General features: G+C 39.7%; 4 protein-coding genes across 8 annotated transcripts; 2 read left to right on the forward strand and 2 right to left on the reverse strand.

Annotated features, from left to right (window-relative positions):
- Window positions 1-21889: 21889 nt before the first annotated feature.
- Window positions 21890-41098, forward strand: OSGIN2 (oxidative stress induced growth inhibitor family member 2). 2 transcript variants are annotated; one of them, XM_063327163.1, is made up of 6 exons: window positions 21890-22065; window positions 25061-25215; window positions 30013-30149; window positions 32111-32302; window positions 32917-33008; window positions 34988-41098. In XM_063327163.1, exons 1-6 carry the CDS (start codon window positions 22022-22024, stop codon window positions 36033-36035), a joined length of 1668 nt encoding a protein of 555 aa, XP_063183233.1. In that variant the 5' UTR covers window positions 21890-22021; the 3' UTR covers window positions 36036-41098. The 2 variants fall into 2 exon arrangements, with proteins under 2 accessions (XP_063183233.1, XP_063183234.1); XM_063327164.1 differs by having other exon boundaries at window positions 21938-22065; window positions 25033-25215.
- Window positions 41099-46104: 5006 nt separating this feature from the next.
- Window positions 46105-71701, reverse strand: NBN (nibrin). Of its 4 annotated transcripts, none has more exons than XM_063327165.1 (16): window positions 71469-71701; window positions 69426-69559; window positions 68143-68288; window positions 66869-67028; window positions 66321-66424; window positions 61634-61751; window positions 61156-61346; window positions 59984-60084; window positions 57649-57790; window positions 56926-57189; window positions 56338-56641; window positions 54221-54292; window positions 52627-52782; window positions 51505-51618; window positions 50485-50534; window positions 46105-47191 (listed from the first exon to the last, which is right to left on the reverse strand). In XM_063327165.1, the coding sequence occupies exons 1-16, from the start codon at window positions 71497-71499 to the stop codon at window positions 47161-47163; spliced, it is 2118 nt and encodes a 705-aa protein (XP_063183235.1). In that variant the 5' UTR covers window positions 71500-71701; the 3' UTR covers window positions 46105-47160. The 4 variants fall into 4 exon arrangements, with proteins under 4 accessions (XP_063183235.1, XP_063183238.1, XP_063183236.1 ...); XM_063327168.1 differs by lacking the exon at window positions 71469-71701 and adding an exon at window positions 68627-68828 and having other exon boundaries at window positions 66869-67023; window positions 69426-69543; XM_063327166.1 differs by lacking the exon at window positions 71469-71701 and adding an exon at window positions 68627-68828 and having other exon boundaries at window positions 69426-69543.
- A 5862-nt stretch (window positions 71702-77563) lies between these two features.
- DECR1 (2,4-dienoyl-CoA reductase 1) lies at window positions 77564-95043 on the forward strand. The gene is made up of 10 exons (XM_063327169.1): window positions 77564-77704; window positions 80830-81032; window positions 82015-82072; window positions 82202-82288; window positions 86745-86892; window positions 90032-90131; window positions 91443-91515; window positions 92513-92659; window positions 92974-93036; window positions 93134-95043. The coding sequence occupies exons 1-10, from the start codon at window positions 77630-77632 to the stop codon at window positions 93191-93193; spliced, it is 1014 nt and encodes a 337-aa protein (XP_063183239.1). The 5' UTR covers window positions 77564-77629; the 3' UTR covers window positions 93194-95043.
- A 6011-nt stretch (window positions 95044-101054) lies between these two features.
- Window positions 101055-118501, reverse strand: CALB1 (calbindin 1). Its single transcript, XM_063327170.1, has 11 exons — window positions 118274-118501; window positions 117910-117986; window positions 113123-113197; window positions 108086-108169; window positions 107941-107997; window positions 104911-104988; window positions 102416-102471; window positions 102280-102319; window positions 102131-102184; window positions 101927-101998; window positions 101055-101505 (listed from the first exon to the last, which is right to left on the reverse strand). Exons 1-11 carry the CDS (start codon window positions 118353-118355, stop codon window positions 101392-101394), a joined length of 789 nt encoding a protein of 262 aa, XP_063183240.1. The 5' UTR covers window positions 118356-118501; the 3' UTR covers window positions 101055-101391.
- Between the last annotated feature and the right edge of the window lie 25678 nt (window positions 118502-144179).

The raw sequence follows: 144179 nt of genomic DNA on the forward strand, positions 1-144179 counted from the left end.
AGGCCCTTCCCAAGTACAAAATGTAACCAACATCTCTCCACCACCAGCACAATAAATACCCCTTGACACAAAACAAACAACTCCTATGCCTGAATTTCTGGGAACGTAACACATTTCATCAAGTGCACCGAACGCTCTCAGGGTGACCATGCGGGTGAAACTAAGCAACTACTCTGCACGAGGAAGAACGAGCCTATACAAGCTGTAAAGGACAGAAGTGCCCAGTTATCAGGGAGGGAATATTTCTTAGAAAATAATCACTGCATTTTGAAACGTCTTAGTCCTGGGCCTCAAGGAATCCTACAACATTTTCCAAAGAAAAACTTGAGTGCTTTCACATATCTGCTAGGTAGCAAAAATTATGAACTCACAGTGCTTTTGTGAGATTAAAATCACCCACCACCACCCTGGTGTGTCTCTCTTCCTCAGACTCCTCTTCCTTCCTCTGTTCCTTCCTCCAATATCCTCTTTCCTTCAAAAACATCAGCAACTTTCTCTTTGAGATGGTCTGAGACACAACTAACATAATAACAATGCTCCCAACTGGTACTTGGCTTTGAAGTCTGCTGCTTCTATTTCAGACCTGAAGAAGGGCGCACGTGCCAAAAAACTTGTGTAATTTTGTCAGGGATACAAGCTAGTCTAATAAAAGATATTGCTTCCACCAACAAAATCTGTCTTGATTATGTCTTTAGGCTGTCATAAAAACATCACCACCACCATTATTCTTCATGTGACACAGTCAATTGGTAGATATTTTATTTTTTCTCTTTCCATAAGTGATGCATAAAGCTAAAATAAACCAGGCACTGTTTTTTTTAGACTGATGGCTCAGAGAGAGAAGGAGAGAGCGCTCCAAATAGTACTCCAACCAGCCGAGCCATAATCCAGACAGAAAATGCATGTGGGCAGTGAATGGGCAGAGGTGCGGGAACTTGTGGTTTCAAAAGACATATACAAACACCTGAATTAAAAAATTGAACTCAGAACCAGAGTAAGGTGAGAACAGAGAGATGTGTTCAACCAATGACACTAAATGTCAAATAAACTCATGAACTGAATTGGAATTATTTGTGGAACTCATTACAATGTTGAATTAAACTGAATACTATGCTTAACCAAGCATAGAGGATATAAAGTTGAATACTTTTGCTTCCAGGTTTCTTTTTACTTCTTTTAAAGGCTGACATCTGTCAAGATTGTTTTTTTGAGGAAAAACAGAAGAGAAAACTCAGCTGTAACAAGAGGAGGAGATCATTTGCCAAACAAACACAGTGGAGAATACAAGCATAGAGTGGAAAAGGACACAGGCAAAATAAGGCTGCCAAGCGAGGCAGCCTGTCAGGGGTGTTTGAATAAGTACAGACTGGGGGAAGGGAAAAGGAAGGAAATAAAAGACATGCAAATATTTTGACTAGATGTCCATACAGTCAAAAAACTGCTGACTCTTAGAAATATGTTGTAGATCAGAAGGACCTGGTGAAGATGGAGGGGAATGACGCATGGTTTGATCGGCAAGAGAGGAAGATGATTTCTGTGGCAGCATTATAACCTCCATCCAAGACCATACAGCAAAAAGAAATAGAAATAAGCTTTACTAATTATGCATCAAAAAGAGAAATTTAAGAAAGCTGATTTTTAACCACTGCTATCACATAATTTCTGTTATAAAATGTTAAACCTTAATCTCAAGCTTCAGCAGATATTACAAATCTCAGTTGCTTCTGGACCTGAAAACTGTTTCACATATCGAGATTAGTTCACTTATTAAATGCCTGATCTGCTAAAAGCAAAGCAAACACTATCACATCAAACTTCTTTCACTGACTACTGTATTGCTTTTAAGGAGTAACAGAGAGACCTGTTCCCCAAGTATCTATTTCCTTGAATAAGACGTCTATTTAAAGAGACACGTGGGGTGATCTTCACACATATTTTCAAACATCCAGCTTGGATGCATCAGAGTTTTATTCAAACGTTCATTCTTCAGCCTTCTTTAAAGGACAGTCATAACAACCAGACATCTGAATTCCAGGATAAGCATGTATCCGTACCGAGCACCAGCTTCTACCCAGGTGCAGCTCTACTCGATAGGGAAGAGAGAAGCAATTTCACAGCTTTGCCAGTGTTATAAAAAGAGGATTAGTCAAAAGGATCAAGAATGTCTGTCTCAGTGCTCCACTGCATAAAGGCACAGAGGTCAAAACAAAAGCTTTGAGATGTGCATTACCTGTTGTACTTGAAAGAGTATGTTGGTCTCTTCCTCAGGGTATTGAGACGTGAGTCCTGAGCTCCCCAACACCGTCGGAGCAACAAGGAGGGAACGGGTCCTGAACAAGGCAGCAAACTGATCAGTGAGAACACAGTATGGCCACAATATTTTCTGCATTAGTTTTCCTCCACAAAATAATTCCCCTCAACTGCCCTATAGGGGTTTCTTTTCTCTGTTTGAGGTACAGTAACCCCTGTCTTTGATCTTGTTCCTTCTCAAATGTTGCTTTGAACTATCAGAAGCTCATTTTCATTTCTCATTTATATCTCAAATTTTTTATACTCTACCACACCCATACTTTCTCACTCTCTAGCATCCCAATTACTTTTTTACAGTTTACAGTTCTCCTGAAAAAAAAAATTAAAAAAATATTAAAGACATAAAGAATACCTCAGCCTTGATATCATGAGTCTAATTCCTTTTCTTTCACCTACAATTTTCACACCACCTATGTTGTGTGAAAAGGGGCATAGCGGTTTCAGCAGAAGATAAACCCCCTTGCATTCTAACACTCCTCACGGAGGTGGGAGGCCAGGTGTGGCTAGGTTTAAATTCTGAGTGACGCCCAATTCAGCATCATCAGTCCAATCGCGTTTAATATGTATTAACCTGTTACGATTTGGATACACTAATAGTGGGCTGCACCTTCAGTCTAGTCGTGCTCATGAACTAGCACGGCCACTCTTGAGTCTTTGGTCGTGTTCAGTGAGAAACTGAAACGACTAGCTACTTAAACAGTGCAGTTTATTTAAACAACAGATATATAGGTTCTCAGGATTGCCAGTGATAAATACACTGTCTGCAAAGCATGTGCAAATAAAGATATTGTTAAGTATACAAACGTGTGACAAAGTTATAAACAATACAGCCTGGCTATAAATGTAGGATAGAGATTCTCTAGAGAAATTTCTAAGTTCCCTGAGGAAACACTCGGTATAATCTAAGTCTTACCCAAAGGTGTCCCTATGGGATGGAAGAAAGGCTCAGCCCGTCAACTGGTCCCGGAAGTCAGTGATGGAGTTCTCCTGACTTGTTCGTGATGGTGTCTTCCCCAGTATCCCCCCTCTCTTGGGCTATTTTTATACTATTTTTTTATCTTCAAAGTGGAGTTTGAGTGACTTTAGTCATTAATACTTTTATTATGATTGGTGTACTCAAGAAGTGGTCGCTCCTTGGGGGAGGACGGCCTCCGTGATGGAGGTGTGTTTTGGTACATTGTAATGAGCAAAGTTCGCACAAAGGACAGCATTTCATCAACATTTGATGAAATGTTGGCTCAGGTAGCGAGTAGGCCACTTATCTGTTTTGTAGTAAGCAAGTAGGCAGCTTATCTGTTCCGTAGTACCATCTTGTTCCCATATTTGCTATTCGTCACAAGGGAAGGCCACGGAACAATCGCATTCCGTTCCATCCCTCGTGTAGTTTTGCAAAGAACCTTGTACAGGGAATCGCAGATGTTGCATTCTTCACGTGCCAGCTGTGGCTGTATTCTACCTCAGAAGCCTCTTGATTTTATGACTTTCCTTAATGTGTGAACAATGCTGTACTTTTGTATTCTTGGCCAATTTAGTAATTATTCCACAACCTACAAGCAACTGCAATGTCTACCTCACTCTAAATCCCCCCAAACCTAAACTTTGTGGATTTGAAATTTTTTAAGTATTGTTGTTAATATAAAACGATGAGCTTTAATCACAGTCTCGCCTCATGAAGCCTCAGCAGCCCCTATGACTACTGAGCCTGAGTTTTATTCCCTCAGGGTATGGATCATGATTAAGAGAGGGCCTGCTGAAACCCTACTGCGTGTACAGTCATTCTTTCTGTGCTTATTAGTAAGTCTCATCCCCACAGAGTACTGAGCTAACTACACCAGTGGGTTATTATAAACTGCTCAGCTTTTTCTCAAGAGGTTCAACAATCGCTAAAGACACTAGCATATTACAGAAAAACATCTAGTTTCCTAAAATAACGCTGCTGTTTCTTGCTCTGTAGCCCATTTCTCAACCAATATATCTTACGGGAATTTCAGATTTCAGTCATTTTTAAATTGCTTCAATAAAGCTGTTTTGGAATGGTGTTCTGCATGAATATACATCTCCATAGGTCATTTACACGCCACTCTCAAAACTACACAATGCAACAAAGCACATACAAAACCATAGTCTACATGTGGTGTCCTCAGACATGTCTAAGCAAATGAAGGGCCCAGAGCAAAGGAAAAGTCCCTTAAGTGCCTCTGAAAACTACATCCTAAATCTCTTCCCTTTTTTTAACATTGAACAACCTTTGTGCCGTACATTTCTGAAACTTCCAAAGAAACTCAAGAAGTCTCACCTGTTGAAACATCTTATGCTTCCCCAAACTCTAGAAATTTAAAGCATGAAAAAAGACTTTATTGCCATGGAAATGCATCAAAAAAAGCTTTGCTAAAGGCAAACTCCTGCTTTAAACTTCTGTGGACTCGGTTTCAGTTTAGGTGTCCCTAGGTAGCCCTTACTGGTGTCTCCAGGTACCTGTGCTGGACAAGACTACTACAGGCTTCAGAAGGACCTCTGCCTGCCTATGGAATCCAGCATCAAATCAGACAGGTAGAAGTCATGATTTTATTGCACCACCTTTAAAAACACAGAACAGTCGGAGTCATTTTCTGGAGGTTTTTGAAAAAAAAAAAAAAATTCTGTTTAGCCAATTCATTAGTGAGTCTGTGGGGAGCAGATACGGCCTCTGGAAAACTCAAAAGGGTCTTTTTTCATAAGAATTCCTGCTGGATTTTCTACTTATGTTTTTCATTCTCTGTTCATGTAATCATATTAATGAATTACTTGGGTAACAGCTTTCCTTCTCAAGAATGAAGTGTCAACTGAGTTCATTTGTAAACTGAAAATATGTCCACTTAGCAACCAAGCTTAAAAAATGCTGTATTAAAATTCCAAAATCTTGTATTCAAAATAACTTCTGGAATTCAGGAATTGTATCAGTTTATTACAGCAATGGAAATTCTGATTGTAAATGTATGATGTCAATTTAAAACAAAACTATTTTGGTAAATTTGGTATTCAAATTCAGACAATTTTTAACAAAGATTTCACTATAGGGGCTCTCGAAAAAGAAAAAAGCAGCAAACAAAATATCAATGTTTTCACTTTTTAGTATTTCAAAGTTATCTTCTTAATGCTGAACATCCATAAGCTGAACAGTCTTGTAATTTAATATTTATGGAAATAAAAATTATAATCTTAATAGTTCTGACAATATAATAAAATTTTTACTGTGTAACATTTATTTTTATGATAATTTATATCCTTAAACTGTGACATAAAATATAATTGGTTCAGGTGAGACAAAACATGACAAAATTTAGCTCTTCTTTATTAGCTAAAATATGTTTATATACGAACTCTTTCTTGATTGACACACATTAAAGGACTTAATGTACAAGAGAAATTCTCCTTGCTCATTGAAATGTGTGTCTGTAATAAGACAACCGAGCTGCTCTCTCTTAGGTAACTGAGCCACAACAATGAATTCCCCCTGGCTTTTACCACAAAACGGATGAAGGCTTTTGCTTTTTTGCTGGTAGGGTCTGTTGAAATGGCCATGTCATAACATGGCACCTGACGAAAGGAACATTAAACCAGTTCTGAGATTTGCAGTGGAAAAACTGCAAAAACAATAAAAAAGCGGCCTGCAGTGGAATATGGCCCCAATCTCAAAATTCATCATTTTCTGTTCTAAAATTAATTATTAGTAATACTTGCAGAACAGGCTTCTAGGTTACACCTTTGCTGCCTTCATTTTGACAAACCTGTTGGTATGAACAGGAGTCTTACAAAAATAAGACTTGTGGACTAAAATCTGAAACCATTTGTACCAACAGCAGATTTAGGTATTGACATTTGCGCGGTTGCCATCTCATTCCTGTTTCTGACCACAAGCAGTTAGTGCAACGCTGCATCCACTAATTAAATTATATTCCTTATTTAAAATACAACATGATTACGCTCCATTGGTGGGTACAGACAGTTCACCGTTATCTTCTTCCTACCTGGCTGTGCGTAACTTTTTCATTAAAGAAGTGTTGTGTTTCTGCTAATAATGTTTTCTGGAGAGCCGTGCTTAGACACAGCATTTCATTTATACAGCTGTCCTGCTTTCAGACCAGAGCAGAATTAAAACCTGGCCACCATGGACTACGAGCAGAGCAAACACACACCATTTTCCACCTGCCTACCTGGATATACCATTTTATTTTTTTACAGTGACAGGAGATGTCTTGTGTCACATGCATGGGGGTTTTTTTCCAGGTATTTGCTAAAGCATTAAAACCGAGATTCAGTAAAGTAATATTGGAGTAACTTCAATACGGACATCTTTTCCAAGCATATGAAAAAATAAGACTCAGAGGCCGATAAGGCTGATAAGACTGAGAATCCCTACAAAAATGCAGTTTCTTAGACCAGCAAATCTGATAGGGAGACAATTTTTATAACATCCCTCAGTTTTACACAAATAAATGAAGTTTTGGCAATACTGTTACTTGATCTGTCTAGCCACAGTGACTTTTATCACCTTAAGCACATACTTTGTATCATGTACACTTGTCATCTGATTGAATTAAACAGATTAAGTTATATCCCAGTGGTAGTTAGCCTTGTTATGAAGCTATAATTTACCACTATGCTGCGCTTGCATGATATATTTTTCCCATTGCCCACTGCTCCAATTTGATAGCTCTTCTCAGCAGATGGCGTGTCTAGAAAACAGCCAGATTCCAACTGCTTCTACCAAAGGAACGTCTGGATTCAAGAAAAAAAAAGTGTTTGCTAAACACCAGTTAATACCAACGGCAGATTTGGTAATTTAAGCCGAACTCAGCTGACTTGTATGAAACAACAAATTGACTTACAGGCAAGAAAGACTTCTCACAACTGCCCGCTCCCCAGCTGGCCAGTTACCAGCTGAAGCAGGGTCAATGGTTTGGTTTGTTTCTTCAGAGGAGGCAGAGGAAAGGAAAAGCAGAAAGAAAGATAGTAGTATTCTTAGCATAAACCCCCCAAAAGAAAAGAGATTTAACATACAGAGGACTAGTAACTGGAGCAAAGTGTGCTCCTATTTATTTGTAAATTACTACAGACAATAAAAACATGAACCTAGGTTTAATAACAATGGCCACACACTGAAAACAAAGGTGTAATGCGTTGGTCCTTTTGAAATTGCTAATTAGCTGAGCTGTTATTAATGTGACTCAAATAACAAAGGTGAAACGGGCACCAGGGAACTGAAGGACTTACTTGTGTATTAGAATACACAAAACACAGACAAGGATGTAGTACGACCTCCATTGCAAGCAAGATGCTTCAGTATGTCCTGAGAAACATTGGAAATGAAAAAAAAAAGTCTCTTCCAGTTAAAAATTATCGATTAATTTTGCAATTAATGTGGGGGTTTTGCTAAAGAAACTAATGGAGCCTTTAATCAGCAAGAATGGGAAGTGTTAAAATCCAATATTGAGAACACTCCTTTTATTATCAATTTGAACAGTATGTGTTACTTTCCTTTTTTTCTTTCCGGGCTAAACACCTCTTTACTTACAAGGTGAATGAGTGGTACTTGTAGACCAGCCAGTTGAAAAGCCCTGCAATCATAAGACTATGAGATTTTCCAGTTATTTGAGTCACATTAATAACAGCTCAGCTAATTAGCAATTTCAAAGGGACCAACCCACTAACAAATTAAAAGAAGTATCTGTATACAAAGAGAGATTGTTCGGTTTGGCTCCAGCCTTGAGAGTAATAAATAAAAGCATCTATTGTGTGAAAGCGGGGAAATGTCTCATCCGCAGCAATAGGGATTCATTTTGGAATGACACAGTCGCAGTTCCTATTTTCTGTGTTCTGTGGGGTATGTTTTGGTTTCTGCTTATTGAGAGTGACATTTAAGGTCAGAGGCTAAATAACGTCAAAACGCCTTCCAATCATTTGATGTGACAAGGCAGCTGAGCTGTTCGGGATGTGTCCCAAACACTACGAATAGGTGGCGTTTAAGGGAATACTGTTGGTGGACTTACTGTTTGTCTGCAGCTCATTTTTCAAAAATAAAGTGACCAAGAAGGACGTCTCCGAAAACATTGCCATATTGCTCTAAAAGTGGAAGTGCTGTTATTCTAACACAAAAAGAGACTGCTGCAGAAAAAGTGATTCTAGAGGTATTGGCTGGATGCCCCATTGCCCCAAGCACTGTGATGTCTTTCATGGAGGCTATGAAACATTTCAGTTTGCCTTGGATTAGGACGCTGGCAGTACACAGCATGTGATCCCAGCCTCAGCAAAGCATTCTTTCTCTTCGGGATACAGCTATAGAGTGATTTTTGCTAGGGGATTAGATGTATCTAGCCTGGGCATCTGCAATACTTTTTTCTCTCACATAATGGAAAGCTTTTAATCAAAAACGCAAGACAAGCTAGTAACAGGAGCCCTCTTGGGTTTCTCAAAGCAAAAAAAAAAAAAATAAATCAAACCAAATAAAAAACTCCAAAGACCCTAAAACTCCAAAGTTCCTTAAGTATGCAGCTGAGAATTCGTATAACTCGGAGAAAAAAGAGCCAAATGTTCCAAAAAGAGATTGTTACCGCATGCTCAAAAATTATTCTAAAGGCAACCATGCAAGCTACTTGCTGGCATAACGTTATCCTCCTATCACAACTGAAAGCTTGTTAAAATAACTTCAGAATTGCTACTCTGAAAATATCAGGAGTACTATGAGCACAGTGCTCTGACTTCCAGAGGGCTGGTATCAGGCACTGTGGAAATAATAAACGGCCAAAGCCACAGGGCCTTAGTCTGTAAATGATGCCAAGATATTATGAAGTCAGTAGATTTTGTAAGTGAGTGCCACAACAAGATACACAGACGATAGCTCAGCAATTTCCGAGAGGAAGATTATGGAAATACGTTGCTTTTCCTGTATTAAAAGCTATGGTGATCTTTCATTCAAAAATCTCTGTCATTATCTGCCAGCGCCTCTGATGAGGCCTTTCTGCCGGTGTTTTATACTGAAAGCAAACACCCATTGCTGCCAGCAGTAACGCTAGAGTAGAAAAGGCAAAATTTTGACTGGTGGATCCCCAAGGACTGATTTTAAACTTCCCAGGAAGAGCCTAAGCACAAATGAAAAGAGCCCTGTAGGTTTTGATTGTAGTTGAAATGATGTGCACAGCTGTATTCTGCTAAGACAAAGAGAGAATTTCCTAATGTGATAAAGTTTTGTTGTTCTCAGTTGAAGTATTTCTAAACTGCATGCTAGATAAATCACGATGAACAAAAACAAATAAAGGAAAGGTATTAGCACAAACAAGAGGGAAGAAGTCCTATAGAAAAAGTAAGAGTTTAATAGAAGTGACCTAAACACAGATGTTCATATGCTGGTGGTCTGGGGGAAGAAGGGTGGGAGAAAGGGATTGGAGAAATAAAAGCAGAGAGGAGGAAGAGGGTATGGCTGACATCTAAAATTAAAACAGTGTCACAAGTATCTTCAAGTATTCAAACCAAAGTCGGAAACAGCTGAGGCTGAACGGAAACTATTTTTTTTATAAAGAACATAGCTTAAGCGTAAAAATAAATTAGTCCATATCAGATAAAGCAACTTTTGTAAAATAAAAATACAAGTACCAGATAATCACATAATAACCATACAATCAAGCAACTAAACGCAACCAAAATATCTGCTTTTCATACTAAGAATTATAAAGATTAATAATTTTAATTGTAACTAGTGATTCAAACTCAGGAAAAAAAAAATCACAAAGACGAAATTCAAAACAGATAAAGCATTGCTCTTCTCCTGTCTCTGTTTTATTTTACACCAGCTTTTAAATGTAGACTTTACAAGCATGAGCAGGCCAGAGACCCAAAATTACTACAAGTGCAAATAAACAGACTCTACACTAGTCACATCACAATTTGCTAAAAATCCTTTGCTCATTTACCAATGCCTTTGCTCCCTAGAAGAGCTGTATAAGGGAACACCCGAGAGCAGAGATGATGCTTTTCATTAAACCAGCTGATTCGGCTGTGGCAAGTAAACCTGGCGGGCTCCAGCTCCATTGATGCAGCCTGCACCTGGCTGGGCTCTGCAGGCAGCAGCTGGAAATCATTCCTGATTCCAGACCCAGGTGGGCTATGGGAGCTGCAGAGAGTCTTGTACCTTCCTTACTCTGCCAGGTCAGTGCAAAACGAGCGAGCTCAAATTTTGTCTAAGAGTCTCTGGAGTTTCAGAAAATTTTAAACAATCTCTTCAGTTTCATCTGAATATGTGAAAGCAAAACTGAATTGTATACAACAGGTAGTTTTCCAAAGACGAGGTTACCAATATCAATTACAACGTGTGTTTCTGCTATTCTGCAGTGTGGGTTCGTCAGGGATACGTGCTGAGATCCGGCATTTCCAAGTAGTTGTGTTTTCCGTGTACTGAAATGATAAATGCTTGCAATTGTTTGCTGTAATATGCAAAGGCAGTTGGCCAGCTCGTAGAACAGTTAAGCCTTTATTGTTACTAGACTTAACATTTTCAGCAAGGTTGAATAAAGCTATTACCAGTGAGACTTTCATCTGTTGTTTCAGTGGTATAGCATGGGGCTTTTTAAGCAAATGCAGAGACCTATGCGTATTACCGAGGCTGAGCCCAAAACAAAGTTGTACCAGGAAACGCTAAGCCACTTAAGAACATGCAAAATTAAGAGCCTTGTCTGCTTCTGTGCCAATTGCTCTCAGTAACTTGTCCCAACATACTTTCGTGCAATCCCACTGAGGAGCTACATGACTATATTTCCACCATGCGTTCATCCAAAAATATTCTTTGAAGATGCAAATCAGTACATCTGGTCACCAGCAAACTATATTTGATTACTGAGATAAATACAGTCTGGAGGATATAACAGCATCTGCTTTTATCTGGTACTGAATGCTGCTTATTCATATAAAATATAATTATGTATATGTCTTTGTATTGTAGCATTCCCCATGGTTACAATCCAGACTAAGGTATAATGGTGCTGGAGATGGTATAACTGGATGCTGTAGAAACATAGAAGAAAACATGACTTCTCCCTCAAAGTCTGTAGAATTCACTACTCGAGTGACAAAAGGAAGAAGGACAGAGTGATGAAGTTCACCCTACAAGCACCAGAAAAATAGGTAACATTTGTCATAGACATTTTTTAAAGCATTATTATTAAATATCCATTAGATTTTATTTCCCTACTTTTTCCATCAAACTAATTGCTATTGGTTTCCTTCAGACACAGGTGCTAAGGTGAAGCAAGTCTTATTGCTGGGCGCAGGTAATGCTTCATGGTTCATTTTGATGATTTTGATTTTCTTATCTAATTTCACCATCACTGTGTTACTCATGCAGATTTGACGCAAAAATCAGATCTTCCGTTTGGGGTGGGGTTTCTCATCTCGCTTGCACGTCTTCCAAAGTTGTTTGCATTTCCACAGTTGAAGACTCCCTAAAGCCACAAAAACTACACCATTGAAATGACAGGTTTCAGTCCCAAAACATGAGTAGGAGGTGGCCAAATGTTTCATTTCGCTGTACAGCCTGCTGAAAAAAATAAAGATTTTCAGTGGTGAAACTGCTAATTTTGACAGACTGAAATGCTCTTCAAGGAAAGAATGTCCTTATATAATACTGACCTTAAAGTTTCTAATGAGCAGCTTTTTCCAGGCTTTCTTTTGGGAATTTATCACAGCTATTGCAAGTGGTCTGTGTCATGGTCAGTCTTCTTTTTCAAAAACATGTGAGCTTAGCAAGTATTTCCTACTGTTCTATTTTTCCTTTGTCTTATGGATTCTCTAGTTTAGCTGCATTTGCCACTCCTCGCCTTTGATATTTCTTAAAAGAACATACGATAACACTATTGGGTCAGGTAATTTGCTTGGTTTTAACAGGTTATATAGCGCTGCTTTGAAATGTGAGGGCTTTAATGCAAATTTAAAAAAAAAAAACAAGGCAAAAAGATATCTATACCAAAACACATCAGATGTACTCATGACTTAAAAAAATGTGCAGGACTCCTTTTTTAGAAATTGTGATGGGAAATTGTACTAAATAAATCTAATGAAGGGAACCTGACAACACTTGGATCCAAATTTTTGCTTTAAATTATAGCTCCTAAGGAGCAAAACTGCATGAAAGAAATTGTGGCCCTTAGCATTTCACACCGAGAGGGCTGCATTTACTCTCTAAATGTGTCCTTGAAGTTGTAACACGTTCTGCATTTTCTGTAACCGGAGGTAAAGAGGAACAACTGCATTGGATTCCACTGAGTGCAGCGCATCTTATGCAAGCTGCTATTGTATTTACAGCAATGAGAGAGGAATCAACGCACATTCAGAGAACTAATCCTTTAGCCCATGGACAAGGAAATCAAAAAGAGAGAGAGAGACTTTAAAAAAAGAAAAAAAAGATAAACTGTACCTCAGTGGATTGTGGAATAATCCATTTATTCTCAGCTAGGAAAACATACAGTTAGTACTTATTTATTTATGTGCTTTTAGCTACATGCTTTCTCAAATTGGTCCTTAAAAAATGCCCATCTAGTGCACTACATACTTTCTTTAGAAAAACAAACAAGCTCTGAGTACAGTTATTACTGGCAAATGCTTCCAAAAATTTTGCCAAGTCACCACCCGAGTCAAATCCCATTCTATCCTCAAACGCATGTAAAACCAAGTGCAAGCTGCAGACTATTCCTGTGATCTGAAAAACAACAGGACACAAAACAAAAGACTGAGTTACAAAAGAGTGAGGAAAGTTATGATTAGGCAGGCTTCCGAGACGCTCGATAATATAGTCGGTACATAACAGAAAATCCTGTTGTTGTTCCTAAAGCTTTGTGCAATACTTGTTAATTGGCTGGTTTGCTTTTTGGACTGAATTTTGTCATTTTTTTAGGACACCTATGCGTAGTTAAAGCACACACACCTGCACATAGACGATGTGAACTCCCTTTTGGTTCCCTCTCCTGTAACCTGCAGCCTCTCCTTTCCACCCCCTTACCCCATTATGGACTGGTCACACCTCTTATTTCACTGCTTAAATTCCAAGATCCTTGCAGTCTTAAGCCTTTACAGACATGAAGCAGTTTACAGATGTGGCAAATAAAATAACATGAGTTACATTAATATGGCACATTCATATACAACTGCAAAGTGTGCTCGAAGTGTTGTTGCTTCGGAGGTGCAGCTATAACCAAACTGTCAGTGGGTACCGTGCTCTTAAAATTTAGAAAACTAACATTTAAAGGGATAAAACCTCTTGCATGGCTCTTCTTTTGGATTCCTTTGGTACCTAACAGAAGGAACGGCAGAAGGTGTATATATATACACATATATAAAATAAGTATATGGTGGGTGTTGGGTTCTGTGAAAAGTGACTTCCCCCAATTTTCAGCAATTGCATCTCCTGTTCCGTGACAAAGCTACAAGTCACTGGCAATGGAGCAAAAAAATTGTCACTTTTAATTATTATCGTTCCACTTTAGGAAAGGAGAGTGTCAGAATAAGAATAGAGACTCACATTTTGATCATCTTGCGACAGACTCAAAAAAGCACTGATGGTCTCAACTACATTAAAAGTGAGATTGACTGCTACAGAAGTGGTTACAAGGATTAGTGAAATGCCAAGTCAGCAGTAACTGTGCTTTTCACCAAAACATTTTGATCATCTGGTCTTCTTTTTTTTTTTCATTCTCACTTACTGAATTTGGGCTGCAGCACAAGCTGAAAGGCCTAATCAGAAACAAGGCTCCAGGGCAGCAGTGCCCACCCAAACACACAAGCACGCATCGCTCTCCTAAGAATGTAATCAGAAACAAAATGCTACAAATAGCTGTGCCAGATAATAGAAAAAACAAGAAAGAAAAACCAGCTGGGATTCTAAGACCGTACAAGTAATTACGTTGCCCAGTTCAACGACTGAAAGCTTTTATTTTCCTTTTTAATTAAATACCTTTAAGAGCTATTCCTGAACGCTCCGTCTTCCACCACTTGTTTTGATGTTTCTCTCCCACTCTCTCCTTCACTTCCCACTTGGGCAACACAACAAAAGTGTCAGTCAAAAAGAAATGCGTGAAGCAGCAAACGCAATAGGATGCTTGTGACAGCTGGATTTTGAATAGATTAAAGGAGGGAGGAATGCAAAAGCCACAGCAAAAAAAAAGTAGGTTGGAGTACAATACCTATTGTAACTGAAGAATTTCAGCTGTTTCAGCTCCTGGGGTTTGTCCTTGTTTTGAAAACTGTTGTTATCGTTCTTTATATGATTCATTAAACCTCTTGTGGCCTTCATATATGTCAGCCTTGACCGGTTTGCTTGGCACACAATCCTCTCCTCGCCCTTGTCAAACATCGATGCGAGCATGCAAAGCTTCCCCGTGGATTTGTCGCTGTCCCTACGAGGTGCAACCTGACTTTCAGAATGGGCAGGTTTCGGAGTGACTGGGAACAATCTGTGTTTCGTAACAGAAGAACCGAGAAACATGAAATTCACAGTGAATTCAATTGCAATTTTGACCTCTTTAGAATTATGTTACTCTTTTTCCAACATCTCCTACGAGAAGCCGCAGTCCCCTGCCCGCTGTGCACTGCTGACTCCCAGAAGGCAGCGTGAAGCGTGTGCTGGCTACTGTCAGGAGCAAGCTGTACAAGCTTACATTTATATCAAAATGCTGTTTGGCGTTATTTGAAAAAAAGAAATTAAAGCAACACAATAGAGTTAGCCCCAAGTATTTAAGAAATTATGAACCAGACCTACAAAATATACAGAGCTGAAATGAATTTATAATTAAAGAGTTGCTTTTGAAAAAGTTTTTGCGCAACCAGAAGTACGATTGAGGCACATCTTCCAGATGTTTGGGGAAAGAGGATTAGAGGCAGCCTATACAATAATTTGTCTCCAGGAGCTGGACTTTGGTTAAATAATGAACACAAAGATCTGGCAGTACTGAGGAGGGGGAAGTTCTACACTTTTAAAAAATACTGACTTATAAATAAAAATGCATGTCCTAAAGTATTTATATAGGAAAAACTCTGAGGTAATAGGAAGCTTTTCCTAATTAAAAATTGCTGAATTGCCTCCCCCCCAATGAATGTGCATCTGGATAGTTATATATGATATAAAGTAGCATTAATTGTTAACGTTATCAGTAAGCTTAGATGGGCTAGAATTAGAAGGGCAGATGTTCATCTGTGTATGTAAGCAGCAGCATGCCGCTGATTTTTTTTCTTGCAAATGGTAAGTATCTTTTGCTTATTTACCAACAGCAACTAAAGTTGCAGCTACATTTAGGAAAGATTCAGAGCTGTCTGACTGCCTACCAGCAACAGTATGCTTGAATAGAATAATCCATACAGTGAATAATTTCCATGAATTCTCTTCAAACAAAGGTGATATTTATAAGAACAAAGGTAGATTTGTGTGAACTGATAATTTAATATTTTTTAGATTTCAAACACACAGTCAGTCTTGGGCAAATAAATAAAATAGAGCTGCAACGTTATGCAACAAAGTGTATTTTCATAGAGCAATTTAAAATATTTTTCATATATCTTCCAAGTGTGTTTTTCACAAATGCTTGTTGTTTTTATACAGGCAGATAGCGCTAACGGCTCCTTCAAGGGTCACACTAGAGAACTGTAGAACTGCAAAAGGAAACAGAACTTCCAGACTAATTATATTTCAAAAAATACCATTTGCATATTTTATTTACAGTGTGTTTATTATTATAATTAGAGAGGGGGTAAAAATTTTTCTCAGAATGGGAAAATTCTCCAAATAAAACCTCGTATTCATTGAAGGCTGTAGCTAGTTAAATGTACGCACCACTAAAGACACAGCAGAACACAGTCTTTACTTCCCTGGACATTTGCTCTTACTTGTATTACTTTGGGTTACATGGATAATTGTGTACACCAACACCACAGCAGTTCACAAATCCAAAGTTAAATACACACTGTACAGAAGATTCACTTGTTCTACTGACGAAACAGTTGCCTCAGGGATCAATTCGATTACGTTTACAGAACAGGTCTAGTACATGCCATAGGACATGTCCTCACCCAGATCTTCCTACACACCTACTTACTCTTGCAAACAAATCTACATCAATTTTGAACATACGCCTTTTGCCTTACTCAGGAATATGTCATAAAGTTTGCTTCATGGCTTGCAACATGCTGACATCCACACGTTTGTTGGAACTGCCAAATTCTCCAGTTCCCAGAGTCTGTAACTTCTGGCCCTACCACTTCTCACGAGTCTTAAGCACTGGGGGCTGCTTGCTCCTTTACATCCTCTTTTCGGTCAACTGGCCCCTTCCCAGTATCACTTAATGGTAACTAGATCCTGGTTAGCTATTCTCCCAGCAATATCATCTTTCAAACACACTTGAGGCATACTTCTCATTATGTCAGAACGACAAAAACCTTTGAATGCTCAAAGATGAGACAGAATACCCAGCTTTCCGTGATAATTAGCGCAGAGTCTGGTTGTGGGTGATTTGGCAGGCTGCAGTGGTCCCACTCCTCCCCACCCCACTCGGTACAACCGCAGCCAGCTCCCCCCGTGCATTTCAGCAGCGGCCATGCGAAGGCAGCAATACCTGACATTGGGTTAAACGTAAAAGGAGACTGAGAAAGTTGTACCATTTGTAATTGGAAAATCTGGAGTTATCTTCACAATGAAGTGCGCTCTCTCCATTTTTGTTCATCCTTCTCTCTAGGTATTTGTAATTGGAATGTTTTTTATAATTTAACAGATTTTTACAAGTGTCCATACTAGCAGGTATGCCAGTATTCATACCTTTAAATGCCTCATGAAACTGATGTCCTAACAGTTAAGCAACTCCAAGAAGGTTTGGCATCACTCCTTCTATTCCTTCTAAACTCAGGTAGCACAAACCCCCAATTACCTTGCCACCATCTAGCGCCTATTTAGAAGTCTCTTCTTCTACCTTGCAAAAGACAATCATGATTGACTTGTTTCCACTAACACACAGAAGAACACATTAACTGCTCCCATGGAGGGCTGGTTGGATCTATAAACTTCTACCCTATGTCCAGAAGACTGGCAGGCTCCAGGGGGTTAGTCCCTTCCACATGCACAGTTTTCCAGAGATCACTTATGCCTCTACTTCATCCATCTGTCGACGCAGCCCAGCACAGTGTTAAGAAACACCGGTTCCTTCCATGTGCTAATGCTGTTACCACAGCCATGCAGTTTACCACTGGCTGGGAGTTTTGACCTTGCATTGGCAGAATTCTTCTCGTCTCCTATCATCACAGAATACCACATAGACCCCTTTTGAGATATTCAGGCAAGGCTCTCTCTGAAGCGCAAAAAGCCATTACAGACCCTCCTGTCAATCCTTCTATACCATTAAGATAGTTCTTTGACACTGCAATTGCTGCTTCTTTATTCTCCAAGCAAGTATTATTTCATTAGCGCTTTGAAATGTCTGAAGAGAACCATTTAAAAGGCTTTTATTCAACATGAGATGAAAAGATCCCAGGAACCTGACAGACCTGCTCCTTTCTGCTTGTTCCATAAGCATCTTGTCTTTGTCCCTCTTGGCAAGTATCGTGCCTTTTTGGCAGTATTTGTTATATCTGCAACAGAACTTCTCGACTGAGATTCCCCCATCTTTATAATTTTTTTTTCCCTTGGCCAGGGAGAGAGTTGTTTTGCAGCTAGATTTCCTTAAGCCATCTTGCTTAACAGTACTGAGAGTAAATAACCTTCCTAATCTCCCCTGGCCTTTCTTCAGCACCTCATACTTCAGGCCGAGTGCCACAGGCTTGTGGCAAACTTTGCTCATCTGAGGAAAACTTTCACTACACTGTCACTTACTGGGCTTTGCAGTTCATTCATCTTTCAGAGCCATTTAATGTTACAGGGAACAAGTTTGTTCTTGATGAGACATCTGTCCTGGATAAGCTCCAATACTGAGATATTGCATTATTTATCCAGACAGAGTGGATCATAGCCCTGTAGCGACATTTGAAGCCTTGCAGGTCTGTTTCCTACTTATTTTCTACTTTAATCTCATCTTGCAGTGGGTGGAGGCACGGGCATCTTACCAAAATGTTGCAGTCATTTTCCTTGCTTCCCATGCTGTATTAACAACATGCAGGTTGTATTCAGCACGCAGTTGTTGTCATTCTTAGTTCCTCACTGACTATGCTGCTTCTACAGGAGAGGATGAAGCCCTTTTTTCCATGCTGTGAATCATGGCATGAGACAAAAATCGCCTGCTCTGATGCTCCCACCTTATGTGTGTCCACAGGATTTTTAGGAATTCTGCAGTGTCAAGCTGGTGCTAAAAATATTTAGTTATCAGTCAGGTGATCAGGAGAAAGATTATGCTACAAATGTTGTCAAAAAGACCTTTGTGATTCACAAAAACTATGTGATAATGATTTACTGAATATTTGGGGAAGAAAAAGTTTTAAACATCAATTGGGTTTTAAAAAATTATTTCTTGAACAAATGCACAATTTTATTACCTAAAATAGTATAATGGATGTTAGTGAAATAAAGGAAATTTAAACTGGCTAATCGCTTGGCATGATTTAAAATGTAAAGATTTGGTATATACCTAGCAGCCAATAACTGCCCAAATCTGTTAACAGAAATGAACAGAACAGGAAGTATAAATCCCTTTAAAATGTGATTAGTGTTTGCATATGGGAGGAAACATTTGCTACGGCTTGGTGTGTTTTATTCCCCTCTCTCATTGCTTCCTTAGTGTTAAGTACCTTTTCAATATGGCAAAGGTACATATGAAGACAATACGTTTTATCCTGACACATGGACCTGAAATAAATCCTCAACAACAAAACTAAGACATTTGAAAAACTCAGACTAACATGTAGAATTTCAGGAGAACATAACATTTTATTTCTGGGAGAAGCATATAATTAATTATAACTTAGGCCATCTACACAGAATACTATTTCGAGAGAAGCCTATAAGTGTTTGTTATGTTTATAAAATACCACCTCTACAACTACCTACTTTGTATCGCAAACTCAAGGTCCAGTATAACTTCTTCAGTTTTAAATGTAAAAGTGTGCTGGGGAAAGATGTGTCCTGATCATAGATGTGATTGGTTTTCTCTTCTACTCAAGGTTATATCCACAAAGATAAGGGCACAAACTAATAATAGTACCAGTACAGCTGAGGTTCTGTGTTATATTCTAGGCAAACAAATTTGCTGATGGGCGAAATAGAGGTGGCTGTGACCAAAGGCTGCACTGTACATAAAGCTGAATGCCCTTAATGTGTTGATTTTGAAGTCATTGTTACCTAACTCTGCCATCAAATAGCTAGTGAAACCTGGAAAACTTTGGCTTGGCCGTAGCTAGTTTCCCTGAGGCATGAGGTCCGACAATTTTGTATCTGGGAAAAGGCTGAGCCCTGACTAGGAGAGAAATATTCTGTGAAAAAAAATGACACTGCCCTTCAGTTTTCTGTAACTCGTTTTGAAAGAGAAGAAATTTTGATTAAATGGTATGAATATCCAAGTAGGATGGTACACACATATGGTCAACAAACATGGGCTTTCCTGAACCAAAGGCAATGTTTTTTGGGATAGTCTCCACTCAAAATATTTTGAGGCAATAAAAGAGCAAACTAAAAACAGTTTCAGTTTGTTGATTCTGGTCTAAAGACACATTTCACCCAGTGCTGGGTATATCTGAAGAACAATGTGTTTAACTTGTGTTTCATCCTTTCTAAATAGAGATTTTTTATCAATATTCTGTATTTCCTCAAGTGGTACAACTTATCTCCTGTGTTCTTTTGCCTTAGGTTTTTATAGCACATGTATCTAACAAATATAAGGCCATCCTTTTTAGTGGGAACCAGAATGGTGCTATTAAACAGTAATTATTTGCTGAATACAGTCATGACAGTCCGTTGAACCAACAACAACCTAGAGGTGAACTGGCCTGTCAGCTACCAACAGACACCTCAGACGCAGCAACTCTACAGCCTTGTAAGATCTTGGTACTGGGGATTTGTGGAACAGATTCACAGAGAAGCCATTTTGAATTGTAAAGTTTAACTCTGTGTGAAAGGCTTTAATTGTTTAATAAATAAGCAGTCATAAATTTTATTAGCATTCTCCCTAATTGCTTAGTAGACTTGGGAGAGAGAAAAACCAGTGCAAGACATGGGTGTCCTGGATACCAGACTGACTACCATGAGCATGTGAGAAACGCTCCTTATCCAGTAACAACGGCTCAGGCAGTGAACGATATGAAGCACATTTTATTTCAACACTCTTGCAAGAATGGGTGACCTAAGAAGTACGCACACTTTCAGTTCTTGAAACACACCTTTTTATTTCCTAATCCCGGCCGAATTTTTCCCTCCCCTGTTTCCCATTGGTTAGGTACTCCAGGGTTCACAGTCTCTCTGAGGTGCCTAAAATTCTTCCCAGATGTCTTGCCTCCGTTTACTTCTCTTCATGCTACACCTAAAGGGATTATCTGACTAGTTTTTTTGTTTCCTTTTTTTTTGGTAAAAAATTGCTCAATGTCATTAGCCCTGGTTAAATGTTTGACTACCCTTCTAGACACTAATCCAGTATGAAGCAGTTTGTCCTTTTGTCTGTGTGATAAGAGATGTTCTACAAGCCTTTGCTGGAGCCTCTTTGTCTTGGTCATTCCCTTATCATGTCACCTCTGATGGAAACGGCTTTTCTCCTCTGCAAAAACAATACCTGCCTTTCTTAGAAGCAGATGCCGAGAGAGCTGGGACCGTTCAGCCTGTGGCAGAGAAGGCTCAGGGGGATCTTACCCATGTGTATTATCCATAAATACCTGATGGGAGGGAACGAAGAAGACAGAGCCAGGCTCTTCTCATTGATTCCCTGGGACAGGACGAGAGGTAATGGGCACAAACTGAAATAGTGGAAATTCCACTTGAACATAAGGGAACGCATTTTCACTGTGAGGGTGGTCAAACACCGGAGCAGGCTGCCCAGGGAGGTTGTGGTGTCTCTGACCTTAGCGACAGTCAAAACCCAACCTGACAGAGATCTGGGCAACCAGCTCTAGGGTGGCCCCGCTTGAGCGGGAGGTTGGACCAGACGATCTCCAGAGGTCCTGCCGCCGGGCCAGGCCGAGCGAGGCCGCAGGTGTACCGGGGCTGGCGGCGGGCAGGCGGCGCGGCCTGTGCGGGGAGGCCCCGCCTCAGCGGGGCGGCGAACAGCCCTCGCCGTTCTCTGGGGCCGTTGTGCCCAGGGGGCGGCAGGAGGCTCAGGGGGACCCCTCCTGCCACCGGCTCGCGGGGTCCGCTGCTCCGCCTTCCTCGCTCATCCTTCCCCCGCGCCGCTGCCAGGCCAGGGCTCCCCTCCTCTCCCCGCCTTCCCCGGGGGGAGGCGGCGCATCCCGCGTCCTCCTGAGGGGAGCGGGCGCGGCGCTTCCCCGGCCTGGGCGCACGGCGGGGCTGGGAGGAGGAAGTGGCGCCTTCCCCTCCTTTCATCTCCTCACCCCGCCCGTCCCTCCCTCCTTCCCGGTGCCGTGGCGGCGGCTCCTCCTCCCGCGTGTGACCCGCTGCCGCATGTGAGCGGGGAGGAGGGACGCCCAGTGTGGCGGCGGCGGCGTTGGCGACAGGAGGAGCGGGAGCTGCGGAGCGGCGTTCCCCCCGCAGCCTCATCGCTGGGCCCCGCCGGCGCCCCCCATGCCCGTGTGGTGCTGCCGCTGCTCCTTGGCCGGCCACTTCAGGTGAGGCGGTGCGGGAGAGCAGCCGGTGGCGGCTGAAGGCCGGCGGGGGAGCGGGGTGAGTGGGTCCGAGGCGGGAGATGGCGATGCCGGAGGAGATCGGCGGGCGGGGAGCGCGGCCGCCGCCCCGCTGCTGCGGCCTCGGCTGGGCTGCTGGGCTGGCGGGCGGCCGCGGCGCTCCCCGGCCCGCTTCCCGCGGTGCCGGCGGTGAGGGGATGGAGGAGGCGGCCCGGGAAGGCGCGTTGTGACCTTGGGCAGCGCCGAGGCGCTCCCCGGGCCGGGGGGAACCGGCAGCGGCTGATGCTCGGTTTGGCTGCGGCGGCGATCCCGGTCCTGAGGGGCAGCGCTCTCCGCCGCTCCTTAAAAATAACCCCAGCAATCTGACGGTGTTGCGTTTGAGAGTCGATTTGAAACCGAATTTAAATTCCGTTTATGTAACGAGTTTTCTGTTAACCGCCCACTCCAGTCAGTTCCCTTCATTATTATTTTTTTTTTTTTTTTTTTTTGCTAAAAGTATGTGGGGAATTCTAGGATCTTTCCAAACTGCTACCTGAAAAAGGCACTTCTTATTTTAATAACTTGCGGTAAATCAAGACAGTTATTATGGAAGAATTTTTTTTTTTCGAAGGGAGAAAAACGTTCATGCATATGCTGTGTTTCTTCTCTTGATGGATTTTTCAAATAATTAAGAATAACAGTAATTAAGTGAAAAACAAAACCAAAAAAACCCAGCCAAAAAACAACGAGCATGCTTAGAATCTAGATGTTTGACAGAATGTAATTCTCAAGGTTGTTTGGTATGACCAGCGTAAAGTAAGCTAAGCACCAGCTCCGGACCTGACTCATCTTGGTGCCCGCTTGCATCTCTGCAGGACTAGAGCCGTAGATGTTTTTTACCAAATCCCCACCCCTGCAAAGCTGTCTGCCATGAGGTTTTGCCAAGATAAAAACTTCTGGTACTTGGTGGCTTTCGGTATCACTCAGAGGTTAGGAAGATGGTGGCCCCTAACTTAAGGTCTTACTGAGTTCTGGTATGATGTTCTTGCAAAGGAAGAACATGCTCCTGACAACGGTCTTTCATCTGCTTCAAATGCAAAATAGCTGAGAAACTGTGTTGTATGCGGATGTTTCTATGCAAAATCAGATGCTGCTGCGCTAAACCTTTTGGGTAGGTTGTGATACGCTATCTAAGCTGCGCAGAAGCAACATTTTTATTGTTAAAGATTCTTTTGTTGCCTACAGTGCTGTGCATATATCCCATAAAAGAGGTTTTGAAATGTTTCTTTTGTTTTCTATCTAACATCTAGCACAGCAAGTGCTAAAACATGCATGCTCCCTTTAAGCCCGTCTTTTGCGAAGCACAGGGTTGTATTGCCTTAGTTAACTTTGAGTAACGGGTGGAAAATAATATGGTCTACCTGTGCCTATCTAAAAGCGGAGGTGAAAAAAGCAGTATGATAATTAGATATCCTCTCTCTGCTTTCTACTCGTCTTCGTCTAACTCATGCTGTTTGTATACGATGCGTCTCCAAGATCACGAAGAGCTAATGCGCAGTTGTAATCAAACAGTAAGCACAAAATTTGTAAACTTTTTTTTTTGTTGTAGTACAGGGAACACAGATAATCAAGTACTTGCTTTGTGAAACAAATACAACCTTAGAATAGCACCCCACTCTCCTTTTTAACACGGAAATAACCACCAGAGAGATGTATTACGGTATGTGCCAGTGCTGTTATTACTGTAGAGCTCTGTCTCTATTTCAGGCTTGCCTGTTGAGGAAAGGCTTTTGAAATACGTAGCAGAACCTTCAGTGTTGTGGGAGCTGAGGTGGCGCGTAGTGTACATGGCTTCTTGAAGGCCATGGGAATTGGATCAGTGTGTTACGCATTTGGTCCTGTGTAGAAAATAATTCCTGAAATATTAGAATAGCTTTAGGATATGCAGAATCTTGAGAAATAAATAAAGAGTACTTTTATTTATTAAGTTTATAATTAAAACTGCGTTTGTAAAGAGAAGAATGTTTAGATCAGTTGATTGGGGTATTTTTAATTAAAAAGTTGTTTTGTCTTTATTTTGAAGACTTAATAAAATAACTGCCAATAACAGACTATTTTTAATTTGTCCCTGCCTTTCTAGCTAAACTGATAGTGCATGCTTCTTCAATGACCTGGAAAGGCTTCAGAAAGGGCTCCTAAATAATTAAACAGCAAACAATATAAACCAAGTCTTTGTAGTTTAAAAGCACATTTAGCCAGTGAAGAGTTATGAGAGGAACCTAAGTAGGTGTTACAGAGAAAGAACTGAGAAATCCAGGAAAACGACTAGGGGTGAAAGCAGTCTGCTGCACAGTAGCTGACCTGACCACATGGCAATTCCTGTTATGAAAAGTTTTAACACTGGTAAAATGTGTCTAGGGCATACAGGGATTACGCTTCTCTCCACCTTCATGCCACTGCCAGCTTTAACCAGCCTTACTTCTGCCAAAAAAGACATTTGTTGAGGCAAAGTCCACGGTGCTCAGCAGTTAGGAAGGGATGCGAATGGCTGCTGCTGTACCTTCACTGCTCTTTCAGCCTTTGGCTGGCCTTAATGTTGTTAATTGGCTAGGCAGTGTGTATCTCGCCTGTTTTGATAAGGATAATGAGGAATGAGTTCTGCCGTGCGGGGGATCAAAACAATGCTTGTTGGTTATACTTTGGCTTTGTATAAACTGAAATTAGAAATCTGCATCTCTGCAGAGCCATCTGTGCCTTTTTGTTTTCCTTCTGTAGACTTCCTAGGAGATGGTGGACTTCTTAAAAATCTTCTGTTAGAAAAGCTGTGCCAAAGAGTAAAATTTTATAGATTGGATGAAGTATATCTGGTTTAGTCTTGGTTTTGCCAATTCCATAGCTCTTAAAGTAAAGTATCAAAAGCAACTTTATTTTTGAAGAGACTGTTCTGACAACTGTTCAACTGTTTCATTTTAGTTTTCTCCCATCTGTCCTTCTTAATTAGAAGTTACAGCGGCCCTGAAACTGAAGGACAGCTTTTGAATTCCTTCGTACAGTATTTTGGTGACAGCCTTGGGAGGAAGATTAAAAGAATGCCTTTAATAGAAGAAACTGTTCTGCCTGGGGACTCCCTCCTTACTCTGCCTGTAGTAATAATAGGTGAGTTTTTTCACTTTTTTAATATTCTCTGTCACCGCCGTTGCCTTTATAGACCTGCTGCATGAAGTCATTTATCATTAAATAACTAATGCTTAGCATCCTTAAAGTGAACATGTTTATTAGAGTAATACAGTTGTGATTAACAACAGTACCATAAAATTATGTTACGGGGCTTGCTGTTGGAGTATATTTGAATTCAAATTCTGCTTTGATAAAATGAGACACGTTATTTGGCAGCAGGTATGTGAGCCTTAACAGCAGAACTGTTTTGATTCTAGTGTTGATCACATAAGGTGGGATTAATGTGATATGTCTGCTTCAGGTGGCATGGAGGCTGTTGATGGTGCACCAGTAGAAATTTGTGGGGTCAGATATGACAGTGAAAAGCATAATGTAAAATGTGTCCTGTAGGTTGGGTGCTAACCTCTCTCATTAATTGCCTTTTTCTCTGTTGCATCCATCGCTAATGTCTGAATATTGTCCCATCTTTTCCAAAATGAATCCAAGTCAATTCAACCAGTTTAAAACAACAAATTATAGTCTTAAATAGTTACAGGCTTGTACTTGTAAAACCTTGCTGAATGACAGGATAGCAGAGGGAGCAGGCTCCTTAGGTACACAGCTTAATTGAGAGTGCCAGAATGATTTGTACTGGGGCAAGGTTTCTCAGCAACAGCTGGTCACCAGCTCCTTACTGCCATGACTTGATGAAGGGATAAAGAAAAGATCTGGAGTAAAGGAGGTTTTCAATAATCTAGTCAAAGCTGTTGGGACTACAGCAAACCAACAGCTCTAACTGTACCTGCAAACAAGCAGAGATTCCAAAGAATGATGTTTCAACATAATGTGCTCACAGTAAACCTCCACTACTTTGAAAGGCTGGTGTTTGTATAGTGCTTGTTCTCAAAGCTTTCTTCATGATAGCTTAAAATAGTGCTCATGTAAGAGACTTACATGGATGTGACAGACGTGAATCACTTGCTGAGTTCTGCATCATAGTTGAAGAGCAACAGTTTCTTGGCATTTCGTCAGCCTTGGTACAGGTTTGCCATATGGTTAGTGACTCAGTTTTCACTGTTTAGTTTTGCAAATATACATTATGCAAATACCTGTGCTCAATACTTATTTTGTCTAGAGCGCCTTTCTATGTGCTGACACCAAACACAGCTGCCTTGACTATTTCTCCTTAAAAAACAAATATATTGCCCAAATGCTTTTTCACAGACACATTTGAGATGCTTCACAAGCTGATCTTCTCCATTGATAGCCTATCATCACTAATTCATTGGCTGTCTGAAGAGCCTTAAAAGGGATCTAAAATGATTTAATTATGTTGTAGAAGAATACAAAAACAGTTGTAACCTCCCCCTCTAATATGTACACACACACGTACTCACTACAGGTTTAATCTTTTCCGTGCGATTCCTGTATAGCTGGAGTTAAACGTACTTTTAGCTTCCTAGTGCTGCCATTTTCTTGCACTGATTTGTTAATCAGAATGCAAAAGATGGCACATGCCTAAGCAGTTCACTTAATGATGGAGCAGTAACTTATATTCCCCTTTGTTAACTTCACTGTCCCCTTTTTCAGTGTATGATGCCCAATATAAGATTGGATTCCAAGTTTGTGCTGCATATTGTACTGCAGTTCTGCATAGAGTACTCAGCTACTGTGGTAATATTAAGTAACTTCTGTGCTATACCTGTCTTGAAGAAATTGGGAAGAAATGTATACATTCCATTTGAATGAGCTGGGATTGAAGAATTTCATGCTGGACCTCTAAGTCTAGAGGATGTTCTGTGCTAAACACTTTCATCTTCTGCACTAGTTTTGATAGTTACTGTGCAAACACAATGTTTTAATTTTTTATCCAAATAACAAGACTGTTACGATATCGTGTTTGAAGTTGGTTGTTTGCTTTAAATTTAGATACATAATGTAAAGATGATTGTACTGTAGTTTACTGTTGGTGAGGAGAAGCTTCTACTGCTGTTCAAACAAAATACTAACTGTTCCTTAAATGAAGAGGGCCATGGGGTTTGGGGGTATATTGATCGTATATCTAAAGTTTGTATAATAGCAATATCTCAGTTTTGATCAGAGCCGTTATTGGAGGCATTGTGTGTAAACAAAGAGCAGTATCCTCAGGTATAAATTTCTCATTTCAGAAAGTTTGTTGTTTCCTCCCCCCTCCCCCACCCCCCCGAAATTTTCTGAGAAATTCACAGCAAGTCTAATTGCAGACCTTGCAGATGAACCTTCATCTTCTGTGTTCTTGAGAGCGTGTCCACAAGGGAATTTCTTTCCCTTGGGCTCAGTCTGCTCAAAGAATAAGAACTGGGTTTTTGGATAAGTTCTCTGGATAGTCCCAGGGGAGTGGCTAGGGAGCTCAGTAATTCACTTTATCATAATCCGTCCTTGGCCCTTGCCAGCCTTTATTTTGGCAACTTTATTATTCTTTTGGTTCTTTTTAGTTTTATCCGGTAGGAATAATCTTTAGCATGGCATCCTTGGGTATGGCATACATTTTTCTCTTTCCATTGTGGACTAGCTTCCTTTACGCTTCAGTAGGAAAAAAAAATAATCTAGCTATGCACTTGTAAAAAGAAACAAAATTCTCGACTGTGCACAAGATACAATTCTAAAAATAGTTAAAAATTTACTTAGTCATGGGAATGCTTGTGAACTATAGGTATGATTAGAGTGTTCTCACAATTTCGTATGATTTTGTTATGGATGGTTTCAATGTATTGCTGAGGTTCTCTCTCACATCCATCTTATGTGGCAAGGGGGTGACAGGAGGTGCTTGCATCTCTTTTAAGCTTTGAATTCCTGGACTGAAGTGTACCCAGGTCTGTTCTACTCTCCCAGAAACAGACCAACAGAATGTGCTGGTCTGTTTCTGGAAGAGTAGAATGCTGTGAGAGTGAGGAAGAGCGTTTTCACTGAAAGATCCTTTATGGTCTCTTTTGTAAATGGCAAAATAGGAATCGGAAGTGGTTTGGGAAATAATATAGGCAGAATCACCAATATTTAAACCTGTTATTACAGACTTTTGAATTAGCTGTCTTGGGATCCCAATGATGGAAATACATGGCATTCCTAGGCAGTTTTTTTCCAGTGCTTTATGGTCCTTACGGTACCCAGGCACTCTAATGCCTTTATTTTTTCCTCTGTAGTCAGGTGCAAAAATTAGATGGTTTGGTAGGAGCCGTTGTGCAGTCTCACATATTTATTCAGGCTCTAGGCCTTCAGAGAAAACATGGTTATTGAAGACTGCATGTAACTTAGCAGTCTCAGCCTTTGAAGAACTCCCCTGTAGTGAGCCTACATGATTTTCTTGTAGCCTGTGTCTGTGACTGGTCTGTGCATGCAGCATTGTAATGAAGTAAGGGATATACCACCACGGGGGACCGGAGTGAATGCGCTCATCACCTGCAGCCTGGTGGAGGAGGAAAAAGAGATCTGATCTATGAAGAGACTGGGAATGAACAGGGTCTCAGCAAACTGATGGGGGATTTAGGTACTGCGAAACCAGAAAGGGGAGAAGAGACAGGCATTAGAGAAGTGGGATTGTGAACAGGTGATGGAAATAGTGTTTGCAAAGGTGATGGGGAACAGGAAACGTGGGTGACCTCTTCAGATTAAGAATTGAAATGGTAGGAAGTAAGAGCTAACATCCTAATAATAAGTGCTGTATGAAAACATGAATAAATTAGTAACTTTGGCCCAGAATTTGAATAGTGTGTGGTACATACCATGTATGCCATTCTAGATAGAAAACAAAGACAAAATACTGAATAGTGCCTCATTAGGAGAACACTGAGCTTTTCATTCAGTTAATGAGGAAGAGGAGCTATAGAAATAACAGTACATAGTCAGATGTTTAAATTCTGTATCATAACACATACTTTCTGACCTGAGCTTTCCCTAGCTTTCAGTATCTGACTTTGCAACGTGAATGTTACTTCTGTATTTTGCATGTTATAAATAGGATCCCCTTCTTTATTTAATACTAGTCAAACAAATAGAAATAATTGCCTTATGGTAGCATTTTGGTCCCATCCATTTCACACTTTTAATAACATTTTGAAAATAAGTTAGTCTATTAAAATGGCAATAATGCACATATGTGAATTATAAAATGCTACAAAAAGGATATAGAAAGATGCTTGAATTGATGCTGTTGCTGAACGGTGAATGTGGCCTTATATGAGTTTCTTGTACTTTACCACTTAATCTGCTGTATTTGTCTTCAGTCGGCTTTTACATTGCTGTTGTGTTGTGTCTGTGACTTCTCACCTGATTTGCAGTCTTCAGCTTCCTGGTTGTCCTATCCTTCCTTTTATTTTATGGGCAGACCTGAAGACCGTATGCTCTAGATTGTCTTTCTGTTCTGTGTTTTACAGTACCCAGTGTAAGTGAGAACACAAAGATGGCAATAATATTCAGATATCACTATGATTGACAGGCAGACCAGATCTTATCCATCGGACCATTTTCACACAAGAGTAGTGAATTTGAGATACTAAATCATGAAACTCCTTGATACGCATTTTGTTTGTGGTGTAAACAGTCATACATATGTTTCTTGTTATCTGAAGAAGATTTTGCTCTTTTTTTTGGAGGAAGTTCCTACGGTAGGCTTTTTTTTACTGTGAAGTTCATAGGCTGCTTTGAATTGCGACAGTATTGCATTATACTACTTTAGTATGATTTTATTGCTGCTTATTTAGTGACTTACAAACTTTAGATTATTGACATTTTTACTAAAGCAGTAACTTCTTTCTTTAATAGGAAACGGACCTTCAGGAATTTGTCTTTCTTACCTGCTGTCTGGATACAGGCCATATTTATCTCCTGAAGCTATACACCCAAACCCCATTCTACATACAAAATTAGAAGAAGCTCGACACCTGTCCATTGTTGATCAAGTAAGCTTTGGTTGCTATCTTGTCTAGCTCTTTTCCTACTGCAAGCTGGATTATGAAACAGTGGGCTTTCTTTAATGATCCTGTTTAAAATGCTTTTGCAACTTCCATAAGTAGTGGCATAGACAAGGAAAGGCTTAATATTCTCACCCCACAAAGAATTAGAGATCACAGTAAAGCTCAGTAACTGTGTGGCCTCCAGCAACTAGCTTTATCTCTCGGCCTCTCTTTTTCCTACCTGTAAAACAAAGAGCGGTATATACCTTCTGCAGAGGCTTGTAACAAATTACATGTAGGGCACTTCAGATGAAAAGCAATGTGTTTTAAGAACTGCTTATCCAAAAAAATCCTGCAGATTGCATTGTGAAAAACCAGCCTACTTAATTGTATTTCTGATGCATTAATAAGTTATTTTGTTATTCTGTTAATTTAAATAGAACCAACTCATGACCATTAGATCCAATCCTGGGGCGTGTGGTGGTTTTGTGGTTCCTGAGGGCTTTTTGTTTCTGTTATTTTTTGGTTTTACAATCTGCCCTTTGTCGTGTTTTTACTACTTGCCAAAAGTGTCTCAAGCACCACTTGGTCAGTGATGTGAGAGTTCCAGCTTTTGTGTCCTAGGATATTTGGGCACTACCATCAAAGAACAAATACTGCTAACATATTCCAAGTTGAAATCTTCCTAAATAGTACAACTCTCATTAAGACTTATTTTTTACTAACATTAGGGATATATATACTGTATAAACATTTTTCTTTTCTGAACAGTATGCATCCTTCAGCGTTGCTTGCACTCACAGTTGCTCTTGTGCTGTATTTGTTATACTCATATACATCCAATTTTTCTGATTGATTAGTTAAATCTTCTCTGTAATTTTTTCCCCACTCGTCCATTTGTTTGCCATCTTATCTTTTTTTTTCTGCTCACCTAACTATACTTCTGATGGATTACTCACAATGCTATCACTAACTGATTGCCTGTGTGACTGATTTATTTGAAATACAAACATGCATATGTGTTTGTAGTGGGGAAGTAGGGGTTGTTTGGCTTTGGGTTTTGTTTTGGGTTTTTTTTTGTTTGTTTTAGTGCCTTGGTGTTTGCATGTAATGTTGACCTTAAGTCTCAAGGTTTAGGTTTTTGGGCAGGAGAGTAAGCTGCCTAAGCTTTTGGCTACAGATGTTTCATATACTTCATCCTCCCTCAACCCACTGATATTTTCCCAATTTAGGAAGCTAAACTGTCCTGTCTTTGTGAGCAAAAATTGGCCTTATGGCCAATTCTTTCTTCAAATCTCTATTCTTTCTTCACGTTTGCCATTGCGTCGTGAATTTTTTAGAACACAGCTGGTTAATAGATACTGAAATGTGAACATTTTACAAAGTTCTAGAAATTTTTCTCAACATGAGCTGCTTTGTAAAATAAGCCTAGTTTTAATCAATTTTTTAAAAATAATACTTATAATACCTCCATTATGTCAAAATATAATGAAGTTAGTGTTGGAACTACCTAAGAACTGTCAAAGAAGCTTTTTTCTACTTTAAAACTTAATGTTTTTAGATTCCAATTTTGCTTTGTGAAAACAGGGCTCCTAGAAATACTAGCAATTCTTTGTTAAAAGCAGTGTCTGCTATCTATAAATATAAATGTTACTAAGTTGCTCTGATTTCTGACTATTTGTCCCTGCATTTCTTTTTCTACAATTAATTTGGGATACTGACCTGGTATTACTGTATTATTAACATACAATTTTTAAATGAGTGAAATGTATTATTCAGAGTTACAGAAGAACTGAATCATGGCAATGATGAGAAGTGTTTTGATTGAATCTCTACATTTACTTACTTCCACTTAAAATGCAACTTGAACTAATTGTGTTTTCTGTTGAAATTGAACTTCTGTACATCAGAATAGCATGATGAACAGTAAAAGTTGCATGAACATATAGTTTTCTTTCATACTTTAGGATCTGGAGTACCTGTCTGAAGGCCTCGAAGGACGCTCTTCAAACCCAGTTGCAGTGCTTTTTGATACCTTACTTCATCCTGATGCTGACTTTGGGTATGACTACCCGCCGGTTTTGCACTGGAAGCTAGAACAACATCATTATATTCCCCATATAGTGCTTGGTAAAGGACCACCTGGTGGGGCTTGGCATGTGAGTAAAAATTTCATAATTTGGTGATTTTGGGTTTTTCCTTACTATCTAAGGCTGTCTTAGATAGTAATGGCAATTGTTGTTTCAACTGCTCAATTAACAAAGCCCAAATATGTTGGGAGGATGAGAAAGGAAGGAAACGGTTGTCTTTCGTTTAGGGATTTGTGACCATGACTGCTGTCTTATGTGTTTTTTTTATGAGTGTAAATTTAATGAATTGTAATGAAGAGTGTTTTCTATTACTTTTCTCTCTGGTCTGCATTGTTCCCAGGTGCTTTTATACAAAATCTTTAATCTTAATGTGTTCATATACTGTTGGTTTCACTTTTTTCTTCTTCTTGTTTTGTATTTTTAAATAACTTGTTTTTTTTTTCCCTTTCACGTGTTGTCTTTTCACCTTCTGCTTTACTAGATCATGTAGTTGCCTATTAGAATAATATCTAACTGTAACACAAATATAGTTCATCAACACTTCATGTAATGTCCTGGTATTATGTTATGTTCTGGTATTTTATTGCTCTGAGTATGAGAAGAACTTCACTGTGTTTTAAATAAATACATCCATTTGAAGTGCATCTAGTCATGCATCTTGTTTTTTTTTTTTTCCTCCATAGTCCATGGAAGGCTCTATGCTAACAATCAGTTTCGGAGACTGGATGGAATTGCCTGGCCTCACATTTAAGGAGTGGGCAGCTAGCAAACGCAGGTAAAGATACTGCATAATGTGTTTGGGAGACCTAGTTGCTCTAAAAATCCAGATAACATTATTTTAAGAACTGGAAAACATTCAGACTTCATCGTTCACAGGAGGACTTCTTGTTTTGTTTATTAAATTGCCTGATGGCACTGGAAATTATTCTACTGTGTGTACTCTGGTGGAAAAAAAAAGGAGAATGGTCGGCCAGAGTAATTGCTTTGAGTGCATGAAAAGCATACATACTAGCAGTGGTGTGTTTTAGTAGTATTTCACAAAGAAGCACTGTTACTGTAAGCAGTTTCGTTTCTAGTTGAGGGAAGATTGAGGGAGGAATTTAAAATCTACGGAAGTATTGAAGTTCCTCTTTCAACATGGATGCAGCTTAACTTGCTGTGCATGTTAGCTTTCTTGTAATCCAGGAAGCTGTATATTTCAGTATTTGCTTTTACAGGCAAAGCTGCAGCATCTGAAATGTTGTTATCTATGAATTTTAAGAGCATAATTCACTATTTCCTAATGTTACTTTCTAGTAGTAAGTTTTAAAAAAATTAGAGCAGAAAAATTACCATTTTGTAAATGTTCACTGGTTTTACTTCAGTTATACAATTAGTTCATAGAGATCTCTGTCAGCAGATGAACCTAGGAACACTATACATAAGCTTTTTCTAAAATTTTAATTTTCCCGACTTTGTTCTAGCAAAATTAAAGGAAGTTGTTTGTGTACCTTGTATGGCAAAAGAAGAAGTAGAATTACTTGGGCCTATGGCTTTAAGGGCAGACTGTTACTCATTTCAGGACACTTACAGTGAAGAAACCGTACCTTTGTTCTTTAATCGCATTCTTAGATAACCACAGTAATCTTGCCTCCTTATTAACTGAAATCCCATAAGCTGCTTATTATCTGAAGCTAATTTGTTTATAGTATAGTTTTCAACAATACTAAAAACAGAAGTGCTGACCTGTGATACTACAATTAAACAAACATATCTAAAAGTATTGATGATATTGAAAACTTCTAGTCGTGTAAAATAGTTTCCTAAGTTCCATTGTAACAGGTATCACACTGTCGCATTATCCTCTTCAATAAATATCTCACCAGGTTTTTCAGAGTAGTAACCTGAACATCTCAAAGTACATACGCTATTGTCTTGTTACTCTATGAGAATGAGTAGTCCAATTTCTTGTAAAAATGCTTTTAAACATAATTCAGTGGCAATCCTCATGTTCACTACTGTTTCTTTTGCCGTCTTCCTAGAGCTTGCTTCTAAAGAAGCAGCAAAATTCATGCGCCTGTTCAAAATAATTACATTTTCAGCTTTTTTAAAAATGAGAATGCAATAAACATGAGAAAAGCATAAATGTAATACCAGGATTGCAGTGCAAAAATGTTTTTTATTGAACACTTGGACATCATAATCCTGTTTACATAGTTGCATTGTTCATTCCTGTGATACGGAACTACTTAATTTGATACTTACTGAACGTAGTTGTACCTGAGGGAGAGATGTTCTGTAAAGTATAAAGAAGAATACTTGACTCAAGTAATATATTGAACCCAGAGTTTCAAAATTAACACTTAATCATTACTGTGATATTTAATTACTTATATCCTAAGTAAGTGTATTTTCACTGAGTACAAGTTTAGCCATTATTGTATTGCTGACAGTTGTGATGCTAAACTGGCTTTGTAAAACACTTTCATACAGACCTACTATGGTACTGCAGAGTTTTCTTATGCTTAATTTGTTAATCACCATAGCATTTTACATTGTAAAGATTTACAACTATTAAAAAAAAAGTTAGCTTGTTTTGTGTATCAGGAATCAAGAGAACAGATAAAACAAATTGAATGCATAATTGAACTTAGTGTCAGTTAAATGGAGCAGATTCAGTCCTCTTATATTTGACTGTCATGTGGTATGTTATATATGATACTCAAATTGCTGTAAGGTCTAAATATTAACTAGAGCCATTCGATTTTCTTTCAGAAATATAAAGAGTGATCGAGTAATGCCAGAGGAAATAGCTCGTTATTATAAACACTATGTTAAAGTCATGGGCCTCCAAAAGAATTTCAGAGACAACGTTTATATAACATCAGTATCCAGGCTTTACCGAGGAAAGGATGATGAAGATAGAAGTCAAATAAATGAAAGTATCTCAACACAGCATTTGGAAGTGGAAGAGGAACAGAAATCACTGATTAAGAGAAACTGGGAAGTCAGAGGTTATCGGCGAGCAACAGATGGTTCTCATGTGCCCTTCTGCCTCTTTGCTGAGAACGTGGCTCTTGCCACAGGAAGCTTTGATTCTCCTGGCCGACTACAAGTTGAAGGAGAAGACTTCCCTTTTGTGCTTCATTCCATGTCTGACTTCGGAGCTGCTATCAGCAAAGGAAAGTTACGTGGGAAGGCAGACCCTGTGTTAATTGTGGGTGCGGGACTTACGGCAGCCGATGCAGTACTGTGTGCCTACAACAACAACATCCCAGTAATCCATGTGTTTCGTAGAAGAGTTACCGATACAAGTCTAATTTTCAAACAGTTACCTAAAAAGCTTTACCCTGAATACCATAAGGTCTATCATATGATGTGTACTCAGTCCCATACTGTGGACTCTAATCTACACCCCGCTTACACTAGTTTCCCTGAACACAATGTACTTTCCTTCAAGCCTGAAATGAAATGTGTTCTTCAGAGTGCCTCCGGACTGAAGAAAATTTTGAAGTTTTCTGTAGCCTTAGTTCTGATAGGTTCTCACCCAAATCTTTTCTTTCTCAAGGACCAAGGACATAGCATAGGTCATCACTCTAATCAGCCCATCACATGCAAGGGGAATCCTATAGAGATTGATCCATACACTTACGAATGCACTAAAGAAGCTAATCTCTTTGCTTTAGGTCCTCTGGTGGGAGACAACTTCGTACGGTTTTTAAAAGGAGGTGCATTGGGCATCGCACGATGCTTGTCAATAAGACAAAAGAAGAAACATGAATTGATTGAAGGTGGGGATGGAGGAGGTGATGGGGTGCCATAAATGAGACGTTACAGACTTTCACGTACAGAATTACAGACGTAGTCTAACAGAACACTCACTGGCAGCGAAGTTGATAGCGGTCACATTTCTGTTGTATACAAGTAACCTGCGCTTGTATTGCTTGGTAAAGGATGCTGATACTACAATACTTCACCTTTTCAAAATACAAAAAATTGACCTGCTATTACAACTGAGACTACTTAACTGGAATTATTTCCAGATAAACAGAAAATGAGACTAACTTATTGACCTGCCTGTCATCTCTTGCTCAGCTGAAAGAGCAGACTTCCTCTGGGAAAAGCAATGCCTACCAGAGTGGCTTTACACTTAGTGTCAAATGTGACAAAATATTCTTACCGTGAAATTAAAATAACTCCTAAAAGCAGAAGGCTTGCTTACTACAAAGTGATTCTTAGTCCCAAAGCAAATTTGGAGCCTTCTGCTCGAAACAAGGATTTTATTTATTTGCCATAGTAATACAGTAATACTTGGAATGAGCACTTGGTAAAATGAATTTTACTACAAGAAGGATTTCTGTAAGCAAGAAGTATTCCTCAGCAGTTAAAAATTATCCTTTTTGATAATTGGAATAAAAGAATAAGCATTCCCCTTTAATCTTTAACGCATGATTTGACACAATCCATTAACATTTTTTCACACTACACCTAGAGTTGGGTGAGTGCAGAAAGACTAACGCGAGATGTTCCCCTACAGTGCTATGTACATTTCCGAGAATACTCATTAACATAACCAATAAAATACTGATGGAAGTGCTCTTATACAGTGTCAATATAGTGAATATCTAGTATACTACTGAAAAATTAAGTACGTGAGAAAACTTAAGGTTTTTTTGCTTCCTAGCTCAGGAAGACTGAATGGGATCACTTGACTGATGAAGGTGGGTGATAGATATTCTCATCTCCCATTTGACCAAGTATTGGTTCCTTGTCTTTTTTTCTAGAGCGCCACATAACACTAAAACTATTTTAGCCTGGGGTTTTTTGAAACTTGAAAAAGGGTTGTATCTCACAGCCAGCTAAAAAATAAACAAACCAAACCTGAAACAAACACGCCATAGTTCCTGTAAATCTTAAAACTCATTATGAAAGACAAAGACTTAACATGTACTACCTCTGAATTGAAGTTTCACCTTTCTGCTCTATAATGGAAGACCTAGATTCCATTTGCTGGGTTTTAGAGTAGGTAATTTACCTAAACACACTCCTGAATTATTCCTCATAATAAGGTAAGAAACAGCTAGTTAGACAACTTATCTTCCAGAACTCTAAATAGACAAAAGTGCTTTTTTTAACTGATTTATTACCAAACATTTTAATTCAGGTCCAATGCAATGGAATAGATTTTATTTAATTTATATTTTTTTTTGTTTGGGGCTTTTTTGTGTCGAAGAAAGTCATGTTAGTTTAAGGTATTGTATCTGCATGATTAAAATTTCCATATTAGAACTTGAACAGATTTTAAAAAAGGAAATTAGGCTTAGACTTTGTGACAAACTGCTAGTGCTTGCTGGTTTCCCAGCTGTCTAACTTTGAGAAGTTGTAGATACCTATATGCAATAAATGCCTGTTTTCTGTGCCTACTGAGTTACGGGGTTCTGTGGCTGCTGCAGGCCTTTATGCATCTGAGTAAGTTACTCAGGCTTTGGACATAGAAGTTGATAAGGTAAAGTCTGCAAGGATTAAAATGACTGTATTTTCAATGGAAGTCCAAAGTAATTTATGAAAGGATGCTACTAATAATAAATGTTAGTTTAGAGCCAATTTAATAGCATAAAGACAAATGAAGCGATGTTTATATGAATTTCTGCATTGCCTACATGGTTGGATTTAACCATGCATTGTCAATACTAGTTAAGATACTTTTTTATACTCTTATTTGAGCTGGTTTTAATTGTGCGAAATTCTAGGCTTATTCCTAATTGAATTGAGATTCTATAATTTGCCGCCTTTGGCAGAAACTGTGTATATGTAAATCTGTCCTAAACCTGTGATACCTAATAATTTTGACTGAGAATCAGTGTAATAAGTGCTAAATACTTGATTATAAAACTTTATTGCAGTTAATATATTGGGAGTACATCTGCGCTGTGATGAAATTCCTTCAGTTTTGTGTCAATATAGATGTCCGAATACAACATATCATGGCACGTTCCTGCTTTTTCATTTGTCACGTGAAACATTTAAAATGCCAACAAAACAAAGGAAACAATTTACTTAAACAGTGATTTTGCAAAAAGGGGAAAAAATGTTTCAAACAACCAAATCTTGAGCCTTAGCTGCTGAGCTGCAGCAGCTACTTACAAGCTGTGTGTTGTAGTGACAAATTTGTAGCAGAGATTTTTTTGTCCTGTTATTGCACAGGTGTCTTTCACTGCACTGTTACAGTACTTCAAGGTTTAATGGCTTTTTTTTTCCTTTTATCAATCTTGCCAATATTTCCGAGATAAAAAGAAATTGCATGAGACCTCTTAGTTGGGCAGAGAAAATTTCTCAATGGTCATGTTTATTAAGCCAGTATAAAAATACTTTTTTCAACCAAGGCTTTACTAAAAAATCATTCTGTTTCTTCGAGGAATTGCCAGGTTTAAAGCTGTAGCTGGACTTTCTCACCTTTGGGTTTTTGATCTTGAGGGAAACTTCTATTTCTCTCCTCTTTGGTATTTTTGAGATAGTAAGAGATGAAAAAACTCAAGCTTTGCCTTAGGACAGTTTTACCTAAAGCGTTATATCGTATGCATTTATTGTGGATCAGATGTTGGCACTGAATAGTTGTCTTTTGGGGAAATACTTTATTTCTCATGTTGAAAAAAACAAAAACCAACAACAACAAAAAAACATTTGAATTTCCTGTATAATAGTTCCCAGAAGGGAGACTGTCTGCTGCTTTGAGTTCTTCTTTCAGTGAGAAAGATAAGCTTTTAAACATCATGTATTTAAAAAGGATGCTTACTACTTAAGCTTTATTACTAAAATACAAACAGGAAGAATATAATTTTTTAGCTAAAGGAATTTAATTTGAATTTATGGAATTTGTAAAGGTATGTGTATTTTCTTATAGACCAGTGAGAAAATGTCTCTTACATTTGGGTTTGGTTCTTAATGACAAATATGTCTCCTAGCTAAATTATTGCTAGGGTATTTATTTTTTTTTAAAGTAGTATCCAGCTGTTGAACTGCGACTAAGATTTGTCATAGTAGATATCCCTAACAATCTGCATTGTATGTGATTATTTAACAACAGGTGTTCGTTAATGAAGGCAGCTGACAGGGCGGTAGGAAACAGCACAGCCTTCCTTTTGGTTTCCAGTAGATGGTTTGACTTCTGCTTAAAACGTTTTATACAAAAGACTAGGGCTAAGTTTTACCCTGCTGAGTAAATGCAGAAATCCTTTCTGCAAGTAATCCAGAGAGAGCGGTGACAAGAACATCGGGTTCTTCTCTCTCTTAGGAAAATGCATTGCCTCGGGCCAGCAGCCTGGGCTTGCGGGTGGGTGCATGGCAAGAGCGTAGCTCCCTTCTGGGAGCGCCTATACATCGAGTAAGGGACACCAAAGTGCATCCCCCAGCTGTAGGTCCCTAGTCCTCAGCACGCAGGGAATTGTTGGGGTATACTGTATTTTCCTTCTGGCCTGCTGAGTGTAGGCACCGTTTTTTTAATGATTAGTTTCATAGTGGTGGTTGCATAATGAAAAATACAAATTTTGTAGGAGGAGGTGGCCGTAGCCTTTTTGTCTTGCAGCTCAAGAACTGTGAAAAGAAAGCTAGAGACAGAAATCGAGAGTACTTATCCAAAGCTGGAAGAAATTAAATTAAGACCCAAACTTTGAGGCAGGCCTGACCTGCATATCCAGTTAAAATGAAGAGGCGGCCATTTTTAGGCCAACTCCTCTTGAGAGAGAAAGAAAGAGTGTAAAATCTGCAAACTTCTTGCGAGTCCTCCCTGATAACAAGTAATGACCAGTGAGGAACGATGGGAGGAAAGCAGCAAAGAACCTGAGCAATACGAACTGCAAAGCTACAGGAGCTGAAGTGAATCCACGTAGCGTTGACAGGCTGGTGGCCTCCCATCCTCCTGGGTCAAGATATAAACTTAACTTGGAGATATAGTTTAGATTAGCGGTGGTTTTTGTCAGAGTTAGGTTGATGATTGGACTAGATGTCTGAAAGGTCCCTTCCAGCCTAGGCAATTCTATGGTTCTGAGGTCTGCACACGGTAGCTTCAGAGCTCGGTGCTGGAGCTGTTGGTCTCTAACATGTTGCCATGTATTTTTTTTAATTGGCTAATAACTGAAGTTACATTGAAGTGCAACACAGACAGATGAACTAGAAGCAATTGTATTTTCTCCAGAAGCTGTAGGACTGGATGAGTAAGGTGGTGTGCCAAGAGATGCGACTTGGTAGCTCTGGTACCATATTCTCTACGTCTGAGAAAACAAGCGGGTGTTTTCACGTCCCAGCGGAATTTGTGCTGTAAGAGTGCCAGCGTGCAAACATTTCTAAACGGCAACAGGTAGCACATGTATGCCTTAAAGGCAGCTGACTATTCGATTTTATTATCGTCCACACAGTAATGATTTCATTTGGAGGAAGTTATGGAACAAAAAATGTTAAAAGGTTTATAATTAATTTAAGATAATATTTAAGATAATATTTTAGAACCTTACAATAACAGTGTTCTGTCGTCATTCTAAATCATTTTTTGAGGTGAGAGCAAGATGGGAGCACATAACCTCAACTGATGTGAGAGCTTTTTGGACATTTACTTCCTCCTTTTCCCCTTGACCAGCCTGAAAGAAAAGTCATGCTTTGTTTGAGATAATCATAATACCTGATTCTATTTAGCAGAAAAAATGGAAACTGAGGCATTCCTTTACAGAGAAAGGAAGGCTTTGGTGACATTAAGGGTACAAATTTGAAGGGGCCGTGTTGAATTATAAACAGCTCTTTTCCTGAAAAAGACCGTATTTTGAGGAATACGGTACACTTAAGGTGTTTCAGTTTAGTTCACTTTTGAAGCTTGAATTACACAAGGAATTGTGAGATCAAGGATGAATTTGGTGTAAGGAACAAGGATTTGGGGGGGGAGCATTTATAGAATAATTTAGTAACTATAGTGAAGCTAAGCACTGTTTCAAAGACAGTTTTGTCCTTGCAAACACTAGAACATTTCAGCTCAAGCAAACCCTGAACTTGAGTTCCCGTGACACCGGTCCGCAGGCGAGCTCATTTTCTAACAGAAATAATTTTGTACTTACAGGGCACACTAAGCCAACTCTTAAAACCTACTGGTCATCGGTAGGCATCAAAATCGGGGAAAAAAATATACTTCATATCCTTCTCTCTCATATCCTTTTGAAACTACTCATTCTGCAGGCTAAGGTAATGTAATTTGCACTTTCCTCCTCCATCTCTTTACTCTGAGATCTCTGGCAGTGTGCAAGTATCAGCCCACGCTGCCTACAGTGGATGCCTCAGTAAACTGAAATTCAGCTTTGCGATGCTGGACGCCCTCTGTAGACTTACATGCCAGCAGAAAGAAAATGAACAACTAGGTTTGTTATGTATTCACAAAATATTATGGAATCCTGACCTTTGTAGTTGGTTGGTTGTGGTTTTTTGTTTTTTTTTTTTTTTTTTTTTTAACTAGATGTATAGACAAAAAATGTGTGTCCGCAGATACAAAGCTAGAGACAAGGTGATCAAAGAGATTTGATACAGTTCCAGGGGATACTCTGAGGAGAGGGTAATGCCTCATTTTTCATCCGTTTGGATTCTAGGACCAGCTTCTATGTGGACAGTGAGTTATTGCTGTTTGGGAACTGATCCTGCTACCTTACATCTACCTGGCACAACTTGGAAGGCCAATACTCCGATCTTGCCCGTTTCCCTGTTAGCTCTGGTATGCCAGGTGTGGAATTCCAGTTCTAAATGAGATAAAGGCTTATATTCCTCTACTTATGTGTTTGTTCACACACATGATACACCCGGACTTGGAGATACTATGTAAACGTCATTTCTGTGCGTGGTGCCTCGGTTTTCTGCTTTTGCTGGAGCATGCTTGGGTGATGCCCTTTTTTTTTTTTTTTTTTTTTAAACGAGCAATGTAAACGTGTACAGAACATCTTGCTGTCGGCTGAAATATGTTCTCCTTCTGAGCTGCAAGCAACTTGTGAGCAAAACCTCAGCTTTGATTAGATGATAAAACCTACCTGAAGTTTGCATGCTAAGCTTCTTTTATCTTCATGTGTGAAAACCGATGACGGGCTGAAGACTAAAGGACTAATATTAAACCAGTTTCACCTAGAAGCCCATTATTTTTGGTTTGGAGAAGTGGGGAACTCTTAAGTCAAAGGAAAAAAATTACAAACTGGGGAGGAAGAGGCATTCAGAGAGCTGTAGTGTTCAGAAAAAGGGAAAAGGTGGTGTTCTTCATGGCTCTGATGCTGTAGACGATGCTTGAGAGAGATTCTGATGGTCAAAGTCAGGGCAGAGCGGGTACAGGCAGAGCGCTAAAGCAAGTGGTGGGGAAAGTTGCCAGTTAGGGAGATCTGATTTCGTCTAGCATTTTTATAACTGTCTCACTGAAACGTGGTGATGGTGGCTATCCAAACATTGTAAGACGAAGAGTGAGGAATAATGGTAAGGAGGATAGGTCAGGTTTTGCCACATTTGGCTTAAGTTCTGAGGAGATACCGGAACACAAATGGAATTTGAGAGTCAGACACCAGATGCGGCCAAATGTGAGTGAGGACAGATTCAAGAAATGGAACAGAGCAAGAGAAGTGGTAGTTTCGTAGGGGCGGGAAGAGTGGGAAAACAGGGTAAGAATAAGGACTGGGAAATCACCTGTACAAAATGGACTGGTAAAAGGAGAGCTGGGAGGTTGGAGGTAGGTCCATAGCAGAGACTTCAGCTACTGTCTTAGTTACGAACCGATGTTTGATGGTCAACACGTGGAAGAGAGCTTCTCAGACACATCAGGAACGGAGGTAATGAAGGGGGCTTAGCAGGCCGGAGGATGTCGGTGGGGAGGTCGGTGGATGGAGGAAACTGAAGCTGACTGCAGACACTCAGCGATGGCACTGAGGGGCCAGCCCTGCTGCATCAGCCCCCCCATTCCGGGAGAAGATGGGGAGTAAGGGTGGGAAAAAATGGGTCAGACTCACAGGTATGAACCAACAGAAATAGAAAACAAACTGCAACAGTGAGCACAGTGTAGTAGTCTTGCTGAAAAAGGCACTGCCTTCCCCAGCTGATGTAGGAAAGAGGGGAAGTCAGGTGAAACTGGTACGAGCTAAACTGAAAATGAAGCATGTTGTTCCCGCAGCACCCATCCTCCGTTTTAGCGGTGCATAAAGTAATTCAATCTGCTTTGAACTGCGTTCAGCCAAGCTGCTGGATGCAAGACTGTATCTTAAAAGCCTTGCTAATAAAAAGTATATTTAGTTTACATGTTGTGTGCATCTCCTTCCTGTGAGCAGTGTGAACAAAGATAATAGATGCTATGAAAAAGCAATCCCAACAAACCCTCAAACAAGCTTTGTGTTACACAGGAAAATGCAAGAAGCAAGATCTGAAGATAAGTTTCTGCTTAGATGTACTTTTTAAGTGAAGAGCATCATTTTGTTAAAAAGGCAGGGATGGTTGCAGGTTGTGGTTTGAGGCAGATGAGAGAAGCCTTAGATGTCACGTCTGAGTTACTGAACTTTTTTTAACCTTCTAAAGAAAATCAACACCACACATGTTCTCTCAGAAAACTAGTGAACTGAATGTTGAAACCACAGGGCACAAGCCCCACCGAATGAAAATGGAGCACGCAGCTAAACTTCTGCTTGTGCTCACAGCTTTCCCTTTACCTATAAAATTGTCTTTACCTCAACTGAGTTTTCCCAGTTTTACCCTTCTGATTCTCTTCCCCCATCCTCCTGGGGGCAGGAAGAGAGCAGCTGCCTCCTGGGGTTAGCCCACAACAGTGTTTTATAAAATAAAGAAAACCTCAGGTCACAATAATGTAATAGTTCCAGCGGTAACGCAAATACTGATGTAATTTATTGGACGTTCAGGCTCCCAAGACTTGAATCATGTAATCACATCCTTTATCATCTACCTCAGAAACCTCAGTAACAGAAGGCCCAAAGCAGAAGCCAACAAGCATGTTTCCTCGAATGTCTGGAGCTGAAAATCATGATAAAATTACGATAAAATGGAAGGAAAGCTTCAGTTATTAGTAGTAGGGTTTGTTACATGACTTTGGAATTACAATTCAAGCCATGGGTAAGGGGTAGAGGCATCTAAGATGCTTTTTTTAATGCAAATGAAACTTCATGTTGAAACAGCAAAAGGCTCAAGTTCATCATCTCCAGGCTTCTCATCAACCAGACGGCAGATGCAAATGAATTAGAAACCAAACTATCACCTATCAGGGAGCCTCAAATTGGACCCAAAACAGGAACATACACTGGGTCTGTCTTTAGCCAAGTGCTGATCCTAACTTTTTTTTTCCCTCCCCAATGCCCTCCCCTCTTGAGAGCACACAGCTGCCTGTGAAAGACTGCAGAGAAAGCTGATGATGTTGCAAGTGCTGCATCAGAGATGTCTCAAACAAGACCTATAAAGAAATCTCCAAGCATTTGTCTATGGGTGCTCCCGCAGTCACATGGCGGGTGAATCCATCAGTCCTAGGACACTGAGTAACTAAAAAAAAAAAAGTACCAAAGCTGCTAAATTCAACCCCATGGGGAAGTGGATTTGAAGAGCCTTAAGTCACATGAGTGGTCTCAGATGTGCCACCAGGGTTGCAACACTAGCAGAGTGCAGCTGAGCAGCAAAGGACTTGGCATCATAGAAAGCCCCCATACTTTGTATCTTTTGAGAATGTCTCAGGTGAAATGGCAAGTTCTGGTTTTTTTACAACTGTAAACACAACCTTTCTGAATGATCTTGTCCACTGATATTCTGCAATCCAAGCTATTTGCTTGAATTTAGTAATAGCAATCCAAAAAGTCACCCTCAACAAGAGCTGCCCCAGTGGATCAGTGGGTGCCCAACAGGAAAACCTGGAGATTCTCCTTGTGACAGTAGAAAAAACCCACCTGAGGGTGCAATGAACAGCAGCCACTACATCTTCTTCAGCAAGTAGTTCAATCCTGATGAACAGACTTTTTAAAGGTATTTGGTGGACAAGACTTGACGGGCCCACTTGCAAGCTGCTAACCCACTCTCACGGCTATTGCTGAACTCGCAGGTATTGGTCTCCCACTTTGTGCTTCACTCTGGGCATCCCTGACCAAGCGACCAAGAAGATGCAAAGACAGACCTGAGGAAACACTGGTTTTTGAAGAACAATTATTTTCTGAGACCATGCAACCATGCCGAATTCAGCATTATCTGCTATCTTGATACACACAGATTTTACGATGCTGTTCTTCAAAATCTGATACACGACAGAGTGGCTTGAAACAGCTTATCTTGGCTGCATGTTCTGAGCTCTTGCCAGAGGAAGTAGTTTTGTTAATGAGTACTTCTATTCGATTACATCAACCAGATTACTTCCTCACATGATGGAGATCCTACCATCCTGCCTCTTGAAACAGGATGCAATGTCCATCTTCACCTGTACCTGATGGCTTCATACAGCTGAGCAGAAACTGTACTTTCATGGGAATCCCTCAAATTCCAAAAGCTCTTTTTTTCAGCTCCAAGATCTTCTGTAACGGTAACAATAGTAGTTGCTCTATGTAATGAATCACAGAGAAGACTATCATGATCAGGGATCAGCTGCATTTAAGTCTTTCCCAAAAGAGTCCCCATTCTCAAGACAACATCCATCCAAACATGCTGAAGAACAATACTTTACTTCTTTTTCTCCCCTTCAGAGGAAAGTTCATTGGTTTCTCTTGGCCTGAATCTTTGTAGCTGTGTAATGGACATAACTTTCATGGGGATTCACACATTCTTCTTTTTTTATTTTCCAGGGAAACTCCTCCCACACCCCAACCAAGTTTGTCTGTTTTGGTTTTTTTTTTGTTTTTTTTTTTTTTTTGTTTTTTTTTTTTTTAAGTCTTATTTTGGGGGCATGGGTTTCCACACATACACACTTGACTCCCAGAAGCTATCAAATTCAGCCTTCTCCCCCTCTAAGTTGAGTCTCATTACAAATAAAAACAATTACAGAATACAAGACGACATTATATCGGAATTTACACTTCTGAGGAATGTACAGGGTTATTTCTCATTTAATACTACAGGAAAGTACACAGACTCTCATAATCTGACGGTTTTCATCATGCAGTTTTTGGGCTTTCTGTATAAGTGTTTTGTTCTTAAACAGCCGTGCACAGTTCTCTTCTATTTGCAAAGGAAAAGAAATACGCAGAGAAAGAACCTGCACTTGTCTCTCTTCCTTCCCAAGAAACTAAAATTAAAATGCTTGTTCCTGCTGCAAAGTTTTTTGGTATCTTTTACAGAGTTCATAACAGTGTTTCTAGTATAACTGTAGGCTGTTCAAGCAAATATTGAAGACGTGAAGACATAATAGGACAAAAATCACTGAGTTTACATTTGTTTCAAATCTGCTGTCGCACAAAATTAGTGGCTGGCTAAAAATAATTTGATGTCACCAGCTTCAAAAACAGGAAAAAGACTGACCTTATCAATATTGCATACTTCTTGTTTACTCAGATACAAATTTGAAGTTTTGTCTAACTTATTTATGAAGTCTTCAAAAACCTCCACCTCAAGACAAAATTGACAATATAAAAAAAAATCTAATTAACAGAGCCTTTCTGAAAAGAAAAAAGCCTGATGATAACTTCCTCCCCCCCCAGCTAGTAATGACAAGCAAACATTAGAAATAAAGAGCCTAAAACGGATTTCCTAAGTATCTATGGTATTTTACTGAGCATTAATATAAAGCAAATAACGTGAAGGTGTTGAAAAAGCGCAATCTGTAATTACCAAGCAGTGAAAGAAACATTTCTTTTTCTTTAATAAAAGCAAGACTTAAAAACAAGTCTTACAATAATAGATTTCACGCTGTAACCAGCAAACCTAAGAAACAGAAAGCAGATTTTTCCTAGAGAATAACTGTAAATTCAGGTCACAATTTATCTTCTCCTTTTCACATTAGGATCATATCTGCAACAAAAAAGAAGATTTGTCACAAATAAGTAAAGTTTAATGATATTCAAAGTTAACAATGTGATGTAAATAGTTTTATTATATATTCATAACAAGGGATTGGTCAGCGTTCAGCCCTTTCCCCGACTGCACTTCTATAATTAACTAGATTTGCTACAATTTGCCTGAAAGACACGTACGCTGGAACCTGTGCATGAACTAGGGATAACCTTTACTAGAATTTTCACTGACTTCCTAGCTACTTAAAAATTTTTAGATCTGATACATGAGCAAGTTTCTCCAAGCCTTTAGTGTCCCAAAATTAAATTCCTTACTGAAAAAAGAAAAAAAAAAACAAAACCAACAAATAAAAGGGAAGGAGGGGAAAGAGGTACTATATATTCACAGCAGTGTACAACATCTGGCCACAGCTCATTCAGACAAAACCCTTCTGCTGCTTCCTACTCCCCCACAAAGCAGTTCCTTGCCTTACCTCCCTCTTTACACAGCTTCTGATTCATTTTTAGTAATTTACATCTACTTTCTGGATACCCTAAATGGTTACTTGATTTACTGCAATATGCTTACAGATTGCCTCTGCTCAACACTGCTACCACTTGGCCTTCTCCTTCTCTCCATTTGTGCTTCATCTCCCAAAAATCCCATGTCGCTTCTTTGAAATTCTGTTGTGTTTCATGCATGAATAACTTACGGACACAACTGAATGATCAGGCAGTTTTACTTCCACTAATTCTGCTCTCATTCATCAAGACTTTTTTTTTTTTGGCTTAGTCAGGAAAATGTGACCACTTGTGAGTCAAATTACATCACCACATAACTAGAAAGGTATTCGAAGTCACTGCTGTTGGTATACATCTCAGACTCCTGGTAAAAAATGAGATGTGTACCCTTTGAAAGAAATGCTCCATTATTAACTGTTGATTACAGAGCGAGCTGCTACTGCAGTAGGATTTTCTGAATGGCTCTCACACAGGTCGAGATGCAGTATCATCTTTCTTTGATAGAGATTTGGACAAGAACATCCTTCTTCACCATACCCATTTTTCTATTTAAATGCACAACTTTTAGTCTTAGCCAAATGGATGGCAGGTGAGAAGTCAAACAGTGGTTGCTTGTTTCTTCACATAAAAACTAAGAAAACAATGAAATCTTTGCTAAAGAAAATGAGACCTTATATTAAAAGCATTTCTTTGAATTTACTGCTATAGCATTGAAACACATCAGTTCTAACATTTAAGTATGTCCTGGACACCAAATCCTATTCTGAAGGCAGTGGGAGGAAAGGATAGGGTGGAGGATAAGCAGGTAGTAGAAGGGGATGATACATGATGGAAACCTGCCATCAGGACACCAAGAGCTTCAAGCCTGCCTGTGACAGCCATGAACGGTTTTTTTTTTTTTATGTAGTCTCCCCCACCTCACCTCCAGCCATTTTCCATGTTAAATGAAGCCTGGATGATGTTTTCCAGACAGAAAGAAATCAAACAACATTATCAGAGAAAGGAAACTGTAACAGTGCCTGTGGCCTGAAATGGAAAAATAACTACAGAGATTCCACTACTGTGAGTGAATGCACAAAGAAACAAAAGACCTTGCTGGGCACAGGGAGCGAAGGATACAAAGGGCCGTTACTGAATATAACCCATTTATCTGCAGTCTCGGCAGAGAGTATGATATGCCTTCCCTTCCTCCTCTATCTCAGTACGTACTCAGCAGCAGTTGAGGGCACAGCTTTTCTTTCTAGCTTATCTTTACCTTGGAATAATACTGCAGGACTCTCTAAAGGCATCGTCAAATGCCATTTCCATGGGAAGTCTCAGCTGTTAACATCAGCATTAAGCCAAGTACTTTTACTCAGGATTAGGGACAAAATTAGAAGTAGGTTACAAACTGCCGAACATTAAATTGTGTGTTTTAATATTTTTGACTGTTGAAACTTCTGTAAGTAAAACTAACCTAAATAAACTGAGGTAAAGACTTTTCTAAGCATGAATGCATGCAAATTATCTAACTTTCCACTGCTGCTGAAAGGCTAAAATTGATCAAGATATTTTTAACCAAATAAGATTCCAGCACAGCAATCAAGCTGCACCGTTTTTTATAGATGTCTTCATAACTGACATATATTTAAAGGCTGCATTGCAGATGTAAAAACTGGATAAAGTAGAAAGCTTGGTTTAGAACTTTTTTTAAATTAGAAAGTGGTTATAAATCATTAAATTAGGATTAAAGTTTAAAGTAACTGGACAGGAAATCAACAGGATGATTCTCTCTTTCAAGAGAGAGATTAGGGAAAGTGGTAGACAACTGAAGTGAGGGTCACTGAAAGAAAACTGATGAAACAGACTGTTTTAGAGGCAAATGTAATAATTATGGCAAAAAAAGCAATGGCAAACAGCCAAGGTGAACCTACCAAATAAATCTCTCAAACTCCTGTGACATAAGCACCGATTAGGACAGAATTCAGGACTCTACTACACTGTCAAGAGCAGAGAATGACTGGTGTAAAAACACCTCCTCTCCACAGTCTGAAAACTGGAAAGATGGTGAGGCATTGACAGAGTTTCTAACAAGTGGAAAAAAAAAGTAGGAGCTCCTTCATCGTGAATGCGTCTGAAAGTAGCTTAAGCCTCAAAGATAAGTAACGCAGAGGGGCCTTACTAAAGGATTTACTTAGTGGGTTTTTTTTTTTTAACTGTTATTTTTGTTTTGAATTCTGGGAATCATTACTTCAAAGATCAAAAAAAAAAAAAAAAAAAACAAAACAGAAAGCAGTCCTGCCAATCACTTTTTCACAGAACTAGTATTCTGATGATTTAGCTTCCTCAAATGACTCAGCACTCAGGGACAGGTAAATGCCATGGCCACAATGAAAAAGTGCCAGACACCATCCCTTTTTCTTTGCAGTTCAGATGACTGACTTAATTGTAAGATCAAAACAATTCATTAGGCTCTAGCAAACACTAATTGTGGAAAGCCTCAGCCCAGAATCTCTTCCAGCCTTTGTGAACAACCAAGCTTGTGCATATGAGCCAGGAAATAGCAACATTTTTTTGTATGAGAATGTTCCAATTCAAAAATTGCAGCAAATCTGAACGAAACTGAATAAGTTTAAGGCATAAAAGAAACAAGAGAAGTTATTGAGTCATTTTGGGTATATTCCATACATGGGAATACATGGAATTTTGACAAGAATAATCAAAGTAGTCTTTCACAAAATTGGAATTAGTCCAAAAAAAGATGCGATGCAAAAACTACACATTTTCTAAGTACAAACATAAAACTCTTACCTAAAGAGATCATCAGCAAGTGATTCTTCTCTTGCATGTCGGTTCTGTTCCTGAAAAAGTAAGTTCATTCAGTATTTGATGTTAAGGATGAAGCTAATAAACAATACATTCCTGCACGAACACAGTTTTTCCTAAAGAATTAAGTTTTCTGTAAGTACTCCATTCAGTGCATATTCACATTAGATAACACATTTCACTACTCAAGTTTGGCTACTGCTACCAACTAATGGAATGGATAAGTTTGTGCAAGATACTAGTTTTGGTCAGAAATACGTTTTTGGGGGTTTTTTAGCATCATTACAGAAACAGGAAAATTTTTATCTGATTATTGGTGCATAAAGGGAATTTTAATTAGCATTATCTATACCAAGGGATTACAAAAAAAGGGAGATAATTGAGAACTGTTGCTGTAATGGGATCTGTATACAGGAAAATGAAAGTGCTAGAGAACTGCTGTGAGAAAACAGAATATTTTTTACAACTTGTATATACAAAGGTGAAGATTTTTACAATAAAAAAAATATTAAATTTATTCTTACTATATCTCTTCAGTATACTCCAACAAAATTTTACTCAGGAATTTTCTGTTCTGTTCAAGAGCAGAATATCAACTGTACTGTATAACTATTTGAACATAATTAACCATATAGAAGTTCCTCCTAGCTCACCCGTCACTTTTTTAGAAGTCTCAAGTTTCCATAACACTGATCTTTTTTTTAATTAGCAAAATAATTCTCTTTTAGGTTATTGATTTTGCTTTAAATCAATATTTCTGATTATATGAATGTTGCATGTAAAATCAATTCAAATAATCAGCAAAAAGATAAGCCTTACCACTGACCTCTGACTTCCAGTAACTTTCCTGATGCCTGTGCTCCTATGAGCATGTGTGGACAGCTAATTGGCTGAGGTTTTATTTCAAAAATAAAATTCTGAAGTATTTCAGTAATGACCATAGGTTGGTATGACCACTTACGTAAATCAAGTTTGTTTGATCATCCTCAAGAAATAATTCCTTACCTCCATTTCTTGCCTTAACCAGTCTTCTAGCTCTGAATTCTTTTTAGCATGGTGAGCAATCAAATCTGATCCTCCAATAATGTATGGAAGTTGTCCTGCCCCTGGATAAGTTACCTGCCAGACAATAAATTCTTATAATTACAATACAAGGCAAGCACACCGCAAGTAAATGAGAGTCTATTCATATATCACAGAAGAAAGTCAGTCAGTCTTCCTTTGAATAACATTCGTTAGAGATGATATTTAAAAGACACTGAAGTGAAAAAAGCACATACAGAAAGCTATTAACTCCTTTTTCCTAAAGAAACAAACAAACAAAAAAAGCTGACAAGTTATGTATGCTAAATAAATCTGATAGTATGGTAAATAGAGTTTGAAAACATTGTAAACTGGTTTTTACTGATAGAATCGATTTTATCATCAGAATGCATAAGTATCTTTTACAAAATGGTGGAAAAGAAAATACTATCAGAAATTTAAAGTGTTATCTAAAAATGAGAGCATACTCCCAGGAAGCTGGAAGTTGCATTATATGACTCACACTCTCTACCTAATATTTTAATTTTACTGAAATGCATCAATGCATTTCTAGTTAATCCTATACCTTTTTTTTTTTTTTTTTTTTTTTAGTATGAGCTGAAGAACACTAAGAATTTTCTTAAAATTATCTTCAGGACCCAAGCAAGCAATGATCTTACTTTTGTGAAATACCAGATTTAGTTCTACTGAGAAATCCAAGATTTATTAGATAAAATGCAAGATTCTGAATCAGCATATGCTTTATAAGTAGGTCTCTGGAGAAGTCAAATCGCTAGCTTTTGGAGGTACAACCAGAAATTATGGTAGGCATCACTTAACCACTTACTCCAAATAACAGCTTGGAATAGAGAGTACAAGTATCTAAATAATCTAGCATAAGGTAAGCCTTTGTCAGCCAGGTACTTCTTCAGTCAATTGGAAAAACGTTGGTTAACAGTACAATATGGTATTAAAATTGTTTTTCTGTAGTTACTATCAACTTAAAAAAATAATCTTTCATGACATGTTTCTACAATCTTAAGGCAATACTTTTTAGTATTTTTAAATAGTGCCATCTTGTGACCATTTCAAATACACACGAACCTTTTTGAAGGTCTTGAAATTTTTCTTTCCTCCATAGCTGGTATTTCCAGCAAGCTGACTGTTCTGTCCTGGATGGCTGACAACCAATGATCTAAACTCAGTCAACAGAAGTCTACTAGGAAGATTGCTGGAGTCATCTTGCAGTTCATTGCGGTTCTTATGTGGGAAGAAAAAGGAAGGAGCACTTCAAGCGTATAAACAGACATAAAGCATAGCTAACAGTATAAACTTTAGAGAAAGAAACTATCATGAATACAGCTGAGGCAAAAGTTAGGGTTACAAGGGGAAGCAGCAGCAGTACTAGAAGCTAAGAAGATGGATGTACTTCTCAGCCTCCTCGTATACTACCAAGAGAGCTGGGAGCTCAGTAAATTCATTTCTTTCGTATTTATATCTGTTGAAAAGACAGGATCATTAAGAACTGCAGTAATAATACTGAAGTCAGTGTACCTCATTTCACTAGGATTTTACTTCAAGATAAAACTTCAAGTAAGTTTTTTTTTTGTTTTTGTTTTTTTAGGTTTAGCTAATATATAAGAATTACTTCTTTGCTCTCTCCACCTTGCTTCTTACCTGGACTAATTTAATGAAGTATGCTTAGTCTAATGGAAACTCCAGCTAACTCCATGGAAGACAAAGTTGTATGTCTTCAGCTCAATTCTAGCCTAAATTTACCATTTAGGCCAACTTTAGGGCTGTAAACTGGATCTGATCAATGAAGCAACTTTTTCTGGTATATGAGAATGCTCATATGCCACGTAAATTGCATGCACACTTTGCTGCTTGGGGATAGACCTATGTGAATTAAAAAAGTGAATTCTGGGTCCAGGACAAGTTCACAAGTAACATTAAACTACATTCATGAACAGCTTCAGCCCAGATGCAGTACAGCTGCTTTATAGCAAAGTATAAATTAGAAGTCCAGTGACCTCAGCTGACCCTGCACTTTGGTATATCCGCCCAGCGTTCCCTCTTTTTGGACTGTTTTCTGTACGTCTGTGGAAAGGTTTTATCCTGCCCACTGCTGTCTGGCTGCACTATCCTTTACCTCTACAGAATCCTTCCCTTTCAATTTCATTCAGCCTAGTCTCCTTTTCCTCTGCCTCACTGCCATTCCCAGCAATTCTCCCCTCCCTCCTTCCTTCATCTCATCCGTAACGAAGTCAGCACTCTGTTTACTCTTAGTCAGTGTATGTTACATCTGTTTTCTCAATGGTCCATTCTCTCCCATTCTACTTGTGATCTCCTTAGAGCAAACGAAGGGATTACGTTCTTGTCTGGTCTTTAAGCAGTAAAGTAAGAAAACCATCAGCGCAAGTATTAACTGCATTGAAGGGTTACTACAATTACATCAGGTTGCTGTAGTTCCAGTCATCTTAAGTATCCATCCAAATGCCTATTACAAAACTACAGTTTGCTCTGTCTTTTCACAGTTAATAAGCTGGACTGTAGTCTTCAAGTTTACAAATTATTATTTTAAGCAGTACAATCTTCAGAACCTCCTTTACACTGAATCCAAATACTACGGTCTTAAAAGCAAAATTTTGACATGTGTTCTTAATGCTTCTCAAAGTTTGCTGTTCAAACCTCTTACCAAGACTGGCAACTCCTGCTTGATCTCACTTTTCACTTCTGAAGTTAGAACTGATCCGAGTTCCTCTTCTTCCTATTCAAAGAAAAATTATTTAAAATGTAACACTGAAATTAAATACAGATTTAATTACATAAAATTGACTGCTGTTCTTTACAGGAGAATAAGCATTTTCAAATCAATATATACATTTAGACAGAGAAGAAACTGCACTGTACATTTAAATTTTTATGATCTCATGTACACTGTAATAATTGTTGGGGATTTTTCTATTACAAAAAAAAAAAAATCACTGTTATTTTCTCACTTCCCCCCCCCCTTACACCAGTAGGGGGATTTGTCCATGTGTACAATCTTCAAAGTCCTGCCAGGTTCTGGAAAATACTGTAAAAGCTCTTGAATAGAAAAAGTAGCATTTTCAACTTCATATGTTAAATGTACATGTGTGCATTACTAGGATAGGAAAGTATTCTGCAGGTTGCTTTCCTCTCATAGTTTAAAACCAGATTTGCTTTTCATAAGTTATTTTCAGTGTTTGAAAAAAATTAGATCAGCTTTATACACCCTGTAGATTTTGAGTCACCCGCTCACATTCTCTGTCTTGCCAGGTACACAAGGTGCATCTACACTTAAAGAAAATAGGTAACATAAATATGCCTGTGAAGCTTTAACATGAAATCTCCTTCCTATGCCACTGAAAATATAATTTACGTGAATAAAATAGGTCATTATTAAACTATTAGAAGACTTTTTGTCAGCAAAAATCTTCAAGTGTGCATCTGATAATAGTTTAATTATATATACGAATGTGTTTTCCTTCATGACCCTGACAAGAAGTTAGACTAGAAAAACTTCCCAGGTCATAACAAAATTCAAAAGACTATTACAAGCAGCCATTTTAGTCAGACCCGACCGAAAGTACCTCCTCTCTGACAGTATAAAAAGCAAGAAATAAAGATTCTCTACAATTATTAGACTTGCTAATTTGCCTGTTATTAACACAAAAAAATAGCATCACAATGAAGTTCAAAATTCACGCTTTGTCAGAAGCAAGCTCCAGCAAAATATCAAGACAAGAGTGTTAACGCTGGTCTGAGCTAAGGATGCACAGATAATTACTAAGTCTCATCTGATCCAAGGTATCTTGCCAATTCCAGTTACTCAATCACACATTCAAACTTCATTATTACAGCACTTAACACTGTATAAGAATTGACCGGAAAGTAAGCTTTAATATAAATATATTTTTTTAAATAAACAAAAATTAAACCTGTTCCTTCTCTCTCCTATTCCCCTCTGCATAGTTAAGAGCCTACTTTGCTAGAGCTCTCAACACTGTTTTCCTCTGCAAAACTGCCTTTTTTTTTTTTTTTCAATGAGTGGCTACTGTAAACTCAAAATCCATTGTTTTCTTCATTTCTCTTAGAAAATTGCATCATTCTCAAAACCACAGAAATAATCAAGAAAACTGACCACGAGCAGTGGTTTGGTTTTGTCTTTTTGTTTGCTTGTTGTTGGTTTTTTTTTTTTGGTTTTGTTGGTTTTGGGTTTTCTTTCCTCCCCTATGAGGACATCAGTGATTTGAATTGCCTCATACAGGAATTTTAATAATCTTTCATGTAACGTCTAGAGATTCTGACTTGAAAGATGTTGGACACTACTCTTGGCATTCAACAGAAGAGGTCAACTAAAGATTTCTCCAGAAAATTCATGACATAAAGATAATATAATTATTATTTAAGTATAAATATCAATGTTATAATTCACACACCATGCAACATGAGAAGTTTTTCTCGGACCAGTGATATATTCTGCTGTTCTACCTACAGTACTTCAAGCAGACAGAGGAAAACATTCAGAATACAATTAGCTTTCAATTCACAAAGAAATAATTTCCTGAAGAATCAAAAAGACATTGAGATAGGTAACATTGCAATGTTCACATGTAATAGATATACCATTACAATTTTTAGTTCAGAGTGATTTGAGAGGTTTAAGCAAACAAAATTTACAAAGCCCCTTTCTGTATACAGGCAGCCTCATCCTTAAAGGAGCTATCTGCATCCTTCCAACACAGTTGTAAATTTCAAGATTAGGTACACGAGAAGACTATAACTTACCAATATTTTATTCTCCTCTCTCTGCTTTACATTTACTTCTTGAATCCTGCTTTCTTTGGCTTCCAAACATCTTTTTTTTCGTGCGTTTCCTTGAGTTTCCTGGTCATGATCTGCCATTTGATCTTCCCAGTCTAGGTCTCTGCTTCCAAACACAATTTCTAGTGCCTCTGTATCTTCAGATAAATCATCTAACTCCTTTCTCTTCAGCGCAGGCTTTTCAGTGCACTTGGAAACAGGCGATGACCTTTCCTCCACTTTTGCTAGTTTGGACACAGATGTTTCTTCTCCTTCTTCAGCTCTTTCCCTTAGACAGAAAGCAATTACAAAAGAAATAAATTACAAAAGCATTTTTTAATATGGCTAGCTGCATACGCAAGATTACAGCTTCCTGGGGTTTTAGTGACTGCATTGTGAAATTTGAACGTAAGTACCCTTGAGGAAAAGCTTGCCATTCTAGGAAGCTGATCTAAAAATTACCTTTTTAAGTACGTTTTGAATTAAATGTACATCCCTTGAGTTAAAATTATTTTCCAGAAACAGCACCAACATAACAATAAGGGAAGTAACGTCAAGAACATTTCAACATACCTTTTTCTAGCTACCTGGAAGTAATTTGTAATTGAGTTAGACTGGTGACGTGAAGCACACTCACTAGGTTTACCAGCTTCTGAAATTTTAGATGGCGAGATAGGATGACTCTTTTGACTAAACCCAGATGTTCTGTTCACTCTAGATCCTGATGTTCCCGCATTTACACTGCCGCTTGTGGTAGGGTTTTTCTGAACAGCAATTCTATCCTGAACAGACATTTTCCTTTGTCCTTCCATCTGGGGAGTATTCTCTATCTCCATACTACATTAGACAGAAAAAAAATATTAAGTGAATGCACAAGAAGTTACCAGAGATACACTGTAGAATACCACTTTTTTAAAAAAGCTGTACCTGTACTTTCAACGTACTTATAACAATATAGGTGTGCTAAAAACAAACTAAAATCTGCTATGATAAACGTATTTTTATAATTGTGAAATGGCTTGAAAATTTGTAATAGTTAAGACAGTCAAATCACTTTTATCTGAAAGAGTCATTAAGTCGTCCTATGTGATGTTTTCTGTTATCTACCACTCAAAAGCAGAAATTATGTCACTGCAGACAAGTGACAGCAATTTAGTAAGGGCGTTTTCTAACACTATGTATCTTTGTTCACGGCAATGACACAGTTCCTCTGTGTCACAAAGCCACAAATAAAGCCACAAAAGATTGCTTTATTTGCAAGTATTAGCTTAGAAACTATTTCCATGAATACTTTACCATGTCTGCTCTTCTATTTCTGTATCAGCTACATATACTGTGCTGTCATCCGCAGCAGTTGCCATTATGGTTTCATCCACGGCCAAACTCTGGGAAATGGCTCGCCCTGCAGCACCTGATGCTGGAGTGCTTTTAGTTACAGCTGCAAGATCAACACAAGAGGAGAATTAGAAGTTTAATATCAAACCTGTGATTCTTCGCATCACTATTTGCTATCACTATCGTTAACTGATGAGGTAAAGCTTTTGTAAAATGGTCTTAAAGGAACTTTAATAAAAAAATTAAGCAGATTTATTGATTAAAAAAGAAACTTAAAGAAACAGTTCTAAAGGACCATATTCTGGAATTCAGTTTTAGTTAACTATTCTACAGACTTAAGTCATGGAATTTTGCTTAAATAAAAATGAAGCATAATGGGAAATCACGTATTAATAGGGACATGATGCAATTAATAAATCATGCAATATATATTTTATGCAAAACTGTCAGAGCACAAAATTCCTTACATTTACTGTTTTATGATGATCTCTAACATGATTATTATATTTGGGATTATTTCTACTAATACAGAACCAATAATTGCTACTAAAAAGCCTTAGAATATCTTCTACAGACAATTTCTCATAATCCCCATAGTCAGGGGATTCCCTTACTTCGTTTGGTGCTTTGTTTACTTACTCGCATTATTTCTTTGTAAAACAGAAAGAAGAGCATACACAACAACTTTTATATTGTCTGCCCTTTTACTTGTCCTTGTCTTCATATACTTATGTCATACTAACAGTTACTATTTTAACTTATGTCTCACTGTGCTTCTAGATACATTTTTAATTACTACTCATCTCTCAGCCCTTGACATTCTTCCTGCATCTCATTCTGATTGAGACTACAATGACAGTACTATCCTTTCAGAACGCCCATTCTTTATACATACATACATTCATTTTTCCTACCGCTGGAACCTACTGAGGAATAACCTATAGACACAATTAGGTCTCCTCCTTGAGCAACTACATCTAATATATGTTTCTATTCGCTGTTCTCAGACAAGATCAGAGGGGGAAATCTTGTTTGCAATCCCTTTTATTTGCAACACGTACATGAAAGTTTTTTTAACTCCCAAACAATAACATTTGTTCCCTTTTAGCAAATAAACTGTAAACATGGCTACCTTTACAAGCCCAATATACAGTCTGTTTAAACAATTCAATACGACAACTTAATTTTCAACAATTTAATCATTCAGACTGGAAACAAGAATCAGCATTTCCGATTTATTCAGATGTCTGCAGGGTCAGTATCTTTAAGTTTAATCTGAGAATTAAATTATTTTGCATTGTTTTCTAAACTAACCGGATAGACAACAGATCATATAAGTTATTCATACAGGAATACCAGTCAACTAAAATATTTTTTAGACCTCTGCCAGCACTGGCACATGTATCTTTCTCTCTTCAAAATATATTTTTGAATAACTAATGTTCCTATATATAAGAACAAATTTATGGGGTTTTTGTTTTGTTTTTTAAAAATTAAAGAATTTTCTATTTGCTCTAACACTTTGTAGAACGCAATAGAACCTAAAATTACACACATAACCGTCAATTTTATAGCAAGAATATATAGACTAACAATTTTGGAAGAGGCATGACAAAAAAACCTCTGTATCTCAAAGATTACTGTATTAGCAACTACTAGTTAAGTTTCAAGACAAGACTTGGACTGTCCACCCCCAAACTATTACTTTAGCAGATGTGCCAATCATGTCTCATTGTTTTTACTTCTTACATCAAGATTATGTTTGGTTTTGAACTGGGTCAGGGGTGCTTGAATTTTCCTAAAGCAAGTTCCTTTTTGCGGGGGGGGGGGGAACAAAAAGCCCTTACAAATTAATTCTGTTCTTATTTTCTCAATTTCTAACATCCTTCTTTTACCTCCCTATTACCCCACCCTTTTCATAAAAGATAGAATAGCATGGAATTCAAACACCACATATATATTAATTTAGTGGCCACTAAAAATGCGAACTTCAGAAGATTGTTTAAAAGTACCTTTCCTTTAAAGATCAATGTACTATGTGTCTGCTTTTTATGCTCATTTTAGATCAGCTATTTTTTATTTACATCTAAGAGTCGTGCAATTTTTATTGCAAGACCATTAAAAACCAATTACCTCTTCAGGCTAATATACATTTTTCATACACTGTCATTCTATTTTAGTGGTCTTGCAGAACAAAAGAAGTTGAGCATTAACAGTTGAGGCCCGTGTACAAAAAGAAATACTGCTTTTTTTATCTTTACTGCTGATGACTTATTACTACCCTTCTTCTAATTACCTTTGTTACGAGGCTGCTTTTGAGGGTTGCAGTATTTTTCCGTAGACATGAAGATAACTGCCAATCCAATTTCTGCCTCGGGAATAGCCCTGAGATCCTTGCTGTTAATATAGAAATAAAGACAAAAAAATTAAAAAAAAAAAAAAATTCTCAATACAGATTCCAAGATGAACAGGCAAATAGTACAAAATGTTCCATTCCTCCTTTCAAAAAACACCAGTCTACATTATAATTTTTCACAATACAGTGTCAGCATAATTCTCCATCATTATACCCATGTCCTATACATAAGAACTTCCACATTTCCTGCTGCTGTAGCCACTGTCTAGTCCCAGTAATCTGCACAATGCATCTCTCCCTGCTCAAGTTCTGGGCGTTTAACCACCTGTGCTCCACCTCTGATTCAAAAGTGTGTGTCAATGAAAAAGTGACTTCAAAGATTTGAGTGCTTCTTAAAATTAATTAGGCACACACCCCCCTCTTCTGTACTACAGCCAGGAGTAGAGCTTGAGTACACTTTTCTCTATTTAGCAGGAAAACTCAGGGGAACTAGGTTTATGTATTAGGTTAAGGACTGGGATTTTGTTTTCTTTCATTGTTTTAATAAAATGACCTTATGAAAATCCTAATTATCTATAAAACATGCAGTCTGCCCTCTCAAACAAAACCCACCACCAAAACAAAAAATGATTTTCATTAAACAGAAGCTGCTCTTCAGAAACACCGTATGCAAATAATTAGACAGCAATGAACCACATGACCTCAAGGTGCCATCACATCTGTTTTCCATGAAATAAATATGTATATTCATTAAAAAAACATAGATTATCTATTTTTCATTCTTAGAATATATTAATTTTTAACTTCTTTTAAATACTAGAAGAAAAACCACTGGCTATCTGTAATTTCAAATGAAATTTTGTAGAATTGGATCCTCCAAGAAAGGGGTAAAAAAAACCAACAACCCTCCCATCAAATCCTCACAGAACTGCCTAGTCCTTCCTTTCCTCCTTCAAGAAATCTTAGTTACTATGCTAAATACTTCAAGCAATGAAGAAGATGTCCTCTTTATAAGCATGCTACTGCTTAAATATGTATGCAAACACCATGACGTCAATCTCTGCAAAAATTCTGAAGTTACCCTACCACAGTACAAGAGAATAATGCTGCACCTTTGTAAGACAGTCAGAATGGAATCAGTCCAGTTTCTCGTGGGGTCAGATCCTGACATCTGGGAGTTTGTCAACCCCACATCAACAACACAAACTTCAGGAGAAATTAGTAAAGATGTTTCTTTTCTTCCTTCCGTCATCAACTTTGCTTCCCCTCCTCCAAGAATAACTGCTGGACCCAGTTTCTTGTGCTAAAAAGAGAATGCAAATAAAAAAACCAAACCCAAATCTTAAAATACAGTCAGTTTAGGAGTATCAACATAATGAACTACCAGCATAAGGCTTATCACTGATGCACTAACGCAGATGTGATGTGTTCCATTTCTCCCCCTGTATTTCATCTCGTTTAGGCAATTGTATGGTAAGAAGATAAATACACAGAAATCCTTCTTTCCTGATGAACCCAGAATGAATGTGAATTCACAGAATCTGTGCTTAGCTACCCCTGCAACATTTTTGCAATGTAAAATCTGATTACCTGCTTGGCAGTTAGAAATACAAAAGTTTTTCCACAGAATATTTTTTTCCTTTCATGACGCTCAGTTAAGTCCAGTTTTTCAGTACCAATGGAAGGCTCATCAACTGGAGGATAAAAGCTGCAAGAAATGAAAATTAAAGTTACGAAATTCAGATTTACCTATCAGTACTGACTCATAGTCTTTTCTGTTTTAGAGTAAAGCTCTCAAGTTACAATACTGCATTGCTCTGTTAAAACTATTTACATAAATATTTTTTCCAGAAACTGTTAAGAAGAAACAGAGCCTCTAATTTCTCAACATCTAATCGAAGACTAAGACTTTCTACCTCAGTAACTAAGAGGACAACACTTCTAGGAACATATTCAACCCAACTATTTTAAAGCATCTGTTGTACACGTATCCGCACTCTCCACTAACAATATCGACACACAAGACTGCAATCTCATTCTGCATTTACTCCAGCTAATAGTAAAACTCCACACAAAATTAGTCATCTTGCTTCCTCTACCCTTCAAGTGGGACAGACACTCCTTCTCTATCGGATCAAGAAATTGCGTACCACCAGACTAGATGACAGCCTTGTAATACGACAAAAAGTAAGTCCACTTTTCTCGCAGGTGGGATAGAGAACTGAACTGATTCACCCTGCAGATTCTCAACTGTTTTGTCCAGTGTGAAAAGTGACCAGGAGTTCAGCTGGGGAACAGATTAAGCAGAAGTGAAATTCTACCCTGAAGTTTGCATTTTTGTCATGGCCTGTGATCTCAGCTCCAGAGTTACCATGGAGCCTATATGGCATGCCTACATCATGAAAAGCCTCTAGAGTTAAGATACGCAACTAACTGGTAATTTCAGGATAGTATTTACAAGATCTCTTGAGCCACACATTCACTACTAAAGCAGTTCTGACAGAGCAAGGTGAAGGCACATACTAGAAAGAAGGGAAACTACAGGTCAATTTTAACCATACTATACTATGTCTGTACCTAAACAGCAGTTTATATACGCACTTTGGCTGATCATAGAACTACTTCTCTTTATTCTGACTGCTGATTATACATCCTTCTCATACTGCTATGCAGGGGGAAAAAAAAAAAAAGATGCTGAAACACACTCCCAAAATATGGTTTAACAGCACAATAAATTACATATATATTGTATGCATACATACACATGGATACGTTTTTAATTTCTTTTTCCTAATTTATGCAGATCAGATTCTAAGCAAGAAACATACTCCATGAAGTGCTGAAATATTTTAAGTGTCTGAGAAGAACGTACCATCTGTAAACATAAACATTCTTCAGACACTGTGAATATTCACATACTTATATCTGAACACAACAATAAGCATGTAAATTTTCTACTGCATCCAAATATGTAATTCAATTACGATAGGCTAAAATGTACTATATAATTACAGTTAATTTTAAATTATCATTGTTCCTTTGTGTTCTTCATAATCAGTTCCTGAAGCTTTACATACACAATGGAAATTACACAGCCTGAAACCATCAGGTTTCGAAAAATGAGTATTTGATATGTTTCAAAAAACAGTTCAAGTCTATTTACAAAAACATCGTTGCCTTGAAACAGATATAAAGTCTACTAATTGTAAGAAATAGGGAAACTCAGATTTTACTTATCAGTCCAAAAAGACTTCTGATACTGTGTACCGTAGAGTCAGTTATTAACCTAAGATAAATACAGGGGATATAACCATCTTTAAAGACCAAAGGATGAGTAGAAAGGGGGAAACAGCAGCCTCCATTACTTTGGAACTGGACTACAGTTACTGTATAAATACACTTCAAACCTCTGTTTTTTAATTTCAGCAGGGAACTTCAATGGATCATCTTCTCCTCAAAGAAACCTTTTATTTTCCTTTGAAACTCTTATCCATTGCTGATTAAGCTCAAAAGGCAACACAGTCTTTTTCCACGTTAGGATTCTGAAGTGCTCCTTGTACTCTCTCTCTATAAGTTTTGAACAGTAACATCATTATCCAGAAGAGTCCCTCTACTGTTTTGAATCTTTCAGTAAGTAGATTTTGATTCTTGATGAGTTTCTGTTAAAGGCTCTGTTACTTTCCTCCTTTTATAAAGCCCTGAACTATTTACACTGGACTGCTGTAATAAAATGTGTTATTTCATACAGGGCTGCACTTACACAGCCATTAGTGAAATCCTCAGTTACTGTTTTTCCTTCCATAGGTTGACAGAGAGTAGCAGAGGACTGGGGTATTATACTTCACCATAAAAAGCCTCAAGTAGGAAGCAAGTGTGAAGTCTTAGTATACACAAAAAGAAGATTTAATTTCTTTGAACTTTAAGATTATATTTCCCTAAGTTTTTTGGAGGGGATCAGATTTGCAGTAGTAATCAAGATTTAATTCACAGTGTCACCCTGTATTACCACATCAATATACCTTTTTTATTTCATATCCGAACCAGTATTGCCCCAAGTTGTTCAGTGCCTTGTAGATGTATCAGCTTTAGCTACAATACACAATGTAGAGATGGCCTATGAAAGTTAAAAGTATTTTTGGAAATTGAATGCAAACAAGCTTGTAAGTAAATTTTCAATATCTTCCCACAAGCTACATCTTAAAAATATCACCTATTTAAAATATTGTGATTATTTTAAAGATAAACCTGTATATTATACCATCTGTCTCATTTAGGTTGATGAGAAGTCTCTCTTTGAAAGCTACATAATGGATATTCTGCTAGTGTCACTAACATTTAGTCAGCTTAATTCCTCTGAGGGTCTTAATAGTTAGCAAAAATATTTAAGAATGGGAAACATATCCCTCTTGTTCTATTTTAGAGAGCGCACCACAGCTCAATTGTACTGTCACTTCTATATTAAAGGAACGGACAACACACACTGGTTTCAAGAGCCCAAGCCACCGTTTACTTGCCACTGTAACAGATAATATCAGTGGCCTTACACCTAGGTAACATCAGACCAACTAAATTCCAGATTGCACAATCAACTGCTAGCTTTTGATGGCTTGTACTACCTGTCTTAAAAAAAAATTATAAAAATCTGCCAGAAAACCATAGGTCCAACATTTGAGAGAGGACTCTAAATAAGTTTGTTTAGTTTTCTCACATCCTTATAAAACAATGTAGAAGTGCAAGCAGAAGGAAAAGTTACAATTCATGAAGATTCCCCTTCTTCTGAAATTGAAGACCAGATGAGTTTTAAACCAAACTCACAGATAACTCATTTGACGTATTACATAAATCCCTGCAAATGTAAAAAGCATCTAGAAACTAAAGCCTGTTTTCTACCAATTGCTCCAGATTGGCACCTGTATTGTTCTAATAAGGTATTATCACATCGTACGAGATATATTTTATCAGGTAGCAAATGCAGCTTATTGTGAATCCTCAGCAGCTTTGCCTCCATCACCGTGTGCGCACCACTGAGGTTTGTTTAGCTGCCCCTTTCCCCCCCAGCCCCGTTCTTCAAACTATTCTACCAATGGCTATCATCAGACCCACTAAGGAAAATAAATTGCTATGTCCTAAGACATATGTATGTGCATATATCCGTACATATGTAAAACCAACAGTGACTTCTGCTCTTCTTCACCACCTTCTTCCCCTAACTCAAATGTCTGGTGTCCAGCATCCACCTGGTTAAAATAATACATCCAGAAAAACTGTAATGTCTTGAATGAATGAACTTTTTCTCCCTGTTAACTGACATTAAAAGTTCAACATGTTATTTTGCAAATGCCAAGTACTCTTACAATTTCCATTCATGATATATTTCATTTCAGGGTATCTTCCAAAGCATGCAAAGAACAGAAGCAATTAAAAAAAGAGTACCCATGCAGTTTACCTTTTAAAAAACAATGAAAATTTCCCTGCATAAGTCACATGTTCAAACCAAAAAAATAAACAAACCAAAACAAAAACCCACCACCAAAACAAAACACAACCGTCTTCCTTTTCAAGGTAAAAATAGTAGCAATATCGGCTCAGATGAAATTCTCGCATACAGTAATGGATCATTTTACACTTTTCTACATAGAGAAAATAACTGAAAGGACTATTCTGCAGTACTTATTTGTTCCAAAGCAAGAATTCCCTATTTAGGTTAATTTAAACATGAAAACAATGAGTATTTTATTCTCATGTAGTGAGGACCAATGCACATCAGTCTCACTTCATCTCTTAACAGATTAATTAAAAACCCCTACTATTTCAGGGAATTCAATGGTGAAGCTAATTCTGTTTCCACCAAAGTTTACAGTAAACTCAGTAACTAACTGCATACTGGGAAAATATATCTACATAATGAGGTAAGCTTAATATAATTTTTTTTATAAAAATAAAGTTTTCTTTATTTTAATGTATCATCTCCCAAAAGAGTTTAAACTCCAAAAAGAGTTTAAATGTTGCTTTAAACGTACCAACAAAACAAGGTCATATTTAGAGCTAGTAACATCTCTAAGCATACAGTCAACTCCAAGAGCTCATTTTATAACTCTAGGGATAAGACCAAGAAAATTGCATGAATATTAAAGTGTATGTCATATTAAGCATCCTTCCACAAATAAAGATACTGTAAATCACATATTCTGTCAAATATGGTCAGATAAATGTGCAGTTATTTGATAACCTAACTACCATAAGTTTAATTCTGTGACACTGAAAACACAATACTTACTTTTCATGATTTGGCAACTGTTGCCTGGACTGAATAGCTTTGAGTAATTCAACAAAAAACTCTGGTTTTATAATTGGTCGACCACAAATTAAAGCACATATAGTCTGAAAAGACAGGAAATATGTATTTACTGCATGGAAAAAGTTCAGCTAGAATATGGTTCAACTGACATTAGATTTCTAAGATCTTAGATGTGGAAAACGTCACACAAACAAGTAGAACAATACCGAATTTTGCTACTGAAAAACTATAGTTTTGCTTCTAACAGCCTAGCTTTTAATTGCTGTCTTGATCAAAGTTACGAAAATGTGCCAGGCAACTGATGGAAAAAAAAATAAAAAAAATAAATCAATAACAGTCTTCAAATTTCACTTTTTTCATTTGCTTTCCCTACAACCTCCCATCAACATACACCTCTTTCTAAACTTGGAAAAGGAGAGCTGACTTCATAGCTTTGTAGAGAAAAATCTTGAGCAGGTGTGTAATTTAATTCTCATTTGTGGGAAAACTGCAAAGCAATGCCACCAATATTCCAAACCTCAACATACCTTAACAGTAACTTTTACTGATACCATCACAAGATGAGTACACTCTTTAGTCCATTCATTCACAACAAGGCCTCCGAGCTGCTGGATGGCTTGATTTAAAGCAGTTTTCTGAGCTACATCTAAACATGAGGAGCAGACAACCAAAGGTTCGTATTCTACTCTGCAAAGAACAAGTAAATGAGAATTGCTTTAGTTATTTCAGACAATCATTATGATAAACAGAGCTGACTTAACTATCATGTTTTGTCTCAGGGAAATCGGAAGGTGGCGGGAGACCCATACTCTTACCTGAAGCAAAGACCGTGCTTTAAAATTTCCTGAAGAAAGTAAATACTGATTTTTATTCAGAAAAATTAACAACACTTCAACTTGATGTCTGAAGTATTTCTAAGGACTTTTGGGTGTTTCACAGACATCACATAGAATTAGTGCTTCAAGAACATTGCAAGGTCAGGGAATATCAGAAGAACTCGAGTATGTGCTTACAAAGGCCAAAGTATGTTTTTTTACATTAACATATTAGTATTTAAAAAAAGTTAAGTGTTGTAGAATGCAAGTTCAAGTAACGCCATTTTTTTTCTATCAAATAATACCAGCAGCAGTGACAAAATTGAGTCAAGTTTTAAGGAACAAAGCCAACTTCTAGTTGCTTTAGTGTCAATTTAATAGAATTTGTCCTATCTAATATAATTTGTTGTATTTACCTGCCACTTTACTTCAAGGAGTGCTTCATATATTCAAGCAGATAGCACTGGCTACCACGTTAAATTTGAAAAATTAATAAGTTGGGTTCACTAAAGAGAATGCAGATGTACATCATAGCAAGAAGCATTCAATGGCTAGTGCTGCACAAAGCATTCTCCAGCTGTGTCATTTCTTTTCTCATTACATTATCAACAGCTATCAAGGGCTCAGACAAGCTCTCTCCCTACCCTAAACTTTCCTCCCTTCTTTAGAACCATTTATGTTTCAGGATTTTATTCTTTGCGTAAGATAGCCTGAAAATGCTCACTGTACATGACATAACATCTTCTAAAATGCCAATTCTTTACTACGCACAATTTTACTCTCTTAGTGTCAAATTATATTATGAATATATGTAATGGAAAACTATTGTAGAAGCAGGTGTGGAACACAGGCAAAATACTACTCATCTCCTTTGCTTTCTAAAAATTCATCACTGACGTATCGCTTGCTGAGTTGTACGATGTTTTAAAATACTCTTTTTGAAAAGTGCTATTTTCTACTTGATATTTTATAATCAAAGCACTTACCTAAACTTGCTCTCAAAGACTCCAAAGTTGATTCTGTCACCAGACTGCAAAGACACTGAAGCACCATCAAGTTTTGATCCATTAACAAAGGTACCATACTTAGATGTATCTGTTACTGTTAATATAGGGACTGAAAGAGACTGGCTCTGAAAATAAGCATAAATAAGTCACTATAGTTTATCAGAATGAGACAGTTTTATCAGAAACAGATTACTGTTACAGAAATGGTAGATAAATAAGAAAAAGCCCACAAAATACCATCCTAAATAAAGACTTTGGACAATGAGGCTGGCTACATTTAATTATTTATCTTCTGATTTTCACTGTGAAGGAATGAGAGAAAACATACATATTTTTAGCTTCAGAACTTCTGTGCTTCTTACAGTCTTTTTGGAGGCTGTGCAAGGCAATCATTCATTGGTCCAAAGCCTCTGTTAGTGCTATTTAGTAAGGCTCCAAGATTTATTATGATGCTTTTACCTACCATTCAGCCCTGGCATAGGTGCCCAAGTCACCTTCCCTCACTTCCTTCCACGAGCACTGCTAGTCTTCCACAAGCTGCAGGGCATGGTGGCATCAGCACATCTTGAGAAGAGGTTAGACACTGTCGTATTTCGCAAATGATTTCCAAGCCAACGAGAAAACTGTCAGCTTGTTTTTATGAAATTTTGCCACGTAGTTATACACTATTTGCAGTATTAAAAGGACAAGTAAGTTTTACGTATTTAATTTCAAACTCTATATATAGTTACATAAATGAAATTCCTGCTGACTGGCTTCAAAATGTCCTTAAACATTGCAACACATAAGTGATAGTATTTGCTGCTTGCTAATTCTCCTTGGGACGTTTTTATTTTCAGTCCCCTAAGCAAATATGGAATTAATGATGTGGAATGAAACATGAACTAAGCCTGCAGTAACACAACAGAAGAACTTTCCAGAACCAAGACCTAAAACTTGTCTATGTAATGAAATTTAATTGCATAATTTTCCTGCTATAATTATTTTAATACAGATTCTAGTGAATCTTCACTCTGGGATAAAAGGGAGCTTGGACCAGTAGAATTATGCCACTAAATTTCTCAACAGACAAGAAACCCTGGCGGGGGGGGGGGGGGGGGGGGGGGGGGGGAGAGAAGTGAAGATTAAGAAGAGGCAGATGATCAACAGTTCTACTCCAAGCATAAAACACCAGTGAGAGTTAAATCAGAGTATGTATGGTCATGGCAAAATGAATTACCCACATAGCATACTGATAATGCAGTAAAACGCTGGCTACTTACCGGGGTTGTTTCAGGACGACTTACTCTAAGAACTGCATGTCTTCGACTGATAGACTGATCATCCTGAATTAAAATTGCACAGTTTTTACGTCCAACAACATATTCTGTACCACTTAATAGCCAATATGGCTCTCCTGAAAATAAACAAGAGACAGAAAAATATCAGTTTACAAAAAAACTCCAAAATACCCAAAGCACTTCAGAAACATTCAGAAGTTCGTAGTATATTTGAAACTTGACTTTGTCATGCATTATTTATTATGCTGACAATTATGCATTTACAGACAAAAAATCTCTTTCCTCCCCTCTCCCTTGCTTTGTCCATTATAAAAGGACACATTTTATGATAAACAAAGCAGTTACAAAAGTGACCGTACACTTTTTTTTTTTTAAGGACAATATATTTTTACTAATAGTTTGCATCTTAACTTTTCCCTTGCATTACCTCTTGAAAATTAAATGTTGCATATAGAATTAAAAAAAAAAAAAAAGATATTACGATGTAAGATAGCTTTTCCAAAACACAACTTTTAAGGGTACATACTTTTTTGAGGGAACATAATTTAATTACATAACTTATTAAGCAGTTCAGAGGAGAATGTCCTCCTAATGAACGTAAGAAGACCTGCAACATCAACTATAGAATCATAGACTGGTTTGGGTTGGAAGGGACCTTAAACTAGTTCCTCAGCTAGTTCCACCCCTCTGCCATGGGCAGGGACACCTCCCACTAGACCAGGCTGCTCAAAGCCCCATCCAGCCTGGCCTTGAACGCTTCCAGGGATGGGGCATCCACAGCTTCTCTGGGCAACCTGTTCCAGTGCTTCACCATCCTCACAGCAAAAAATTTCTTCCTGATATCTAATCTAAACCTACCCTCTTGCAGTTTGAGGCCATTACCCCTTGTTCTATCACTACATGCCCTTGTAAAAAGTCCCTCTCCAGCTTTCTTGTAGGCCCCCTTCAGATACTGGAAAGCCGCCATTGTTCAGTCTCTGACCTATGCTTTAGCTCATTCTTGGTATGTGTCATCTAGACCACATGGTGGCTTTTCAGTGAAAGGCTTGACTACCTACAAAAAGATGCGTGTTACCTACTTGTCAACAGAACCAGAAGTGTTTCTGGATGAAAATGCATTAATAACTACTGATTAAATTCTAGTTATCAACGCCAGGCAAATAACTTTCCAAATACAAACATGATCATCCCGAATACAATAACAACACCTGTGTTTCAGCTCTTGCTCAAGAGTTTTCCAGGCTGTAGGAGACAACTCAGTTCATTTCAATAGGATTAGGTACTGTCCCACTACATCAAACATCCAAAATCCGCTCCCAATGAATTCGGAAATAAAAGGGTAGATGCTGGCTCATTATACAGAAAACATTTAAGCCAAGAAGAAATTTGCGTACTACATGATACCACTTATCAAAGTTACCAATGTATCAAAGCTCCTGTGCATAAAGAAACTGATGCAGAAAGGTACGGTGGTGGTTTAGTTTCAAATCTCTGCATCCAACAAATATAATGTCTTTAGTTCAACACCGGGCCCTTGAAACATCAACACAGAAAACTGTCCTGAAAGGAGAGACTCCCGAGACTGAGTTCTGCCTCAGAGCCCAACTCTTCGGCTGTCTGAAAGCTGCACTGTGACCTGCTCCACCGGCTGCAGCAGCATTTGAAGACATCCCACATGGGTTCGTAAAGCCCCGCTAAATTTAACAGGAGCTGTGGCCTGCAATGCTCAAGGGAAAAACGGAGGCTTAGCCGCGGACGAGGCCTTCCCTCACCCCTCCCCGCACGGGGCCATCGCAGCTTTGCCCGGGGAGCACGGACAGACGAGCCCGCTCGCAGCCGAAATACCGCCTCCGGCCGGTTCCCGCCTCCCCCACCACAGGGGCCGCCACGGCGTGGCAGCCCCAGGCCCGGCGCCGGTCGCCGCCCCGGGGCTCGGCGCAGGCGCAGGTCAGGGAAACGAAAGGCCGGCGGCCCTCGGTACCCGGGCCCGGCCCGCCCGAGTGGCGGGGTCCGGTGCCCCCTCACCTTTTCCTGCGGCGGACACCAGCTTCCACATCCCGGAGCGCGGCGAGGGGCGCCTTGGGGGTGAGGGGGGGGCTTCGCTCAGCGCCCCCCGGCGAACCGGGGAGAGGCCGGGAAGGGAAGAGGAACCCCCTCGCTCGCTGCTGCTACCACCACCACCGGGACTACCGCGTCTGTGCGAGCCCCGGGCCGGAGCTGCGGTGGAAGGGGAGGGGAGGGGAAGAAGGCAGAGCGTCGGCTACTGGGGCTGGGTGTCAGAGCATGCGCGGCGGGGAGGAGAGGGGCGGCCCCCCGCTCCCGCCCGGCCTCGGGGAGGTCCTGGGCCTCTCACCTGTTCGCAGTTGGGGCTGCTCCGCTCCCTTTCAACGGCCCAGTATGCCTCTTCAGCCCCCGGGAGCTGCTGGTCCCCCGGGGACGGCTTTGTCCGGGACTGGCAGCCCCAGGCCGAGCTGAGGCGCGGCTCCTGGGCCCCGGGGCAGGGCGCAGGTAGGGGCTCGGGTGAGGCGGGGCAGGGCCGGTAACGACAGCGTAAAAGCAGCAAACAAAACTCTCCAAGGCTTGGTTTGAAAACCTTAGAAAGCAGGCATCCTTTATTGCGGCACGGGGCATCGCTCCAGGTAGTGTGCGCGCCGTGTCGCTCAACTACAAAGGTTATAAGCGATCAGAGTATTCATATTCATTACATTTTCCAGAAGTGATTAACATATTCATACTATCTCCTAGAACGTATTAATATAGATAAATGTCCTTGAGGCACACTCATCTATGTCCGTTGGTGGTCTTCCAGGGTCCTCTGGTGGTCGTCGATAGTCTTCCTCACCATGTCCGCTGATTGAACTCGGTCTTCGCGACTACTCACTCAGTTCTTTTTGTTACCTGCAATAAAAGCTCTGAAAACTAAAAGTAGTTTAGAGAGGACATATTGCTTTATTCGACGTCAGGTGCTAGGGGGAAAACCCACAAATCTAGCACACCTTACTGGGGATATTCACCCGTTATTTATACACAAAATATCATTATTCCACCTACGTAATACATAACTCCACCTAGGCTTACATACATGTTCATTAGGATGACCAAATAGTCTTTTTGCACATGCATATCAAATTTTGCTGCATCAGCAAAACACTTCTGTGCAAGCATGAGTATCTCAGTGGTCATTTGGGTAAGGAGGCCTTTCCTCACGTTATCCTTTTAAGGTATTGAGTCATCTCAGGACAGTAAAAGTTTGCTGTAAGTTTGCCAACTTCTTGAAGGTAATAAGGATGTTCTTTGAGGTAGCCATAACTCTGTCCTAATTGGTATAGGAGTACATACTTGATATATAGAAAAACATAGAAGCGATTAACTACTTGTTATTCCATCCTTGGTGATTAACTACTTCTGATTGTCTCCTCATTATCACTATCTGTAACATCAGCTCAGTGACTATTTTACACAGTAAGAAGGTCAGTAATTAGCTATTTTCTCACACAGTAAGACAGTTAGTAAGAAACAATTATTTTAGAAACAAAGCAGAGGCCTGTCTTTGGTAATGTTTTGGCTTAGTTTTGCAACTCTTGTTTTCACAAAACTAGCTTATTCTAGCATCTCTCCCCTATCTACTCTACTCAATGTGTCAAGGCTTCCTTTTATCCAACTAAACCTAGCAGATGTTTAACCACTCCGCTTACAAAGCATTTCAAACTTAGCTACGTTCTTCCAGCAAGGAGGGAACCATATGTTCTTTTTAGCTCGGTATCAGTAAGGCCTGAGGGACTCCCCCACCCCAGCTGTGTCCCTCTGTGCTGCCCTTCGTAGCACGCCAGTGTCCCTAACAAAATGCATTGCATGAACGGGAAATGCTACAGAGGTTCATCTCTTAACTGAAAACAACTTTTGGATAAAAAGAATACACTTAATAGAATTATAAGCACCCCTCCTATGAAGACAGGCTGAGAGAGTCGGGGGTGTTCAGCCTGGAAAAGAGAAGGCTCTGGGGAGACCTTATAGCCCCTTCCAGTACCTGAAGGGGCCTACAGGAGAGATGGGGAGGGACTCTTTATGAGGGAGTGTAGTGATAGGACAAGGGATAATGGTTTTCAACTGAAAAAGGAGAGATTTAGATTAGATATTAGGAAGAAATTCTTTACTGTGAGGGTGGTGAGGCAGTGGAGCAGGTTGCCCAGAGAGGTAGGAGATGAGCCTTCCCTGGAAGTGTTCAAGGCCAGGCTGGATGGGGCTTTGAGCAGCCTGGTCTAGTGGGAGGTGTCCCTGCCCATGGCAGGGGGGTTGGAACTAGCTGACCTTTAAGGTCCCTTCTAACCTTAACCACTCTATGATTTTATAAGTAAAAGAAAAAATGCCTGGGAGTTTGAAGGCCATTTGGCAGGTTACCATAGACTTGCTACTCTTACTATGCTGAATTTTCTGAAACAGCAGAGGACAGGTATGGAGAAGCCGTACATGCATGACTCCAGTCACACACATTGGAAGTATGGCTCAAAATACCCATTTCTTCTTGTGCTCTGCTGCTTACAGCATGCAGGGTCTCAAATTCCTGATGTCCATAATCATATCGTCCAGCAGCTGGAGGGCAAATTTCTTCCTACTGGGCAATCAGCTTGCTTCTCAGGTAATGAATATGGGTAACTGCCCTTTATCTTTGCAAAACAATGAAAGCTTTTTGGAGGCATGTCCACAGTTAACAAGTCTAAGCATCAGAAAACACGTGGAGTTGAAATGGAGTGAGGGAACCCAGGACAACATTTTTCTAATAGGAAAACATTAATTTAAAACATACAGAAATGTAAATACGAGCTGTCAGTCAGAAATGTTGTTTCTGCAGAATCACAATCTGTTTAATCTCCATGTGTTATGAATTTAAGTATCCTTTGTCCTTAAATGTTCATTTAGATACCTTTTTATATTTTCACTCCTATGCTTCTCCTAAGATAAATGATCCTAGCCTCCTTAATCTCTTTTTTTGTGAGTTTTCTTCATCTTCTTTGCTTGCTTTTTTAGTCCGTCATAACTTTGCAATTTCAGTCAGTTTTGAGCCAGGATGACCAGAAATATAGAGCGTATCCTAAATGAGACTATTTCTCAGCTTTATATGACTGTACTTAAATATTCTCTCTATTGCTGTCATTATTCTGTGTCTTATTTATCCTATTGGCTTGACTTTCGTGATCACAACCTCACATGACAAATCAACGTCATAAGAAACTGTATGAATCCTCTAAACCCCATTCTAATGTTTATACTTCCAATTTCCCTGCATTTATCCAATTTTATTTTATTTTATGGTACTGTGTTTTCCCATTCATTAACCTTCTACACTTCTTGAGTTTTTGCTGTCTCTCTAATCGTGATTGACCTGTCTGTCCTCTAATTGTTGGTTTTCTACTTGTTTCTGTTTTCAGTTTATGAAGAAATGATTCAGCAGAGCCTGAAACTCAGAGACTATCAGAGCAGAAAGAGGCATTTCAGATATTCATATGGACTGCAGGCTTAACTTGCATATAACTGGTGAAATAGTACCACAGTTGGCTTAACCCCTGCAAAACAGTATCTAAACAGAGTATTGAGGTGATCTATCGTTAAACTTTTGCCCTTAACAAAAATATAGGTCTGCGTTATGTCCATGTTGATATTTTATCCCTGACCTTTCATAGTAGCTTTTTGTGTCAAAAGTCTCTTGGACTATTTTTAAACTTTATTGTCAGGTGTCATTTCTTTTGTCATTTTGAGTGGCAGAAACGGTGCAGGCATGCAAGCTTACAATGAGGACTTGGGTTTCTGCTGAGCCTCATGTTTGCAACTTGGCCAAACCCCTGAAAGTCTAAATTATGCCTGCCAGCTCTTATATATTCATTACCTCTTAGACATTTCTGTAAGAGATTATTGAGAGATAATTATCTTCACAGAAGACTAGTGCTAGTTAAGACTCTTTCAGATCATGCTTTTCTAGATGTTATGGTTTTTAATTACTTTTTCCCCTACAGATACTAGATTTACAGTCATAATTTCTCATGTTACCCTACAAGATTTTTTAAAACACAGGTACGTTCTACGCTGTAAACCTCCTGTTTACTTTAAATCAGAGATTGGATGCTTTAGTATTTCACTTTGCTGCTCTTCTGCTCTTAAGCTCTTCCTAACTTGTAAATAAGCATCACTCAAACTGAAGCAGGACTTTATAAAATGGAGCATTAGGCCAATTTATTTTCCTTGTAAAATGCAGGCAGTCTGCCTTCAATTATATTTTTAGATAATGAGACATGAAAGTGTTATTGCAGTTTTTAAAATTTGTCTGCTTCCTAGTCTTGGAGACCATTTTCTTTGTAATACATAAAAATAACAGGTCTGGTATAGGAATTCCACCTCATCAGTGAAAGTTGCTGAAAAACATTTTCTGAAATTTAGTTTGGTCTTATCTTCTTGTTCACTTTTTTCATGACAATACAATGATTCTTTCAGAGGCAGCTGTTTGTCACATTTCTATCTTACAACACATAAAAGGTTTGCTTTTGTAGTTTGTTGCCTCAACTTGTTAGCTTCGTTCCAGTGAAGCTTTCTAAATTCTGTAGTATTTTTTCATTTTAAAACATCTCTTGAACTATAACCAAGAGATACTTCCTTTCTCCAACTTTACTTTTGTTGTTCAGTCATTACATATCTCTCGAGACTCAGCGTATTTTGATTTAACTGATTTGAATGAGATATTACTATCTAAACCTTACAGTGACTCTTTAACACCTTCCAGATATTTGACACATGGCTTTAATGATACTGTGGGGAACTACTGCTTAGTAGTGTGGCACTATTGCTTCAGTGGCTGCCGGACAGTACGCAGGACCAATAATTATTTTATGTGTTCTAGAACTTACGGTACCAGCAAACAAGAGCATCAAAAATATTTTTCTCTAAAATTTTAACATTGAGTTGTTTGACTATTTTTATATACAGGATGATGATGACTAAGCCTTAGGATTTTAATTTTGATGCCTCTGAACTCCCACAGCAGTCTATATTAAGTTTGCCCTGAATTCCCTAATTCAGAAGTTGATAGTACAGACCCACTGATAGGTTTGTTGTCTCATGCAGAGTTTTGTAACTGCGTAGATTCGTCGGTATGGTCTCTTCTCCTCAGAATCTGCAGTTTTCTCAAATCCATAGGTTCTGACAGCTACTGGTGCTACCTCCCACCCCCTTACCCTGCCATTCCTTCTGGCCAGATAGGGCTCTGCAGGCTTCTCTGCCTTGTTACCCAGGCTGCGCAAAAGGGAGGGCATCAGCCACTCGTTATCGTTCCAGTCAGCCAGTCTACATGCTCAACACAGAGAAATCAAATGTCTTGTTATCTCAACGTAATCCCCTGTAGATTAACGTGGTTTGATGTTCTCAAGACTGCTCAGGCCTTTTCGCAACTCAGTGCTGAATTTGAAACGAGGAATCTCGGGTTTGGCAGCAGTGAGCGCGGTGCGGAGTGTCGGTATGTGCGGTGGAGCCTCTGCACTGCCGCCGTCCGGGCCCAGTCTGTGAACGCATTCCGCACAATCTCACCCCAAATGAGGCTGCGTGTTGCCCATCCCGCTTCAGAATCCCAATCAGCAGATTGCCCTCCCACCACTTTTCCCGTATTTCTTAAACCCTTTCCCCTGAAAACGCGTGCCAAGAACTGGCAAGACGGCCTGAGAGGAACCATGCCAGGGTACACAGGGCAGGTCAACTCCTGGTTTTAGATCCCACACGGGAAAAAAAAAAAGAAGATACTTTTATTTAGTGTCCTTCAAGTAGCACTGAATAGATGATTTGCAATAAAAAATCCAAACAATCCAGTAAAGCATATAAACTGAACCTAGTGCAGTTTGTCCCTCGCAGCTGGAAGCCGAGGCCCCGGGGCGGCGGCAGTGGCCGGACGAGGCGGCCGGCGGGGCCCCGGTTACGTGCTGCAGCGACGGCCTCCCTGGTTTCCCGACCTCAGCAGCTCAGCCGGGACTAGCGGCGGCGGCAGCGCACCGCGACCGACTGCAGACCAACCCCCCTCCTCCCCCGACCCTTGCTGCCCGGGGACCGCGGGGCGGCCCGACCGCCTCCCGCCGCGGGGCGGGCGCTGGCCCCGGTCACGGAGCAGGCGCACAGCCCAGCGCCCGGCAGCCCCGGCCCATCGTCGGGGAAAGATGGCGGCGGCAGTGCGGCTGGGCCGGCGCAGCGTCCGCGGCCGTGCCGCGGCCTGCCTCTCCTGCAGCGGGCGGGTAAGGGGCTCCCTGCCCTGGTGAGGCCGAAGGCGGTCGGCCGGCGCCTCGGGGGTGCTCCGCGACCTCGTTCCCCGCTCCTCCGGGGCTGTCCGGGCGCCCTTGTCCCTTCAGAGGGCACGGCGGGTCTCTGCGGACGGCGCCGCTCGCCTGACCGATGCCTCCCGGCCGTCTCACGGGCTCCCCTCCCCCCGCAGCCGCCGGGAAAGCCTTCGCGGTGTCGGCGGGCGGGAGTCGAGCTGCGGCTGCTGGGGCTTGGGGAAACAGCCGAGCAACCCCCCGAGGGATGGGACACCCCCGAGGGATGGGACACCCACCGCGTCTCCTCAGCGCCCGGCGCGGAGCCCCGTCAGAGGAGCGGCCTGTGCTCCGCGGGCCGTGGTCCCTGCTCCACCGCAGGGCAGTTCCCGTTTCTCTCCCATTGCTGTCGCTCTTGAGTCCCAATAGCAAAGTTATGCAGGACCATTTAAGTGGAGAGGTTTGAACGTTGCCGTCCCAGCAGTGCCATAGCTGATCTGTGTGGGTGTTGCTGGAGGACATTTCCAGTGCATTCTTGCCCAGGCACAGTCCTTCTTACCAGTGACTGACTGACTCTCTGCTTCCAGCGGGGCCTTCTGCGGTAATTCATGCTTCGCTTCCACCCCCTGGGTGATGTTTGTTTTTTTGGTTTGTTCACATTTTGGGTTTGTTGTTTCTTGGCTTCCTTATACAGCTGGTTACACCGGAGGTTTCCTTTAAAACCTTGACCTTAAATAGTGGAATGATTAAATTGGGTGGATCCTGTAATGGAAGCCCCTTGTGCAAGCTAGTAAATGAGACGATAGCGGTCTTATGAAAAGATTGCTGAATTATACCAACTTTACTGGCTGCTTGATATTATTACAGTCATTTGTTAGTCGTCTTGTAGACTTCCTGCCTGCCTCTTTTGTGGCCTGCTCCCTCATCTTCCTCCCAGCGGGAGGAAAGCTACTTGCATGGTTTCTGTAGTGGGGAGCAAGAGGAGTGGGCTGTGTCCACCACTAACGGAGCACCTGATTAAGGACACTCAGTACTGTGTAGGGATTATGTCCGGTTGTCTCCTTATACTGGAGGAAGAGGGAGTCCAAATGCCGTCTTGATTTGCAGTCTCTGCCATGAGCTGAAGTTCTCCAGAGGGAGCCCTTCTCTCTGCCTGGGTACCTGAAGAGAGATGAGATGAGATGAGATGAGAGGTGGGCTACTCAGAAAGACCCAAAAGAGAATCTTCACATTTCCCTTTCCTGGATGCTTAATAGTGTTCTATTACTCTGTGAAAATAAGCAAATTTTATTTTTGTTGCGAGAATTAAAAAAAAAAAATCATCAGTATTTTAGAGACACATGACAGATCTAATCTGTAGAACTTTGTTATTGAGAAAAGTGTTGTGATATTCTTTGGATTTTCCACTTGGTCTGCTTGTGTTCCTTAGAACGCCCTTTGGTTTATTTTTTTTCTTTGTGAGAAGCCGTTGCACATAGAGTCTGAGTTTCAGGAAGAATCCCTAAAGTACACATTTAATATAAATGCTGTAGGACTTGCTGCACTGCTTTGCTTTTGTGATAATTCTAGCTTTAGTTTGAGCTTTACTTTCTTAATTTTTTTCTACAGAGTGCCCACAACTCTTCTTCACTCTTCGTTTTTGTTTCATCATTTCTTTGGAACCTGTACTATATCAAATTGTCAGTGTAATTCCATGATTATTCTGTCTGTTTTCACCTGTGTTACTCATATGGAAGTGTATTATCACTCAGACGGATTCACAGTCTCTCAGGCCAACTTCAAGCTCCGAAACCCCCATCCCTATGCATTATAGCTAAGACATGTATAGATTATTCAGCTACCACTATAAAATGTTGTCTCTTAATTTTAGTGTTGAAAATGTGAGTTAGTAAAGAGAACAACTGTTTTAAAATAACCTTGATTCTTTGTGCCAACCTATTGAACAGTTGCATGTTTTTATTAACGCCACCATATGCAAGGAACCATTCAGTCTTCTTTCCTAAAATTATACTAGATTTTTTTTTTTATTCAAGTAAACATATTAAAAGGCTCAAGTACAAATCAGTATTAGAAAAAATAAACATAACTCATGTTCTTCTAATTTTTTGCACATCAAAAATAAAGATAGTCTTGTCATACTTAGAAGTGTTTGCAGCTTCAGGTTAAGGTGACTTTTGTATTCTAAATAATTTGGGAATTTCTGAATTATTAGTGTAATACTGCTGTCCCGAAGCATTTAATTCAGTGTTTAGTTTAGGGCTTGAGTTAGTTTAGTGTTTTGGGATGCTACAAATTTCTCATTGCATTAATGGAATGTTTTTCTATTAACATGGATCACTAGATGTAATACTGAATTTTATTCTCTTTCCAAGTATGTTTTTAAACAAATACCAACCATATGTCTTTTTGCAAGGACCAGTTCATCGAGGGCCAATTTGCTGTAAATGGTATTTCTGCTGGGGTAGAGTATAATGCTGATAACTTAAGCTTGCACAATTTTGTGTGGGAGATAGCATTGGTTTGCTTAGCAGCTCCAGGAGTGATTGGGAGCTTATGGAGTTTGATTCTACCTCATTTTCCACTAAAAAAGAATGTTTCATTGACTACAAGAGTAAAGGAATAAAGCCTTGAAGCTACTACTGAAGCTTTTCAATTTGTAAATATTTACATGTGTAATCTCAAAATCACATGGATTTATTAGGGCTAAATTTATACATAAAGCACAGTACATAACGTGAATCTGAAACCCAAGCCCTGCTAGGAGTCTGTAGTTAGTTGGTAATGGTTTTCCACACACTTTAGTAAAAGTGTCAGACATAAGAATAACTGACTTTCCAAATACCAAAAATCACGATTAAAATACTTTTTTTCAGTAGTTCTCTAGTTGGAGTGGAACATCTAAAAATACCTGGGGTGCTTTCCTAGTCTAGTGTTAGCATTTATGTGAAGGTCTGTGTGTTTCAGTGTAATACAATCTAATCATTCTTACATTCAGTTTATAATAAGGCAGTTATGTTACTTCCATGTGATAAGAAAATCTAATCTTGCGTAACAGTCATGTATACAGAAATGAGAAAAAGCTAAGTTTCCTCTTTTTTTTCTTTCAGTTTTTCAGCCGTGGGCCAAATGTGCTGCATCAAGACAGCAGTGCACCTCAGGCTGCATTCTTTTCACCTCTTCAAAAAGTGATGTTGCCACCAAATACCTTTCAAGGGAAAGTGGCCTTTATAACCGGTGGAGGTACTGGGATTGGCAAAGGGATGGCAACAACTTTGTCCAGTTTAGGTGCCACGTGTGTTATAGCGAGCCGGTAAATATTAATGAAGACGTTTTAGAACTTTAACTTAGTACTGAATGCTGAATGAATCTGTTTTCTTCTTCATAATGGATCTTGCTTTCTTCATAAACAGGATAAATTTATTCTATATACTCTTTCTCAGTACACTTTTAAATTATAATGTCATATTGTAAATACCAGGAACTTGCAGATACATCAACAAATATCTAAAGGTATAACCAGCAGTAGGAAGAAATAAACTAAACACGTTTCCATGAAATGCAGCAACAAAATAAACAACCCAGAATATTAGACATAAATTCAACTAAAGCGTAAAAGAACAAAAAATTGAAATGGCCGTTATTGAACATTTTGAATGTATTATTGCAGGTGTTCTTGATACAGATTTGAATTGCAGTAAAGAATTAAAGCCATTGCTCGTAATTCTTACAACTTTACAAACAGCGTTGATTTTCCTTTGGTAATGATCTTTCTGCAGTTAAGTAGCACAACAGTACAGACTAGAAAAACAATCTCATTTTTAATCCAATTAAAGAGAAGTGTTATGACATTCATCCAAAAAGTGGTTTAGATATTTAGTTTTAAATCTGAATACATATGTCCCTTCAAAAATACCGGTAGAGTAGTAGCTAAAATGAAGTTCGTTATGATTATGTACTCAGAATAAAGTATTTTTTGTAGTTTATTATGTTTGATTAGCTTAAGATAATCTCTCACTGTAGTCATTTGTGAGTTGCTTTGAAGTAGCACTAACCAGAAATTACTTAGTTTTAAAATTTTCTTTCAGGAAGTGATTAAACGTAGCTTTTATCTTAAAGCTCAATTTTAATGAAAATCAGCTACACGCATATTTTAAGTTTTAGCTCATTTAGCTCATTTAGCTCATTATTTAAGTTTTAGCTCATATTTGCTCAGGAAAAAAAATCATTTTTTATTATTAGTCTGAATTGTAATTGCATTTAATTGAAATTTAGTGACGTGTGCTTACTTCTAGGAAGCTTGACGTTTTGAAAGGAGCAGCAGAAGAAATTTCTTCAAAAACTGGGAATAAGGTAAATTTGTGAATATGTATTATACTTTAAATGGTTATAGGATTTTTATGTATTTATGTGCTTCTGTGGGCTTGTTGAATTTGAGTGATAGTTTTGAATTCTTACAGATGCCTTTTCATTATTATATAGGTTCATGCCATCCAGTGTGATGTGAGAGATCCAGCGTCAGTTAAGAATGCTGTTGCTGAAATAATCCAAGTGGCAGGACATCCTAATGTAAGTGTTCTAGTGAAACGAAAGAACTTCAGTCTTCATTACTGGTGATTATTTGCATAGTAGGTATAAAGAAAATGACTATGATAGAAAGTTAATGGAATCCAAAGAAACGCTAGAGTGTGGTAGTACTTCAAGGCACAGCTAACATTCACAGTTAGACTGGTTACTGTATTCTTGTGGTTCTTAAAATATTTAGTGGTGAATAGACAAAACGTTGTCCTTACTCTAAGGACTAACATTGTCTTTGTAAACAGTTGGACAATTATGATGGGATTCTTTGCATTAATTAATTAACAGAATATTGTCCTTAAGTCCTCCTGAAAAGGTGACTTACGTGTGTTGATACTGAATTACACCTGTTGCTTATTAACAGAATGTCTCACAAATTAGAAATTGAAGTGATCATAAGTGTCTTTATTGGTCCTTGCTTAGCTTATTAATATATACAAAGAAGGTTCCAATTTGAAGACTAAGTTCTCGTAAAATCGCTTCAGTCAAGCTAAGTATGTGTTTTTTAATAGTTTGGCACAAAACACAGAGCTCTTTACATCAGACTGTTGCTATGAGAAGGGTGATTTGGTGGAGTTTGAACAATGAGAGGCACCAAATTCTGATTTGATCATGAGAGAAACAACTCAGATTCTGCTAGCTGATAGAAAGTGTGATGAGGTTGTTAACATTGATGTAAAGGGTAGTCAGTGAGATTTAAAACGGTTTACTGTAGATTTAACTATCATATGTGTATTGTAGACAGTTTGTGCTCACCAATAGCTTCCTATAGACATGGAAGAGAACCCACTTCTAAATGTGGTAAGAAGTGGAGAAACTGTTTCTCACAGCTGTGTGCTGTAGCAGTGCTATAAAATAAGGCAGCTCACTGTTCTGATTTGTAGACAAGATACTCTGGATATTATTTTGGCTACTAGTTACTGTAGTTTTTGGCCAAATCTTCACATCACAATCTCCAGGTTTTAAGTGTGTGCAGAGAGGGAGGAGACTTCTCCCTATACGTAACGTTTTTAGTACACAAGTGATTTTCTGAATAAATACTTCATTTCTCTTTAATTTCATATGTTATGCGTGTTTAAGAGAGACTGCAGAGTAAATTCAATATTCAGTTCTTTTTGACTAGTTTTTCTCTTAGTGACAGACATGACACGTATGTTTATGAATACTGCAAGCCTGGGTGTCACTGCCACTGTGCATGTGAGGTGAGGTCTCAAAGACAGAAGTCAAAAGCCTTGGAGAAATCCACGTAGACGATGTCCACTGATCTCCCCTCATCAACCGAGCAGGTTACTTCGTTGTAGAAGGTGATCAGGTTTCTCAAGCATGATCTGCTCTTGGTGAATCCGTGCGGGCTTTTCCCAATCACATACTTCATTTGACTTGAGGTAGTCCCCAGGAGGATTCATTCCGTAACTTTCCCAGGGACTGAAGTAAGACTGATGGGCTTCCAATTTCCTGGGTCCTCCGTTAAGCCCTTTTTGTAGGTGGGGGAGACATTAGCCTTCTTCCAGTCTTCTGGGATGATCTCCATGATCTCCACAGCTTCTCAAAGATTATGGAGAGCGGTGTCACAGTGACATCAGCCAGCTCTCTCTTAACACCTTCAGGTAGATAGCATCAGGGTCCATCCATTTGTAGGGGGTCAAACTCGTGTAATAGTTTGCATATCAACTCTTCTTTTGCTGGTGGTGGGTCTTTGTTTGCACCAACCTGGATTGTTGTTCTCAAGGCCTGGGGCCCAACAGTGCTGGTAAAGACAGAGAAGAAGGTGTTGAGAACCTGTGCCTTTTCAGTGTTGTTAGTGACTAATTCACCTCTCCTGTTTAACAGCAGGCCAATATTTTCGTTCTGTTTCTGCTTGTTATTTAGGTACCTGAAGAACCCTTTCTTGTAGTTTTTGACATCTCTGGGCAATTTCAATTCAAGCTGAGCTTGCCCTCTACATGCCCTCTACATGCCCTGCCAATGCCCTTGTAGTTCTCAACAGGTATTCAACTGCTTTTCCGTCTCTGTTATGCTTCTCTTTTGTTTTTTTGCAGACTCAGAAGCTCGCAGTTAAGCCAAGGGGGTCTCTTGCTCCTCCTACTTCCCTTACCTTTAAAGAAGATGAATTGGTTTTGTGTTTGCAGGAGAGAATTCTTGAAAAACTGGCTCCTTTATCCTCCATGGAAGCTTCCCACAGAATCCTTCCCAGCTGAGCTCTGAGCAAGCTGAAGTTTGCTCTTCTGAAATCTAAAACCTTTGTCTTTGTACTGACCTTCAGCGTGCTCAGCAGGATCCAAACTCCACAGTATTGCAATCACTGCAGCCAAGGCTATCGCTAACTGAGGTATTACAGAACAGGTTTTCTTGGTTTGTGAGTAGCAAGTCCAGCAGTGCCTCATTCCTGGTTGGCCCATCTAACATCTGTATGAGGAAGCAGTCCTCTGTGTACTGCAGGAACTTGATGGATGACATGTGAGATGCTGCATTGTTCTTTCAACAAATGTCTGGGTAGTTGAAGTCACCCATAAGAACCAGGTTCTGTTGACCCGAAGCCTGCTTAAGTGACCCAAATATTGCTTTGTTTGCCTTTTCATCTTGGTTTGGAGGTCAGTAGCAGATGCCTACTGTAAGGTCCCCCTTGGAGATGACCCCTCTGATCTTGACCCAGAGGCATTTGATAGGGCTTCCCCAATTGCCGTAGTTGACTTCTATACATTCAAGGTTCTCCTTAATGTAGAGCGCGACTCCTCCTCCTCTTCTTCCCTGACTGTCTTTATGAAACGTCTGATAGCTGTCCATCGTAGTCCTCTAGTCACGTGAATTGTCCCACCATGTTTCAGCTACTCCTATGATATCATAACTTTCTGACTGAGTACAGAGCTCCAGTTCCTCCTGTCTGTTCCCCAGGCTGCATGCATTGTTATACGTACACTTGAGGTGGTTGTTCTTCTGGCTCTCATCTTGAGAGGCAGCTAAGGAACATTTGTCACTGCTCTGGTTGGCCTGGCTTACTCCCCAGTTGGTTGCAGTGGTATGAGCATTCCCACTTTGGACCCCGAGTCCTTCAGTTCAGTCCTTCACCAAGTTGACCAACCTGCTGCCAAGGATTCTCTTATCCCTTCTAGACAGGTGCATCCCATCCCTCCCTAGCAGGCTATAGTCATTGAAGAATGTCCCATTGTCAAAAAAGCCAAAACCCTCTCGATGGGACCAGCTACAAAGCCAGAGGTTGATTTGCATTATAGGTCTGTTTCTGGCTGCACCCATTCCTCTAACTGGTAAAATGGAAGAAAAGATAACTTGGCCACCAGTATCTTTTGCTTGCACCCCCAGGGTTTTGTAGTCTTCCTTGATTCTGCCCAGGTTCTGACTTGCGGTGTCATTCGTGCCCATATGAAACAGTAGCAATGGATAGTAGTCTATGCTCTTGACATGTTCTGTGATTCAAGTAACCTCCTCAGTATCTTGAGGTGTTTGGATTTTTTTTTTTCTTCAAATTGTAGGGAAGCCTTTAGTTTGTATTTGCCATCTATATGTATAATTTATGGCTGTTGTAGTTTATTTGTTTTATATTCATGCAGTATGGGCTGTGCTCTGTTTTGTTATTGAAAATTCTAGTGTCTTAATTTGGCACAGAAGTTCTTCAGGACAAAGACTGTTTTATTTGCAAACCTACATTAATCTAGGTGCCATTCCATAAGTAATACACCATCTTATTGCTTCAACACATTATATTATTATTAAATGCACAAGATTTGGCCATATAAGTTTTGGATTAAAAACTGCTAATGTGATGCTTAGTCCCCTTAAAAAAAAATGTATCTACCTTGCTAGCTTGAAGCTAGCTAAGCAAGTAATATATTGAAAGTATCCTCTGCCTAATTATTGTTTGTAGAAAGGCACAATTATAAAAAGTGACAATTATACACCTATTTGAAAAAAATTTTGTAGTAGTTGCTTGCAGTTGACTAAATCATAATATTCTCTGTCACGACTGATGAGACTTCCTGTTATGCAACAGTCAGCTAATCCAGACTTTAGTCATCAGGTTACCTGAACTTCTTTTGCTTTTATTCCCATGCATCCATTACATTAAATATGATATGTGACCTTGGAGCTTGATGGGGACAAATTTTTCTGTTAGGATGTGCTTGAGATACTACGGAAAATAGTGACTTAAGTCACCCTCTGTATTTACAGTTCCTTAGTGCTAGATTAGTAACTACAGTAGTTTGGAAATACAACTCATTTTCTGTTACTGATATGTATCTATGCTGCGGATGTTGAAATTTCTGACGGATTGTTTTCCCTCTCTTTCTTCCTCCCCACCCTGTCCCTCAGTTGATGAGGATTTTTTACTTTTCTGCCTGGAAACACTAAGATGTTCCTTGTAAATTCTTTGCTTTTATCTCAGGAAGAGTTATTTTCATTTAACTCTCAAGTTTTTCTTCATGTGTTTCAGGTTGTGATAAACAATGCAGCTGGAAACTTTATTTCCCCTTCTGAACGACTTTCTGCTAATGCATGGAAAACAATAACTGATATTGTGCTTAATGGTACTGCTTTTGTAACTCTGGAAATCGGAAAGGAGCTCATTAAAGTACAAAAAGGTATCTTAAGTTAAAGATAAATGGTAACTAAACATGGTGACATAATATTATTACTTGCTTTCCTTGCCTTGCTATTACTATAGACAGTTTTGAGAGTTTGAAAAGAAACACAATTTTTAACAATCTACACCTTTTCTAGAAAGAACCTTCATTTTGAGTAAAGCTGTACTTCAGTATCACACAGTAGAACTGGCTAGGAATTAATTCACTGTAGAATCTGCCCTTAAAATTGGACTCAGAGGCCATGAGGTTCAATATAAAAATCTGACTGCAGAGTTTGTATTAGTTGTAAAACATTTTTAAAATTTAAAAAATAAGGCTTTGTTTAAGACACAAGCTGTTATTTCTTTTTAGTCTTCTATGTCCGTGTTGGTTTCATTGAGCAACTGAACTGTGGCATTTATTTAAATGAACAGCAAGTCAGGATATCGCTTTGAATTTTCCTGCTGCACTTAAATAAGTAAAATTCATAACTGTGGTATTTGACTAATAGCACTAGAGAGTTTTACCTTTGAGATAACTTGTAAAAGAAATTGAAAATTGAAATCAGTATTAGGTTTTATTTTCCCTGGTATAATTCTTAGTTCTAGACTACCTAGGATTTTAATCCAATATGTTGTCTTTACATTAAAAATATGATAGTTCTTTGATACACTATTTAGCGAAAGATTTACTTAACTGATTATTGTCTTTAACGGAAAGATAATGTATACCCTTCTATGTTGTATCATAGAGTATGTACTTGCTTTTTTGCAATGTAAAATGAAAATTGTTTTCTTTTTACGTTATCTTCTAGTTATGAATTTAAAAACATCGAGCTTTTTTTTTTTTTTATCAGAATGATATCATCTCAAATAGCATTTAAAACCAGTGAGCTATATTATGGCTTTCCATGTGCCCTCACTTCTGAATCCTTTTTTCTAGGTACAGCCACTATGTTGAAATAATCCCTTTGCATTTGCACAGTATTCTCTATCTCCTGAATTAGTGGAATTTCTTCAAAACTCCTCTCCAAAAAGTACTCACTGGGTTTATACTATTTAATGAGAACAATAATAAAGTTAATGTTGTTTCAATAAGTCTGTAATGGTTTTGGTCAGTTGACAAGGTATTTCCCACATATACTTTAGCAGCATATGTCCACTGTTCTAGTGCTAATGTTCCCACGTTAAAAACACATCCCCAACTCTGACTTACTACATCATTATATCATTTGTGGCCTTCCAGATGCATGCAGTGTCTCCCTATAGTAACGTGAAATATGGCTTTAAAAATGCCTTTTTTCTCTGCTGCTGTTGAAGGAAAAACTACTTTCTTTGCTTCTGCCCTCAAACTTGGCAAAATCCAGAAGTCAGCCTTCATGTTGTCTCTCTGTCTTTCACTTCTAAGCTTCCGAAAGACCTGAATTTCTTTTGCTATTACTTGCATGCCTTCTTTCTAGGGGATTCTAACTGTAAGTAAGACCTTTTTATTTAAGGCTTTCTTTAAGATATGTTTTTGCAAGTAAATCAAGTGTGCCTGTTTGTCCTCTCATCCTCCACCCCCATTTTTACTTGCTTGTTTTTTTGAGACCTTAGTTTCCGAAGTGATGGAGATGCTGCCCAATGCAAATATTTTTACAACAGTCTGACAGTTACTAGAACACTGGCACATCCTTTTAAGTCTGCAGGGTGACCTACATTAAACCTAATTTAGTAAATAATAAAAGTGCTCTGCTTTTAATCTCGTAAATTTGTACGGGTATTTAAAAGGGATTTGTAATCTGCTAGTGCATTATTTATTTATGCACTAAAGTTTTACAAAATGAGAGGAGTTAATTGGTTAGATATTGTCCATTTTATGAATATAGGCTTTAGAAATAAAAATTTTGTATGAACAGAAGTGTAGTTTAAACTTCAGAGCTGTAAATTTTAGTCGTTCTTGCTTCTGTGTTAGGTTCACCCACCTCACCTCTATTTAACCTGTAATTTAAAAATTCTATGATTTAATTCTGCAAAATGTATAATTAGCAACCAACTCTAGATAACTTCAAAGTTGTTGTGTATTTTTTGCTTGTGTTGCTTTTTCTTTTCAAAGTCTCTCCCTTTTTTATAAGTAGGGTCCATGGTTTATGGGTATCTGCTGGTGTTTCTGTCAATGCTTGTTTAGGGTTCTCTTTAGTTTCTCTTGTGTAACATTACTGTAATCCTTTAACTGAGTCTCTACTTCATCATCACATACGTTCTTTCAGTAACTTATATTGTTTTAGAAATATCCCTTGGGTAGCTATTCTAATTAAATTATTTTTAAAATACAGTAAGTAGAACAGTTATTTTAGTTACTGTGGCGTAAGTAGTGAACTGTCGTCCCTCGTCCTCCAGTGACAGAAGTTCATGCTAGTCATTGATCAGACAATTAAAATTTGCAGGCTTCTGTAAAAGAAAGATTAAATGAACAGTTGCAGTTTCTATTATTTTCCATATTTTTTTTGCCAAATCTGGTATAAAATGTAATATATAAAAGAAAGTGGTCTTTTTATAATACAGTTTGTTGTGATAATAATGAAAAAAAAAGCTATGCAGGTTAACTTTGTCATAAGCTCTACTGCAGAAAAAGCTTCTGAAAATTTCTTTTAAAAACTCTTATTTATTTCTGCATAAACTTTAACTCAAGCCTAAACTGCATCATTTAAAGATTATGCCAAACCTAATTGTTAATGCTGATTTTTTTTTTTTTTTTTTTTTTTTGGTGTGTCAGGAATTGATGAAATTAGGTCAAATTACCTGATTAGTGACTACTAGGGTAGGGCAGCTTTTAAAAAGACACTGTAATATCTTAGGCCTCCACTTCAGTAGAATTCTGAGGGTCTAGACCTTTGGAGCCTAATCAATATCTATTTACACTTACATGGAATAACTCTTAACATTAATGGAAAAGAGGGAACTGAAATAAAAAGGCTTGAAAGCAAAGCTTCCAAGACTAGATTTTTAATATATCTTTTTACAACCCAGAGTGAAATGGTATCACTAACTTGAGCTGCAGACTTCTGTACCACTGAAGCTGCTTTTTACCTTAAGTTCAGAGTTTGATCTTCATGCGTTTTGTGTTTGTTTGTTGTGGTTTTGTTTTTATTTTTTTTAAATGGTTTTGTCACTTCCAGGAGCAGCATTCCTGGCTATTACAACAATTTATGCAGAGAGTGGTTCAGGATTTGTGTTGCCGAGTGCCTCTGCCAAAGCTGGTGTAGAAGCAATGAGCAAGTGAGTAATGCAGCAAAACACGTGTTCTGCTTTTCACATCTCTGAGATACTGTAATTGATCTATAAAGATCAACTCTGGTTGGTATAGTCCTCCTATTCCATTGTATTGTAAGAGAACCTTCCAGCCTCTGGTATCCTAGCAAGAAAATAGCATGCTGACACTTCTTACAGAAGGAACCATTAACTGCTATTATTATGATGATTTTTATCACAAGGACGAGTGGATGTATTCTGTCACAAGGACAAGATAAGGACAAATGGAACTACTTTTTTGGCAATAGCAAGTTCTAAAATTTCAATTACAGAGTTTTGATAATCAGATTGTCTTGCATTCTCTTTGACAAATAGGCACATAAAGAGAATTATTAGGGAAACTGTTCAAGGTCTATAGTGCTTTCCTCTTTGTTTTGTCCCAAGAAAAGATCTGCTTGTATTTGGGTGGAGTATACTGTTGCTTCAACTATCTAGTTTCATAAAGAAATGTGTTTCCTATCAGTATTTTAAGGTAAGGTCTTCAGTTATACTTAATTCAGAACAGTATAATGCGACATATCCGCGTTACTCAGCAAACAAAAGGATTTCTACCATTATTACCTACAGGGCAGTCCTTCATAGCAAATAGATCTTCCGCTGCACTTGGGCAGAAGGAATTGAATAGTTTTGCAGTCTCTTAATAACCAGAATTCTTTATCCAGAAGAAAATGAGGGAATGATTGATGGTCTTGATTTCTGTTCTGTGGAGCTGTAACTGAAGCGTGTACTTCTCAGAGACTTTATGACCCGGTTAATTCATTCACCGTAGTAGGTGATCTATCTGAAGTACTGCTTATGCAGAGAAAATATTGCTATAAAGCAAAATTATTCTACTGGTCCCGTTTTAGAATGTAACCTCTGTTTTGTGTCATTTCAAAGCATCTAATGTGAGAGCTATGTTGAAGATATTAGAAACGCATACTTGTGGGATAGTCTAAATTACCAGAGAAAGATGGTGGCCTAACAGTTGTTTGTCAAGGAGTTCAGGTCCAAAGTCATTTGTATGATTTATGCGGGAGAAAGAATTGCTCCTTCATGTTGCTTTATCTATGATGCATCTATTAAATCAATATTGCTCTGTCTGTGAATATGATTTCTTTTTTTTTTTTAAATGTTTTTGTTAAAAACAAAAAAATCCCTTCAGTAGAAATGCCTGTTTCAGGAAGATTCTAGTATTTACACAATTGATTCAGTTTCAAATATTATTTTTTTTTGCTGAATAGCATTATTAGTATATTGTTTTTAAAGTATTGATGCATTCTATTAATGAATTTTTAGGTCTCTTGCGGCTGAATGGGGTAAATATGGCATGAGATTCAATGTGATTCAACCAGGTCCAATAAAAACAAAGGTACATATCATGAAGTGAAACATAGCCTTGAATATATTTTGTAGTAAAGATTTAACTTTAAGATAGTCTAACCTTTTGTGTAACTGTTAAATTCAAGTATGATTTCCTTGGTAATCAAGACTGTGCTGGAATATTGAACACACTACCTCTCAATAATTCTTTTGTAAAATTGAATTTCTTGAACTTTTGAAACCTGCCACTGCTCCTTCTGCTACACTAATATAAATGAAACCTTAAAAAATTGTAATTGTTTCAAAGAAATATATCAACATATTTAATGTTGATTCTTATCAGCTGTACGTACCAGGTATCTCAAGTGAAGTGAATTCGTACGCTTGGTGGAGTAGAAGTACCTATTTCTGCCTGAACTCCTAATTTTTAAACAAAACAGCTCATCAATTCCAAAATTTCAGAATCTCTTTTAGGTATGTGAGAACAAAATCTCACTAGTTTTGTTGAAAATGACAAAACTAGAAAGAGAAACTAAGCAGGAAATACGAAGCTTTGATATGAGTGAAAAGGAGGACTGGAGGGTTTGAAGGAAGTAATCCAGACCAGCTGGAACAGGAAGAAAAAAGCAAGCAGTCCTACAAGAGAAGAGAGGAGGATTCGTTTCACATTGAATCAAAATATTGCAATTATGAGCAGTAACAGCTAATAGTGGTATTACTACTACCACCTGTAAAATGTTTCACAATTGGTTTTGCCGTTGTTTTGGGGGTAGGGGTGCAGGGTTGCTGCTTTTTTTTCTTTTTTCTTTTTTTTCTTTTTCCAGAAAAGCTTTTACCAGCTTGCCATCCTCAGTAGATGCAAATCAGTACAACAGGGATAAATTGGTTTTTTTTTCCTACTTTCTTTTTCATCCTACTGACAAAGAGGGTATAAACATTTTACTCACAAATGTTAACTTCCATGTTGTTTATGCAGACTCAGATCTCTGGATTTTAATTACTGATGTAGTTTTACATATTTTAAAAATATTTCTCTTAATTCTCAGGGTGCTTTTAGCCGCCTTGACCCAACAGGCTCATTTGAGAAGAAAATTATTGATAGGATTCCCTGTGGTCGTCTGGGAACTGTAGAAGAAATTGCAAACCTTGCTGCCTATCTCTGCAGTGACTATGCAACCTGGGTTAACGGAGCAGTAAGTTTTGGTTGATCTTGTTTATACAACTAACCTGATGATGGTCTTGGTTTTGCTGATACTTTTTAAAGCCCTGGTTTCAGAATTGAAACAAAAAACTGTTACATTGAAGTTCTTCACAAGCATTATTAACCTTTAGTTAGTAGCATGGTAGTTCGTACCTTTAAAAAGAACTTTTAAAAGTGATTGAACTACATTATTTTGAGCATGGGTTTTTCTGATCCAAATCAATAAAAGTTACTTTCACAGTTCCTAACAAGGGAATGCCACAGAAAACCCAGTATTATTAAAAACATTGTTTATGCTTTTTCTAGGTTATTAGAATGGATGGTGGAGAATATGTTTCTATGGCAGGAGAATTCAATGATTTGAAGAAGGTATTAAATTCCTTGCTTGCCATTTTACATTCAAACAAATACTTAGATGTGTAATTATTATATGGAATTCAAATAAAACACTCTTTTCTTTTACTAGGTTACCAAAGAGCAGTGGGATATGATGGAAGCAATGATTAGAAAAACAAAAGGCTCTTAAAGTACATAACTATGGTGGAGATTTTTGGAAATGAACCACTACTTTTTCATGAATGTTTAGAAATGACCAATTGAGAAATAGCCTTCAGAATCTTTTGTATGCTAATTTGAATAAAAATATTTTGAATATAGCATGTATATTTTTTTCCATCTACAATCTAATCTGTTGCCAACAGTGAAGAACAGCTGTTCACTGAAACTTTATTGTTCTTTAGATTATGTTTTATATAGCCATGCCGTGGTCTACAATTAGCTTTTTTTTTTTTAATATTTCAAAGGATTTTTTTTGTTTCTCAGATATGTGGAGTTGTCTCTTAGTATTGTAATTCCAAGCATTTCAGAACTACCATAACAGAATGTAATTGTTAATCTCAGGAAAAACTAAGAAATTAAGTCCTAATCTTCCCACTTGAATAATAGATCTGAAACTTGTAAATAACAAAGTTTCAATTTATCAGCAGGACTGCATATACTGAGATAGGATGTAACTCCTGTGGTTACTTACAAAATCTTGAAATACATATACCATCTAGGTCTCATCATCTGCTGACATTTCCAGTCTGATAATTATGCTGAACTTTAAAAATGGCATTTAAGGACTAGCAACGCCTTTCTGAGGAGTTTGCTCTTTGCAATGATTAAGTTAATGTTCTTGAAAATGAGAAACTAAACATCATTTGCTATTAGCGTGTGTGTGACTAAGGGAGTCTTTCCATAAAAAATGGTTTACTTAAGACTAGTATAGGACATCAGAAAATCAGGACTGAAAGCCTTGAAATGTCATTGGTTGAGTTTTACAGAAATCCCTACGTTTCATTTGCATTCGCAGACTGGTACTAAAGAAGCTTTAAGATGGCATTACCTTCATATCTACTTCAGTTTATCCATCCCAAATAAGCAAGTGATTAAAAACCAACCAAGCAAAACCCAACAAACCATGTTTATTGCTGTCCGTCTTTTAGTATTATTACATTTTTCAGATTAGGGAGTTGCCAGTTGTTTGTCCCCCCACCTTGCTTCAAGCAATGGATGGAAGTATTAAAAAAAAAGTAACAGACTCTGGCCTTTACAGCCTGAAATCCATGCTTTTTTATTTTTTTTTTTTTGTTTAAATTGTTTAACCCAAGCTCCAGGCCATCCACACATACGGGCACGGACATAGCTGTATGTGCTTGGAAATTGATACCGTGATTTAAGAGTCAGGAATATAGAAACCATTAAAGGATGTTGTCCTTCAAGTGCTGACAGCTGTTTTGTCCCTTTACCCACACTTCAGGCCACACTTACATATGCCAGCATCTAACATAGATATTATTTGATCACCTTAATACAAAGCTGAAGCAAGCTATTCTATGTTCTACTGAAAGGGTGGACAATACTAGCGCAGGCTTCCACGTGCCAGCTTTCTCCTGAGAGTGATGATGAGGGGGATTGAATAGCATCTGTGACACTGATAATGAAACAAAGCAAATGTGTTTATCGTAGCAGCCTTCAGGAAGTCTCTTGAACATAATGTAAAGTTTTTTTTATAGCATCTTGGGTTGTGGTAGGTCTACTGTCAAGATCAAATTCTGACAACGGTATCCATGTCTTTTCCCCAAAAAGTGATTTAGTTGAGAAGTTTGGCCCATGTATACTGTTCTTTGCTTGTTGTCCTTTGCATATACTTATATTTTCATTTTGTATGGCACACAGTTGCATATAAGGCTTTGACGCTTGGAAAAAAAAGTGTTTCAGAAAAAAATTGGAAGGTATGCATGTGAGCTGTGGTGTGACCAGGTATTTCTCTGTGGTATTTAATAGGGTATCCTCTGGAGATGGGCTAACAATAAAAATATTTTCCCACTGGTCTCTTGCATCCATGGATATTTATGACTTTTACAATAGGAAAGTTTGTCATGTCATTGAAGTACTGGACTGAGATTGAAGATAACCATGTTCATGGTCTTTTTAATCTTGCATACTTTTTGTTATAATCCTGTGTACTATTTAATATATTTCTTAGGTATTGAAAGCAGAGGCATTTTTTTGGTTGGGGGTAGGGTGAGATGGAAAAGGAGGGCAGAGGCGAAAAGGGGGCTAAGCCTAGCCCAGATACAATTATTTTTTTCCGTGTATTTCGGCAATAGGTACCTGCTTAGATGTAATGCCTGCTGATGTAGTAAATGCCATAAATCCATTATGCAGCTTTAAAAATACAGACCCACTATTCTTCTGCTCAGCCACCACTATAACATTACTTTGCCTGTGTATGTCTTTTGTTTAGAAAGTAAACGTTTTGGAGCTCAGTTCAGAAATGTTTCTCTTCCACAGCAAAAGTCTGTGGGTTCCTATGCAATAGTACTTAAAGAATTTCAAGTGCTTTCGCAGTTTAAAATCAATACTGCTTCTTGACCTAAAATTAAAAAATGAAAAAGTTCTTGGTCTTTGTTGCTTTACTCATCAGAGAGATTCAGGCCAACTTTGCATCTAGGAGGAACTCGCTTTAATTCATAGTGAACATTTCAGGGACTGAAGCTCTTTTCTGAACTGTCAGAGTTACTGGAACATGTCCTTTAAGGGAAGTGTTTTTTTTCTTTATTTGATAAGGTCAGAGTATTAAAGGGAGGCCTCTTAAAGCCTGGCGTGTAAATAGATACTGGGTATTTATTCAATAACAGAACATTTATCACTTGCAGAAACAGGTATTGCTTCTGAAGTATCTTCTTCTATCTGTTCACTGGCCACAGATGAATGAATTATTAATTGTAAAGTGACAACAAAACAGTGATAGAACCAGAAAGCAAAATTTAAATTTTAATGAGCATCTATAACAAGAATGGAGTTTATTTTATCTTACCTATACCGATGACATCCATTTCAAACCATGCAAGTTAGTTGCTTTTACATTCTGAACAATCTGCCTTCACAAGGTGTATACGATGCATTGATGCAGGTTTTAGAAATGACATATAATGTTTTAAAGAGTTACATGTCACTGGATAGTTTATAAAATGTTTCCTGATACTTAGGCTTAGTTAAGTGAAAAAACTTAACTCTGATCTAGCTGTCCACTTCTGCAGGAGAATGGCATAGTCTGGCTTGGGTTCATTTCCTTCATTAAAAGGGCTGTGAGACTGGTTAGGGACAGGAGAGGGATGTTACTATGAAGAGATGAATCTTGAACATCTCGAGTGTATGTTTTACCTAAATACAATTTCATTATTTGTTACTAAAGTAGCAGCATGTGACATTTGAACTCAGTAAAAGGACAAGAGAAAGTGGCTTTAGAGCGACTACGTAACCCAGGCGGTGTCTGGCTGGGCTTGGAAATTCCAAAAGAACCTGTTCCTAAATGCCCACGACGATGAGACTGTCCGGAAAGAGGCATAAAAGATCGTTAAATCTTAAGAGGTGCCCAGTCCCCACACATGTGCACAGCTGTGTGTTGCGCACACTTATCGCAGACCGACATAAAGCATAGTCCTCACAGCTCCTTTAATCCAAACATAGTGCAGGTGGGGGGAGATGGTATCCAACCTGAGCCCGCAGCCCTGGAGCTGTTGCATTCCCCACCCTACCTCTGGTTGCCAGTCAGCCAAAACTTAAAGGGGAGTATGAAAAAGGTACTGCTTTGAGGCGTCATAATTTTGTGGAGAGGAAGTTGGAGGGACAAGAAAGTGGAGGAATGAGTGGGAAAAGGTAATGGCATACATTGGGGATGGTGGAAGGAATCAGTAGGGTAGCAGAGGCAGTTTAATTTTCATGGATCACACGGAAAACTTTCCTGGTATCCAAATACCTTTTTTAAAATGACTTTTGCATGACCCGTCAGTCAAAGGTGTTAACGCTTCCATGAACTCAGATGAGAGACACTTTCAAAGGAGGATTAATTGTCTGTTTTCAACTGAAAAGTACATCTTGTCTGCTTGAATAAACCTTGAAATTACCCTTTTTATTTCAGTTGATGATTTACTGTCTTTGAACCTGTCTGTTACAATTTCTTAGATTAATTCTGTGCTGTAAAAGTGGTATTGTATTATAGTAGAGGCTTATAAACAAGTTATGAAAAATCATTTGAGGTTGCAAATGAAAGAGATTAGTTGCATTACCTCTTTGCTATGATACCAGAACCACTGTCAGTCTTTGATTCTCCTCTTTCTGGGAATTCCCTCCTCTTGAATATTTCAACTACTGTTGAGAATATTGCTATTATTTACCAATTCGAGAGCCTGCTTTACAAGCAGAAGATGGCACTATGTGAGGGACCTATGGATTCCTACCTGTCCGTACTGGCTTCCAAGTTCATTGGCACTTGAACTGCTCATTTATCTTTCCTTTTTTTCGCATGCTGATAACACACAAGTAAAGACGCTGAATTGCAAGGAAATTTGTACCTTTATCTAACTCCAGGGAGCATCTTGTGTTGTAGCTGCTAAACCAAGGTAAAATCCCCAGTCTTTTATGTGCTAATTTATTACGCAGTAAAATAAAATGATCTTTGGGATTTCAGTGCGTTGCCCTGCTTTTAATTGGTGCAGAACAACTTCAGTTGATTTCAGAGGGATTTGGAGGTGCTCAGCACTTCAGCAAATCAGGCCACATATATTTGGGTGCCTAAATATGGATTCTGAGCCTCCTTGTAGGCACAGCAGGTAGGTGTGGATTTCGGTTTGCCTCCACAACCAGTGATTATATCCATGGTTATGATGAGGGCTTAGTATAAATGCACCAAATGTTGAATGGAAGTTATTCAGAGAAAGCTAATGCTGTCTAATGAAACAAAGGCTTAATCCTAGTTTAAGTGGAGTTGAGCAGCAGCGTGCGCGTGTTTCGCGAGACGAGGTTCTTTTTACACAAAAGCGCTGCCGGGTCTCAGCGTCCTGATCTATATTTGACATTTGCACATGGAATGTGCTGTTCAGAAATTTCGTGAGCTTGTGTGGGTAATCTTCTCAAAGATGCAATAACGAAGTTGTAAACGGGGGGTGGGAATTAGACCGGTGCTGCGATACCGCGCACCTTCAGGGTAGAACAGCGCAGCCATGAACGAAAGCCGAATCGCTGGTTTCGAGGCCTGTGTTCAATCCCGGTTACATCGTCGGTGAAAATTAGCATGACGTTTGTCCGTAACGGGCGGTGGTTTGTGTCACAGCTGCCAGCTGGGTGGTGGCAGTGGCTTGGGACGAGGTGAGGCTCCTGAGACGCGCTGATGGACTGTGTGCTGTGGGCAAAGCTGGAAGCGGGCACTCGCTGTGCCCGGCTTGATACCCTTAAGGTTTACATCTCTCAGCAAATACTGCATTTATAATGCCAAAGGTTTTTAAAGCGCCTAATAGTTACTGGATTTTTTTTTTTTTTTCTTCGAGCGTTAGTAAAAGTGTGCTGCTTTGTGCTTTAAAATTAATAGGAAATCACCCCACTTGATTGGAATAGGAAACATTTTGTTAAGTTTTCAGCTCTACGCATTCACACTAGAATGGGCTAAAATTTTGCACAGCTTGCAAAATTTCTAGGGCTGTGTGAGACTATTTACTAGCTTGAGTGCTTATTTAGTTTGACTACTTAATTAAATAAAATGCCTATTTTTAGACAGTGAAATTGTTAACAACTTCAGTAAAGTAGCTCCCGTGTAGCTACCTGTCAGGCAGTTTCTCTGTTTAGCAGGAACATGGCACACCTGCACGACCTCATGTTATTAATTTTTTGTGCATGCTACTATTTTACTTTCAACTTTTTTTTTTTTTTTGGTCACTAAAGGTTTACTAGAAGGAAGAAGCTCGCAGAAACTTCCTTATTGTCACCTCTCTCATTATTCCATGCGTCGTTCTGCCCCAAACCTGGCATTTTTAAGAGCTCTGCCCAGGAGTGGTTTAGAGATTTTAAAACCTGGAGTTTTTACGGCAAGTTTTGACTTACCCGTATTTACTTTGCGCTGACGTAGTAGCCACCTTTGCTAGAAATGGGTTTTTAAGTTGCCGTCTTTTAATCCAAGTTTTATTTATGAGAAATTACTGCAGGAAACATTCTGCCTGTGGGGGACTGAGGCGTGCTTTCGGCGTGGCGCTCGGCGGCAGAGCCAGCTGGTGGGCAGCAGCAGTGGTGGAGGGGTGGCTTCAGGACAGACCTGTGACAGGTAACTTTACTCGTGTTCAGGAAGACAGATTGCAGTTTCTGTGACGACTTCTTGTCAAAACGCCTTAAACACTTTTTTCTTCCGCTGTAATGATTTTGGCAAACAGTCACATTATATTTTTACATGCAAGTTTGCTGGTTTTTTTTCTTTACACTTTAAAAATGTTAAAATAAATCAAAATCCAGGGGTTCAGGTGCACAGTATGAACAATGTCAATCATTTATTGTACTGATAGGCAGGTTCACTGTTTCTTCACTGAACATACACAGTTGTATTTCACATTGCATAGAGAAAAGAGGAGAACAAGCCGGTGAGTAGTCAAATCACTGTGCGTGGAGCGAGAGTAAAGCGGGGAGAAGGAGCTAATCTTACTTTCGCTTTTTTGCGGCTTTTTTCAGCAAGGCCCCATCCTGCACCACCTGCTCCTTAACTTCCCGAGGCTCAGACTGGAGGGAGCCCAAGGCCATTAGACCATTCCTAAAACGGTATTTAGTTGCCTGAGTTCACCTGAGGAGTTCAAGGATTCATTTCAGTGGGAGTTCGGTGACTGTAATCTTGAAGGATCCGAGCCTCATTGTTTGAGACACATTTCAAATAAAATGCATTTGCTTCTGCTTGCTAAATAGGACACGGAGATGCATTTGAGAAGTTGTGTATAGCTAATCTGCTAACCTGGAATTGCTTCTGAAACAGCTGTATATGGAGGCAACATGGGTTTATTGGCTTTAAGACAGTCCAGTTTCCTTCGTACACCAGTACGTACTGGGAGCAACGGCCTGGACATTCATGGAGTTGTCTGGCATAAAATCGGGGTAAAGTAAAAAGGGAGCCAGGCCAAAAAACATTAAGATGCAAGAAGACAGGGCTGTTTCCATATTACAGTTTCCCGTTTAAAAAATACCTCTCTAGCATAGTAACAAGCAGAGCCCACCATGTAAAATAAATTACTAAATTGGTATAAAATCTGTACTACGTCTTTTGCTTCATTTAGTGTTAAATTTTAATACTATTATTATAGGTTAGTAATTCAGCGTAAGATTCAAGGAGGCACATTTTTTTTGAATATTTTTTTCCTTTACATGGTACAGAAAAAAGAATCCAGGAGATAGACAAACTAGACACCAACAATCTTAGGATATTAAATTTAATTATAGATTACACAGAATATGATGTAAAAACAGCAATTTACTAGAATAATTATAACCTGCAAAATGTGAAAATAGTTTAGAAAATGGATTGTCATATTCTCTGACACAGCAATAATCATGAAAGGTACACTTACAATATCATATGTTAATCTGTGTATTACCTATACTACCTGTCATTTAGCCAGGATTCCAAGACAGATTAAAGGCATTTATTTCTGAAGTGCCTGTGTTTAAATTCAGTAAAGTTAAACAGCTAGAGTGAAAACACTACATTTTTGTCAACTACTGCGTGGAGATCTATCCTGGATAAATGCTTTGTCTATACGCTATGAGTTCGTAATGAGAAGAGTAATTGAGAAACTGCAGAGAGCACAGACCTGTAAGTGCTTGGTTTAACAACTGAAAATATTTCTTAGTGGCTTGTTAAATTTTGGAAATCGAACACGCCAACATCTCTTTCCTATTTCAGACCTAGATCATATTTAATGTGAATTCATGTTTTTCATTTAAAAAAAACCATTTAGCTGTAATGGGGAAAAATATCTGTAGGCCTTTTTGTTGTGTAGTTCAACAAGAAATGTTGCGAGTGTCAAAGGATATGATGACCACAGCAATGTCAGCAGGTTTAATTTTTTTCCAGCCGTGTTTATGAAAGCCAAAAAAAAAAAAAAAAAACCAAAACCAAAATAAACCCCGACATATTTTAGTTTCTTTTTGAATATACAGACTGGCCCAAACATAGACATTCTCTTTATCAATCTTATTGTTACAAAAACTGTACATTACAAACAGTATAGAAACAAACTGAAAGGAATGTGCCACACATCCTGGCTAATTTTCTATATGCAGTTTAAAAATACAGCCTACTCCCTTATAGTGCACAGTTATTGTGTAGATAGAGTACATCACTAGTTAAGTGGACATGACAGGAGAGTTCTAGTTTTCCTCAGCACAGAGAATAAGAGCCAGTTCTGCTCGGTAAAGCTTTCCTCCATCGGACAAGGCCATGATGCTTTTCTTGTATGTCGCAAGGTTGTTAATGTCTAATTCCTGTTTAAAGAACAGATAATGCTTTATAATCCTGTTTAGTTACCAGCATGAACAAGTCTGCTTCAAACGGCAAAAAACGAGGGGCAAAAAAAAAAATAAAATGGGTATTCTCAGCTTGTCCGACAGTGACACATTGCAAATGTTGTTTATGTATTTGCATTTTATCCATATTGTAGCCGTATGTTAGATTGCCGAAAGCTGATGTCTCAGAAGCGAGCTTTTGACAGTGTCACTATGTAATCACAACTCCCCTAGTTCAGGATTTACACTGCTATGACTTCTGCCAGCATTTTTAGCTGTACTGTGACTTCGGGAGCCATGACTTAGAAGCTCTATATTTATCTTAATTGGGTGGATTAAAGTGTCCTTAAAATCCAAATTAAATCTAATCTCTAAGGGGAAAAAAGCCCTCTAGGATTACCTTTTTGTTCTTTTCACAGAGATCCTTCAGTAGTGCATCGAGTTCATTTTCATCTATATAGCCATTGCCATCCTGAAAAAAAACATTGAAGATAATTTTAAACGTTTATTTTTCGTTTCAGAGGATATGACTAGTTTTCCACAAATTCAGAAAATAAGTGCCATCAAACAAAGCAGTTAATAAAAAGGTTTTTTGAAGACTTACTTGATCATACATCTCAAAGGCTTTATTGAATTCTTTTGCACACATTTTGACACCCTAAATGCCAAAATGAAGAAAAAAAAAAATATCCATTAGTGACATCAGTTATGTGTGATGGTACCAGGTTACCTTAACAATGTGAATTTTCATACCTGAAATTTAATAAGAAAATTTTCCTGTACAGGGAGTAGTCTTTGGAGAGAAAAAAAACAGGGTCAAAATATTTAGCTGTTTCCGTAACAGCAAACGGTACACAATATTTGTTCTGAAAAGAAACAGAAGACATACCTGGCCAGTTCAGTAAGCTCCAACTTTCCATCATTGTTTGCATCAAACATCCTGAGCTGAAAGAATATATAATTTTATGTTACTAATCAAAATTAATCAGCATAATGAAGAAAACACGTCTTAGGAAAACTTAAATTCAATTAAATTTAGCCTTTATTTCACGCTGAAACGATGCCCCCCTGTTTTTATCTGTCACGTTTGCTGTGTTACACATGTATTTAAAGTACTGAAGAAGTAATTTATAGTAATTAACTCTACTGCAAAAGCTTGATAAGAAACCAGATGAAGAATTCAGATTAAACTACTGTAAGGTAGGTCTTAACCTGCCTACAGTGATGAATGTCCTGTGTGAGTCACCCGCATGTAATTATTTATACACGAAAGGAGCGTTGACGTGATAACATTTTACTTTTGACTTCGTGTCATGATCTGATACTAACATCACTATTCTCCATTCATAAAGGTGAAACAACTGTAAGCTAAAGTTCAATAGAATCCAAGGCATTCAATTCCTTAGAAAATAATAGACATTTCATTCAATGGGCTGCTAGGTGTAAATATTTAAGTAAAGATCACATTCTGTTTCTGTGATATATTTCGAGAAAAGAGTGAACAGACGCTGTAGATGATCACATTTTGTTGATGGTATGAAAATGGGAAATTAAGTGTCTCCAAATAATAATATATTTATTTCTATAATTTAATTATAAACGTAATTTGACAAAATATGTGAATACTCTTTCTAATAATTTTTAATCATCCTGTTGTATTAAAGTGTTTTCCTTTGAGCCCTTGAAAGCGTGAGCTCCTGCTGCTTGAGCGGCACAAGCAGCTTATATTCGCTATTAGAAGTCGATGGAGATATTACACCTGCGTGGGCCTTCCTCTCCCAGTTTTATGTCTGTATAGCTCCATTTTTCTACTTTCAAGTATTATTTTGCCTTTGCTGTATAAAAGAGTCACAAAAGCGGCAAACTGTACAAAAAATTGTTAGACGTTGTACTGAAAACACCACCACCCACGCTCCATCCCATCACTTTCAATCACAGTAATTTTAGATGTAATTTTTAGATAAGAGGGAAAGCGGCATCCTGTACTGAGAGAAGTGTATATCCTTTTAAAGGCAGAATTAGTGCCATGAAAAAAGAACCGATTTCACTTGGTTAATACACAATAAATGGCAAAGGAGACCAGAAAAGAGACCAATTCTATAAGCATTTATTTCTCCGTAGAACCCTGGTTGCTTTGAACACTTCCTCTCCTTGTATAAAAGCATCTGTAGATGCATTTCCCGTGAAAGGAGATTTGCATTTGGGGGAGGTAAGCAGCAGCAGCAGCTGTGAAGTCAACATATTTTGTATTTTGATGGGTTGTTAGTGGCTGGCTGTGCTTGCCGGCAGCTGCTCAGGACCATATGTTTTCTATTAGTCGTCTTTTCTAGTTTCTGAGGAGATTATGAGAGAGCTGGCTTTATGCTTTATTTCTTACTGCTGTTAATTCTTTGTCGTTATGTCTCTCTGCAGAGCCCAGAACTTAGAGCACGCTTTAAGACGAAGGTTAAAAAGCTCCCTGCATTAAAAGGATATATGTTATCTTCACCAGTGAATAAACAGTGACAATTCTAGGTAAATGGTTTATACTTGTGCAACAAACCAGCATTTTCCAGGAGAAACACAAGTTTGGATGAGCCATTCTCAGGCCCGTTTGAGGGCTAGTGTGTTTACCTAGCACATTTTTGATTGCTAAAAATATTTTATGATGAAAACAAGCTGGTAAAACAAAATAATGTAGCGTTACGCATTTCCTGAAGACAAGACTTCTGAGTCTGTCTTTTCTTGAAACCTCCACTCAGAAGCCAATACCGGTCCCTACCATGGAGCATCATAGCTGTGGGGTGGGAGGAGCGCCCCAAGGATGGGCTGATTTAAGGCCAGGGAGGTGACAGTTTTGTCCTAGTGTTTATCTAAAACATCTGTTTCTCCTTCAAGTGGGGGAGAAGGAAAGAATGAGATGTTTGTAAGTCTCAAAGACCACCATACAGTGATGGCTTTTAAAACAAGAGACAGACACTAAACAGACACTACAGCACTGAAAGAAGGCAAAAGAGAGAAAGTAACCCCAAATAACGTAATTATGACAGGTAAAATTTTTCTCCTATCAACTGTGAAGACTTCAGTTTTACAACTAATGGCACAGGGAAGCGTAACAGGGGAAAATAGTATGGTGTGGACTGATATTATATAAACACTAAGAAGACTGAAAATTCCTGAGCTTTTTTTTTTTTAAGCAGCACTGAACACTGCCCATCAAAAGCTCTGTAGCTGCCAAAGTACTTGCAGTGCTCGATGCCACAGTCGTTTCTCTGTGGCAATGACATAGTTAGCCTAATTTGGACCTGGTGGAGCTCCAAGTCATTTGGAGCCTTCCAGTGGCTAAAGATAAAGAGAGTTTGGATTAGTCCAGGCTTGATGAAATATGCCTGTGAATAATCTTACCATTATTTCTGTGTATTCTGTTAGCTTTGAGTCTTCAATCTGCTTATTTGCTTTCTGTAGTAAATCTTTCAAGAAGCTCTGTTAAAATAAGAAGAGTAATAGGTGAGCTTTTATCTACAGCATAAAATGCTTGACTTGCTAACTTCTGACTAAAGTAATGGGAAATACTATTTTACTCCCACTTTAGTATTTCCTGCTGAAGTTCCAAATAAGTATGAAAAGAAGTGGTAATTAACAGCTAAGAACATAACAGTTTCTTTTGATCAATTCAAGTTTTATTTGGAAAAAGTGACTCATAAAACTTTCTGCGTTGTATGCCGTTTTTTGTATTGTGATTTTGGAAAAAATAGTTTGGCTTTCAAGTATTACTGCTTCCTAATCAGCTCTGTCAGTAAACTAAACTAATTAACCTTGAGTCTCCTTGAAAACTGGGATGCCTAATCACTTCTTGCAACATAGGAACAATTTTACAGAAAAGATCAATGATTAATCAAGTTTTCTCCTTGCCTATGGCAGTACCCGGTGCTAGAAGTGAATGTTAACTTATGTGGCTCCTTCCTACCTTCTATTTTAAAAGTGTGCAGCCAGTTTCAGTGGGTCTTTTTTGAATGAGAATTTGATATGGTTATCACATGACTTTAAACACCAGCCATTTGTACTTTAAAAAATAAGATTATTTCCATCCATTGAGTGGTTTAAATTTCTGTACTAGATCTGAGATGTCCATATGCCTGTCAATGCTTGATGAGGTACCTAATTACTGTCATCAATTGGGGTGTCATTGTCTTCGTGGAATTTTGGGCCACATTTCAAGACAGAAAATGGGGTAGCTCATAAGAAAATCTATTTGTATATAGATGACATTCTTGAACTTGAATGCAACCATGTCAATAGTCAGATGGCTAATACCCGCTATAGTTCTCCCAGTCTGGCCCCCTCCACGGTGGAAGGCCTGCCTGGTAGCTTGTATACAAAGAGCATGACTGAAATGTTGCAAATGGAGGCATGTTTAATATTGTGTGCTTTCATGGAAAATAGAACTGGAAAGGGCATTGAAAGGCTGTCCAGTCCATCTCCATGTCTCAAGACAGGAGCATCTACATCTAAACTTCCTGAGTTACTGTCTGATCTGAGCTATCGCCAAACCTTTCCTAAATACAGGCAGTGATGGAGAGTCTGCCTCCCCCTTAGGCAACATATTCCACTGCCGTTACTATTGTTAGAAAGTTTTCCTGATTTCCAGCTTAAATTTCTCTTACAAAGTTGTGAGTGGGTGTATGGTGTCCTCCTCACATAGCAAATACTTAAAATGTTTGGGCTTATCAAGAAATACTGATCTAAAAATAAAACTGGACATTTATGTCTTATTTTCAATATGTTAAAATGGCCTGTTTCTCTGAGGCGGACAAAATCTTGAAGAACAAGAGAGATAGGGCCATTAGGGATCCAGTTAAAATGTCTTCCTTCCTCAGCTGGTCCTCAGTCAGCCCTGCCTTTTTAAGTCTATTTTAAATGATAGCAGCTGGCAACAGTCCTTAAGGCATCGCCTAACAGCTGGAGAGTTCTCAAGTGGTACGTGCATGGCCTCCTCCTGATGCTACAAACTTTAGATACACCAACCTGCTGCCACCAGACAGCAGAAGAATGGGCTCATCTGCATGAGGGTTACCTTGAGGTAGGACCCTCGGCAAATGTCACACAGATACCAAACTCAAAGAAGGGAAAAGGAAAACAGATGTGAACTGTCTGTTGTGGATTCCTCTTCTGAACAGAAGAGCTGTAAGGATTTCAGACAATTTGATCTCCTGGTGCTTTAGTTAATAAAGCTTATGTAGTTCTTCTTTAGAATACCACATATGGGCAAAATAGTCCAAATTAGATGGATAAACACCACTAGGTCTTTCTCTTGCTGTGAACTGAATTTAAAGCTACAGTAAAGCATCAAGTGCAGTTGAACTGTGGAAAATGGTACCTTTCTACTTGGAGTCTGCTGTACATGAGCACCTCTCCTACAAGGAAGGGCTGAAAGAGCTGGGACTGTTCAGCCTGGAGTAGAGAGGGCTTGGGGCGACCTCATCAATGTCTAGAAATACTTAAAGGGAGGGTGCAGAGAGGATGGAGCCAGGCTGATGGCCAGTGACAGCACAAGAGGCTGTAGGCACAGACTAAAACATGTGAGGTTCCCTCTGAACATCAGGAAACACTTTTTCACTGTAAGAATGACTGAGCACTGGCACAGGTTGCCCAGAAAGGTTTTGGAGTCTCCATCCTTGGAGATACTCAGAAGCCATCTGGACATAGTCCTGGGCAACTGGCTGTAGGTGGCCCTGCTTGAGCAGGGGGGTTGGACCAGAGACCTCCAGAGGTCACTTCCAACCCCTCTGTGGTTCTGTAAGGCTGGGATTCAGCCTCCACAAATTTCTGTTAGTTTTCTGACGCTAGTTTTAAGGTTTGTTAACTCTGCAAGGCTGAGGTGGCTAATGGAATAACCTCGATTATGCTCTTATTTTGTGCATATTCAAGCTGATACCAAAATCCCACCAAGTTAACCAAGCAGGGGCAACATAATTCCAGTTGCGTTAGCCTAACAGTATTACAGGGAACTGTAGGCTTACAGGATACTTGAGAGAGCATGATCTGACCTGCAGCGTAGTGATTAATGGTAGTGATGCCCTTAGGGAAAAAATCAACAAAACATCCCTCGTCCCTAATATACCAAAAAAAAGAACAACATAGCTTTCAGAGGCCTATCTTGCTTTCTTAATCTTTCTTACTTCTAAGCTAGAGTACCCGCTACCTTGAGTCACTTGAGACAAACATTGATCTGAATTAAAGCACGCTTTAAAAAACATTGATCGGATTAGAGTTTCACTTTAAATAATTTGCTGGCGATAAAAACATCAGCTAATCATATTGCTTTCCCGTCATGTTTGAAATGCAAAAACATGAACGGGTGGGTATCTGAAGAAACAGATGGCTGTAATCCAACGCCTGGTCTCATGTCGTGCCTACTCATAAGTATCGGTTTACCTTGAGCTCCTCAGAATCAATGAAGCCACTGTGGTCGCTGTCATATTTTCTCCATGTCTGCAATCAGAACGTGAATGCTTTAATGATATATTTATGGCAAGCGGGTCTCGGGTGATTTTACAAAAGGCAACTTTTCATACTGTACCTGCATGAAGTCTTCACTTGACTTTAGCTGCTGGCACCTGAAGAACAACAGGAAATTCTCTTCCGTCGGTAATATCTGAGCAAGCTGTAACAGAATTTAAGAAAGATTAAATTTTGATTCTTCATTAGGCCAGCTGAGCCTGTAAAAGAATGTGAAACTTGTTAAAAGAGTATGGAATTCTTTGTGCTCATACTGCGCTATTTTGGCCCCACAGGGAGCTTCATCCTGTTAGCTCAAATGTTTGGAAGATGCCTCTGAAAGGCTTCTGGCTTGCAGCTTTGCCACGTTCACCAAGGTCAAACAGAACTGAGGTCCGAGAGAAGGGAGGGAAACAGCACTTTACCGAAGGGATAGCTGGTGAGAGAGGGGAAAAAAGTTCACCCCTGCAGAGTTAGGATCGGTGGTGAAAACCTTGGAATCGGCATGAAGGGAAAGCATAACGCAAGGATGTTTAGAGGATAAATGTGAAGGACCATGAATTAACAAAGTGATGAAAATAGACTACTCACAGACACTGAGGAAGAGGAGAGAGGAACACTGACATGAAGAACACGTGTAAGGTAAACAGAAAAATACATGGAAAAGCCAGGAGAAAAAAAAAAAAAAAGAAAGTGGGAAGGGTAAGGGGATGGCAACTGGTGAGCATTTGTCAGGCACAAAGATGTGTTCAAGAAGAGCTATAAATACCAGAAAGAAATCAAAAGGGCTTTTAGCCCTGCAAAATCAGGGGTGGTTCTTCCAGTGCCTCAACTCTACAAAAGGCTTTTTTAAAATCAGACATTATTGTACTGATTATTGAAAACGTTCATTTACTATAACTCAATTTTGGCAAGTGACAAATGTAGAAGATGGAGAGTATGCTGTATAATTTAATGTAAAATCATGATTTGTTTTTAACAAAAGCCCAATATTTTTTTTCTGTCCTCAAAATGTATGAAATGTGTTTTGATTAAAGAAAACTTTCTACTTGAAGAATAGACCAGCTGTGCTTACAAGGAAGAGAAAATGGAGAAAGACGGATTTCTTAGCTGCATTCTTTTGTGAAAAATATCATCTGCAGACTTTCTGGAGCCCCATCTTAAAATTTTGATTCAAATCTTTGGTTTTCTGCATTTATTTCACACCCTCAAATCTCTTGTTCTGTCTATTTCAGTGTTATTGCCTAATTGCTCAGGCGTTTTTTTTGGGTTCTAACGGCGCCGTAGGTGACTTCAGCTCTCCCTCTCACTCTGCAGGCACAACAAGGGGATGGAGACAGATCTCTTGCTTCTCTGAAATTATCTGTGCAAGGAATTAGTTATATTCTTTAAGTGTTGGTACAACTAAAAAGACACATCAGAGCACTCTCCACAGGGAGATGGAGCAGCTGATGACAGACTGTCAGGGCCATCAGAGTGTTCTGAGCGCTTTTTCTAAATGGCCGAACACCAAACCCAATCAACTTAAACAATGTGTGTTTGTCAGCAGCTTTCAAAACCTACTCCATTATAAATAGCATATACATGTGTGGGTAAGTACATGTTCATATGTATGTAGTAGCTGTTACTGTGTGTAACTCAGTACTGATTTAGGGAAAAATTTCTTTATTTCTCCCAACACAGGGGAGCTTTGATTTTTAGAGTAAATCAATATTTCCACTTAACAACAAACACGGAATGGAAGAACTGATTATAATAATAAGCGGAGTTGGGGGGAAGGGACTGATTATGACACCAGGAAGGCTTTACATGTGTGGAAATTATAAATAAGACCTAGTTTGTGGGACCTTTTATAAAGTCTGGTGAATAGTAAAATAGTACAAGGTGCAAGGGTAAATGTGAAACAGTAACATTCCAGAGAATCATTAACAGCTTACTAGCAGCACCAAACTGTATTTGAGGTACAGAATATATTACCTGTGGAAGAAAATTACCTTATTTTAAGCTATACCTCTTTGCCCCCTGTAAGTCTCAGGAGAAAGCACAGGTTTTTATGTTACAAAGATGTAGTAGTTCAATATCCAATATTAGCTCAGGCTTCTGCCAAAAAATGTGTTTGGTGTTTTCTTTGTTTTGTACCCTTTAGCGGAATAGAAACAATATAGCTAAAGGGCAGGCCAGTTCTCCAAGCTTATGCATCAAATAGCATTAAATTGCTTTTTGTGGAAAACTCTGCATTATTAAGGGATGAGATTGTGTGGAAACAGGCTCAACTTCCCAGTCCCAGCTATACCATTAAGAGAGGAAAGATGGAAACCTGGTGCTAATGACGTCTCTAATGGCGACGTCTTTGTGAGGATAAGCACAGGGGACTCTGTGAGCATGTTTGAATAAGGGTGCGGACCGCTACGAGTTCGTGTATATGGCAGCAATAGCGGTTTAGTGAGAATTTCTGTGAGGTCTGCTGCCTTTATGGAGAATGTTGGCTATTTCTGCATCGTGAGTAATCGAGGACGACCACAAAGCCTGAGACTGGCTTGAGTCCTCTCTGCTCAGCTGCAGGCTGAGGTACGTCTTTATAGGTTACCTAGCAGAAAAAAAGACTCTCGGTACTTAAAACAATATCAGAATGATTTTCTATAATGCATTCTCTAAGTAAATTCTGTTGATATTTAATGCTATTTAAAATTCCTTTCACCTAATAACAGTGAATTTGCTTTTTAAAATCCTATAATAGGGAATAGGAGTACAGAGAATATTTTATGCTAATAAGTAGTTATTTTTATGGCATGAGTAAGCTTCAAATGATTTGAATGTGGAATTACCGCTGTCCTGAGTTTCGAAACCTTGGGTTTCACATCCACATCTTAGTGAAAGCGTTGACCTGAATGAGTACAAAAGGTGAAAGAAAGGTCCCTTACGCAATGACAAGCAAGTGGACAGGTCAGACTCTGCCTTTAGCTGGAGGGCACTGGATAAAATCTAATGAACTAACTGCAGTGTGTTTGCAAAGACAGAAACGACACTTAATCTGAGTTGGAAATCCACTCCTTCCTCTGTGAAGCCACCCAGGCCTCCTCCTTATCTCAGTCAACAGACCTTTCCTGAAAACTCATTATTCACTAGGATGTTTTCCATCACGGGGTATTCATTATGATGGCTGGGAGTCTGAATGGCTATACACAGCAGATGCTATACAATGTTTTTAAACAACATTCATAAACTTTTTCAGAAAAACTATTTCATGCACTATGGAAATATGAGAAGTCTGGAATTACTGGACATTTTATTTATAAGGAAGGAGAATCAAGTCCAAATACCAACTTTAATATCATACTGCTCTGCACGTACAACACATTTTGTCTGAGTCCCATCAGCACTTTCCAAATCAAGCTTCATGCTGATGTAAGTGAAATAAAATATAGCTATTGGGTTGGGAAACTGCTATATTAAGGGAGAAAGTCCCTTCAGTCACTGAACTGTGTACTATTCACTATTCAATGGCTTCCGTGGATGCTGAGCACGCTTGGCACTTCACTGGGGGTGGTGAGCACCGCACCGTATCAGGCCCTATCGGATTTGCTCACCTTTACCCATTAAGTCAATAGCAGAATCAGAAATAGAATTTGAAAGGTAAAACTTCCAGTTCTCTTTCCTAAGCCAAGAAAGTCTTTTTCAGGCACTGTCTACGCGTTCTTCTTGCATCCAGTGCTTGTTATTACACATCTGCAAAAATACTAAATTAAATAGGATTCTTCAGTACCAAATGAAGAAGCATTTGTTAGTCCAAAACCAAACAATCCGTTAGTCCAACTAACCACTAGTTCTTTTTAGATGCAGAACTATTCGATCAATGCTAAGTATTGTCAAAAGATGAATTTTTAAAAATCAATTATAACTGCAAGTGAAACAAACTGTTCATATTTCCATGGTAGTTTAGTCATAATTACATGCACATTTAAACAAGTGTATGCAATTCAGACACATGACAGAGGAGAAAAGATACCCTCAAATGATATATTATATCAGCAGTGATACTTCCTATTGACTTTTACGGATTCTATTCAGTCCTCTGTTTTAAAATTAGCTACTGACCCAAAGTTAGTCACTGTAGAAATTTTGCAGACCTGGCTTGTTTCCAGCTGTTTCTTAATTAGCTCTCTAGGTCAGATTTCTTATTATCAGAAAAAGATATATAATAGCATTTAATAATAAAACCGCAGTCTCACTGCACTCAGAGTGACATAAATGAGTCGTAGATTTAGGCTTGAAAAAGTGACTTCTCAAGCTGTAACCCAGCAAACTCTCCTTTTTGACTTGCAGCGCTGAACAGTGAAAGCAAGAGAAAACACAATGGTTCCCCCTTTCCTAGCAAGTTGCCTGAATTATAGTTACTAATACGTATGTACTAATACTAATATGTATGTACTAATACTAATATATGTAACTAATTGTTGAGCGGCTGTATGTGTAGGAAGGGGCTGGTTATCTTTGCCCTCTTTAGAAAGTAGGAGTAAGGAACAGGGGAGTTTTCTGCCTGAAGTTCTGTTAAAGTTCAAGAAAGGAATTCATAAGAAATCTTGATCTTTCACAAGCTGGATCTATTAAAATTACTATTATACTATTAACATTAAAATATTGTTTAACTTCGACATGATTAACCTGCTCTCTTACCATGTATGTGCTTTTTAGAACAGACTGCATACAGTGATCGCCCAATTGCATTCGCTTCTGTGTTATCCTTACTGTAGGAGTGGTTCAGAATCGTAGGTAGAAATATATCAGATTTACCTTTCACAATTTAAATTTCTAAAATACAGTTCTTAACAGCTTTGCAGGAAAACTAAATTGCTGTTGCTGCCCATTTGTACTGAATAAAGCGTGCAAAGTTAAATGAAATGTAGTGAAATGTCTGGAGAGGGGTTAGGAACACCTTACTTTTTGTTAATGAGAAAAGCTCGTTAGTGAAAAAAATACTAAAGATCTTAAGACAGAGGGAGAAATTTTCTGTGTAACTAAAAATCCAAAATATTTGCATGTTATGCTCACATTGTTCGGTGCTAAATGTATTTTCTAGAAGTAAACGTGTCAGTCTTTTGTTATAAAGTAACCATCTTACCTCAACTATTCCTATTTTTCCATCAGTAGTCTTCCCATATTGGTCCACAAAAGCTTTCATTTCAGGTGTTAAATCCTATAAAGTTACAATGAGAGAAACATTACTTTAAGATACAGCGAAACATATGTAAACTTACGTGAATATTAGTTGCCAAATAATATCTACTTTTAATGAAATAGGCTTACTGCAGCTAGATTCCTCAAGTTTAAATGAAATTGAGTATTTTTTTTATCATGAATAATGTCATTGTGATAGATTTTACTTCCTAAGGAATTATATTATAGTCAGTGTGAATGATTGGCATCTAAATACTTAGAACTCCTATTTTAGTTTACAGGATGAAAAATTATAGAGAGAGATGTGTTGGAAGATGTGTATAACAGGTCCTTTGTTTAAGAGGATGACAGCGAAGTTCATAGGTAATTATTAGTCAATTTTCTCAGTTTTCACTTTCAAATTAGTAACTTGAAGGCAGTGCAAGATCTTTCAAAATAAGGAACATTTCAGTATAATACATCTGAACACCAAAATAGCCTTTCCACGTCTTTGAGTTGATTTTTCCTGAACAATGGATGCTATTTAAGCCCGAAAAGAACTCATCACGCTATCGTATTTTTCCCTGTTTAGTATTTGGTTATCATAGAAACAGAGTCAAAATGTCACCGCTGAAATGTAGAGAGGCAGATTTAGGAGGGAGAATACTTTGAGCAGTACGTCAAATCTGACAGACTAAAGCCGGCATAATTGTTCTTCATATAAATTACGGTCCCTGCTCTACATCTGTTCGCTAAAGGCTATTCGCACCCCAGGCTACAGCAAAGGTGCCAGGCTTGGGGGTGAATATCTAAATATTTGATTTCACACTTCAACTTGACTTGCCTTGCTTTGGTATGAGCCACCATCAACCTTCAATACTAATTAAACTTTTGACTTTCTTTGTACTTCTTATAGGTGTGAGCTAGTAAAACCATGCAAGCAAGAATCAGGACATACAGTTATATCAAAACAATGGACAATTCTATGGTTATATTATAGGTGAAGACACAGCAGTCCTTGGAAATTAAAGGTTTAGGTGCTACAATGGGTCTGATTATACAGGACCTAAGTGATTCTGTCACTGGAGACACAGGGAATCTCAGCTGTATAAAGTCTGTTGTAGTTTGTCCCAAATTTCAACTGCCACAGCTAACTAAAATGTCAGTTCCTTGTAGATGATACAATCATGGCCTAGTATCCTATTTCTGTCAAAGTCATCCATGGCAGGCTAGTAATTTGCCACGGCTTTAATTAGAGATGTGGTTATTAATACAATGCACTTCAATGTCACCTTTCATCTGATGATCCCAAAGTGGGGACAAGTTTGCTTAGCAGATAGAACAGAGAATTTAGACACCTGGATTTTAATTAGTCCTGGTTAAATATTTTACTAATCTTTCTAGTAGCAGCTCCGCAGTGCCAGACAGCGTTGAAGGAGGCACAGCTGATTTCAGGTTAAAACAGGATGCTCATCCTCTGGTACGTTACTCAGAAAAGGGTGTCTTTGGTGTTCACTTCACCTGCTTTTGAGCTGCTTGATGTTCGAAGACATCAAGTTATGACATTTGAGTTACGTTCTTCAAACAAATGTTTTCAATCAAAGAAAAACTTGCCTAGATTTAACCAAGTCTAGTGCTAAACTTGATTAAGAAACTAGCGCTTCACGCCTCAGTCCCCCCCCTTTTCAAACATAAGAGACGCTTATCCAACCAAGTGGAGCTGTAGAAGAAAACAGCTTTTTTTGATATAATTTGAAAATGTAAGGATAGATGGCACTACAAAAACACATGACTGTGTTCATAAACATCTATTAAATCACATATTTCTGTGGAGAAATATTGTCATCGTCTCCATATGCAGAGAAAGTGAGAAACAGATGTGGAATAGCTCAGATGAGATCCACCTATTGACTCTGTGTCAACCCCTGTGTTAGTCACTTGTACCGCACAGTTTCTTTTGGCAATTGGCATACCTGAGCAGAGAAGGTATCGCATACACGTGGGGCACAATAAATGGAAGCTATCGAAGCTATCCTTATATACTTATACAGCTTTTATCTTTAAAAAAAAAAGCAGTTCTTTCAACATGTCTGAAAGTACATCAGATCAATTCATTCTCTACCACAGTGCATGAAGTGAAAAGACATAGCGTTCCCAAAGAAAAGCCCAAGCCCTAAAGCCTCCAAGTACACATCCACCCTTTGAGGCTAACGTGAATCAGGCTGCATGCTCCGTCTGAGAAAAAGCAACTGTGAAAGTACAAGCTTGCCGAGTGGATTAATAAAGGCATTAGAATTAGAACATAATTAGAACAGTTCTGTAGTTGGGAAGAATATTGGGAAATGTTAAACCACCCTATTCAATGACAGAATCAATGTGATTCTTTAATGCCTATGGCATGACTGATGTAAAATCCAGCTATGAAGAATGCATAATTGAATATTTCAAAAATAGTGAGCAGGAGAGTGACCTGAAATGCAGAAGTTAATGATGACAAAGAAGCTTGGGGGTGTTAAAAGAAGGACAGACGAGGAAATGACATATAACCTACACTAGTTTCTCAATGTGTCCCTTCTGGCAAAAGAAGAGAAATTTGAAGCTACGGAATTAGTGTCCCATGAGACAAGACATGAACTAATGAGATGCTTGTTTGGCAAATGAGCCTTCAGATCCAAGAATCAGCTTAGATTTGAAGCCTAAGATGACATAAATCCATACTCCAGAAAAAAACTTGAGGGATGAAGGTAACATCTACCAAAAGCAGATACCAATGGATCAAGTACTGAATTTGATGTTGCTACTGTAGGTTGCTCTTTTCAGCAGAACACTCCAAAAATAGGTTTGACTCAGAGAAAATAATTAATTAATTAATTAAACACCCAAGCATTTTTAAAATATAGTGTGAGATACAGGCAGAGGTTTTTCTTTTTTTTTTTAAAAAAAGGCATAAGTGATTAAATTTGTAGCAGGTAAGAATAAGGCTTTTCTGTGTTACACTGAGCAGTCTCTGTTTTTAAGAAGAGATGCACACTTACTTTGAGAGAGAAAAGAATGTGATCTTAAAATGATAAATATTTTTTTCCTTGAGCTTCTAATTATTTTTTAAACTACTGAATAATATATAAGCATTTCAACTAAGAATGCCATTCATACTAAATATACACAGGCTTTAATATCTCCATTCTAATGGACACGCTTAAGTTTCCTGCACTTCAATACAGAAGAGAGATTTCTTCTGTTGCAATACTTGAAAGGTATTAAAGTTGTGTTTAGTCTTGTCTGTGAAAATAAAAAATAGATTTTCTTTCCCCCCTCTAAAAAACACACACCTTTCCCAATTTTCTGGGGTTTTTTTGTTTGTTTTGGGTTGGTTTGTGGTTTTTTTTTTGAGTTGGTTTGTTTTTTAAATTTAGTTTAAACTTACTTACACTCATGAAAATGAGTGGCTACACCAGCGGCTGTAAGAAGAATTAACTGGTACCAATACTGCAGTAACATTAGAGGCATTGCTGGGACAATGACAGATTTTCAGATGCATGAAATTCACACTCAGAATTAGTAAGAAGATACAATTGTCCACAAAACAAATTAATATGCATATGATTTTTTTTTCATTTCCTTCTAAAATATACAGCAATTTGTAAAGCAAAGTTAATGATTGAAAAGCTATTGCTCAATTTGGAGGTATTCTTATATGAAGTAGCAATTTATTTCCCCCATGCACACATGCCATCCAGTTAAATTATCATTTTATTTTCTGTTACTTCAGAAGTTTTTTAAGATAGAGTGATTTAAATTGATTTAATTAGGTTATAAATTCAAGTTTGATGCTAAGTGGCCTGTTTTAGAAAACAATCGTTTTAAATGAAATTTATTTCTTTAAAAGATTCACTTCTATTTTAATTCAAATATTTACATGGAATCTTTCATTTCTTTCTCTTTCTTCTTTCTTTCTTTCTGTCTTTCTCGCTTTCTCTCTTTCCTCTCTTCCCTTTCATTCTCTCTCTGTTTTATTTCCTTCTTTCTCTCTCTGTTTTTTTTTTTCCCATGCAGGTTTGGTTTGGAGGAAATTTATAACTAGTGCTTTAATAACTCATGCAGAGAATTGTTTTGGCGGCATTGTCAAAAACTTTGGTGTCCCTCGGAACAATTTAAACTACCAGGGTTCAGTATTCATACTCCTGGTGTTTAAAACTGATGAAGGGCAAAAAGTGGTTAGCAATCATCTGCAGATCTATTTGCTGACCACCAAGGGGCAGAAATGTATTTCAGCCCGTACTGCCCATTAGGTACAAAACTAAAACAGAGTCCAACTAACTTGAAGTGATGTTTTTTCTTTTCTTTCTTACTTTTTCTCTCTTTCTTTTTTTTCTTTCTCTTAGTATCAGTACATATCTGTCTCAGGTAAGATTAATTGCAATGGGATAAGATCCCATCCAAGACTAAAAGGTAATGTCCATACATTTCTTGACTTTTCTTTTTTTAAGCGCTGTAAGAAGCATCAGCTCGTAGCCTGGCAAGGTGTGAGTGGGACCTGCTCTCCGGGGAGGTGGACCCTGGCCTCGCCTTTCCAAAGCAGATGATTTATTTCATTTGCAACCTGCTGATTTCTAACCAAGCTACTTCCCTTTGCCTGGTGAGGCAACCGTGTGATGGCAACAGAGAACAGAAGGAACGGGGGCACTGGAGTTTGCTCAAGAAAACTCTTCTTTCCCGGAGAAGACAGATAAATGGGGCAAAACGTTAACCTACCAAGCCTGCCTTCTTCCGTGCCTGCTGCAGCTCCTGGATGAAGTTTTGTAGCTCCTTCCCATCCATGTACCCATTGCCTACAACAGAAAGAGTTACGGTTGCGGCCACCGCTCCCTCCAAACTCTCTCCGCTCTTCAGCGCTGGCAGGGACGTCTCCGACCCGTCTGCTCCCTCCCGGCGGAGCGGCTCCCTCCGCCCCTCGCCCGGCACCGACCCCAGCCCCTGACGGCTCCGGGGCGGCGGGCGCGGAGCGGGGCCGGGGCTGCTTTCGGGCGGGGAGCGGTGGGGTCCCCCCCAGCCTCCCGCGGGCCTGCCCCCCTCCGCCCCCCGCGCCCCCGCCGCCCCGGGGGGGAAAAGGAGTCACCGTCGGAGTCGTAGTGGTGCCAGATCTCGAAGAACTGGGCGGCCGAGATCTCCACGCCCTGCAGGTGGGTCTCCGCCGTCATGGTGGGGGCGCGGAGGGGCGCGGGGCGGCGCGGAGGGGGCGCGGAGGGGGCGCTGTCCGCGGTGCTGACTCTGTCCGCGGCCGGCGCGGCGACGGCGGCGACTGCGGCGACGGCTCCGACGGCTCCTCCCGCCGCCGCCCCGCTGAGGGCTATTTATGGGGCCGTCCCGGCCGGGCCACTCCCCCCGGCGATGCCCTCCCTCTCCACGGGGCCCGGCGCGGCCTCCCCGCCCGGCGCGGGGGGGCCGGGGTCTTCCGCCGGCGGCACCGTGGCTGGGGCCAGCCCGGCGGCACCCTCCCCGGACCCCGCGGCTGAGGGCTCCGGGGACAGTGGCGACCTAAACGTGGGTCGGAGTGGGGAGTGTGCTAGTGCCGGGTGCAGGCCCCCGAGCAAAGGGATCAGAGGTGGGTGACCCAGGAGTTATTGCGGGTCCCTTGCTGAGGGAAAGTGTGTCCATGAGACGTGGCGAAGCGGAGGGCAAGCACAATCTACCGGTGGAGCCATCGGGCTTCCCTCTGGGAAAGGGTCTTGGGTGTCAGGGCATGGCTAACAGCACTGCAGGGTGTCCTGGTACAAAAAGTCCGTATGGGACAATCATGTGGGGCGTAAGGAATCCATTTTTCACTGCTCAAAGGAAACTTGCAGATAGCTGCACACAGACTTAATCTTTGAAGAGCTACAACCCTTTAAATTGATATTCCCACTAAGATATCATGGGATATTGAGATATCCATATTGAGATAGCACAAGAACAGGCATGGTAGACTTGAATGTGCTGCCCTAGCAGGTAATTTCATCCCAACAATTAAGTATGGAAGGCTTCATTGGTAAGCTCTTTTCTTCCCAGTGCCGAGGTGTGAGGGACACTACCACAGTCATTTCTGACTGGGCAAGAATGTTTTTTGGTAGATCAGCTTTGGAGACATGCCCTCCTATAGCAGTGGGTTGGTGGGAGGGGACAGAGCATCTTACCAAAGATCTTCCTTTTCTCGCAGGGTAACATGGTATCGTACTAGTAATAATTATTAAGTCCCTTTTGGGATGACTCATTCCAGTCATTAGGGTTACCTGGGTACCCTGAAGCACTGAAACTGCCTTTCTCCTTCCAGTAATATCCCTCAGATGCCACATGGAGTTAGCACGGTTTGATGGCCGAGATGATTGGCTGATAGGATATTGCCAAATACAGTAGGTAGTATAGTAAGGATGGCAGATCAGAACAGCCAGGAAACCTGGGAATCTCCATGTGTTAAGTTATTGACATGAGCAACAGTAGGACAATAGTGCGTTAAGACTCACATATAGCTCAAGGATATGAAAAAGATGGAATAATGCAGAACAGAAGACAGCAAAGTGCCAAGGGGGATGGATAACCCAGCAGGATGAGAGGTGGATGCTTAGTTAATGGCTGACACGTCCTGAGAGGGATTTCAGTAGATTGGGTGGCTGAAATCTTGTATGCATTATGGAACAAGATGTGGGCCTAGTGATTAAGTAATCATGAGACCTTATACTTGATTCCCTCCATCTTTCCATTCTCCTGTTTCTCCACCTGTTATGTGCAGCTTTCTCTCATTCTGTTGCTGCTGTTTGGCTGTGAGTTCTTCAAGAGATACATCATGTTGGTCTGTATTTTGAGAGCTGCTGAATAAAGCAGCTAAGATGAAAGACACAGGAATCAGATCACTGATCCCTTCAGTTAAAAATGTTTGTATCAGTGAAAAGTGTTCAGAATAGTTTTACAGCCACAAATACCATTATACACTTGCAAAAGGACTGAAGAAATTTTGAATATTTCCTTACAATGAGGCTTTGTGTTTTTCCATGTGAAAAAGAAACAAAATTCATGGCCGGGGCAATTTACCATTAGGAACTGTTTTTCAGTCATGGCTTTCTCAGAGTAGTGGGAGGCAGATGCTGAAACTTCTGCAGTCTGCCTATGTCTTGTCTTGAAAACACAAATCTGAAACTAATGTGTTTCCATATAGTAGCAATGACGACAGAGAAAAGGAGAGAGGATTCACGAGGCTTTTTTTACCAGAAGTAAGTACATGGCACGGTCCTGGCCTCAGCGAGCAGCAGCACAGTGACTCGAGCCTGGGATTATCCTTTGTACTTGGAAAAGACAACGAGGTGCCAGTGACGCAAGGACACTGGAAGGAGACAAAGGTAGAACTGGCAATTCCATCATTTTTAGATAGCAGAGGTCTGTGCCAGTGAGGCAACTTCTTGTATTTGCCAAGCGTATTGAATTACTCCATTCAGTGCAGAATTTCGGCTTCCAGCAGCATGGATGAATGGAAACCTGTTTTGGCAGTCCCCTGACTTGCATCTTATGTTGATTTGCTCCTTGCTGCATACAATTTTCCAGTGGCACATCAAATCTTGTGCTTGTTACTTTTTTCCCTGACCCAGAAGTCTGTAGCTGAATGGGAGAGAAGAATTCGCGTTGTTTGGGGCCAGCCCAACCTTGCTCATCTGACTGCTCAGACTTTTAAATGAACAGCATCTGTAATGTTTACATTTTCAGAAGTTCTCAGAATAAAATGTTTTACATAGGTCATATGTAGCCAGGAGGGTTTGAAGGAAGTCTCACAGGAACTTTCAAAATATGCTGCTTCTCCCCACCAGAAATATGTATAATCATGCGCAGGTAGGATACTTGGACACGCTGACCACTCATTATGCTAATATCTACAAAATCAGCGCTGTCTACAGAGCATTTATGCATCTTTGTGCGTTCTTTGTAAAGTAGTGGATCAAGGTGAATGGGTTTGTATGTTCTCACTGCTGCACTTCAGATGATCCTGCACAGGCATAAAAGTAGCAGACATTTCCTTGCAAAAATGATCACTTATATAACTAACCGCACACCATATTTTCATGATTAATGAATTACCAAGCCGCCATTCATATTTAATCCCACTGGACTCTGCTTCTTATGCAAAACTAAATCGGAAGCTGGTCATTTCAATTCCATGAAGCTATTAATTTCCATTGAAAGAGGAAGCACTGGAGAAGATTTAAAAATGCAGATATGCATAGGATGTGATCCATAACCCAATGAAGTCCATGCAAATTTTTCTAGTGACTCTAGAGGGGTTTCTACAAGACAAAGTCCTTCATATTCTCAGAAATTATATGTATGGTGATATGCATATATACACATTGATTAATGAATTACTTCACTGAGAAGCCCAAGCCTTGTCATTCATTTTAGCTAGAGCTACTTGAAGTTCTCCTTACAAAAAAATGAGCCAGATCCGTATCTGGCAGAAGTCAGAAATGCTACACTGATGCCAGCTGGGAACTTGACACAGAATCTAAGTGACTATGATTTTCTTTGAAAACATTTTTTGTTCGTAGCTGTTCTTCAAATGCTTTTCATTAATAATTTTTTGTATGTGGGGTTTCTGAGCTTCCCTAGTGCTGACTATCAGACTTCTATCTTCACTCTCTGAAAAGCGCCTAGCTGTAATATTCCAAGGGTTTTTCAAGAGGTGTGGAAATCAAATACGCCAATTATAATAGCAATCCAACCTAAAATATCCCCCAAATAAAAGCAAGAAATAACAGGATAAGTAATTCTCATCCAGAAAGCACGAATATTTCAGTATCATGTGAAGCATCACAAACTTGGATTTTGATGAGCAGAGACCAAAAGAAACCCAATGTAAGAAATTTTCAAATGAGAAACATGAACAACACAAATGCTCCAGAAGGACAACAGAAGTTATTACTCAGTTATTCTCGGTTCACCATCAAAAGATGCATCAAAGCCAGGGACCATTGTGTCACCTCTCTTCTGAGAAGCCAAATTCATGTATGATCTTGAGGTGTGGCTGGATTTCCTTTATCACCTTCTTCTTTCCCATTTGATGCTTAGTGATAATTAGTGGCACAGTCATTCTTGAAAGATGTAGAAGGAAATTCTGATCCTCAGTAGTTATTCCTCGCTGCAGTCCTGCCTTCCTATAGAGATTCATCACAGTAAGAAGCATTTTGAAAGAATCATGAATCATAGAATCACAGGGTTGGAAAGGACCTCTGGAGATCATCTAGTCCAACCCCCCTGCCAGAGCAGGGTCACCTACGGCAGGTGGCACAGGAATGTGTCCAGGTGGGTTTGGAATATTTCCAGAGAAGGAGACTCCACCACCTCTCTGGGCAGCCTGTGCCAGTGCTCTGCCACCCTCAAAGTAAAGAAGTTCCTCCTCATGTTTAGGTGGAACTTCCTATGTTCAAGTTTGTGCCCATTGCCTCTTGTCCTGTCTCTGGGCACCACTGAAAAGAGCCTGACCCCATCCTCCTGACACCCACCCTTTAAGTATTTATAAGTGTTGATAAGATCCCCCCTCAGTCATCTTTTTTCCAGACTGAAGAGATGCAAATCCCTCAGCCTTTCTTCATAAGAGAGGTGTTCCAGTCCCCTAATCATCTTGGTAGCCCTTTGCTGCACCCTCTCCAGCAGTTCCCTGTCCCTCTTGAACCGGGGAGCCCAGAACTGGACACAGTACTCCAGGTGTGGCCTCACCAAGGCAGAGTAGAGGAGGAGGATGACATCCCTCCACCTGCTGGCCACACTCTTCTTGATGCAGCCCAGGATGCCACTGGCGTTCTTGGCCACAAGGGCACATTGCTGGCTCATGGTCATCCCGTTGTCCACCAGGACTCCCAGGTCTCTTTCCACCGAGCTGCTCTCCAGCAGGTCAGCCCCCAACCTGTACTGGTGCATGGGGTTATTCCTCCCCAGGTGCAGCACCCTACACTTGCCCTTATTGAATTTCATAAGGTTCCTCTTTGCCCAGATCTCCAACCTGTCCAGGTCTCTCTGTAGGGTGGCACAGCCTTCTGGTGTGTCAGCCACCCCCCCAGCTTTATGTCATCAGCAAAGCTGCTGAGGGTGCACTCTATCCCCTCACCCAGGTCATTGATGAATATATTGAAGAGGACTGGACCCAGTACTGACCCCTGGGGAACACCACTCCTCACTGACTTCCAACTAGACTCTGTGCCCCTAATCACTACCCTCTGAGCTCTGTCTTTCAACCAGTTTTCTATCCACCCCACTGTCCATTCGTCTAACCCACTCTTCCTAAGCTTCCCTATGAGGATGCTGTGGGAGATTGTGTCAAACACCTTGCTGACATCAAGGTAGACCACATCTACCGCCCAACCCTCACCTATCCATCCGGTCATGCCATCATAGAAGGCTATGAGATTAGTCAGACGTGATTTCCCCTTGGTGAATCCATGTTGAGTACTTCTGATAGCTTTCTTTTCCTCCACATGCCTTGAGATGATGCCCAGAATGAGCTGTTCCATCATCTTTCCAGGGATGGAGGTGAGGCTGACTGGCCTGTAGTTCCCTGGCTCCTCCTTCTTGCCTTCTTCGAAGACTGGAGTGATGTTGGCTTTCCTCCAGTCCTCAGGCACCTCGCTTGTTTTCCAGGACCTTTCAAAGATGATGGAGAGCAGCCCAGCAATGACTTCTGCCAGCTCCGTCAGCACTCTCGGGTGCATCCCATCGGGCCCCATGGACTTGTGAATATCTAATTGACCTAATTGATCCCTCACTCGATCCTCCTCAACCCAAGGGAAGTCTTCTTTCCCCGTTACTTCCCCCAATGCCTGGGACTCCTGAGGGTTGGGCCGAGCAGTAAAGACCGAAGCAAAGAAGGCATTCAGTAACTCTGCCTTCTCCTCATCCTCCATCACCATGGCTCCTGTCTCATTCAACAGTGGGCCCACAACTTCTCTAGTCTTCCTTTTGCTTCCAATATACTTGTAGAAGGGATTCCCTTGATTTTAATTCTAGCCTTTTAATGATTATATGACATGAGAAGGTCTCTCTTATACTTTTATACAGTCACACATTAAAACATGTATGTAAGAAACATCATAACTGAAAGGGTGGATAAGGTTTTAACCAGATTTTCATATTTCAGGATGTCTTAAGCAAATGCAAAAAGCAGGTTCGTCCTTCACCTTTAGCCCAACCATGTAAGTATTAAATACTTGAAAGCTGATAGATACAGTCTTTTATAAAAAAAAAAGGTTGTAGATAATGTTAATTCTGAACAAGGGCAAACACCTGTATCTGTCCCGAGTCCTGCTAATAACTCTCTTAATTGTGACAGATGCACAGACCAGATGATAGCTAAGGGCTGGTGCTTTATAAAGGGATTCTAGGAAACCAAAACCTTGGGAGGACCTTTTTTCAGGCAAATCTTTGATCCAGGTACTCAGATAAAATCCCCAAGCTTATTCCTGCCTGACACATAAACAGACCAGGAAAACTGGAACAGTGCTGATACCCAGTTTGGGCTGCGGCAAAATTTGCAGAGGTAGCACTGGGCTCTAGAAGGCAGCTTCAAGTTGTGTGCAACTGCCAGCAAGTATGGCTCGCTGTGGGTGGAGGAACGTGTCTTTTCAAAGCATTTGGATAATTCTATAGAATAATTTATTGCTTAATTTATCTACATATCAATCAGTACTTGTATTCTATAAAAATGAAAAAGAAAATGCAGCATTGAAATGTACACTCTATCTTAAGCTGGCCTAGGCTTATATAGTCATTATGGTAAACCACTATTTGCAAAGCAGAAACATTATGTAAATAGTAATTTACATGAGCCTTCACCATTTTTCAAAGGCAGCATTATATAGAAATATATGTTCCATGTACCAGAGTTCTCCAAAATCATTTAAGGGCATTAATTGTCTTTTAATACAAACTGCAAATTGGTGAGCTGCTTATAAATTCAGACGACAGTACTTCCCAAGTCTTAACCTTCTGACAGGTGAAGCCAGGGCCTAATTCATCCCTTTTTTACCTACTTTATACCTTTACAGTCTCATCCGTAGCTTTCCAAGGAGCAGCATGCTGATGACAAGGCAGTGCTCAAAACCAGATTTCTCCATATTAGAATACTCAAAGTCCATGCAACCATGCTTTGCCATGTCTTCCCACCCTGTAAGATCCTTGGAGCCATCAGAGCTTTTAATTCTTCACATTGCTGCTCCCTTCCTTCAAGGACCACGTGGATGGACCACAGGCCTCGTGGGTGGCACTGGCCTGGCAACCTCCCTGCAGCCCAGCAGTTCCCAAGGGCAGGGAATGTGACAGCCTGTGGCTCCAGGCACGGGGGAATGGCTTTTTTGTTTGAAGGAATCCGACAACGTGTTAGTGCTACAGATGCATGAAAGGCTGTACTGGAGTGTCAATGGATCAGTGCCACCAGGAAAAGCGCGTGAGGTGGATGGGGTCGGTTTGATGCTCTACAATACTATAGACCAACTAGGAAACCAAGAAGAAAGAAAGTGAAACCATGCAGTATTTGTGTATTTATCTCCATCTTTTCCGAGACCACACTTAACTGTGTTTTTTCTTGTACTGTTAGGCAAATACCTGCCTAACTATGAGTTTTAGAAGAGCCTCAGGGATGACCTAACTCATACCAGGAGAAAGCAGCTTGGGTGTGACCTAACTCAAGCCAGGAAAGGCAGCTCCTCTCACCCACCTGCCATGGTCCCATAATACCTTCACATTTGTGGGCTGAGGTGCTGTGAAGTTGCCGTTACTGCCAAAGCTACCCCTGGCATGAGGGAATCTTCTGCTGTTGCCTTGAGCTCTCTGCATGACACATGACAGTGGGGATGGGCTGCAGCTGGCTGGACCCAGTGATTTCTCTGAGGGTCTGATCCAATGTTTATTATGATTTTCAATGAGTTTCAGTGGGATTTTTGGAGGCTTATCTTGCTATATGCTAGACCAGGTTTTTATTATTTTTCTACAGTCTGGATAATGTGTATTTGCATGCAGTTCCAAGGAAATTCAGCAGTTTAGTAGTTTAGCAAATAGTTAACTGGAATGTTAGTGCTACTGGTGGTGGTGATGGTTAGTTACCAAAGCTTTCAGAGACCCATCTTGCGAGGCACCTTACTGGGAGACTGCTGGTGTTTTAAGATCCTGATTCAGGAGGACTGTCTGTCTCCTTGGAGCATTTTAGAGCTCCTTTTGAGGGTGGACACTTTTGCTTTACCCTACCCACTCAGATTGTGTCCAGCTTACAGGGCAGCATGAATGCTTTTGCTGAGCATTAGCTCCACAACGGGAGGAGAGCTGGGTGTGTGTCACTGGTCCCTGTTCCCAGAGTCCTCACTTCCTGAGCACGGACCTTTTTTTTTTTTTTTGGAAAGAAACTTGAGCTGACAGCTGAAAGGAAACTGCAGAGTACGCCCACAGGTACCGCGGTCCGGGAGAGTGGGGGACCAGGGCGGTGGGGTGCACCCTGGGACACACCTGCTCTGCAGCCCAGGCTCATCCATAGGGCATTATTCTGCTTGGAGGAAAAGCTGACCGTGTTACCAAAACTTGGGGCTACACTTTAGGGGGATGTTAGATGTGGCGGGATCCAAGTGAAATAGTGTTGTGGGTCAATCCCCTGTGGACAGAATGGGAGGAAAAAGCTCCCCTCTGTTCCCTGTACATGCTCTCAGCTGAACTTAATGCTCTTTAAGAAGAGCATGATTCACGAGAAACACAGCCTGTGTCCTAGAGTAATTATGCAGGATGAAAACATACTGTTAATTTGTAACTAGGAAATGCATTGTTCTTCACAGAGGTTGAATTAAAAGTTAAAACTGGAGATTTTTCTTGTTTGAGCTCACAGCACAGCCCTGTCCTGTCTGATCTGTGTGCCGCAAGGGTCCACCACAACATAACAGTAGCTTGAAAAAGTATTCATTTTAGTGAAGTTGTGGAATATGAAGGTGTTTAATAAGTAGCCTCAACCTTTTGTAAATGGTGGAAAAACTTGTGTTATCTCATTCCAAATTCTTTTATTACAGTTATAGGTCAACCCACACAACTTCAAAGCCATAAAATTACATGGTGAGAGTCTCAAAGTGTAATATGGAAAAAACAATAAATAAAGCAAACAGTGTTATAAGGTGAACAGGTTCATCTTTCAACTCTGCTGAACTCAAAACCAGCTCAGCAAAAATGACGTAAGAGCCGTTGTAATAAAGATCTCAGACACTGCATGCTGCTGCACAGCAATGCGAGTTCCTGGTATGGACAGAAATCTGTGAGATCAATGATCACTGCGACTGCAAGTCTACACAAGCAGGCCTGTAACTCTACTTTTTCCATGCAAAATACCAACAACTGCAGTTCAGCTGGAAGCTCCATTCTTATGCACGGCTCTCACTGAAGATCAGTGGCTGGTAATCTTGCATATCAAAGGGAGAATAATTCTTCCATGTTATTTATCTCCAAAATAATATGAGCTCTTTTACATAGACTGCTATATTCTTCTATTTATTTTTTTTTACTTTTCATATTTCCACCGGCTCATCTCCTTTCTTATCCACAGATTAAAAAATATGTGTGATTTTATCAATAAAATAGAAGATTTCATAAGGAAGGCAGATTTGCTAACAGTATTTTCCATCTCTCTGATCTATTTAAAAAAAAAAAAGTTTAACATTCTTTAAGAATTTAAATAATTTACTTTGTAGATGAGTTCAAGATCAGAAAAGAGAAATTTAGTAAGGGTTCTCTTTATTAATTCTCCAAGGCATATGACTTCTGAAGAGAATTGACAGCTACTTCTAAGTAGCTCCTGGAAGTGATTTCAGCATCTGATAAGCACAGTGGCTTCTTGGAAGCTTGTAAATGATACATTAAAAAGCATTTATTTTGTTTTATTTCAAAATTCTATCCATTCTACCTGTCTGCGCTAGTGTTCAAGATTAGAAGCTTTCCTTCCAACAATTCATAACATAACCACTTATCAAAATTGCCCAAGGTTTGCAGTAAAATTATGATAAGCAGGTCTGATATAAGAGCTGGAGCCTTTTCCGAGCAAAGATCAGGGCCTGGCCTCGTGATCGTGGAAAGAAGTGACATTTACAACAGCCAGAGAATGGAAAATGTTAGCAAGTTAAAGCAAACAGAAGCTAAACGTTACGCTTTCACAACACAACAGTGCGGTTGTGTCCAACTTGTTATCAGTTTACAACTTTAGCCTCACAGCCCCCTTTCCAAACTCACGAAGTTCTTTGTTAGTTCTCGATCGAGATCGACCTGGATTGCAAGGCTATTTCCCACCGTGCCTTGTGCAACACTGGTGGTGTGGGAGCCAGCAGAAGTTTCAGGGCTGAGCAGTCCAACCTGCTGCACTATTTCTCTTTAGCGAGAGAGAGTATTTAGCACCTGCCATGAAAAGATTCTTGGGGCGGCCTTGCTTTCCGTCCTTAGCTAACTCCTCCTCAACTAGAAGTGGCTACCAGCAGCACTGCCAGTTTGACCAGAGGGAAGCAATGTAAATCAGGAAAAGTTCATCCTATATTTAAATAGCTGCGAAATAAGCAAAGCAATGAAATGAAAAAGTACATGTTGCCGACATATCAACTGATCAGGTCTTGCACTCAACCACACAGGAAAGATGTGTCATGAATACTTAAAATGACTGCTGCCCTCTCAGGGCACAAACTTACTTGCCCAGGTGTTTTTCTCTCAGTCTCAGCTAATTGCAACACAAGACTGACCTCAGCTCCAGGTTTCTAGTCCCCTGTCTGTTTGTGAGAGAAGCACTGGGACACTCCCAGAAAGCCTCTTCTCTTCCACAGTCCCACCAAGCAGGATTTTTGCACAGGTTTTCCTTGTGATCCACCATTAGCTGCAGTAGGGCTCTTCACCTGGAACATGCAAATCCCAACAATTCAGGTACCTGGGCTGGCTGCCAGGTGCCAGTTTGTCTGCCGTGAGCCTATCCCAGATTTGCTGGGAATGAGAATAATAGCCAGAGGTTTCCCTGCAACTTTTCAGCAGGGGCTTGCTGGCTATATTCAGTCACTCAGTTTCAAAATAACTCTTTTGAAATGTCTGTCCCTCTGCTTCTCATCATGTCCCTACTCTTCCCACAACCTGGAGGAGGGTAAGGAAGAACTTGTCTCTGTGCCATGGAAAAGCATGGAAGGCAAAAGTGGCAGATAAAAGCTGTCCCCTCAAAATGAGGTCCCCTGCAGCCTGAAGCAATACGTGAATCTGTGGCCAGAATGCGCAGAGGAAAATCTCCAAGAAAGCCACAAAGAACTGAATAATCCAGCTGAGGAACAGTAAAACATGTGAGCTTAACACAAGCAACACTGCAGTCTGACAGAGCCCGTGTTAGACCTGAAGGAGACCCCAGGAAGAGATTAACCTTCTCCCTCCACCTGTATGGGGGTGACTTTCTCCAGCCATGTATATGAAGACAAACTACTCCCATTTCGGTGCAGACAGAGCTCCAGTAACTGCTCTTGAAGTTATTCTGCAGACTGAAGGACAGACATGCCAGAAAGTAAATATCCGTGCTGGCACCGAGCTCCATTCAAGTCCTGCAGATGCGCTATGAAGCTTATGCTTGACTAACCAAAAGCTCACTCTGTGAGTACCCCACGTACTTTGAAGCAGTCTCATTCTGATTTTCCATTCAAAATGGTGCTGTTCTCCTTATTTCAGGAATATCCTACGTGCCTTTTGGGCTGACTCTTCCCCTCTTCTCTCTGATGTTATCTAGGGTACAGATAAGTGGAGGAATTAGGAGTGTTTTGCATGGCTGCTCTTAAGATTTTGAAACACTGAGAGTCTTTATCTTTGAGAAAAGTTTGCTAACTTCAGTGAGCCTTTCCAGCACTTTTCTAGAGACTTACCACAATCTTTTTTAACACAAATTTTCCATTTTCAAGCCAAGTTCGTTGAGCAGGATTAATCTTTAGTCTTTGTAATTAACATTTCAAGTAACCTGAAGACATATTATTAAATATTGCAAGCCACATCTCTTCCCTGGATGCCAGGGCAAGGCTTCTTTTAACTCAGTGCGAAAATGAACATATGTATGTCTGGATTGTTGATGCTTTACATGTTGGTATAAAGTACAAAGGAATTCTCTAGTTTCTTACACAGGACTCATATTCTTCCCTTTTGCTACCCATAAATCTTCAAGGTCATCTGTTCCTGAAACTAATGTGCAAAGCAGATACTATTCAAGAAAGTGGGAGGAGGCTTTGATTTCACAGGATGGCATAGTGGGCAGGCTGGATTCTTTAGGCGCCAAAGTCGGCGGAAGCTTTCTTAATGGTGACTTCTTCAAGGGAAGATCACCAGTAATGAAGATTCATGATCTCCTCTCTCCATATATTTCAAAGACAGTAAGGCACAATCACACAGAGGCAGAATGCTCCTAAAATGTTGACAACCAAAAAGCATCTGGGACTTGCATGTGAAAGACATGGCCCAGGAAATCCCACCAGAGGTGACCCCCTTGGGGGAGCAGATAGCCAAAGTTTATGCAGCATTTTTGCACTTATCCTTAGTGCAGAGCACAGGGAAGAACTGCTTCAGTCTGGGGGGGAGTCTGCAGACAGTCTTGAATGTTGTATGAAGGTCTTTAAACCTTAAGAAAGAGCCTTTTTCATTTACTAATATTGTTGTAATGTACCTAGGGCCCATAGCTCCTGGGGCATTATTCATCCTTCCCTTGTCAAATGGTCACAAAGTATGTATGTGGACAAGGAAAAACATGCTTTTGGGAGGCAGAATGATGGATTCATTTGATCAAATTTGTCCGTCTGCTGGTTTTATACACTCAGGCAGCCCATACCCCCTGGTGTGTGTGGCAACCTATAAACATGGCCATTTGTGTCCTGCGCCGGGGAGGAGCAGGCTGGGCCACTGGTGGCAGGAGCTGAAAGGACCAAGTAACGCTCACTCCTTCCCATCCCGGGCAGGGGAGTTGCTGCTGAGTATCTTATATCATAAGGAAACTGAAGAGTCTGGAACTTAACTCTTAAAAGTTTATTTAAAGAATAAAGGGGGCCAAACATGTTTCTATAATAGGGAAATATCTTAAGATTGCTTCTGGATGAGCTACATTTTCTGCCTGAATTCCAGCAAACTAAAAGCCTCATTTCTTTGGTGTTCGAAACTTCTTAGAGGGCAGAAGTCTCGGGCTTCTGAGTCCTGATGTTGTGATATAGAAATCTTTGAAGGTCTCTTGAGTTTGAGTAGGTTTATTAGTAATGTAAGCTAGATGAATGCCCAATGTGCTTTTCTGTGCTTTGAACCAAAGTAGTTAACAAATGCTAGAAAACAAGTAAAAATTTAACACTTTGCAGCTCAGTTTTTGAAATGAGTCTTTCTTTCACCTAAGAGTAGGAAAGTCTGGCAACAGAATAATATGTATTCTTTTATCAGATTGCCTGATAAAACACAATTCAGAGATTTATATCAGGCTCCAAAGCCTATATCTAGGCACCTGTGAACACACTGTAAAACTCAAGTGCACACAAATCCTATTAAAGCAATGGAAGCTGCAGGTATTCACTATCCCTTCATGAAGACTTTTTGCTGCAGGCAGAAAAGATTATCATCATCATCATTGGTTTTAGGGCCTTTTATAGTGTGGACTGTAGCTCAAGCTGAGAGAAGGTGAACTTTTTCCTAAACCTCCTAAGTGGAATAAAACAATTTTTTTATCGGGGCCATAGCTAGTTTATGATTTCAACTGTAAGGGCCACCAGATCATGCACATAACTGGGCCCGAAGGGTCTTCAAATTTAGGTGTCTGATATTTCATTTAACTCTATTGAGCTTGAGCAATTAGTTTTGAGAGTCTCAAAATTCCCTGTCTCTACAGTTCAGTGCAGGCTACATAATCATCAAGACATTATATCAAATTAGGGCCAAGCCTTCCCAGCACCAAAAGAGAGGTGATGAAATGAAGTGAGCAGTCTAAGATAAAACTAGTCGGATCAGACATAGTTAACTTGAATTACTGGTGAAGATCTATTTTAAACTTAAGATTAACAAGTTCCTATTGCTGCGGGCATCACACTATCAGACTGGTTAACACCAGTTGCTCTCCCGGACGTGCTCTCCAGATTAACCAGGCATGAAGTAACATAACCTAAATATAGGTTTCTATTTTTATTAGCAGGTGTTATCCTTAACAGGTAAAATTTCCCATTCCTCCTCTAGGTAGCACACAAGATTTTTATACAGTCAATTGCTTTAAAGCAGAGACAAGGCAGTTAGGGACTGGTCACTGAAGTATTTTAAATTGGCAAATAAAAGTATTTGAAACTGCGAGAGGGAATTAGGTGCAATCATTTTAGTAGCTCTCCTTGACAATGCTGAAGTCTTTCTAATGCCTTTAACTATGTGGCATTCATAAAAATGAGCTCAATCATTGCTCATGCAACGGTCGCAGCTGTCAGGGAGAGCTGGGAGGGGAGATGTACCTCTGCTTCAGCCTCTGCTATCAGTTATTCCATTATTTTTCATCCCCCTTTGGACCCGGATCCTTTTCTAAGCAAACGTTTGTGTATGATTCAGAATATTCTAGTTTTGGAAGGAGACACCATTTTTTTAATTTATTTATTTTATGGAAACAAAAAGGCAAACAAAAAACTTAAGACGTGTCAGTTTCTGTGGTTGTTAGAAAAGAAGAAAATTAATTACTCCTGTTTTTTTTTCTGAGGGTTTTAACTAGGAGATGTGTAAGGAAAGGGGTCCTTTAAGCTTTTAGCAGACAATACCCTGGTCTGACCAGTTCCTGCAGCCTTGCCTCAGTAAGGCTGATATTGCCTGGTATTGCCTTGTTGCCAATACCAGGTCGCCATGCCCAAGGAATCTCACACCACTGAAAGGAGTGCCAAATACCAGTGCTCTAACACTCCCCCAGCTTGGCTTCGTACCATCCACACAAAGCAGCCCTAATGCCAGCCTAATTGGCCAACGGATGACCCCCAGCTGGGGAGATCCACGGGCTGAGCAAAATCAGTTTGACAACTGTCATGGCACCTCTGTGGACCAAGGCGGCTGGATTAGAATCATAGAATCATAGAATTGTCTAGGTTAGAAAGGACCTTTAAGATCATCGAGTCCAACCATTAACGTAACACTGCCAAAACTACCACTAAACCATGTCCCTCAGCACCACATCTACCCGTCTTTTAAATACCTCCAGGGATGGTCATTCAATCACTTCCCTGGGCAGCCTGTTCCAATGTTCGATAACCCCTGAAGAAACTTTTCCTAATATCTACCCTCACCCTCCCTTCGTGTAACTTGAGGCCATTTCCTCTTGTCCTATCACTTGTTACTTGGGAGAAGCGACCGACCCCCACCTGGCTACAACCTCCTTTCAGGTAGTGGTAGAGAGTGATAAGGTCTCCCCTCAGCCTCCTTTTCTCCAGGCTGAACAACCCCAGCTCTCTCATCTGCTCCCCATAAGACTTGTTCTCCAGACCCCTCACCAGCTTCATTGCCCTTCTCTGGATACACTCCAGAGTCTCAATATCTTTGTCATGTGAGTAAACTCTCATTAATTAGAGAAATCCTTCAGCAGCTCTGATGCCCACTAGGAGAAGTAGGGGAGGCTGGGAAAATGGTGAAACCCCAGGTCAGGGGGGCACAAAAGCTACCTTAGTGCCCCCTTATTATAGTGACAAGCAGTGCCAGGAGATCACTGACTTAAAGCTATATATTTGTGTTAACGGAAAGAAACCTGTATTTGTTTATTGCATGGTAGTTTGCATCTGCTGTTGGATCAGTGACTAACCTGCTTGTAAATGGGTTGGACGGTTTCTTGTCCCCACTTGTGCTAAAAAAGTGTGGATTTGGGAGGGAGGCACTGCTTCTGCAGAGCAAAGATAATAATCTAATAAAGGAAGGGAATTCAGAAATAGCAATAAGTGGGAGTCACTTCTATGTTAGCTGTGATTATTTGTAATTTCCTGGCATTTACAGATTCAAGACCTGTAGGATCAATATTCAAGATTTTGGCACCTGTGGTAAATTATGCCTACAAATTGGTGTGTGTACCCCATTTCCCACAAAACCTGTTTCCTCATTTTTATGCAGACAGAGCCTAGAAAGCCGCAAATTTGTTTTACATGTTTCAGTATGCATGTTGCCTGCAGAGCAAGAGTCTGACCTGGCAGCAAATCCTGTTTTCTCCAGAGGGTTTGGGGTAAGGTCTGAAACGTGTTTTTGTGGAGGGTGGTGGCGTGCAGATTTGTCCCGTTGTTTCCAAAGGTATCTCTTAAACCCATCCATACGTAGTACACTTGGATAATTTGAAATGGAGGAAAGGATTAATCAGTCTTCTATGATACATGACATAAAGTTCATCATTTACATAGTAGATAGAAATAGTTCTAGTATATTTGCTTAATACAGGGTTGAATTCAATTGTTATTTTATAAGTGAGCTTCTTGCTGGTGCTCTGCACCTGGTGAAGGACACTAGAGCTCTAGCCATGCCTGTTCCCAGGGCTTGCAGGGTGACAGCCAGGTATGCCTTTGATGTGACAAATTCTTATTATCCACCAGAATCTCTTGTCTTTCATTTCTTCTGCATAACCAACGAATCTAGAAGTCACTTGGGTCTGTGACTCATGTTTGAAAATAAGATTATAAAGAGCAGAGGTAAATTTTTCAAGGATTATTTTCCCATTTTCATGGGTGATTCAAGGCTAAATACTCAAGGAAGAAAAGCAATATTTTTCTTGGTGTCTAGGGTGGACCATAAGTCACCCATCAAGCTGGGGCACATGGGTCTTCTGCCCTGAGCCCCCCTCTCCAGAGGCTGTCAGGTCTCCTGATGTATGCCAAATCTCAACAGGCTGAGGAAACCTGATAGCACAACCCCAGATGCTGCTGCTCCTTACTTCTGCCTCCCTCAAGTCTCTCTCTCTTTAGTGAGGGGCATGTTGAGCTGGGAAGAGAACAATTCCCAGAAGAATTCCAGTTGCTCTGGACTCCAGTGAACTCCAAATGATGAGGACCCTGGTGGAGCAGCTATCTTACTCCAGGATTTATACCTCTCCCCGCGCTCTCCCTGCATCACCAAAAGTGGGCAGAGCAGGTTCTCCCTCTCCTTTCTGCCCCTGTACTCAGCCACAGGGGTAAGTGCTCTAGCAGCAGGTGGTGGGGTACCACAGGCTGGGTCTCTCCTCCATCGTCCCCTTGCAGCTCTTTGACACTGCATTGTGTAGCTGCGTGTTCCTTCATCCAGAGAGAAGGAGCATCATCCCAGAAGCTGGGCACTCCCCTGAGCGAGAGGAGAAGAGAGACCTGCTTTCTTGTCCCTGCTCCGCTGCTGTTCAGGTAGCAATAGGAGGCAGGACAAAAACATAGGTGTCCCCTTGCCCAAACGAGCATCTAGAGAGTAATGCTTATCTTCTAGCCAATTAATATTTAATCATACTTATAAAACGAGCAGCTCCAACAAGAAAAATTGCAAGTGGGCTTTCTTCCTCCCCCTTCCTCGCCCAAGAACATGTGGTAACCTGAAAGTGAGAGCTTTCCTCCCCTGGAAAGTGTGAAGCACCACGGATTCAAATCCTCATGGGCAGAGCAGGAGGGTATAGTCTCAGCTCCCACACCCCAGTAAATACTTCACACAAGCTGAGGGGTAAAGACTGGAGTGTGGGAGCTTCCCTTTTCCTGGAATCAGGTGCCTGGCTGTCTTTGTGTTACAGTAATCCTTGACAAATTTTGCAGGCTTATTTGGCTGACCCATTCTTAATTCTTCTTTATCTTGTAAAAGGAGCCATACATATTCCAAGGAGAAATGCTTTAAAGCGCCCTGCCATCGTACTGTACAGCCAGCCTGTAGGGGCTGTGTTGTGAAGCCCTTGGGACCAGCATGGTCCCCACCAGACCGAGCACCTTGAAAATTTCCACTTGGGTTGTAAGAAACTCCTGTCCCTACCTATCAGCCAGCTCCTAACTCTAGAAGCAAAGGTCAGGATACACGGCCAGAATATTTACTGATGCAATGGCTGGGTTTTACAAGGTTTGCCGTGAGGACTTCTAATTAGCCCATTAAAAATTGCATACTTATAGACTGGAAAACTTAGATATTTACCATCCCAAAGTATTTTGCTGCCTAAGTAGTAGAATGATAGGACGTATGCTTTACTTTTATGGTCAATAAAGTAAAGCCTGTTCTCAGGTGCAGTGCTCTTAAGTGGCTGCCAATCGCTAACATGAGACTTTAGACTGATTTTATCCTTCTGACGTTCAATGGAACAAATATCCTGTAGCTGGCAGATAAGGATCGCTCCAGGATCAGTTTCAGTTTGACACAGTTGTTTCAAAATTCACCTTGGGTATATTTTTTCCCTTCAACTTTATCTAAAAAACTAATCTGCCTGGCTAATGAATTAAAGGGGTCAAAGGAATCAATGGTCCTTATTTGCATTCATTCAAATGAATACATACCTGTTTCATTGAATAAGGACTTACAGCCTTGGTATTCATAAATACGCGATACAGAATGAACATAATTCAGTAAAAAAACTCTGATTTTCTTGTTATGAATTAACATACACTGAATATAAGTGTTTTTACCATTAAAAAGATTTATCATGTGAAAGTGATCTCCAGACAGGTAAAATGGTGCTATTGAAAGGAAGGATGATTGAATAGCTGAGGTCCTGCTGTTAGACATAGGAGGTCTGGGCTCAGTGCTCCCTGAACTGACTGCCTGAATGGCTCTGGGAGCTCTTCGGACCTCTGGCGCTTCAGTTTCCCACTCATGAATTTTTATTTCTTAGAGCAGTTTGGTGAAAATGAATACCTTAGGAGCTAAGGATGTCAGATCTTTCAGTTGTGCAATATGGTAAGAATAGAAGACCAATACAAAAGAAAAAAGGTCAATCTCTTTTAAGTGGAATAAAGAAATGTAGTGGGAAAGCTGGAAGGACTGACAAGGCTTTTTTTGTTAAAGTCCATCTTGTTTTTCCATGACGTGCTAAGCTAGGTCTGGTTGTAATATGGAAGGCTACAAGAAACCTGATTTGAAAGCTCGTTGGGCTGTTTTCAAAACTGTGCAGTCCCTAATCATTCTTGAGGCCACTGGAAAACTGTGCTATATTCTTCTGGAAATTATTTTATGTATTTAAGGTAATGGAGTTACTTGTCCGACTGCAGGCTGCAGAGTCAAAAGACTCCTGACTATTCTTGTAATATTTGCTCAGAAGAAAAAGACTGCATGTAGGTCCCATTCCCGCTGAAGCATACCTGCTTTTAATTGTAAGGGCACAGGATGTCAGCTGGCAGGACTTTATTAGTGTCAGTGAGATGGCTCAGGTGGGAAACAAAACTCTTCAGAGCAAGTCTCCTTTATACAGAAGTAATGGACATGTCAGTGCCACACAGTTCAGTGCCATATGGAGAACCCTGAACTGTTTCTGCTGCTCCGGCTGGGACCACAGAAGCCAGACAAACTGCTTCAACCAGTGTGGAGCACTGACGTGGCCCTGCGGAGACAAAATGGTTTCATTTGCAGTAGCTACTAAATGTGAAACCCTTTTGGGAACCCATTTTCATTCCTAGACAGTTATAAAAATGTACTCCTCACATTATCTGTCGTAGTCTTTCATTGAAAATTACTTGATATAAACCATGTAGTCAGTAGCACTCGGCTGAGCATCCTCAACCACTAGCCAGAGAAAGTGTTTGTTCCCCTCTTCCATGCAGAAATGAATGGCTTTTACAGCAAGGAGGAGAAGAAGCCTTTTTTGCAGTCCACAAAGCAGCCTATAGACGCATAGACAGGGCCCTCTCATGCTCAGAGTTCAACCCCATCAGGAAAAAAGCGGGAGCTAAATGAAGATCTCTACATCTCAGGTAGCTGCAGACACCAACAGGGGAAGCAGATCCCCATCAGATCTTTGAAGGAAAGGGCTGTTTCACGAGCAGTTCAGGAAAGAAACAAACTTGGAGCAAGATTCATGAATATTGTGGCACCAGCTCAGCATTAATCAGCACCCAGTGTAACACCTGGAATCAGAAGAAGATCCCCTGATACAACACCGATGCCTGAAAAGCCACCTCCATTTCCCTGCAGACTCTGGTGCTTACCTGTATGGGAAAATATTTTGAGCTCAGAGTTGCAAATATGGAGAATCTTAAAACACCTTTCTGGGGGCTTTTCTGCTTTGCTGACTTAAGTGGCTCTCCCCTGGAGTACTAGCTTTTGCATATCTCTTTCAGAAACGCTGCACTATTTCCAGCCTGTGTAAGCCAGGCAGGCTCCTCACTTGGGGCTGTAGATCAGAGGGCTGGAGGGCAGCTGCCTCAGATCCCTGGTGTGTCTAACCCCCTCATAGCATTAATAACAATAGTTCAAAACTGAAGGCATTCAGATCCTGTCTTTCTATAGAGAAAGAATTGAAACAATATTTAATTTGATTTAACAGCAAGGCAGAAATAATGTTTTACAGAGCTCCAAAAGTTTCCTGTTGGCTCTCTGTGCACCATGCCTTTAAATTTCTTCCTTCTTAATTGGTGAAGATTTAAGGACAAGACTCCTCAAGCTCTTTTTATCTCTGTTACAAGTTGTGGTTTTTAACGGGAGTCATTTTGGGGGTACTGGAGAAGGAAGAGGGAACATTGGACTCTGGGGACACATTTCCATAGGGTAATGCTATTGAGCTGCTTGATTTGTGCGCATCATTGTGCCTCGGGATGAAAGGCAGTGAGGTGTTTGGAAAGCTACCTGCTCACTCAAGTTATTTGATTGAAGTTTGCTATTACCTGCATGTGCACACAAAGTACTCATTTGTGTTTATAACTGCTCTGTGCAGATTTTTGGCAGATGTTGTGCTGTTACCCTGAAATATGGCTCTTTGTTCTCCTTAATGAGCATGAGCTGTTAATACCATGCTGTGTTCCTGATGTCTTTTTGTTGGTCAGTACTCACTGCCCTCTTTGCTCCGGCAGAAGCAGGAATAGAAGTCATAGCAGACCACCGCACCTCCCACTTATCTGATGTTACAGACCGGCAAAGTGAGGAGGTCTCTGTGAGGAAGAGCCATGTTCTTTTAATCAGTTATTAACTGGCGAGTCACCCGGGTCAATCTTTGCTCAGCAGCTGAGTGAAACTTGTGAGCAGGTTTTGGAGCAGACCAGGCTTAGCTGAAGCCAAGTGAAAGGAAAATTGTATTCTCTGCAACCCTACTGAAAAACTGAGCAGGTGGCAAACTGTGGAGAAAATGAGAATGTGCTAACTTGTATTTACAGTAGTGCTCCTGTCCTAAGTATCATAAAGCTCTTTAGAAATGTAGAAATATATACAGTGCACAGGGACTTTCATTTCCCCCTTAGAAACAATAAGAGAATGGAAGATGCCTTCTCATGACAATACATGGCAGCACTGCAGTGAAGAATACTCTATCTAGTAGCAGGTTATGTTGGCCAAATATAACTACCTAGTACCAGCTTGGCGTGGTGTTTTTACTAGTGCAGCTATTTTTACTGTCAGTGATACAGCACCTGTATCTAATATACGTAGTCAAAACACTGACGAAGTCTTCATCACCACAATACCCCTTAAAACAGGGGAGTGCACAGATGCAGTACAGAAAGAAATCCCTCACTTAAACTCTTTTTTCCCCGGGAAAACATGCGAAGCTACTCAATTGCTGCTGCTTTCCTCACAATAAGCCCCATCTGTTAATCTGATAAAAAAGAAAGATGTCTCCAGTTTAGTAGTCAAACTGGCTACATATTCTGACAAAGGTCACCAAAAGATGTGTGTCATTAAAGGAAGTAAGGTCAAAGTTTTGAATTTGCAATGACATTGGATGGTAAGCAAGCATGATCCAGATTAAGGTTCATCATAATAAGTGTCCCAGTTGACCTGCTGGAAAAAGTAATTCCCGTAAGTTCCTTGTGGAAGAGCTGATATATGCTCTCCAACATATCTCTGAGTCGTGGGTGACATGACATACAACCCTGGCCACTTTTTAACAGCAGAAAGACTTTTTTATGGCTCTGCAATGATAGCTTTCTTGGAAGAAGCCCTCTGGGACCTCAGGTTGCCAGTCCTCCTGCAAGTGTGTGCTGCAGAGTTTAAATGGGGACCTGATGTAAACAAATACCGAACATTTGTTAGAGGTAATTAAATGTTCTCAGAACACTAGATTCTCAAAAAAATACAGCTATGTATAATTTTCATGGTTGTCTTCAAAACAGAATTTACTATGCAGTCACCAAGGTGTACAGTTAATGAACAGCAAATTAATCAAAACATCTTTCTGATAATGTGCTTGTCTTCAACTTACGTAAGCATTACTTTCAGCAAAGAATTTGCTAATGAGTTTCCTGCCACACTAGGATTTATTCAAAAGAGAAAAATGAGAATTGTACAGAGGGAACTGTGTGAGGGTGTGATGCTTATAATTCATCAGAGCTATTCAAATGCAGTCCTTCTCTGAGCAGCTCCAGCGTGAAGCTGTCTCTTCTATACATAACAAATCTGCTTTATACAGTTTTATCTACTTTAGTGCTTTATTTTGGATCAGAAGTGTGTTTTGAAATAAATGTCCCTACTTGTGCTTACTGTGGCTTGGTTCCCATCGTGGAACAGTTTTTGAAGACATGAACAGGATTCCTTTTGCATGAAACTAAAGCAGAAAGAGCTCCCTAGCAGTAGCAAACGCACTGCATCCACAAGCAGGTCTTCAGTCTGTGGGACTGGACTAGAGCTGTTCTGAAGAAAAAGGTAAAACAAAACCCTGGGATGGATGCTTTGTGGATGTTGGGTTCTCAGACTCTTTCACTCCACAGATCTGCTCTTACTGATCCACACTATTAGATGATGCAGATGTAGGCTGCATCATCAGGGTCATATCTGCTAAATGGAATGACAATATGTTGCTTTTACCCTTGCTGAGCCAAGCTGGCAAAGCTGCTGCTCATTCTTGTGTGTCACTTTACATGTTTTCTGCTAATCCAGTCATGTTCTAGACCTTTTCTGTGTTTAATCAACAGACTTACTTAATGAATTGCAAAGGATAACATCTGGCAATCCCGCTGAAGTCAAAAAGGTTGCAAACGTGTCACTGCAGACTACTTGAAATGCCATGGGGTTCTTACACAGCAACCTTGGCTTTGACCTTGGCTTCCTTAGTAATGCTGGTGACATTCAAGTAGGAATAACATTTTTAGTCCTGACCATGGCCATGCTGAGTTCTCCAGACTGTGAAGTGCATACCCTATGTGTGCAGATGACCCAGACAGTACAGGTGGGTTCCAGCAGCACTACTTTTAGAGAGGAGAAATGGACTTGACATAAGGAAAAGGCTCAAGCTAAGAGACTGGAGATGGATATTACTGCACAATTAGTGGACCGAAAGACTGCCCGCAGGACTGTTAATAGTAAAAGAATAGGGCTATTCTGTTATTAGAGTGCTGTAGTTATTTTCTGTGTTAGTTCCTAATGTGTGGGTCAAATTTTTTGTCTACTGAAGTTGATGAAAACGTTCCATCTGGCATCAGAAGGACACAGCCAGGGCCTGTTAGAAATGAACAGCCCCTGGGCCATGCATATACTGTCATGTGCACAAACTCTAACACACTGACTGCTTCCTTTGTGGTAATAATATATATCTGTATACTATATTTCTGTATCTCTGTATATCTGCGTACAACTGAAAGTGAAACCAATATAGATTTCAATGGTAGTAGTACCATGACCATTTAGTAGAAAAGTCCTAAGAGCGTGTGTGTCTTTGCAGGGAAAATTCTTCAGACTTTCTGTAGGATGGGCTCTGGCTAATACCACTCTGCAGTGTACTTATACGCCTTAGAAAACAGACCGGGTTTTCAAACTGCAGATGGAGCTGAAACAAGTGCCTCTTTTCAAGTTCATTTCCCTTCCAAGCCATCTCGGTAATGCTACTAATGAATTTCTGTCTCTATGTATATGATATTTCTGAATGTCTATCACCAGGGTATCTAAATGTCATTATAAATTTAATGAACAGCTGCTGCCCATTAAAAGTAAGTGTAACTTCTATTGCTTAAATTAAACTAGTTTAAAGTAAAATGAGCATTTAGGTTAGGCAGGCGTTGCTGCTATTTATATCCAAAAGTCAAATTTCTCCTACACTGAGGGCGGGTTTCGAAATTGCGCTTTTTCTGCCACTGATATTTTGCCACAAAAAGATCCATAAATTGGTATCTAAACTGCAGAGATGGTAGAGGTGCCTACATCACAGTTCTGGCCGCCTCTACAATGTGGATATTCAGGCCAGAGGACTGAATGGTCTTCTTACATGAGGAACTCCGGGCATTTACCTTCTCTATTGCCAATTTATGATATTACGCTGAGGTTAATTGGGCCATTTAATCGTGTTCTGCCACTCTGTCTTTCCTTAAAGGACTTAGTAAGATTGCCTGCTAAAATTATTAGCTCTGTAACAAATCTTAGTTTTGCTACTGCTGGTCAATGAGCAGAGGAAAAGGACTGGAGCAGCTCCATAGCAGAATCAATTAGTGTCTTCAATGCTTTTTTGAATACTCAATTACCAGCGCTCACAGGGGTGTCCAGAAACAAACTTGTTTAAAGTAAATATACCAGAACAATTGTAACCTCTCTGCCAGGTAATTAGTAGCAGCAAAAAGGGCCAGGTTCAGAATATCTAGGATTGCTCTTCACAAGTGACTGAGCAAGGTCCTGCTCCAAATCTCAGAGCGGTGCCCTGTGCAGGCAGATCATCCCCCTGCTAGCTCTCTCTAATTGTAGGAAATCTGTTTATTAAGGCATAGAAAATGGAAATAATTGGAGGGAACTAGAGAAGCATATCACACATGCACAAATATTGATAGCATCTGCGAGTCAAGAGGAAATGATGTTGTAAATAAGCCATTTAACATCCTTCCTCTTCACCGCTGAGTATCTTGCATCACTCCACTTTAGACATCCACCCCACCCTCTTCTCGGCTTATCTCTGCGAAGAGCAGCTCTGTGAAGGTCTCTTTGCCTGTCTTGGGTCCTCAGGGAGCTTTTTCAACCTGGCTGTGTGTTGCTGCTCCTTACCAATCCAGCTGTATGACGATGCTGAGAAAGCAGGACTTGATAGTAGAGTCCTCTGAGCGATGCTTTCCACCTATCTCCTCTCATCCGAAGGATTTCCTGCAGTGTTTCCTAACACATAGCATTTCCCAACACACAGCATTTCCCAACCTGGGGAATGGGAGTCAAGTCCAGGCCTGGCCATTTAGACATAGATGGAGGGTAGGGGAAGGTGAAGGCTGAGCCCCAAAACCCCTTTGGTCTTGTAGTAACTTCCCAAATGTCGCTGGAGGACATGTTAGCCTGTGCCTGTCCCTGTCCTGGGGCCTGGGGCTGTCTCGGCTGCCCTGCTCCCTGTCTGGGGTGGTGGGATGGGTCTGGGCTGCCTGGCCCTGCCCTGTCACCCCCATGGGGAGTCCCCAAAGCCCCCAGCCCTGAGCAGTCCTTGTCCCACTGGAAGCTACGCGAAAGGCCCTGCTTTGATTGTGTGTCTGCAAACATTTCCAGGTTGTTTTCAGTGCATAAATTTAATTATTAGAAACCTCAGAAGACTTTTGGCACATCTAGCTGATGAGATCTGCAAAAAAGTTTCCTCTGAAGAGACTAACTTTTTCATTGTCTACCTGCAATGTTTGGAGCCTATATGCATTTTCACTGCACATCTGGTATAGAACGCTTGGCAGAAATCTGGTGGAAGAGCTCTTTTAGGTCTGGACTGGCTGGGGCTATCCCAGATGACAGCAGATCCAGGACAGTTGTCCTCTGCAGTTTCTCCAACGAGCAGATGCCCGTCGAATTCACCATCTTGTTCAGACAAGGAAATGTAATCCTCCTCTTTAACAGTGCCACCGCCTCCCCTCGTTTTCTCCTGCTCTGGGTATCGGGCTATCACTGGCCTCATTAATACACTTACTCCTTCCTGCAGATCCTCTTTATGTTTGACCTAATATTTGCCACTT

Source organism: Chroicocephalus ridibundus, chromosome 2 (assembly GCF_963924245.1).
Source record: "Chroicocephalus ridibundus chromosome 2, bChrRid1.1, whole genome shotgun sequence".
Lineage (NCBI taxonomy): Eukaryota > Metazoa > Chordata > Aves > Charadriiformes > Laridae > Chroicocephalus > Chroicocephalus ridibundus.

Coding starts and splice junctions, on each gene's coding strand:
- CALB1 (XM_063327170.1), bottom strand. CDS start 118,355: ATGACGGCGGAGACCCACCTGCAGGGCGTGGAGATCTCGGCCGCCCAG. Junction 108,170..113,122: donor GAAAAATAGGAATAGTTGAG/GTAAGATGGTTA, acceptor ATTCTGTTACAG/CTTGCTCAGATATTACCGAC. Junction 102,185..102,279: donor ATTTTCTTATTAAATTTCAG/GTATGAAAATTC, acceptor TTTGGCATTTAG/GGTGTCAAAATGTGTGCAAA.
- NBN (XM_063327165.1), bottom strand. CDS start 71,499: ATGTGGAAGCTGGTGTCCGCCGCAGGAAAAG. Junction 60,085..61,155: donor ATTCTGACTGTCTTACAAAG/GTGCAGCATTAT, acceptor CTATATTAACAG/CAAGGATCTCAGGGCTATTC. Junction 52,783..54,220: donor AGCAGGAGTTGCCAGTCTTG/GTAAGAGGTTTG, acceptor TTCCCACATAAG/AACCGCAATGAACTGCAAGA.
- DECR1 (XM_063327169.1), top strand. CDS start 77,630: ATGGCGGCGGCAGTGCGGCTGGGCCGGCGCAGCGTCCGCGGCCGTGCC. Junction 86,893..90,031: donor GCTCATTAAAGTACAAAAAG/GTATCTTAAGTT, acceptor TGTCACTTCCAG/GAGCAGCATTCCTGGCTATT. Junction 91,516..92,512: donor CAGGTCCAATAAAAACAAAG/GTACATATCATG, acceptor CTTAATTCTCAG/GGTGCTTTTAGCCGCCTTGA.
- OSGIN2 (XM_063327163.1), top strand. CDS start 22,022: ATGCCCGTGTGGTGCTGCCGCTGCTCCTTGGCCGGCCACTTCAG. Junction 22,066..25,060: donor TCCTTGGCCGGCCACTTCAG/GTGAGGCGGTGC, acceptor CTTCTTAATTAG/AAGTTACAGCGGCCCTGAAA. Junction 33,009..34,987: donor TGGGCAGCTAGCAAACGCAG/GTAAAGATACTG, acceptor ATTTTCTTTCAG/AAATATAAAGAGTGATCGAG.